The sequence below is a fragment of the Dipodomys spectabilis genome, unplaced genomic scaffold (genome assembly GCF_019054845.1).
Source record: "Dipodomys spectabilis isolate Male_0828 unplaced genomic scaffold, ASM1905484v1 ptg000318l, whole genome shotgun sequence".
Taxonomy (NCBI): Eukaryota; Metazoa; Chordata; class Mammalia; order Rodentia; family Heteromyidae; genus Dipodomys; species Dipodomys spectabilis.
In genome coordinates, this window is record NW_024870995.1 from 1672583 (window position 1) to 1809031 (window position 136449).

The 136449-nt window shown below is 57.3% G+C and overlaps 4 protein-coding genes and 1 non-coding gene across 6 annotated transcripts; 4 read left to right on the forward strand and 1 right to left on the reverse strand.

The window, feature by feature from the left end:
- Window positions 1–5775: 5775 nt before the first annotated feature.
- Window positions 5776–59807, forward strand: Zcchc14 (zinc finger CCHC-type containing 14). Of its 2 annotated transcripts, XM_042702210.1 has the most exons (14): window positions 5776–6276; window positions 6313–6383; window positions 34009–34126; window positions 45269–45342; window positions 49098–49169; window positions 51544–51656; window positions 51967–52058; window positions 52139–52193; window positions 52835–53117; window positions 54222–54313; window positions 54438–54565; window positions 55169–55309; window positions 55384–56838; window positions 57894–59807. In XM_042702210.1, the coding sequence occupies exons 1-14, from the start codon at window positions 5778–5780 to the stop codon at window positions 57947–57949; spliced, it is 3249 nt and encodes a 1082-aa protein (XP_042558144.1). In that variant the 5' UTR covers window positions 5776–5777; the 3' UTR covers window positions 57950–59807. The 2 variants fall into 2 exon arrangements, with proteins under 2 accessions (XP_042558144.1, XP_042558143.1); XM_042702209.1 differs by having other exon boundaries at window positions 5776–6383; window positions 51544–51653; window positions 51964–52058.
- Window positions 59808–61980: 2173 nt separating this feature from the next.
- Window positions 61981–67628, reverse strand: Map1lc3b (microtubule associated protein 1 light chain 3 beta). The gene is made up of 4 exons (XM_042702211.1): window positions 67502–67628; window positions 65478–65533; window positions 63359–63465; window positions 61981–62985 (listed from the first exon to the last, which is right to left on the reverse strand). The coding sequence occupies exons 1-4, from the start codon at window positions 67539–67541 to the stop codon at window positions 62811–62813; spliced, it is 378 nt and encodes a 125-aa protein (XP_042558145.1). The 5' UTR covers window positions 67542–67628; the 3' UTR covers window positions 61981–62810.
- A 4024-nt stretch (window positions 67629–71652) lies between these two features.
- Trnam-cau lies at window positions 71653–71725 on the forward strand. The gene has a single exon. It is a non-coding gene; the product is annotated as a tRNA-Met (tRNA).
- Window positions 71726–72080: 355 nt separating this feature from the next.
- Fbxo31 (F-box protein 31) lies at window positions 72081–88166 on the forward strand. The gene is made up of 9 exons (XM_042702295.1): window positions 72081–72465; window positions 77871–77942; window positions 79835–79911; window positions 80192–80359; window positions 81202–81276; window positions 82873–82982; window positions 83327–83480; window positions 84515–84858; window positions 86840–88166. Exons 1-9 carry the CDS (start codon window positions 72081–72083, stop codon window positions 87060–87062), a joined length of 1608 nt encoding a protein of 535 aa, XP_042558229.1. The 3' UTR covers window positions 87063–88166.
- Window positions 88167–95899: 7733 nt separating this feature from the next.
- Window positions 95900–102673, forward strand: CUNH16orf95 (chromosome unknown C16orf95 homolog). The gene is made up of 7 exons (XM_042702267.1): window positions 95900–96080; window positions 97173–97243; window positions 97722–97862; window positions 99849–99995; window positions 100556–100592; window positions 101779–101989; window positions 102628–102673. The coding sequence occupies exons 1-7, from the start codon at window positions 95900–95902 to the stop codon at window positions 102644–102646; spliced, it is 807 nt and encodes a 268-aa protein (XP_042558201.1). The 3' UTR covers window positions 102647–102673.
- Window positions 102674–136449: the final 33776 nt, after the last annotated feature.

Consider the following 136449-nt stretch of genomic DNA (forward strand, 5'->3'; position numbering starts at 1 on the left):
CGCTTCTCTGAGCACCGCAGGAGCCAGAGGGCCAAAGTCTGGAGATGGGGGCTGTCCTCTGAAACTCTCCAGCTTAGAAACAAAGAACCAGCAGGCCCAGAACCAGGGGTCTTTCCAGTAGGTCATGATATACCCAAGTGATTCTGTACTGCCTGGAAACATTTCCAATACAGTCACTGATAAGGAAGGACATTTGGGAAACACTAAGGGAGAAAACAGACCGGGCCAGGTGTGTGTGTGGCACACACTTGATGTTCCAGCACTGGAGGCTGAAGCAGGAAGATCACGGCTGGGCTGTGTGGCGGCACCCTGTCTCACAAACATACAGGGAGGGGCGGGGGCTTCATGCCTGTAATTCTACCTATTCAGGAGGTGGAGGCAGGAGGGTAGAAAGTCTGAGGCCAGTCCAGGCCAAGTTAGCAAGGCTCTTTCTCAAAAGCAAAGGACAAACAAAAGGGATGGGAATGTAGCTCAGTGGTAGAGTGCTTACACAGCAAGCATAAGGCCCTGATGTCCGTCCTCAGTACCACTAAAGAAAGGAGTAGCAAAAGCATACATAGAGAGGCAAGGAACAAGCTTACATGGAAATAAGCCTTCAGAACTTCATGGGAAAAACCTAGGAGCCACCAGGCACTAATGGCTCACACCTGTAATCCTAGCTATCCAGGAGGCTGAGATCTGAGGATGGCAGTTCAAAGCCAGACTAGGCAGGAAAAGTCTGGGAGACTCTTATCTCCAATTAACACCAAAAAGCCGGAAATGGGGCTGTGGCTTACGTCATAGAGTGCTAGCTTTGAGGGGAAAAAAAGTTTCAAAGAAACTTTTGTAATATATATCACATATATGTATATATGTGAGATATATATATATATATATATATAGATATATATATATATATATATATGCCTTTTTTCTACCCATCCTGTTTTCTTCCTCTAATGTATTTGTCATGTTTGGTGCATAAAAACTGGGTAAATGGAAAGGTCGGTGTTTTAATTTCTTTAAAAAATGTAAATATTTAGTACTACATCTTACAGCACTTTGAAATACCTCATGTTTATGAAAATAGCAGTTCAATGGTTAAAAAAAAAAAAAAGAAGTTGTTTCAGGGACACGGCCCAGACCCTAAGTTCAAGCATCAAGACAGGCATCAAAACAAAACAACAAAAAAACAAACCCTGGAACCGTGTCTGTGATTCATTCTACCACCTTTCAGTTTCCCTATCTGTAGCACAGGGAGAGTTCTTGCCGAATGGTTCCTACCGGAAACTGGTTGGTTTCATGGTGCTGTGAGTGTGGAGAAGGCTCCTGCCTGGGCAGGCACCCGCCTCAGGCAGGGTTTCCAAGCGCCGTGAGCTGGGGACCAGGTGGCTGGTGAACACACAGATCCCAGGGCCAGGCCACGTGGAACCTGACCCCTGTGCAGCAGACCTGCCCCCGGGGAAGCTGGGCACCCAGCCCAGCACCAGGCACCCGGGCCGGCGGGTCCATGCACAGAAGCCAGGGCTGAGGGTGTGCCTGGCACCGGCACGTGTATGACTCCTTGGTCGGCAGCCACGGCTGGGGAAGTTGGCATCTGATAGACACCGCCCGAGGCTCTGCTTTGCAGAAATGGTGAAGGAAGTAAGGTCCTGTCTGTGATTCCCTCCCGGGAGAGGAGCCACCTGTGGCCCCTGGGAGGGGTGCTGGGTCCCCAGAGAGCAGGGTCCAGGCCAAGGGAAAGAGGGGGCTCTCTGCAGAGCCTGGGCCGGACCACACCTCTGGAGGAGTCATCAGCCAGCTCAGCCGTACCCGCCCTCCAACCGGCCCCTGGCTGGACCACCGTTATTCCCCCAGGGCAGGCTGCTGTGGTGGAAGGAGGGCTTCTGGAGGGCAGTCCACTGGCCCCTGCCTGGTCACCCCCTTCAGCCACGTGAGAGTCGCGACCTCATTAATTCAGACACAAGAAGCAAACCCAGGCAACCTTACGTGTGTTTTCCTGTAGACTCCGTCGTCCGGGGAACTTGTTCCCTGAAATGGTGCTCCCTTGGAGTCCTTCAGGAGGGCTAGCCTGGCCTGCTCATTCTGTCCTATGCTCACAAGTGTAGCACAAAGAAATGTGCAGACAGACATACTGCCATAGCCTAGCTAGATCCCAGCTGCCAGCCAGCCAGCCCTGCCTCCCACAGGCGCAGGATGGCCCGGCTCAACCCATTCAGGCTCGGGGATGCCTGCCCCGTCTGATCACAATCACCGCCTGGACTCGTCCTGTGTGTGTGTGTGTGTGTGTGTGTGTGTGTGTGTGTGTGTGCGTGTGTGACAGGCACATGATGTCCAGAGGTCCTGAGGTGCAGCCAGAGGGCCATGGTGCCTGTGCAAGCCACCAAAGCCCTGGAGCCCCGCAGCATCAGGGCAGAGCCCAGGGGCAGCAGGAAGACATGCTCAGAGCCTCAGGGCCAGCGTGGCGGGTGCTGGAGGCAGACAGAAGGCAGAGGCTTCCCCTTTCCAGGGCTGAGGAGATGCTGGGCAGCCTCAGTCCTTCAAGGCTGGGATGGGGGACTGGATCCAACTCAGCTCCCAAACCAAGAAAGAGTTCTGGTCTTGTAGGGTAGGAACTGAATCTCCAGTGTGAGCTACACTCAAGTTCAGAGGGACAATGATGTTGTGTTGGTTTCCTGTGGTTAACCCAAGGGCCAACCGCAAAGGGAAAGGGACATCAAATGGTCAGATTGTCCTCTGTGGAGGCTGAGAGTTCAAGGCCAGTGTGTGGGGCCCGTGATCCCGCCTCCAGCCTCTGCTGGCACGTGTCTCAGCTTGGCTCTGCCTGGGTTTAAGGAGCTCCCCCCACCCCAAGTCTGTGTGGCTCCCTCCTCACCCACCTTCCTCCTCTTCTACTTCCCTGTCATTGTCCCTCGTCCTCATCCTCTTCTTCATCTTTGTGGTACTGGGGGCTGTAGCCAGGCCCTTACCCGCACGGACATGCATTTTACTACCCAAGCTGCCTTTTGATTTTGACAGTCCTGGGGTTTGAACTAAGGATTTTGAGCCACACCCCCAATCCTCGGTGCTTTAGTTAGTTTTTCAAACAGAGTCTTGCGTTGATGCCCCCATCAGCTTGGACTACAATGTGACTTACAGGCCCCATGTAGCTGGCACATGGTGACTGGCTACTGGTGGAGATGGGGCCTTGAGGACTTTTGACCCAGTGGGCCTCCAGCAACCATCTTCCCAATCTCCCAAGCAGCTAGAATCCCAGGTGTGAGCCATCACACCGGTGAGTTTTGTTTTTGAGACAGAACCTCAGGGACCTTGCCCAGGCCACCTTCCAATCCTTGGTCCTCTTGGCTCTGTCCCTGGGGACACCTGAGTTCCCACAACTCCAGCTGGAGCAGTGGCAGGGATTACAGGTGTGGCCAACAAGCCTGGCTTCTGTGGGTTCCTTCTTTAGGGCAGCCTTGTTGAATGAGAGGGGGCTAGCCTAAAACACTGCTATCTTATTTCCATTATCTCAATCATACCTACAAACACTGTATTTCCAAATCAGGCCACACGTGGAGGCTCTAGGTGGATGTGAACTTTTAGCAGACACGATCCGATCTGGCCCGACATTAAATAGCAAAGTGCAGGGCAGCAGGTGGACCGGAGGTGGCCAGGAGCTGCAGGATGTTGGTCCAGTGGCTGGTGCAACGTTGCCCTCTGATGCCCAGCTAGAAAGGGCTGCCAGACCACTGGGCTAGCTGGCTGGCAGGCTGGTGGGCTTCCTTAGCCCATGAGGAAACGGGATCAGAGAGGTCCCAGGGCTGGCCAGAGCTGGGATCAGAACCTGGGGATGCAGAGATTCTAAGGAGCCCCCTCGGGCCACGGGAAGCAGAGGTGCTATCTGGCTGGGAGAGCTTCGATTCTGCAGGTGGCCACCTCTCTGGTGGTGGCTGGAGTCCTCCTGGATTCATGAGGTTACTGGCAGAGACAGCTGGTGGGGACTCAGGTGAGTGAGGGGGACACTCCTGCCTCTCCCCTCCCGGGCCTCTCCCCTCCCAGGCAGCTGCGGGGGGGAGGTGGGGGGGGTGGGTGTAGGGGGGAAATGCCCCCAAGGGGCGCAGGTGGAGAGAGGCCACCCTGTGCGCTTCACCCCTGTGTGCTCCACCCCGAGACTGCTCTACCCCCGAGTGCTCCACCCCCCCCAGCTCCACCTCCAAGTGCCCCCCCCCAGCTCCACCTCCAAGTGCTCCACCCCAGTGCTCCACCCCCGTGCTCCACCCGAGTGCCCCCCCCCCCCCGTGCACCCACGTGGCGCTCTGGGAGGGCGTTTACGCACCGCTGAGGCCTGGGGGGCCAGGTCCGCGGAGGGAGGCGGGGCGGGGGGGCTCCCGCGCGGTGGCCGGCGGAGGCGGGCCGTCCCGGCTCCCCCGCCCGCCCCAGGCCGGGCCGCTCGGCCCGCGGCCCCTTGGCCCACGTGCTGGCATTTTCTGGCTCCCCGGGCGGGGAGCGGGGTGCCGCGGGCCGAGGTGGGGTGCGGCGGGGTGCTCCCGCCGACCGACCCCAGGCGGGCCGGCCCCTCTGTGAGCTCACCGTCAACCCGCGGGACCCCAGGGGCGGGGACCGCCTTGCCAGGGCGGCGTCCGCGGCTCCGAGAGGCCGAGGGACTCGCCCAAGGTCACACAGCTCGGCAGGGACACATCCGGGTGTCTCCAGCGCCCGGGCCAGCGAGCCCGGGCCAGCGGCTTCCCGAGGCCGCCGTCACCTCCCCAAAGGACGCTCGGGAGCGCGGCCGGAAGGCCGCCGCCGGCCTGGCCGGGCTCCCAAAGCGGGGCTCGGCTCAAACCTGCGTGAACAAAAGCGCCCAGAAATCCGCCCCGGGTTTTCCGGCCCGCCGGGCCCCGCCGACCAATCAGGTCGCGCCGGCCTCCGGGGGAGGGCGAGGGGGACGAGAGGGGGTGGTGCCAGCGTGATCGACAGCCCCCCGCGGAGGCGGGACCGAGACGCGAGCGAATCCCGTGGCGGGGCCGGGCCAATCCCCGGCCGGAGACGGGCGGCCGGGCCAATCAGCGCGGGGGGGGCGGGCCTGGCCGGCCCGGGCTGTCGCGAGAGGCAGCTACCCCGCCCACTGGTGCTGGCCGCGGCCGCCCGTGCTCGCGGGCGCCTTCCCTCCGCTCTCCGGCGGCCGCTCTCGGCCCGGCCCGGCCCGGCCCGGCCCGCCCGTCCGCCCGTCCGCCCGCCCGCCCGCCCGCCCGCGCGGGCAGCTCCGGCGGCGGCCCGGTCCGCGGATCCCTCCGCCGCGCCCGCGAGGCCCAGCGCTCCGAGGCGCCGCCGCCGCCGCCGCCGCGCGGCCCGCGGTAACGGCCGGCCTGGGCGCAGGCGCAGGCGGCGGCATGGCCGGGGCGGCTCCGTCGGGGGGCGGCCCGCAGTGACAGACCCTGCGGCGCGGGGGGAGATGGGGGCGGCCGCCTCCCGGGCGACGACGACGACGACGAGGAGCAGCCGCCGCCGCCGCCGCCGCCGCGCACCGGCCGCCGCCGGGGACGGGCGCGGGCAGGGAGCCTCCCCGTGAGCGGGGGGCCCGAGGCCGCTCGCCGCCCCCGGCCGCCCCGGGCCCGGCCGCCCCGGCGCCCCCCGGCCCGCGCGCGCCCGCCCGCCGGCCCCCCGCGGGGGGCTCGCCCGGCCCGCGCGCGCCCGGCCCGCGCCCGCGCCCGCGCCCGGCCTCGCCCGGCGCCCGCCCCGGCCCGCGCGCCCCCGGCGCGGCCCCCGGCCGCCCCCGCGCGGCCCCCGGGCCCGGGGCGGGGCGCGGCGCGGGCGGCAGCATGGTGGAGAAGCGCGGCCCGCTGCAGAGGGACGGCGTGTACCGCTGGTTCTCGGAGCTGCCGTCGCCGCAGCGCGTGGAGTTCCTGTGCGGCCTGCTGGACCTGTGCATCCCGCTGGAGCTGCGCTTCCTCGGCTCCTGCCTGGAGGACCTGGCGCGCAAGGACTACCACTCGCTGCGCGACTCGGAGATCAAGGCCAACAACCCGGCCGACCTGGGCAGCCTCACCAACCTCACGGACGAGGTGGTGCGCAGCAAGCTGCTGGTGTCGCTGGCGCTGCTGGGCTCGGAGCAGCGCGAGGCGGCGGGCGTGCTCTACCGCACGCTCACGCACATCGACTCCATCATCCACAACTACGGGCTGCAGCTCAACGAGGGCCGCACGGGCGATGAGTTCCTGCTGCTCTTCACCATGGCCTCCAACCACCCGGCCTTTAGCTTCCACCAGAAGCAGGTGCTGCGCCAGGAGCTCACGCAGATCCAGAGCAGCCTGAGCGGCGGCGGCGGCGGCGGCGGAGGCGGCGGCGGCGGCGGAGGCGGCGGCGGCGGAGGGGGGCCCGGGGGGCCCGGGGGCAAGAGCGCGCCCACCTGCCCGGCCTGCCACAAGGTGCGTCAGTGCCCCGCGCCTGCGGTGCGGTGGGGAGCGGGGAGGGGCGGGCGCGCTGCCTAGCACCCGGACCCCCCCCCCCCCGGCCGCCCGAAGTCTGCACCCAGACCGGCACCCCAAGCCCGAACTCCGTCCGGACCCACATCCCACCGCCCCAAGTCCCAGGCCCCTGTCCCGAGTTCCCACCTCAGCCCTGCCCCCCTCCCAGTCCTCACTCTAGGCCCACACCTGACCTTAAGTCTATAGCTGAAGCAGTCCCCCGCCAACCCCCCCCCCCCCCAAGCCCCTACTGGAGACCTGTATCCAGAATCCACGGTTTCCACCCCAGTCTCCCTTCCATCTCCCAGCCCAATCAGCCCTGCACACCTCATCCTGACCCCAAGCTTCCACTCACTCTCAAGTCTGTGCTGGTCCTCTGGCCCCTTCCTGGGGCTCGTGGGGTGGGCTGGAGGGAGGATATCCCTGGTCAGGGTTCCTGGCCCCTTGTCCTGTTTCCTACCTGGGCTGAAACTCGTAGAGGCCTTTGTCCTCCTAGCGAGCCACTTGGTGACAGAGGACAGTTAAACATTGGGCCACCTGGGTTTTTCCAGGTCTTGTGTTTAGAAAAGGAAGGGTCTGCCTCCGGGCAGTTGGGAGGGCATCAGAACGTGGCGGAGGAGGCAGGCCTGTCCCCACCACCAGCCTGCCCCACGTGTGTGCAGGCTAGGAGTACAGGTGTGCACAGGTGTATATATGCATGTGTATGTCAGTGAGTGTGTTAAGAGCTTGGCTATGTACTGACAGAATGGCTAGAGCCTCAGTGCCGCCTGCTCCTCAGTTACCAGTACCGGGTGACCCACCTGCCCTGAGACAGCCCAGCCAGGCCCACCAGCCCTGCACCTGGTTAGGGAGCATCTTCTGTCTATCTGGGGTTAGAGAGCACCTTCTGTCTGTCTGGGGTTAGGGAGGACCTTCTGTCCGTTTGGGGTTAGGGAGGACCTTCTGTCCGTTTGGGGTTAGAGAGCACCTTCTGTCTGTCTGGGGTTGGGAGCACCTTCTGTCTGTCTGGGGTTAGGGAGCATGCTTCTGTCTCTCAAAGGTTTGTATCTTCACATTTTTTTGGTCAGTCATGGGGCCTGAACTCTGGGCCTGGGCGCTGTCCCTCCACTCTTCAGCTCAAGGCTAGCGCTCTACCACTTGAGCCTCAGTCCCACTTCTGGCTTTTTCTGCGTATGTGGTGCTGAGGAATTGAATCCAGGGCCTCATGCATACAAGGCAAGTGCTCTACCACTGAGCCACCTTCCCAGCTCCTCCTTCACAATTTTTAACAGCCTTCTGGAGCCCAGCCCCAAAGGTTTGCATTAGAGAAAAGTCCTTCTCTGCCCATGTGTGGTTTCTTTGGAAAGTAGAGTATGGTTGAACTCACTTCAAGCCTGAGAATCATGTTTTCCCAGCCATTCCCTAATGCCTCCGTACAATGTCTTTGGGCTCCTTGAACTTTAAACTTTGCCTTTATGGAATGGCTGGAAAAATTCAGTTAGCTAGTGGTGAGGTTTGTTGTTGCTTTTGAATCTTTGGACCTTGGATTGTGGCCTTTTCTTTTTCTTTTTTTTTGTCGGTCGTGGGGCTTGAACTCTGGGCCTGGGCGCTGTCCCTCAGCTCTTCAGCTCAAGGCGAGCGCTCTACCACTTGAGCTACAGCGCCACTTACGGTTTTTCTGGTGGTTTATTGGAGATAGGAATCTCACGGTCTCTCCTGCCCGGGCTGGCTTTGAACTGCGATCCTCAGATCTCAGCCTCCTGAGTAGCTAGGATTACAGGCGTGAGCCACCAGCGCCCGGCTCCTTTTCTTTTTCTTCTTCTTCTTTCTTTTTTTTTTTTTGGTCTGTCATGGGGCTTGAACTCAGGGCCTGGGCACTGTCCCTTTTGCTCAAGGCTTAAGCCACAGCTCCACTTCAGTTATCTGGTGGTTAGTTGGAGATCAGAGGAGTCTCACTTCAGTTAGCTGGTGGTTAGTTGGAGATCAGAGGAGTCTCACAGACTTTCTTGTTTGTGCTGCCTTTGAACTGCAATCCTCAGAGCTCAGCCTCCTGAGCAGCTAGGATTACAGGTGTGAGCCATTGGCAACTGGCTGGCTTTTCTTTTTAATATCTCTAAAAAAACCCTATATTCTTTTTTTTTTTTTAAATTGAAATCTTGTCTTTTTGGTGATATTTATCTCTGGTTTTTGTAAACTCATTTCTCTCCTAGAGTCTCTGTCTTGTGTTGGTCAAAGAAATCCTGTTTGAGCTGTCAAGTGGAAAAGCCAGGCTTTTCCTCTTTGAGGTTGTCAGCTCTGGAATGACCCTAGAGTCCTGGTCACTTGGGCCAGTTCATGTGCTGTTAGTTGTGTTCCAGCTTCTTGCATCTGCACCCATTGTCAGGGTATTCTGATGCCTGGTTTCATGCAGAAGATGGCTGTGATTGTCCCTGAAGGGCAGTGAATTGAATCTAGAGTAAAAATTTCCTGTGCTGAGCACATGCTAGACAAAGTGCTTTGCCACTACACATTTCCAGCTCCTCAGCCTTCCATAAGAGAGCCTTTCTGTCCAGATGAAACCCTCTCTTGGCTCTGGGCACTGAATTTACCAGCTGCGTGACCTTGGCTAGAGGCCCCCCCCCCCCCCCCCCCCCCCCCCCCGTGTCTCCCTGTCCCCTTGAAGGACGTTGTCCATCTTGTGACCTGTAGAAGATTCTGTAAGTGACAAGCACCAAGCCCAGTAGGGGGCCCTGATTGCTTCTTCCTCTTCTATATCCTCTCATTTTTTTTTTTGTCAGTCATGGGGCTTGAACTCTGGTCCTGGGCGCTATCCCTGAGCTCTTCAGTTCAAGGCTAGAGCTGTACCACTTGAGCCACAGAGCTCACTTCTGGCTTTTTCTGTGTATGTGGTGCTGAGGAATCGAACCCAGGGCCTCATGCATGTGAGGCAAGCACTCTACCACTGAGCCACCTTCCCAGCCCATCCTCTCATTTCTAAAGTTAATTTTTAGGCCAGGCCCAATTTTTAGGTGGCTCAAGCTTGTAATCTTAGCTACTCCTAAGTAGGAGGATGAGATCTGAGGATCATGGTTTGAAGCCAGTCCAAGCAGGAGAGCCCAAGAGACTTATCTCCAATAAACCACCAGAAAACCGGAAGTGGTGATGTGGCTCAAATGGTAGAGTGCCAACTTTGAGCAAAATAAATCCCAGAGACAGTGTCCAGGCTCTTGAGTTCAAGCCCCAGGATACCCCATCTTCCCCCAAAATTAAATAAAACAAGGATTTTCTAAGGCAAATCATGTCTCTATCTTTGAAAAACACCAATTGCCTAAGCAAGCTCAAAAAGCTCAAGACACAACCGAACAGCTCACAGAAAGAATGCAAAGAGAGCTTTAGCACACTGCTTGCTTGCTTGTTTTTTTTGTTTTTGTTTTTGTTTTTGGTAGGTTGTGCTCAAAGAAGGCACTTTTCCACTTAAGCCACAGTTCCACTCCTGACTCTTTGTTCGTTAATTGGAGATCAGAGTCCTATGGACTTTTCTGCCTGGGTATGGTTTCAAACCATGATCCTCAGATCTCAGCCTCCCAAGTTAGCGTAGGATTATAGGTGTGAGCCACTGGTGCCTGGCTGTTTTTATTTTTCCTATATTTTCTGAAGTTCTCATTATTTGCTTGGTTTCTCAACCCTTCATTGTGATATTATTTTAAAATTGTTGTTCTGGGGAGTACTAGAAGTCTATTTATTTATTTATTTGAGTCCGGTTGTGGGGCCTGAACTCTGGGCCTGGGCGCTGTCCCTCAGCTCTTCAGATCAAGGCTAGCACTCTACCACTTGAGCCACAGCGCCACTTCCGGCTTTTTTCTTTTTGCTTATGTGGTGCTGAGGAATCGAACCCAGGGCCTCAGGCATGCAAGGCAAGCGCTCTACCACTGAGCCACCTTCCCAGCCCAGTACTAAAAGTTTAAAAGCATGGAGCGTATTAAGTAGTTTATTTTCAGGAAGGAAAAAGTTCTCTCTCGGTAGCTGGCCAACAGGAGACACCTTTAGAGTCTGCCAGTTGCTGCCCTGCTGGTTGTCCCTTACCCAAGAACAGGAGTGGTCTGTGAAGGTGCAGACCACTCACCGCCCAGCCTTGCCGTGGGTGAAAGTTGGCCTTGGACTTACTGTCTTTATGCTATTTTCAGACACAGACATGTTTGAGCTGGAGTCATTTGTGGCTCAAGTTTTCTAGCAAATATGAAGACCAGAGTTCAAATCCCAGTAACCCCAAGAAAACCCAAGAAAATGCCGTAGTTTTTGAAGCAGTTTTTATGCAGCACAAATATGCTTTTGGGGGTTGGGAGTGTAGCTCAAGTGGCAGAGCCACTGGCAAGTAAAGGTTCAATTCCCAGTTGCTCAGAAGACCCTGGCTGGCTGGGTGTGGTGGTGCACTTGGGAGCTTGGCTAGGAGGCTGTCCAGTTCAGGGCCGGCCGGCCTACACAGTGAACCCTTCTCTAAAGCCACACATACACACGGTGTGTCGTCGTTTCTCGGGCTGGTGACAGTGTGCGCTGATGGAAGAGGTTGCTCTCCCCCATGGGTCCTGAGGCACTGGCGGTGGCACATTTCTACCCAGGTGCCCATCAGTGCTGTTTCAATCTCCAACAAAGAAACCCCCCCCAGCACCTGTGAGCAGTCCTCTTGGATTCCACCCATCTGAAAACCACCCATTGTCTGTCCTTTGTTGTCATTTATACATGTGGGGTCACACCGTGTAACCCTTCCGTGCCTGGCTTCTCCATGTGGCATCGCTTTTAAGGAGCCTGTGTCAGCCTTTTACTCTTTTCTCTTTTCCTTTCTTCCTTTCTTTCTTTCTTTTTTTCTTTTATTCCTTCCTTCTTTCCTTTCTGTCTTTCTTTCTGTCTTTCTTTCTGTCTGTCTGTCTGTCGTGGGGCTTGTACTCTGGGCCTGGGCACTGTCCCTCAGCTCTTCAGCTCAAGGTGAGCACTCTATCATGCTCTACCACTTGAGCCACAGGGCCACTTCCAGTTTTCTGGGGGTTTATTGGCAATAAGAGTCTCATGAAGGGGCTGGGAAGGTGGCTCAGTGGTAGAGTGCTTGCCTTGCAATGCATGAGGCCCTGGGTTCGATTCCTCAGCACCACATAAGAAAAAAGAAAAAAGCCAGAAGTGGCGCTGTGGCTCAAGTGGTAGAGTGCTAGCCTTGAGCTGAAGAGCTGAGGGACAGTGCCCAGGCCCAGAGTTCAGGCCCCATGACTGGACCCAAAAAAAACCCAAAAAGAGTCTCAGGGACTTCCCTGCCCAGGCTGGCTCTGAACTTCAATGCTCAGATCTCGGCCTCCTGAGTAGCTAGGATGACAGGTGTGAGCCACCAGGGTCCGGCCAGCCTTTCACTCTTTCTGGCTAAGCAGTATTCCCTCGTGTGGGCAGACCATAGTCTGTTTACTGCTCCTCAGTGGGTAGACTTTGAGTGGGTCTGTATGCTCAGTTCTGGATGTTCCTTCATGGCAAACTCCTTTACACTAACACTCAGCAAGTAGGCCTTGAAACACTGAACATGGCTGTTGTGGTGAGGGGCTTTGTTCCTGAGATGGGCTTCCTCTTGGTGTGTTGCTAGGCGGACCTTGCAGCCTGCCCGAGCCTCTCTCCTGTGGTGGCCCTGGCAGGGCACGGTGCCATAGGCACAGCCTCAGGGCAGGTGTTTGCGGGCCTCCCCGCCCAGGTGTGTGGGAGTAGGGCCTGGCACTCACCCTGTTCTGGCAGCCTCCAGGTGGGACTGACTGATGTTAGCAGAACTCCTTCAAGGGTGGATCTTGTTTTTAAATGGTGCGGTGGAAGGAGGTGCTGCTGTGGTAGTCTTCCCCCGGGTGCATGTCTTGTGGTATCTTGTGGAGCTGTTCTGTTTTACACCAGGCTGGCCTAGTGGCGAGCACTATAGAAAATGTGGGTTTAAACACGTTCTATGACTGAATCTGCGAACAGGCTCTTGTCAGAGGCAGACAGCAGTTTACACTTCCTAAGGTATTGGAAATAATTGTGGCGCAAAGGTGAGGAATTGGGTGGTGTCTCCTGAGGTTACTCTAACTGTGCTTGCTCCATGTAGCTGAAAGCCAGGCAGCATCCTGAAAGGCAGACTTTGCCTGCGGCAGCCGTGGCCACTACCAGTGGCTCAAGAGTAATGAGGACCCCAGGCTCTGTTTGTCTTGAGCTTGAACATTTGTTCCTGGGCAGCTGGGAGCCATGCCCAGCTGCTGCACTCTATGCATTGAGTCTGGCATGTTGTATACACAGCTGGAGTGTTACTCCACAGCCAGGAACACCTAACCCATAGTGAGTGTCTTTCTTTTTTGGGGGGTGGGGTGGAAGAGGCAGTTTTTATAGGATTAAATGATGTCCTGTTTTCTTTTTTTTTTTCTTTTCTTCCTTTTTTGTTAGTTGTGAGGCCTGAACTCTGGGCCTGGGCGCTGTCCCTCAGCTCTTCAGCTCAAGGCTAGCGCTCTACCACTTGAGCCACAGCGACACTTCCGGCTTTTTCTGTTTATGTGGTGCTGAGGAATCGAACCCAGGGTCTTATGCATGCAAGGCGAGCACTGTACCATGGAGTCACCTTCCCGGCCCCTGGTGTCCCGTTTTCATAGTGACATCCTGATGCGGGCACTTGGACTCCTTTGAACGCAGTTGTGTTGCGCTCCAGGTGGCACCTCCATTTACAGCAGCCATGTCCTGCAGTGAGAGGGGCCCCGCCAGCCACCACACGCTGGCATGGACTGGGCAGTACTTCCCTGGCTGGCCTTGACCCTTACATTAAAGCAAGGCTGTTTCTTTTACACCAGCCTCTTCTCGTTGGCCTCACTCAGCTGGGCAGAGCCTTGCATGGCGGGCTGGGTGCTGTGGAGTAGAAGCGGCAGGTTTGCCGCATGTCTCTGTCCACGCGAGTTGGCAGGTGATTGGGCTGAATGCCACCATCCTGTGCAGCCCCGGCTGGCTGCGGGGGCCGAAGCCACAGTCCCTGGCCTTCATTCCTCCTGTTTTCACCCTGTACCGTGCAACAACCTTCCTTTTGAGTCCATAGCATCTTTGGAACGTGGATTTTTTTTTTTGTGACAAATTTGAATCCAAATCTTACCACTTCAGGAAAGCTGTGAGGAGGTAGTGCACTGACAGGCTGTTTGTTGAGCTGATGCCTGCCAGCTCCTTCAGGACTGGTTAGAGCACAGTAAGTTTTTGGTTACGTCTGGGAGAAATAATTTCTACTAGTTTAGTAGCAGAATTCAGTCTCAGAGAAAGACCTGGCCCCTTGTGGACATGGCAGCCGCCTGCGGCTTGCACTGCTGTGGGAACGGTTGCTGGTGGCAGGAGATGAAGGAACGAGGCTGTTCCACAGCTGGGCGTTTGCACGCTTTTCCTGGTTGTGGTGGAGACGTCGCCTCTAAGAAATGGTGATGACCAAGAATGCCGGCCAGGCACATGGTTGGTGCTTCTGCATTGAGCCAGGCTGGAAAGTTTGATGTTCTGATTGCAGGTCAGGTCCACAGCTCCATGTCCAGGGCAGGTCAGGAGAGCGGCCCGCGGCCCGCTGGCCTGGCCTGGCCTGGCCTGGGTTCTGGAGCCATTTGTAGACCCTCGAGTCCCGTGCCTTTGAGCAGTCTTGTCCAGACCAGTACCCGCCACTCAGTTCTCTCCCCACATTTCCTCTGTTGGAGGCTGGCTTCTGTCGTTCTCTCCTCTGTGTCTCCAGGGACATGTTGAGGTCAGATGCCCCAGCTTTGCCATGAGCCTGCAAACATGTTTGTGCCTGGGCGCTGTCCCCCAGCTCTTCAGCTGTAGACCAGCGCTCTACCACTTGAGATTCAGCCCCACTTCCGGCTTTTTCTGCTTATGTGGTGCTGAGGAATCGAACCCAGGGCCTTATGCATGCAAAGCAAGCGCTCTACCACTGAGCCACCTTCCCAGGGCTATGCTTGTGCTTCTCATGGGCTTTTTTTTGGTCTGTCATGGAGCTTGAACTCAGGGCTTGGACGCTGTCCCTGAGCTCTTTTGCTTCAGACTGATACTGTACCACCTGAGCCACAGCACCACTTCCGGTTTTCTGGTGGTTCATTGAAAACAAGAGTCTCACAGACTTTGCCAGCTGGGCTGGCTTTCAACCTTGACCCTCAGATCTCAGCCTCCTGAGTAGCTAGGATGACAGGTGTTGTGAGCTTGTTTTTGCTTGTTTAATTAAAGCCAACGGGCTTTTAAACCAAGCCTAACCCTTGCCTCGGCCGTGTCCGCCTCTCCTGGCCATTCCTGTCATGGCCGCCCGCCCTGCGCAGGCTCCACGTGCTTCCTGGAGACGCCTCCTGTGTGTGTAAGTGCATATTTACCTGTTGCTTTAATACGTGCAAACGGGTATGTCTCCTCACCCTGCCGGATCATGCCTGCTTCTCTCGGGCTCTCCTCTGAGTCATTTCCAGCTCCTGTTACATCCCTGTAGCCTCTGACCTCTCCTAAGTATAGTTCTAGGGTTTGAACTCAGTGCCTCATGCTTGCTAGGCAGGTACTCTACCACTTGAGTCACACCCCCAGTTCTTTTTGATTTTTCAGGTTAGAGTCTTGAGATTTTGGTCTAGGGGTCGCCTCAGACTGTGATCCTCCTATTAATGTGTTCTGTATAGCTGGGATGATAACGGTGTAACACCAGATCCAGCTTGTTGATTGAGATGAGCTTTGGTAACTTTTTGCCTAGATTTCTGTAAATCTTGTTCTTCTTGTCCTCTGCTTCTCAGGTAGTTTCTTAAAGATTTGAGCCAGGCACCAGTGGCTCACCCCTGTAATCCTGGCTACTCAGGAGGCTGAGATCTTGGGATTATAGTTTGAAGCCAACCCAAGCAAAAAAGTTCCCTTGAGGCTCTAATCTACAATCAGCCACTCAAACACCAGAAGTGGAGCTGTGGCTCCAAGTGGTCGAGCACTAGCTTTGAGCAAAAAAGAGCTGAGGGACAGCACCTAAGCGCTGAGTTCAAGCCCCATGAAAAAGCACAACCAAAAAAGAAAGATTTTTAAATGGATAATGCAATCAGATGCAAGAAGTTACAAAAGCACAGAAAGATTTTGGGCGATAGGTGCTCCTGACCCAGAACGTCCTCAGGGCCGAGAAGTACTCTGTTCTTTTACCCTGCTGCGGCAGCGCTCATTTTTTCACCTCAAAAACAAGTTCTTACCTGGTGTGGTGTGCATGCCTGCCATCCCAACATTTGGGAGACTTAGGCAGAAGAGTCTTGAGCTTTTTTTTTTGGGTCCTGTCATGGGGCCTGAACTCTGGGCCTGGGCGCTGTCCCTCAGCTCTTCAGCTCAAGGCTAGCGCTCTACCACTTGAGCCACAGCAGCACTTCCGGCTTTTTTCTTTTTGCTTATGTGGTGCTGAGGAATGGAACCCAGGGCCTCATGCATGCAAGGCAAGTGCTCTACCACTGAGCCACCTTCCCAGCTCAAGAGTCTTGAGTTTGAAGCCAGCCTGAGCTACATGCGTAAGAACCTTTCTTAAAATGCAAACATACAAATGAAGCACAAGGTTTGTGGCCTCTCCACAGTCCTTCTGACCTTATTTGCAGATAGCACCGGCACAGTTCTCTGTAGACCTTTTCCAGAGGTTGTATGTACTTACAGAATAGGAGGCGCGTGTCTTCCTCCACACGTCTTTCCCCTGGTTCTGTTCTGGCAGTCTGTTGTGTCTTGCAGTTGGACCGGAGCTTTCTCCCTCACGTCCTGTCATGAGGACACCTGTATGAATGTGTGCCTGATTGGTCCTGTGGGTGGACCCTTGTCCCCATCTCACTGTGACAGCAGGACCATGTCATTTATATTACACACCACGAGCATGGTGCCTATGTACACAAACAGTGGCAGTGATCTTTCACTTTGTGTGTGTGTGTGTGTCTGTGTGTGTGTCTGTGTCTGTCTGTCTGTCTGTCTGTCTGTCTGTCTGTCGGTCGGTCGACAGTCTTGGGTCTTGAACTCTGAGCCTGGGTGCTGTCCCTCAGCTCTTCAGCTCAAGGTGAGCGCTCTACCACTTGAGCCACAGCGCTACTTCCAGTTTTCTTGTGGGTTATTGGAGATAAGAGTCTCAAGGACTTTTCCTATCTGGACTGGCTTTGAACCATAGTCCTTGGATCTCAGCTTCCTGAATAGCTAGGATTACAGGTGTGAGCCACCAGTGCCTGGCTTCTGTTTAGTTTTTTGAAGAACCTCCAAAGTGCTTTTAAAGTGGTACACTAGTTTATCTTCCCAACAGCTGTTATAATAGGGTTCCTTTACTCTTCACCCCCATTCTCACTATAGATTCATGAGGATTAAGAAAAAAAAAAAACAAACTCCAAGCTGGGCACCAGTGGCTCACACCCGTAATCCCAGCTACTTAGGAGGCTGAGATCTGAGGATCATGATTTGAAGCCAGCCTGGGCTGGCTTAGAAAAAGCCAGGAATGGTGTTGTGGCCACAGTGCTCAGATCTCAGCTCTTGAGTAGCTGGGATTATAGGCATGAGCCACAGGTGCCCGGCTGACCTTCACTTCTTGGTAGGCGCTCAGGCTGTCTGTAGGTTGAGAGCAGAAAACAGAGCAGAGCAGTTACTTCCTACACCGCAGCAGGAGCTGGGGCCTGTGATGAGTGATGAGTGTTTTTTCAGGTTGAATGTTCTGGTTTTTTTGGTCGGTCGTGGGTCTTGAACTCTGGGCCTGGGTGCTGTCCCTCAGCTCTTCAGCTCAAGACTAGTGCTTTACCACTTGAGCCACAACGCCACTTTTGGTTTTCTGAGTGGTTTATTGGAGATAAAGGGTCTCACAGACTTTCCTGCCAGAGTTGGCTTTGAACTGCAATCTTCAGATCTCAGCCTCCTCTGAGTAGCTAGGATTACAGCTGTGAGCCACTGGCGCCTGGCTAGGTTGAATGTTCTTACAAATGACCCACTTCGTTGATTGTTGGGGATACCTCATAGATCCTGCTCTCTTGTTCTGGATTGTTGCTCTTTATGTTTTGGAAGTTCCTTGTTTAGGTCAAGTACGGTGGAGATTGGAAGGATTGATTCCAGGAAGGGTTCACCAGCTTGGGCAGGAAGTTAGTGAGGCACCCTAACAAGCCAGGAGTGGTCGTGTGCCTGATGAACCAGCCGTCTGAGAGGCAAGACAGGAATCATGAGGACTCGGCTCAGGTGACAGCATTCCCTGTGCTGGGCCCTAAGTTCAGCCCCTGGTACCCAGAGGAGGGAGAGAGGGTGAGGGAGAGAACATAAACTTCCTTAAGTGTCAAAGATACTGTCTTGAACCGGGATTAAGTACTTGTTTTCTGTTTTTTTAATCTTGTCTTTTGACTTTGCTGCACATTGTTTTACATTTTTAAAAATTATTTGTTTTACTTTATTATGATAAAGATGCTGTACAGAGGGATTACAGTTACACGAGTCGGTAATGAATACATTTCTTTAGTTCCTACAAGTGTCTTCTGTTGCCTCTCTCTCCCAGGCCCTCCCTCTTTTTTTTTTTTTTGGTCATCCGAGTGTTTTTGGTATGGCTTCTGATTTTTTTCTTTTTGGCATAAGTAGAAGTTCATTATATATTACTTAGCCGAGCATCAGTGGCTCACACTATAATCCCAGCTACTCAGGAGGGTGAGATCTGAGGATCATGTTTGAAGCCATCCCCGGGCAGGAAAGACTCTTACTGTCAATTAACCACCAGAAGCTAGAAGTGGAGCTGTGGTTCACTAGCCTTGAGCAGAAAAGCTTAGGGGCAGTGCCCAGCCCCTGTGTTCTGGCCCCAGGACTGGCACAAAACAAAGCAACACAAAGCATCTATGTTACACATGTTACACACTGTACGCATTCTCCTACTCATACATGTTTCACATAACATGCGTTTCACGTAACGTGGCACTGTTGCACGCACAGTGTTATCTGGCCTGGAACGCGCGCTGGTCCCAGGTCTTGTGGCCTGCTGGCCTGTCTCTCCTTGTGTCAGTGCTCCTCTCCGGGATGGTGTTGGGAAGGTGCTCCCAGTCTTCTCCGAGTGGCTGCGCTTCCCGGAGTCGGGTCTGCGGTTGCACGTCCTCTGCCGCCTCTGTGTAGTCCTTCATCGCCCTCCGCCTTCCTTCAGTGGCACTCCCCCTGGAGAGTGTTCCGCTCCCTGGCTCCTGCTTCTTGGGTTCTCATGTCCTCTTTGTCCCAGCCTGTGTCCTGTGTGACCCTGGGGTTCTTGGCATTTCTGTCACGGGGTGCACTGGGATGCGGAGACTGTCTTCCAGCTCTGCCGTGGGCGGGCTTGGTGAGGGTGCGCAGCCAGTGGATGAGAGCACTTGGGACGGGTGCGCTTCGTGGCCGCCTGGCGATAGCGTGGAAGCCAGCTCTGTGGCTGGGGCTGTTTCTCTCCTGTGTTGTGTAGATCTGTGTTCTCCTTAATTGTCTTTGACTGACCTGCCCAAGTTGTTGGTTTTTTTGTTTTTTTTTTCTGTTGGTCATGGGGCCTGAACTCTGGGCCTGGGCGCTGTCCCTCAGCTCTTCAGCTCAAGGCTAGCGCTCTACCACTTGAGCCACAGCGCCACTTCTGCTTTTTCTGCTTATGTGGTGCTGAGGAATCGAACCCAGGACCTCCTGCATGCAAAGCAAGCCCTCTACCACTGAGCCACCTTCCTAGCCCTACCCAAGCTTTTATTGGGAGAAACCTTGGTAGGCCTGTCCCCGGGGCCTGAGGCGGGCTGAATGGGGGCAGTCACCCGGCCCTGGCATCCTTGGTAGAGCTGTCCTCCATGGTCTCGGTAGGGATGGGGTCATTTCTTTAGCTGTTGTGAAAGAAGTGTGAACTGTGTTCCTTTAATGCTCACACCACTTAGCCTGCGGTGACCTGCACACTGTGGTATGCTATTGAGTGGAAGTAACCCCACAGCAATCCCAGTGGAGGGGTGCTTTAAGCAGTCGCCAGACTCGCGATGATAAGGGCGCTCCGTGGAACCATCTCCAAATTATTGATGACGCTATGTAGATGTATCAATAGGATTACTAGACGATTGTATGCAGGCCTTGTGCTGACTCACCGTGAGCCTAATTACAGTGTGTACTAGAACTGCAGCTGGTTCAAGGAGGTGCTTTGGTTTATGGGGTCAGAAGCAGCCCGTCCCTCATCATTTTGGGCCTTTTAACAAGATCCAGAAGAGCTAGGGGTGGGGGCGGGGCAGGAAAGCTAGAAGAGCCTGCGGGCGCTGGCGGACGTAGACAGTGTGCCTGGAGTGGGGCACCTTGGGAGGCCCGCGTTGTGGGGTTGTGGGGAAGCGGCGGCAGCGCCTCACCCGGCTTGCCCGGCGGCGCTTTCAGCGTGAGCCACCACACCAGCCCCTTCGGTTGGTTATTTTTAAGGAAGACTCTCGCTCTATGTCTAGCCCGTGCTCCTCCTCATGTGGATTTTCCCATGTTTCTGGGCTGACGGGTGCCCACCACTGTACCAAGCCACTGATTGAGCTGGAGTCTCACAAAATTTTATGTTTGGGCTGGCCTTGAACTGTGACCCTCCATCCCTGATGCCCAGATAGGCGTGGGCTGTGATGGCTGGTGGGGCTTGAGGTCAGGAGTGTGCACCATTAGCAGATGAACTGGGAGGATTCAGCTCATCAGTGCACACAACGCGCTGGGCGCTGTCCCTCAGCTCTTCAGCCCCTAGCGCTCTATCACTTGAACCACAGCATCACTTCCAGTTTTCTGGTGGTTTTTTGGAGATAAGCGTCTCACGGACTTTCCTGTCCGGGCTGGCTTTGAACTGCGACCCCCAAATCTCAGCCTCCTGAGTAGCTAGGATGACAGGCGTGAGCCACTGGCTCCCGGCTCCACTTAATATCTATCACACAGATCCCTGAAGCTTTGCTCATTTTTTCTTCTCAAATCTCTCTCTCTCTCTCTCTCTCTCTCTCTCTCTCTCTCTCTCTGTATCTGACTCTGTCTGACTGTGTGTGGAGTGTGTGTGGTATATGTGTTCCGTGGGACTCTTTATACAGATACATCTTTAAGTCCTGTAAGATGCCAAACCGTCTGGTAGATATTTTAGTTCAGGAAATCATATTTTCTTGAGTGTTGCTGCAGGTGCTGAGTACTCGTGCTGGCTAATTCTAACCATGGCTTACGGCTAGAGGCCTCTGCTCTCTTGGTGGGGCTGGTACTTGATTCCTGTGGTCGAGGGCCAGGCTTGTTCTTGGGCTCCTGTGAGCCCTGCATTTAGTTCTTTCCTAGCGAGTCCCGTGCTGCTGCTCTCTGACTCCCAGCTGCGCTTTCTGGCCGCGCTTGCTGCTCTGCTTGTGTTGTGTTCACTGTCTTGGAGCCTGTGTCCCCGAGGGGTCACTAGTGCCACAGCGCAGTCTGTAGCAGGTGGACTCTCGTCAAGTGTGGGGTCCTGTTGCTGTGTCAGTGTGGGGATCCAGCTGCTGCCGCATCTAGTGTGGGGACACTGCCACTGCCGCGTGAAGTGTGGGGATCCAGCCGCTGCTGCGGTCTGCTGGAGTTCCACCAGGATGCAGCCTGGCTTTAAGCCGCAGGACTCTGCAGGCTCCCTTTATACCTGGACTGCCCCTCCTCTGCCAGGCACCGAGCACCACCGCTGACTGCCCGCCAAGTGCTCATCCTGCCCAAAGCAGACCCCTCTAGTTGGGGCTTGCACTTGGTCTTTCAGTTGGCTGCTTTTGTATCTGTAAGTGGCCGCTCCCGTGCCAGCCGGGTGTAAGAGGCTACTCATAGTGCTGGCTGGCTGGCTGGGAGTGGCACCGCTGCTTTTGTAATCCACATGTTGTGCTGCAGACGCACCCTGCATCTAGCAGGGCTGCTTGTCTCTGGGGAGAAGGTGTTGTGTGAAGCCGAGAGGTGACCCAGGCCTTGAGATCAGAGGGTCCGTCGGCAGGGCGGTAAACTGCCGGGCCTGTGTGGCACTGAAGAGAGAGGGGTCAGCTCTGTGGGTAAACTTGCAGGGGTGGAGCGCGGAGGTAAGGGTTGCATAGATGAGGGTCTAGCGGGAGGAGGATTGGAACTGCGTGTCGTGCGTGGCTGTTCTGAGCCCTCCCTGGTCCATTCCGTCCACACATGTGGCCTCTGAGTGAGCAGCTTTGCTGGTTCCCACCAGCTGCCAGGGACAAGTGGCGTGGGGCCATGGCTCCTCCCGCTGGCCTCGGTAGCTTCCTTCCTTCCACCTTGGATGGCCGTAGTCTGGCCCTGAGGTTAGACACTGGCTGGGCTGAGGATGCTCTCCCCAGGCCCACGGATCTTCATCTTCATTTTCCAGTGGCCCATTGCAGGCATTCAGGTCTTGGATTAGGAATCAAATCGTCAGGATAATTTATTTACTAGGATGATTCCAGTTTTATCACAGAGAACACTGGTCTGTCTAGCCAGGTGCAGTGGCCCAGGACCGGTGGCCGGGCCGTGGAGGTGAGGTGGGAAGCTCCAGCTCAGGCCAGTCTGGCCAGCAGCATAGCAAGACCCTTTTGTAAACAGGAAGCAGGAAAGTAATACGCTCTTGTTCCTAAAACCCACTGTGAAAGTTCATAGTCCTTCATGCAAAAGCTTTCACGATAATGGCCTGTACCAGCAGCCAGTCCCCTACCTGCTGCCCTAAGGTTAGCGCCAGGGGCTGCCTCCCTCTGCCGGCTGCGGCGCGGTGCAGCGGGTCCCTGCAGCTTGTCGCCCACTGCTAGCCTTTGACACCCTGTGGCCCTGAGAGGGCTGTGGTGTGAGCTTGGGCTTTCTGTCAGGCAGGGGCCTTTGGTTCTTGCTAGGACAGGTCTTCATTCCTGCATGGCTGAGCCCTTTTTTTTTTGTCCGTTGTGGGGCTTGAACTCTGGGCTTGGGCGCTGTCCCTGTGCTCTTCAGTTCAAGGCAAGTGCTCTACCACTTGAGCCACAGCACCACTTCCAGTTTTCTAGTGATTTATTGGAGATAAGAGTCTCACGAACTTTCCTGCCCGGGCTGGCTTTGAACCGCGATCCTCAGATCTCAGCCTCCTGAGTAGCTAGGATGACAGGCGTGAGCCGCCGGCTCCCGGCTTGGCTGAGCCCTGTGACCACTGCCTATGCCCCCTTGCCATCCCTGCCATCCCTGCCAACACGGGTCTGTCTGTAGCAGCTGTAGTGCTTCTTCCCAGCCTGCAGCTCAGATGCGAGTTCTTGCTGAAGGATGGTGCTCTGAGCAGAGCCTTTGCTGCGCACTGGCCCTGCTGCTGACAGGCCCTGTTGCTGAGCCAGCCACTGTGGGGCTAAGGGAGACAGAGACGGGGAGGGGGAGGGGGGGGCTCCTCTGGAGGCGCAGCTGGTGGGTCTGGGTCTTCCCTGGAGCCGCTTATCTCCAGGGCATGGTGTGTCACTGCAGTCCCATTCCCTAGCTTACTCAAACTCTCCCCAGTCTGTGCAAATACTGTATTGCATGTTATACAAAGCTTTTCTTTTTGTGGAGAGCAGTCATGGAAAGTGAGCCGTGAAATAAAGGGGGTCGGCCCTGGCCATCCCATTGCCTGCATGGGGCACAGCAGAGCGGGCCGGGAGAGGAGCGGAGCGGAGAGTCCTCGCCCAGCCCTCTGCATGCCTCAGCCTTCACACCTGGAAGGGGCCATCCTGACACCAACGACTGGGTGGGTGAGGAGGAAGCTGTCTGGGCTAGTGTGCGTAGCCGCCGCATGCGGGCTGCTGCTGTGCTCTGCGATGTCTTGGCACTCCGTAGTGCCAACTCTAGCAGCCTCTGCGATCTGTGGAGGTGGGCAGGGATGGGAGGAGCTGGCTGCCGCCCTGGGGAGCCCTAGCTCCTGTGCCTTGATGTGCAGCAGCCCTCCTCTCCTCTCCTCTCCTCTCCTCTCCTCTCCGCTCCTCTCCTCTCCTCTCCTCTCCTCTCCTCTCCTCTCCTCTCCTCTCCTCTCCTCTCCTCTCCTCTCCTCTCCTCTCCTCCTTTCCCCTCCCCTGCCCTCCTCTCTTTCTTTATGCAAGGAGGGGTGCTTAGAGTAAGAAATAGTGAACGGAATGTTTTTATGTGCCTTTTTTTTTTTTTTTTTGGTTAGCATTGGCTTGCACTTGGCCAAAGTCAGCAAATAGCTTTCACTAATAAGCGATCTCTTCTTGTTCAGAGTATAGAGACGTATAATGACTACGTTAGTAAGATGCTTGCACATCACTTTTTAATTTTGAGCATGGGTTTGTTGTGTAGTAGGCTTTTTTTTTCTTTTTGAATTGCTTAGAAGTGTTTAGCAGATGCTTCTGCGTCCCGCACCACCGCGGCTGCTTGGGCAGGAGATTGACATCAGAGGTCTGTTGGCCAGACTTGGTTTAGTGGCAGGCAGTGGAGTCCATGTGTGCCGGAGGCGCCAGCTGGCCTGTCTTCTCGCAGAGCCATAGCTTCTCTGTGCCTAATTCCAGCCCTGCCCATGCGTTTGGTGGTGTGCCTCCTGCCAGCCAGGCCTCGGCTTCAGGCAGCTTCCAGACCATTGGTCTGGGCTGTCCACCTCTCAGTTCCAGGGAAGTTGTCCTCTCCCCTTAGGAACAGGCCTCTGGGGTCTTGACGAAGCTCTCGCCACCGCTGCTGCTGCTCCCAGGGCAGCGCTGGCTTGTGTGGGTAGACGGTAGAGGCGCACTGAAGGGGAGAGCAGATACGTTGTACTTTTCCGTTTCATTCATATCTTGTAGGAATGAATGTATATTTAGACTTAATCTTTAGCTTTTTTCTAAATTCTAAAAGTAGTGACTGGGGCTGGGAAGGTGGCTCAGTGGTAGAGCGCTTGCCTTGCATGCATGAGGCCCTGGGTTCGATTCCTTAGCACCACATAAACAAAAAGAAAAAAAGCTGGAAGTGGCGCTGTGGCTCAAGTGGTAGAGCGCTAGCCTTTAGCTGAAGAGCTGAGGGACAGCGCCCAGGCACAGAGTTCAGGCCCCACAACTGGACCCAAATAAATAAATAAATAAATAAATAAAAGTAGTGACTGTTCTGTCTCCTCGGGAGAAGTGCTGCTGATATGGGTGTGTTCTCCATTGTCCTTTTCAGGGCCTGTCTGTGTTGGCACACACTCTCCCCTGTTCACCTGTCTGTGAGCATCTCCGTGCCTTTGTCTCTGGAGTTGTCCAGTCAGGTATAAACATGCATCGTGAGCGTCGGCACAACGTGGGGTGTGCGCCTTCTCGCCACCCGGGCGGCAGCGTGCACCACGGGCCCGCTGCGGCTCCGGCATCCCCACCTTCAGGTCGGAGCACAGGGAGAAGCAGAAGTTTCTGTCCGCCTTGTTGCTACCACAGCAGTTGCATACCTGTCAGCAGGACGGCACACGGCAGCCTCAGCCGGAGCCACCGCTTGCAGCACCGAGCCGCCGGTTCTTAAGCTTCGTCACTGCACTTCAGACGCGAAATGCTAGTTTTAGAACTGATTGCCTGTGGTCTGACAGTTGTCATCCTAGCTACTTAGGAGGCTTGAGATCTGAGGATCATAGTTCAAAACCTGCCCAAGGGGGCTGAGACCATGAGACTCTTACCTCCAGTTAACCGGCAAAAAGCTGGAAGTGGAGCTGTGGCTCAAAGCAGGAGGCCCTGAGGTGGAGCCCCAGAGCTGGTCTCATGTGCGCGGGCATGCTTGCATGCGTGTACGCGCACCCCCTCTCCCCCAAGAATAGATTACTTGTCATGTCAGAGCCTATTTTTTGTGTGAAGGAAAAGGCCCCTGGCTCCAGCACAGGGTGTGCAGCCCCAGATGGCTGCCTGGCCGGGGGTTGGGGGGCGGGAGGGGAAGGGAGGGGGAGCAGGGCAGAGAGTTCTTGCTGGCTTGGTGAGGTCCCCCTTGCAGGAGCGCTTGCGCTTGGACTTTGTTTCCGTGACAGCACCTGTGTGGACTGAATGCCCTTCTGGCCCCAGTGGTCACAGCCATGAGGTGCCCGCACATGACGCTCTGAGGGCCCTGGCGGCAGATGCCATTATCTCCATCTCACCGGGAGGAGGCCGAGGCCGAGCGGGTGACATCTTCAGGCCTGTATCCCTCAGCCAGCAAGGAGCTGGTCGTGTCTGAGTTGTCCTAGTGGCAGCCCTGCGTGCCCTGTGCCCCTTGACTTATCCACTCCGCCTCTGGTTGAAGGACAAGTGGCCACACTGCATTCTGTTCCCCACTGAACCCACTGCGTGGCCTTGGAGAAAACATGGCTGTGGAGACAGTAAGATCTGTGTGTGGAACGGGGCTGCAGGGGTCACGTCAGGATACACGCCCAGAGCCTGCTGTCCTGCTGCTGTGTGTCCTGCGTGGCCTCTTCGGTCTTCTCTGGCTGTTTAAACTCATGCCTTAGAGTCCCTTCGGCTTCAACAGCCACGCTTCCTCACCCCTTCTGCTTGGCTAGTCTCTCGTGGGAGCCAACCCTGCCTTAATGCCGTTGCGAGTTTTATCGTCGCAGACAGTGCTGTTCTGAGCAGCTTGGCGTGCGTATCATGTGTGAGGTGTGGGTCTGAGGGCAGAGCCAGCGCTGCAGATGCCACGAGTCACGGCATCCGCGTTGTTCTTCCCAGGTGATTCTGAGGGTCCCCTCCACAGAGCCATTGCCTGCCCCATGTCCTTTCCCATTCCTGCCCTCACCACGGATGACTCGTTTCTGCTTGGTACAGCCAGGCCTGCTGCCTAAGCTAGCAGCTGTCATTTTTCCAGGATTGGCATAAACCTCTTTGGGTTACGTAGCACACGCTTGCCTGCTTGCGCATTTCTGTCTTCAGAAAGCTGGGGCCGGGTCTGCTCTGCGTCCTCAGCGGGCTGTCTTCACACCTGTCCATTGGGCCTTGGTGTGAGGAGGTGAGTGTCTGTGGCCTCCTGCAGTGGGGAACACCCTTGTCACCTGGCCACAGTGGTCCTGAGCCTGTGCCCTGGGCAGGGCTGCTCAGTCTCTGCGTGCCACGTGTTGGTGCTGCCCTGGTCTCCATGACCACCAGTAGAATTTCCTCCCTACGATGTACCCAAAATGTCTGAAGAGAGGGCCAGCTGTTCCCTGGAGGTCTGCAGGCTTCTCGTTGAGAAGCTCCAGGCCAGAGGGCAGTGGGAAGTAAGAGCGTGTGCATGGGAGGACTGGGTGAGGGGCTGTGGGCTGAGCTGCGGGGCTTGGGCCTGATGCCTGCTGCTGCCAGGGGTGGGCACTGTTGGGGGCCGGGAGTGGGCGGCGAGGCCTGGACAGTCCTGGTGGGGCGAGCCGTCCATTGCCAGGAGAAGGGCAGATGCTGGCCGCTGCCCTCCGAAGTTATTGCGGCTGCCAGACTCCAAGCAGCAAGGCTAGGGCGGCCCTGGGCGAGCCCACAGGACCGCAGGGCAGGGCCCAGCCGTGCTCCTGCTTTGTTCCCACCCAGGGGCTCGAGGCCATGTGGGTGAGGATCACACCAGGCCCCTCTCGCCATTAGGAGAGCAGACACACAATATGGTGGTCTCTGTGAGTGCCACTGGCAGTCACAGGTGTGTGACAGGTTCACATCTCACACGCAGCACTACTGTGAAGTGGCCTTACACTTGACTTCTGAGTGTGTTGGAAAAGCCAGCAAACTAATGGTCCCCAGCTGGAAATCAAACGTGGGTGGTGGGGGAGGGGAGAGGAAAGAGAGGGGGCGGGGAGGGGGCGGGCAGTCCTGGGGCCGGAACTCAGGGCTGGGCGCTGTCCCTGAGCTTCTTTGCTGTAAGGTTAGCACTCTGCCACTTGGACCACAGCTTTACTTTGGCTTTTTTGGTAGCTTAGTGAAGATGAGAGTCTCATGGACTTTGTTGGCTTCAAACCACTATCCTCTGATCTCAGCCTCCTGAGTAAGCTATGGTTACAGGTGTGAGCCACTAGCACCTGGCTGGAATAAGTTTTTAAAAGCTTAATTTCTAGGCCTGGGTACTGGCTGGAGCACCTGCCTAGCAATGGTGTGAAGCCTTGAGCTCAGACCCCAGTGCTGCCAAGTAAATAATAAATTCTTGGAAGTTCGGCCTGTGAGTCCTAGGATGTATCTTAAACACACACCGTTTTTCTCTCTTTAATGCTTGTTTTAAACTGTGCCTGTACCGGCACAGCCTGTAGCTTTTCTGCTCAAGGCCAGCACTCTTACCACCCAGACCACAATCCCAGTAGGCCTTTTGGTGGTTAATTGGAGATAAAGAGTCTCAGGGACTGCCTTGCCCTGTCTGGATTTGAAATTTATAATTTAGTGTTTTGGTTGCCGGGTAATAAACGCAGCCCTGTGCATTCTAGGCACGCACGCTACCACTGAGCTACACCAGCTCACACGCGTTTACCTTATCTAGAGATGGCGTCTCACCGTTGGCACAGGCGGGTCTGGAACCTTGCATCTCAGCCTCCTGGGCTGCTGGGGCTGTTGGTTCCAGGAACCACTCCCCGCTGCCGTTCAGGTTTCTAGAGATCCACATGCTGTGCGTGTTCATATCATTTGCAGTAGGAGAAGCAGATCGGAAAGAACACTTACTGTCTGAGAATATAAATCATGTCTCTGGTGCTTAATTTTAAAATTAAAAAAAAAATAAAGGTGGATGCTAGTGGGTCACGCCTGTAATCCTAGCTCTTTGGAGGCTGAGATCTGAGCACAGGGACAGCACACAAGACTCCAGTGAACCCCTGAAAAGCTGGAAGTTAAACATACACTTTAGAGAAGCCTGCATGTTAGGTTCATCAGGTTTCCTGAATGAGGAAAACCTTTTTAAACAGTCTCAACGTCTGTGGACAGCAAGTGCTGCCACTGTGCCTCATCCTGTGGGCGTGGGGCCTGGGGGGCGCCGGGCCTGGGGGGCACTGGGCCTCGGGGGGGGGGCTTTGGGTAGGCGCCAGGCCTCAGGTGGGCACTGGGCCTCCTGGGCCTCGGGTGGGCACCGGGCCTCAGGTGGGCCTTGGGTGGGTACCGGGCCTTGCTGCGCCTCGGGTGGGCACCGGGCCTCGGGTGGGACTCAGGTGGGTGCCGGGCCTCACTGGGCCTCGGGTAGGCCTCGCTGGGGCTTGGGTGGGCCTTGCTGGGCCTCGGGTAGGCCTCGTTGGGCCTTGGGTGGGCCTCGCTGGGCCTCAGGTGGGCCTTGGGTGAGCCTCGTCGGGCCCAGGGATGGGCACCGGGCCTTGCTGGGCCTCGGGTGGGTGCCAAGCCTCGCTGGGCCTTGGGTGAGCCTCGGGTGGGCGCTGGGCCTTGCTAGGTGCCAGGTCTTGGGTGTGCCTCGCTGGGCCTCTGGTGGGTGCCAGGCCTTTGGGTGGGCCTCGGGTGGGCCTCAGGTGGGCCTTGGGTGGGCACTGGGCCTCGCTGGGCGCTGGGCCTTGCTGGGCGCCAGGCCTTGGGTGGGCCTCGCTGGGCCTCCAGCCTCAGGTGAACGCCCGGCCCCAGCTTGCATGCCGCTTGAGCGGCTCTGAGCGCATCACCTCCCCTGCAGGGCTGTGGTCCCTTGGTCTGAATGTTCACACAGAGGAGAACTCCCCTGCTCCCCCTCACGTTTCTCCTACCAGAGCCGTGCGCCCCTGGCTGTTCCAACAAGGCCGGTATCATGGCGGTCCGGGGTGCTAGGTGGCGGTGTGCTGGCCTTGGCCTGGCCCCGGCCTGGATGAGCACCGGTTTGGGACTTGACTACGCACCAGAGCGGCTGTGGCCTCCCGGAGTCAGGCCAGCAGGAGAGCACCCCAGTTGTGCATCAGCAGGGACGGAAGGGAGCTTTGGTGGGGGCAGCAGGCGGGGCCCTGGGGCTCAGGCCTCCCTCCCCGGACTCCACGTTCCCGAGCAGTGCAGCTCTGGCAGGCCAGCACTGTGTCAGCCCGGATTGATTTGCAGGAAGTTTACTTGTACTCATCGGATGTGCCATGTAAGTTGGATTGCTCTTTATTGTACACATCCCTTCATGCCAGCATGTGGCCGGCATTGTTCTAAGAGCAGGAGAGTCTGCTGTGAATAGGAAACAACAACCCCTACCCCCACCCCCCCCAAAAAAAAGCGCTGTTGAGCATGGAGAAGTCTCGCTGCAATGGTGGCAGTTGTGTGGAGAGGAGGACACGTCCGAGCTGGCCATGCAGGCGAAGGGCAGCTAGTGGCAAGCAGAGAATCTGATGTTCACCTGGGAAGAAGGCAAGGAGCCGCAGGAGAGAGTGAAGGAGCCGGGGAAGCCCAGGGGGTGGGCCGCCTCCGCTGGCCTGTCCTCTGGTGCGCAGCTGCGGAAGGCGACTTTTGGTCCTGATGGGCCTGGCTCCTCTCAGTCAGTCAGTGTCGGGAGCGAGCTCTGCGGTGAGCGTGAGTCAGAGCATCTGAGTCACGTGGACCAATTTCCCTGACCAAAAATAACCCAAAACAGCATTTCTGGGAAGCTCCCGGGAGGCAGCTTCGAATGTAAACAAGGAGCAGAGTGGAGATAAAGGCTGCCTGGAAAAAGTGAACATTTGGGAGACCAAGAGAATTGCTTTGGGAGACAGTACTGAAGAAAGCAAGTGCATCGTTTTAGAGTTACAATTCTAGAGCCTTTTCTTTCTGCCTGTGTGTTGGATGCTGCGCGTGTGTTTCAGTTGGGGAACTTGCCTTTTCCCTGGGCACAGAGCTGTGGCTTGGGTCTGTAGCCTGCAGCCCTTCCTGTCTGTGTGTAGGAAGTTCTTCCTGTAGTCTTCCAGGCCTGTGGTCCTCCCTGGGACCAGCAAGACCTTTCCAAGCCTGCACTTAGGTGCACCTTGTGTCCAGTCTGGCCACCAATTAAGTCACACGAAGAAAACAAGAAATACAGGGCACAGGTGGCTCACGCCTGTAATCCTATCTATCCAGGAGGCTGAGATCTGAGGATCACCATTCGAAGCCAGCCTGGGCATGAAAGTCCTTGAGACTTTTTTTTTTGCCGGTCATGGGGTCTGAACTCTGTGTCTGGACGCTGTCCCTCAGCTCTTCAGCTCAAGGCTAGCGCTCTACCACTGGAGCCACAGTGCCACTTCTGGCTTTTTCTGTTTATGTGGTGCTGAGGAATCGAACCCAGGGCCTCATGCTTGCAAGGCATGCACTCTACCGCTGAGCTACCTTCCCAGCCCCTTTGAGACTCTTCAATAAACTACTCAGAAAAATCTGGAAGTGGTGCTGTGGCTGAAGTGATAGAGAGCACTTGCCTTGAGCACAGAGAGGATCAGGGACAGTACCCAGGCCCCGGGACTGAGTGGCGGGGGCGGGGGGGAGGAAAGAGGGAGAAAGCGAGTAAGAGCAAGATGAGTTACTGCCCACTTCCAGAACTCCTGACTGGGTATGTGGACACTGGTGAATGTCCCCTCCTTGGAGCCTTGGGGCTCCTCTGTGGAGAGGGGCTTGGGGCCAGGGGCCAGTCCTGCTGTGGGTCTGGTCAGAGTGCACCTTCGCCTGGCTTTGCCCCTGCGACCTGGGATTGGGAGCTGCTTTTCCTCTGTGCTGGGGGCGGGGCATGCCAGGAGCTTCCCCACCAGCTGTCATGCTGGCCTCCTGGTCAAGAGAGCCTGTGGCCTGCCGTTTTGATTCTACCTCAGAGTAGGTCAGGGTGTCTAGAGCATTGTGAGCTGGGACCCAGGGCCCCTGATGCTGGCTTGGTGTGATTGAAAGGCTTCTACTACCTTACCGCTTTAGATCTTTACGTAGTTGTACAAAGGGGTTTGACATGTCAGTTCAGGGGTGCAGTGTATCTTGGTCAGTGTACTCCTCCCTTCATTTTCTGTCTCTGCCCCACACGATTGTATTCACACACTCTTCCTCTCCTGCTTTCCCTCTTCTTGAACACCCCTCCCCCATGTTTTACCTTCCTGGTATTTGTTTTGTTAAACTGTCAGTTGATCAACTTTTTTTAATTTTTTTTTTGGGGGGGTCCAGTTGTGGGGCCTGAACTCTGGGCCTGCGCGCTGTCCCTCAGCTCTTCAGCTCAAGGCTAGCGCTCTACCACTTGAGCCACAGCACCACTTCCGGCTTTTTTCTTTTTGCTTATGTGGTGCTGAGGAATGGAATCCAGGGCCTCATGTATGCAAGGCAAGTGCTCTACCACTGAGCCACCTTCCCAGCCCCCGTTGATCAATTTATAGTTGATAAGGGGGAAGTTAATCCCTTTCTCATGTACCATATTTTAGTCAAATTATGTACATATGCATATAACTCGTAGGTTTTCACGTAATTTAGATCTAATTTCCAAAAATGAGAAAAAAAACACGTGCCTTTTGTCTTTGAACCTGACTTATTTCACTTAACATAATTTTTTTCTAGGTTAATCCATTTCCCTGAAAATGACATATTATTTTTTCTGATGGATGAGTAAAATTCCATTGTGCGTATATAGCATTTTCTTTTTCTGTTTTGCTCTCTGTTGTTCTGCACCTGGGGCTTGAACTCAGGGCCTGGGCACTGTACCAGATCCTTTTTGCTCAAGGCTAGCGCTCTACCACTTGAGCATGGCTCCATTTCCAGCTTGTTGGTGCTTAATTGGAGATAAGAGTTTCACAGACTTTCCTGTCCAAGCTGGCTTCAAACTTGAGGTCTTAGGTCTCAGCACCTGGCTCATATCCCACTTTCTCCATTCATCATTGTAGGGCATCTGGGCTGTTTCCATAACTTGCCTATGGTGAATAGCACAGGAATGAACATAGCATACAAGTATCTTTACAGTATCCTGACTATAATCTTGGATAAATGCCCAAGAGTGGTATTTTTGGATCATATGTGGTTCTTTGCTTAGTTTCTGTTTGTTTGTTTGTTTGTTTTTGTTTTTGTCTGTCATGGGGCTTGAACTCTGAGCCTGGGCACTATCCTTCAGCGCTTCAGCTCAAGGTTAGCACTCTACCACTTGAGCCATAGCACCACTTCTAGTTTTCTGGCGGTTTATTGGAGGTAAGAGTCTCATTGACTTTCTTTGAACCTTGACCCTCAGATCTCAGCCTCCTGAGTAGCTAGGGTGACAGGCATGAGCCACCAGCGCTGCCCAGCCTATGTTTAGTTTTTTGAAGAACCTCCAAAGTGCCTTTTAAAGTGGTTGCACTAGTTCATATTCTCAGCAGCTGTTATAATAGGGTTCCTTTACTCCCTATTCCCATTCTTGCTGTAGCTTCATGAGGATTAAAAAAACCCAAAACTCCACACTGGGTACCAGTGGCTCACACCTGTAATCCCAGCTACTTAGGAGGCTGAGATCTGAGGATCACGGTTTGAAGCTAGCCTGGCTGGGCTGGCTTAGAAAAAGCCAGAATGGTGCTGTGGCTCAAGTGGTACATTGCTAGCCTTGAACAAAAGAAGCTCAGGGACAGTGTTCAGGCCCTGAGTTCAAGTGCCAGAACTGGCCAAAAACCCCCACAAAACCCTAGCAGTTGGATGGTGAAAGGAACTGTTAAATTCAAGGTGTAGATGGCTCCGTTTAGTTCAGTTAGAAAATTGGCGATTAACCGTTGAGTTTTGGGAGGTGCTGTGTTTGAACTTGGCACTGCACTAAGCCATGCTCCACCCTTATTGCTTTATTTTTCAAATAGGATCTCATTTTTTTGCCCTTGGATTTAACAGTTCCTTTTACCACTCAAGTGCTGTTCACATCTGAACTGGGACCTCCTCGTGTAGTGTTTCTCGGTGTTCAATAGCCAAACCTCCCTGTGGAGCTGCGAGACCTCGGGCCTTTCTCTAGTGTGGTTGGCTAACAGCAAAACTGAAGTGGCGAACATTGCTAGTTTTTATTCTGAATGCAATCTATTTAGACTATGAAATTTCCAAAGACTGACAAGAGGGAGAGTGGAACTTCCCACAACCTTCCCCCTACCTGCCCAGAAAAGTCTCTCCCTTTTTGCAGAGCTGGGGTTAGGAGCTGGTTGAAAGTGGGCTAGGCTTGCATGAATTCAGAACGTTGCGCTCATTCTGCTTTCTCTCAGCTAGTGCTCTACTACTTGCGTCATGCCTCCAGGCTAATTGGAGCTGGAATCCTGTGGACTTTTCTGCCTGGGCTGCTTCCAGCCTCGGGCCGCCAGATCTCAGCCTCCTGAGTGGCAAGGGTTACAACATGAGCTGCCAGCACTTGGCTCTCACTCAGTTCATTCAAAGACATTTTCCGTAAACTCCAGGGAAGGGAAAGGGGGCAGGGATGGCACCTATGGCTACCATGTATTTTCATACAGTTGGTGCATAGTGTAGTTACTGGGGAGCGGTAACTGATTCTCTGTGTGGCCCTGCAGTTGACTTGGTTGGGTCTTTGAGGAGGGAGTTAGGAGATGTTCCATGTTTGAGGTACTGAGTGAGTGTTCTACCTCACTAAGTTTCTTTCTCTGTGTAAGGGCTTGAGATGAATTCCTAGAAGTGTGTACTGATGACTCTAGACCATGCTGTTCACACGCTACCAGGTCGGCCTGGCTGTGTGTTCCTCTGCGCTCTTGTAGACCATTTTATGGCGTATTTAGATGTACCGACATTGCATCCTATGGTGTAATTTGCTTTGTAGGGAAGCATTATTGTGAAGAAATATACAAAGATTTTGCCTCCTGGAGGTATGTAACTTGTGGCCAGGTGGCTAGCAGCACCCTGTGGTCTAGTGGTCACTGACCCCACGGATGCTCCCACGGCAAGTTAGAGTTCCCTGGGCTGTCTGTGGATTTGGAGGGACCGTAGAAGTCAAGTGGTGACGGTACCAGTAAGCGGAGGGGAATAAAATGATTGTTTTGTCCCTTCAGATTGCTCCCAGAGCTGAGACCCCAGTCCACAGTAACAGTCTGCAGAACGCCCTGCACACATCAGCACATTCCACGGAGGATTCGCTGCCCAAGAGGCCTCTGGGAAAGCACAGCAAAGGTGGGCCACACCGGGCTTCCAAGGATGTCAGAGGGCGGGGGGAGGCGCGTGCCGCACAGCACGGCAGGCCGGGTCTCGCCGCACATGCTCAGATGCCAGCAGTGCTGAGCCAGTGGGGGTGCTGCGTCTGATTCCACGAGCTTGTCTGGCAGTAGGAATCTCAAATATTGGTGTTTGTTAAGCTATTAAGCTGGAAGGAAGCCAAACAAACCCTGCATCTAGAGCAGCCTGTGTGTGAGTCTGCGCATCCCCAGAGCGGGTGCAGAGTGTGTCCTGTGCTGCACAGAGAGGGCGCCACGGCCTCCTGCGGGCTGAGGAAGCGTGTTTCCACTCAGTGCGATGGAATGTGGGATCCTCGGTGGGGACCCGTGCTCACAGCGGTGGCCGTCCGCCTGCCCCTGGTCCACAGAGCGGCCATTCCTCTTCCTCCCCACACCCAGTCACACGCACCATAACCTCTTCTGCTGTGGGCTTCTGCTGCTCACCTCCCGGGTACAGCTTGCCGTCTGTGGTCTGCCGTGGCTTAGAAGCTGCTCACATCCATGGCTCCCATTTAGGCTCCTTCTCAGTCCCTCTCAGCCGGGGAGAACCCCAGCTCTCAAACACCGCCTCGCCAGCGCCGCACAACCAGGCCCTGCCTGGCCCCTGCCCCGGCCCGGGCCCTCATGCGCCTCTGAAGCACTGCACATGGTTTGCCTGTTTGTAGCCTCTGCGGCTTTGCAGAGCATGTTCCAGTTGGGGCCCGTCTGCAGAGTTCACATGCCCACGCCTGATGGGTCTGTCCACCCACATGGCCTAGAGCTCCCATTGCTGTCCGTTGCCACCCTGCAGTGTGGCTCCAAAGCCTGTGATGACCAGCATTTGGCGCCTGGGCAGTCCAGTCAGCTTCTCTGCCACAGCTGTTGCCTCCCTCCCTGCCTGGACCCATGGTGCCACCCCCTCCTCGGGCGGGGGTGGGATACGGTGGCCCTAGGGCGCCCCCGCCTCCGGGGTTTTGGCACCATTTGGCTGTCCTATGAAGTAGAGCCAGCGTTCTTGTGTTCAGATGAAAGTGTGAGGCTTGGGACAGTGTGAGCGGGCAGCTGTGCCCAGGGTCATGAGAAGGCAGCCTCTGGCCTTGAACTGAGGTCGTCTGAACAAAGAGCCTGTGGGTGAACTGGGACCTGTAGAAGTCCTGTGTGTGTTGGCGTGAGGTACTCTGGTCTTGTCTTGCTTTCTGACACCTCTCTCTTCTGGGCTGACCGCAGTGTCCTGCTGAGCCCTGACTACACACACGTCCCTCTGCCCCGCACCAGGCCCTTTGCTTCAAAGCCAACACAGCCTATTCCTGTAGCCTCTGCAGTTCTTCCTGTGGCCGGCGCTGTGCCCGGGCCACCCAGGTGCTGCCCCAGTACACAGTGAGCCGTGTGCTGGCCCTCCGGCCCGGTGCCACGCCCACCACTCGCCACGGACGACAGGGGAGTGGGTCTTCTGTCCGCTCTGCTTCTCTCTGTTGTGCACACCTCCCATGTGTGAAAACAGTTCAGTCACATGGATGAGGACTTGTGTCCTGACAAGACACAGAAAGGTGACCAGAGCAGTCATGATGCTGAGTGTCTGACCAGACTCACCATCAGCCACAGGCGGCCAGGCGGCCCACGTTGCTTGTCCACCAAGAAGCCAAACAAAAGTGGGAAAGCCAGCGATACATTAGAAATTCTGTTAGGTAAGTGAGACTTTGAAGAATATATGTTTAGGCTGAGCGTGGTGCAGTCTATGTAATTGCCAGCTGCCTGCCAGGCACAGGCAGGGAGATTTCTGTCTGAAGTACCAGGGTGGCATCCATGCTAGTGAGACTCAGTCTCAACAAAACAACCCGTGTGGCAGTTCCCACTTAAAGTCTCAGACACACCAGGAACTGTAGGTAGGGGGGTTGTGGTTCTGAGTTTGGCCCTGGGCAGAATGCATGACTCTGGCTGAAAAGTAACTGAAGCACACAAGGCTGGAACACAGCTCAAGGTTTAGAGTATTGTCAAGCAGAAGAACCCTGAGTTAATTTCTTAGCACCCTCAGAAAAACCAAACCCTGAATAAACAAGATGACAAACAGCAGAACGTTTTTGTGCTGAGTTTCTCTCTCGTGTGTGTGTGTGTGTGTGTGTGTGTGTGTGTGTGTGTGTCCGTGCCTGTGTGGAGGACGGGCCTGGAGGCTGTCCCTTCGCTTTTTCTTCCGTGCTAGTGCTCTACCACTTGAACAGTATTCCCTATAAGAGTCTCATGTAGCTTCCTGCCCAAGCTGGCTTTGAACCACGATTCTTAGGTCTCAGCCTCCGGAGTAGCAGCGATGACAGGTGTGAGCCGCCAGTGTCTAGTTTCTTTTCAGTTTTTAAGTGAGAGCTGTTTTCAGGAGCTAAGGCAGGCAGTGTCCGCCCCGGTCGAGTAGCTTCTGCTCTTGGTGCTGTTAGGGACTTGGGCTGGTCGTGTCTGTTCCTGAAAACCATGCTGATTCTCTTTCATCTTTCTCCTGTCTTCAGCAGTACTTACATATTACGATTTCTCTTTTGACATAGTTTTGGCAGCTATTTGCTGAAGTGCTCTCTTACTATTGGGCTTAGGAATTCAACCATTAAACTGAAGCAAGTAGGAGGAGACATTGCTGGACACGATCAGTCACTCAGACTTTAGGGGAGGGGACTTGCTTCCGGAGTGGCCCTCTTCTGCAGATGTCTCCTTCACAGAGCTCCATGTGACACTGCACTCCTGAGACCCAGGAGACAGCCCCAAGGCCAAGATCGTCCCAGTGACCGGGACCTGGGTGGAAGTGCAGCGCTGATCTGCTCTGGCTCAGGCCTTGGGCCTTGGGCCCTGTGTTGCTTGCTCCATGCTGTGACTGCCTTGGGCTAGACAGGTGCCCTTGCACTTTCTCTACTCCAGAGCCTGTGCTGTCTTTACGCAGGCCTGTCTGCCAGGCTGCCTTGAAGGGTCCTTCTTAGGCCATATGCATGCCTGGCACTGGGGGTCTTATAGATTATTCCTAGGCTGCTTTTAGTGGCATCTCCTGCTGTTGGAAGAACCCAGTGCAGTGTGTTATGTCTCTCGAGAGCGCCGGGTTGCCCAGTTCTCCTGCTGAGGGCAGTTGGCTTTCTGTAGCATTGTCTTCGAGGTGTTACCCACACGATGAGTTTTGTGGAAGCTTGCCTGCTGCCACTTTTCCTCCAGGGCGTGCTACTGTTTTTTTTTTTTTTTGTTTGTTTGTTCTGAGGCTTAAAATCAGGGCGTAGGCATTGTTTCTGAGTTTTTTTGCTCAAGGCGGGCACTCTGTTAATCCAGCCACAACTCCACTTCTTGCTTTTTTGGTGGTTAATGGGAGATAAGAGTTTCACAGACTTTCCTACCCAGGCTTACCTTGAAGTGTAGCGGTCAGATCTCAGCCTCTTGAGTAACTGGGATTATGGACGTGAGCCGCTGGCGCCCGGCAAGGGTATGACTCTGGAGCGACATGCCATGCCAGAGGGGCAGGGTAGGCCCTGGAGCTGCAGGGAGGCTCTGGTCTGCTTAGCTGGAGCCTCTGCGTAGGGATGGGCGGCTCTTCCCATAGCCACAGACTCAAGGAGAGAAGGTTTTGCTCAGGTTCTCTTGATGGCCTCGCCGTGGTGCTGATGGGCATGTCAGGGACTGGGCTTTATCCGGAAGGAAGGCCCGCTGCCGTGGGCCTCTTGTCTTCAGGTACAGTACAGGAGATAATGGTGCTGCTTGCCAGGTGTCCGCCTTGTCTGCCACTTCCTCTGCGCTGCTGATCTTCAGTTTTGGAAAATGTGCATTAAAGTGGTGCCAGGGAGATTTAAGGTAGCTTGGGAAGACAGACTGCAGCTGGGCGGGAGGACTGGGGGTGCTGGCCAGCTCAGACTCTGCAGCCAGCAGGTGGACGGCCTCCTGCCAGGCTGTGAGTGCAGGCGGGGTGGAGGCTGAGGGCCTCTGAGGGCCTCCTCATCTTCCTCCAGCGACTGCTTGACCAGGGCGTACTCTTCCTATGGTGGAGGTCCTGGGGGAGCCAGGCTCTGACCTGAACGTGGTCCCTTCCCCTCTTTCTGGGAGTCACAGCCAGTCCCATGGCCAAGCCCTTGTCTGGGGGAGGCCTCCAAGCCACAGAGCCTCGGCAGAAAAGCGGGATGCAGACGCCCCCTCGAGGAGGCCCTGGAGGCAGTGACGCCCAGACAGCAAGGGAAGCGTCTGCAGGTGAGTCCGCACGTACGGGCCCCGGCCCTCATCCAGAGGGGAGCGCTGCCAGTGCAGAGGGCCTTCGGGAGCCTGCCCCGCCCCCGTGAGAGCTGCTTTGGGCCAGAATTCGTGTCTACACAGCAACACTAAGATGGAAAACAGTCGCTTCCCCTATGCCAAACACTGTGGGTGTCTTCCCTGCACCCTTTCTGCAGAAGTTTCTCAGGGTGATGTCGATGGAAGACACGGGTGGCTTGTTCTGACTGGGCGAATGGCAAGGGTAGGAACAAGAACAAGAATTGGGAATGGTGAGGAGACAACCCCATGTACGAAAATGGAGCAAGAAGAAAACCATGCAGCCAGTGTCCAGGAAGAAAACCACGCAGCCAGTGTCCAGGAAGAAAACCACGCAGCCAGTGTCCAGGAAGAAAACCACGCAGCCAGTGTCCAGGAAGAAAACCACACAGCCAGTGTCTAAGAAGAAAACCACACAGCCAGTGTCCAAGAAGAAAACCACGCAGCCAGTGTCCAAGAAAAGACGTGGTGTGGGTAAGGATGTGTCGTGTGCATGTGTGGAAATGGCACCGTGAAACCCTCTTTGAACAGCTGATGAAGGCAGGAAAGTCAAGGTTCAGAGAGAAGACTCGTGATTGTAAAGGACAGAAAGTGTCATTAGACATCAAGGCAACACGCAGGAGGGCGGCGTGCCCTTTATCCCCTGCGTGACTGATTGAGGTAGGAAAGGATGGAGGAGCCAAGGTCTGTGAGAGTCTGTGACTGGAGCTCCTGTGTCACTAACGATGGAGCAGCACCGCACCTGGACAAGAGGCTTGTCTGGTGGGGGGGGGGGAGCCCCACGGGGCAGGGGCAGGATTGCATCCTCAGAGGATTGCTTGTGGATACAAGAGTTCCAAACTGGCCGGGCGCTGGTGGCTCACGCCTGTAATCCTAGCTACTCAGGAGGCTGAGATCTGAGGATCGCGGTTCAAAGCCAGCCCGGGCAGGAGAGACCGTGAGACTCCTATCTCCAATAAACCACCAGAAAAACCGTAAGTGGCGCTGTAGCTCAAGTGGTAGAGCGCTCGCTTTGAGCTGAAGAGCTGAGGGACCCCGCCCAGGCCGAGTTCAAGCCCCACAACTGACAACAACAACAACAAAAAAAAGAGTTCCAAACTGGAACCCAGTAAATCAAAAACTGGCAACGTAGTGCAGATGTGAGTAGAGCGCTTGCCTTGAGCTGAAGGGCTCAGGGCAGCATCTAAACCCTGAGTTCAAGACCCATGACCAGCAAAAATCGAATAACAAGAAGTACAACTCTGGGTGAAAGAGGTAGTATTGGAGCTGTTTATGTGAAGAAACCATAAAGCTTCCTGTAGCACCTGCTCAAGGACCATTGTGCGTTTGCCCACATCCACAGTTTGGTTTTTGCTTTTTGCTCTGTGTGTTTTTCCCCCAATTAATACTTAAAACAACAACAAACCTATGAATAAAAACTGGGTGCCACATGGCTTCACACTAAGCCTTGTGTTCCTTGTTCTCTGGTCCTACAAGTGTGGGGAAGGCCCCTGTCTTCAAGGATTTGTGTGGATCTCTTCTTCTTCTGGGAAGGACTGTTTCTGCACTTGAGTCTTAGACAGCATTTTATGTATTTCGGGTGTGAAAACTCTCAGTAGTAGTTGTTACTCAGTTCTCTTCCCCATATAGTGCAAATCTGTCAAAGTCTGGTATTAAAGACGTCTCTAGGCAACATTTCCTATGTTCCGAAGGTAAGGCTGCCAGTGTTTCCACTGACCTGAGAGTGGCCTTAGTGTTTCTGAAAAAGACAAGGTGCATGTGTGTGTTTAATATTCATATTACATATTATTTTAAATATATTTTATTGTTAATAGGGAGTGGTATATAAGGGGTTGCCCTGCCATACATGAGGTAATGAGTGCAATTCTTTTTGGACACTCACCCCTTCCCTCACGTGTGTGTGTGCATGTGTGTATGTATGTATGTGTGTGTGTATGTGTATGTGTGTGCATGTATGCATTGTGTATGTGCGTGCATGTGTGTACGTGTGTATGTACGTGTGTGTGTACGTGTGTATGTATGTGTGTGCACGTGTGTACGTGCGTGTGTGTATGTGTGTGTGTGCGTGTGTTAGAATGGCTCCAGGATGTTGGAGGTGCTGGAACAGCCCTGGCACGGCACAGTTCATGTTGGCAGGGGAGTCATCAACCACGGTGCTGTCAGGCTGCTCTCTTTTTATCTCTAACCTGGTCTCCTTGGCTGTGGTGTAATCAACAGGATGTAACTAAAATTCCAGGAGCTGGGGCTGGGAAGGTGGCTCAGTGGTAGAGCGCTTGCCTTGCATGCATGAGGCCCTGGGTTCGATTCCTCAGCACCACATAAGCAAAAAGAAAAAAACCGGAAGTGGCGCTGTGGCTCAAGTGGTAGAGCGCTAGCCTTGAGCTGAAGAGCTGAGGGACAGTGCCCAGGCCCAGAGTTCAGGCCCCACGACTGGACCCAAAAGAAAAGAAAATAAAAAATAAATAAATAAAATAAAATTCCAGGAGCTTCCAGCTGAAGTTAAACAGGAAAAAGTGCAACAGGAAAAGGATGAAACTAAAATGTATCAAGGGCCAACCGACCTGGATAAAGAAGGAGCCTCTCCGAAAAAGAGTTTTTACGAGATTGACTGGAAGCAATCTTCTTGGATAGAAAAGAGCTTTTCTCTCAGTGAACGCTGTAAGAAACGGCTGGTGTCTGCCTGTAATCCAAGGCTCAGGAGTACTGAGTTCCACAAACAAGGCCTGGCGCCTGTGACACACATCTGCAACCTGTCCACTTGGGAGGCTGAATTCAAAAGGACTGCCGTCCGAGGCTACTGGGAAAACAAGTGCGTGAGCTCCATCTCCAGAGCGAGGGTGGACGTGGTGTCTGAGGCCCTCATGCCGCCCGCAGTCCAGGCTTCTGCAGCAGCCAAGGACCAAGTGAGGCGCTGTGCCAGAGCAGCGAGCACGAAGCCCTGAGTTCCGTACCACCCCGAAGATGTGAAAAGAACCTTAATGCTCAAGCTGCTGGTGTGATCTGAGAGCTAAAACAAGCCAGGTGTACATAACAGCTAGGCTCAGTGTTTTGAATACTCGGGCTCTAGCATGTTTAAAATGGATTGTTTCGAGCAGCGTTAGTAGGTAGATAGAACTCTTGAAAAAATGTTCAGTCATGATTCAAGCTGGCCCATTGTGAGCGGTGGCATTTCAACAGGCCACGCAGGCCCCTGTGAATAATGGGTCAGCGTCCATTTTGCCCTTGTTTTCCGCTTTCCCTGGCCCTCCTGCCCCTGCCTTGGTGCTGGCGGCTCTGCTCTGGAGTGGGACTGCTGCGGGCCTGCTCAGGGGCGCCCACACACTTTGGCACTCGTACTCATTTCTCTGGGGTACACCTGCCTGCAGGTCATTGCAGGCTCTTTCTGTTCAGCGTGAGTCTTCCTGTGCGTGAACTGTCCCCACCTCCTCCCACTGGGTGATTCTCCACGCCACAGCCGGACCCCACCCTCTCCCATGCGTGCTCCGTGGCCGTCAGGGAGAAGAGGGCTGCTCCCCTTCATTTCTGGACACCCCCCCCCCCCCCCGCCCTACTTCACTGTGGAAATGGGAGGCCTAGCACTTGTGCAGTGGCAAACATTGAGAAGCGGCAGGTGCTGCCCCTGGTCCCACCAGCTTTCTGCCTTCTAGGACAGGGGCTTCCACAATGTCTGCCCTGCTTGCAGGGCACGCTTACACCCTCTTCCACAGCTCCCGTCATCGGGGCTGTGGTGTGTTGCTTCCGTGGAACATTAGGGAGGCATGCGCGGCAGCCACGCCAGCGGCCGCTCTGGAGGCCCAGACAGGAGGATGAGTTGGAGGCCACACGGAGTAGCGTGGCGGCACACACGAGTAACATGGGTGACTGTGTTGGCAAGGCTTTGGGTGGGTGATTTTCAGACTTGAGTTGGGTAAAACCGATCAAGTGAAACACTGTGAATAGGAGGTGAGGCAAGTCGGGACAGAAGGAAGGGAGTCTGTCTCTGTCCGGCTGCTGATGCTCCTGCTTCAGCTCCTGCGCACCAGGGCTGCAGGCGTGCCCCACAACCCACAGCAAAAGACTTGCACGTGGCTGTGCCTTCTAGACTTACGGCAGCTGGAGACGTTTTGAGACGATCCCGGCAGCACGCCTCACCACCGCTCGGAAGCCAGGTCCTTGGCCAGCAGCGGATTGCGCTGGCTGCCCTGAGGTCTGTGTGGCCGCGGGGGTGGAGTGGGTGCGTGGACAGTGCCCGCTGTCAGGGGAGGGTGGGCCCAGCCACTGCGCAGACCACCCGAGCCATTTGCAGCACCGTCCATGTGTCCAGATGTCGTGCTTTGAACATTTGCTGAGATTCGTCCCATGCTGTTAGTTTAGGCATTTTGCTTGTGTTTCTGCTTTATGGGGGCGACCTCAGTCCGCCGTGGGGCGTGAGTGGGGCTGCTCAGGGAGGTGGGGGCAGCCAGGAGCTGCGCGCCGCAGCCCGGCTTCGTGGGAAGCTGAGACGTGAGGATGGTGTGAGTCTAGGAGTCAGGCCAGCCTGTGCAACACAGGGAGACCGTCTTTAAAAAAGAAAAGAAAAAGAGGGAGAGAGAAAAATGGAATGGAGGGAGGAGGAAAGGAAGGTAAACGAGGAAAAGGTGACAGGCAGACACGATGGCCTTGCCCCCTCTCCCCCCAGGCCTCTCCAGAGGGACTGGAGCTGTCGGAGGCAGAGGAGCTCAGCGCCTGGTGCTGATCCCCGCAGGTGCAGAGGCAGGAGGGGCACGTGCTCCCCGCCAGCTAGAGCCGCACGACACCTGTGAGAACCTGTCTGAAAAAACTAACACCAGGGTTAAAATGAGAGTGCAGATTCCTGATGAGCAGACATGAGGCAGAGCGCTGGCCCCTGAGCCAGTCTTGGGGCACGGTCCCGTGCGCAGCCAGACAGCACCCTTGCCCCTGCATTGGGGGTTTGGTGGCTGCCCTCTCCACAGCAACGGGGCATTCAGGAGGGGCTGGTGGAGGCGACTTCACAGAGGTGTGTCAAATGGATATTCAGTGTGGAGTCTCCCTGCACCCCCTGTCCTCTTCCCCGGCGTGGGTGTTAACCTGCCCCTGTCACCAGATGTCAGAAGCCAGAGCGACACCGTCATATACTCAGAAAGCAAAAATATGGCTAAAAAAAACTGCTTTGATTGATGAGGATGCTGTTGAAAGCCACATTGGGATTTAAGTTTTCAAATTCCTTGTTCTTAGGCATTCATAGAAAGGAAAGTCCCCAAAGATACTAGGAGCCAGGCGCGTGTGGCTCAAGCCTGAAATCCCAGCTACTCAGGAGGCTGAGATAGGAGGATCATGATTTGAAGCCAGCCTGTGCAGGAAGGAAAAAGTCTATGACTCCATTCTCTATTAACCAGAAAAAAGCTGGGCTGGAGTGTGGCTTAAGGGGCAGAGCACTAACCTTGAGCAAAAACGCTGAGTGAGAATGTGAAGCAAGCGGGGTGCCGGGGGCTCACGCCTGTCACCCTGGCTACTCAGGAGGCTGAGATCTGAGGATCGCGGTTCAAAGCCAGCCCGGCAGGAGAGACCGTGAGACTCTGATCTTCAATAAACCATTAGAAAACCAGAAGTGGCGCTGTGGCTCAAGTGGTAGAGCGCTCGCCTTGAGCTGAAGAGCTGAGGGACAGCGCCCAGGCCCAGAGTTCAGGCCCCACCACCTACAAAAAAAGAATGTGAAGCATGGAGTTCAAGTTCGAGTACTGGCCAAAAATAAAATACACAAAATGCACAGAACTGGTTGTTACCGTCTAAGGCATTCAGTCATGATAGAGGGATAAAGGGACTGTGACCAAAAAAGTCAGGAAACTGTTGTTTAAAAATTTGAATCCTATTGATACAGGGTTTGTCAGTGCCTTAACTGGGGTTCTAAGATTATTTTTCCATAAGTCTTGTGGTCATGTAACTCACGGGGAATTCCTGAGTACTCGTGGAGCCGGGGCTCCGTGGAGGCGGTCTGGAAGGCACTGGGGGACAGCAGGTGAGAGGTCGGGCGTGTGGTGTGCAGCTCTGGTGCTGCACAGGGCCGTGCGTCCCCGCAGGGCACGGCCGGTCCTGTGGGTGATGCCCGCATGGCCTTCCTCCTCTGCCGCCGTGGGTCATGTGAGGAGTGAGAGGCCACTGTCCCTGCCTGGGTCACTAGTACATGTGCTGAGGGGGATGGGGGCACTGGCACCAGGGCTGTGTCACAGGCTCACATTGGGGCTGATTTAGAAGTAGTGCTTGAGCCGGGCGCCGGTGGCTCACACCTGTAATCCTAGCTCCTCAAGAGGCTGAGATCTGAGGGTCTCATTTCAAAGCCAACCTGGGCAGCAAAGTCAGTGAGACTTCTACCTCCTTAATATCAAAAAAAAAGCAAGAAGTGGAGCTGGGGCTCGAGTGGTAGAGCACTAGCTTCAAGTGACAAAGCTAAGGGACAGTACCTGGGCCCAGAGTTCAAGTCCCAGAACCAGCACCAAAACCCCAACCAGTTTGGAGCCCCTGGTGTAAGAGGCTGAGGTATCCAGGGCACCTGCTGGAGCTGTGTCCGTGTGCTCCGCTCACAGGCTTCCTAGGGCAGCTGTTGGCAGCCTTCGTGGACCCTGGCCCACGAGGCCCGCTGTGGGCCACGCCAGGCACGCTGTCCCGCGCAATCATCAGGGAGGGCAGGTGCTAGAGCTCTCTGTGGGTGGCCAGGGTCGGAGCTGCTTTGTGGGTGTGCTGGGGTACTGCCCTGGCTGCGGGCTCTCGGTGGGGGCTGCTGGACGGCCAGGCTGGAGACACCGCCCGGAGCATGCCTGTCAGAGCATCACGTCTGTGCCTTGAGGTCTCCTTGCTCCCATAATCTTGTCTTGTTTTTGTTTGTTTGCTTTTGCAGTGAGTGTTGAGAAGATAGACCTGAAGGGATGGTCGCACACAAAAAATGACAGGAGTGTTGAATGCTCCTTTGAGGTAAGACACGAAGCTGCTTTTCCCCCTCTTGGGCAGGCAGGGACCTGTTCTGCAGATGCACACGTAATCACCTGACCGGAGCGTGCCTTGGTGAAGCCCTGCCCGTGTTGAGTGTTGGGCTGCTAGGGTCTACCGAGCGGGCGTCTGGTGGGGTGCCGTGTGGTCAGGTCGTGACCGACACCTCCTGGGTGTGGGCGTGGCCAGAACAGGCCGAGGAGCTCTGGAAAGGGTTCAGGGAAAAGCCACATGGCGAGCAAGCTTTCTCGGAAGCCAGGGCTGGCACAAGTGTCCTGTGCGGAGAACTCGCTTCACACCAACGCGCGTTTCAGCTGCTGGTTATGGATCACCACATTCAATGCCACGAAGAGCCACGAGGCATGAGATGTACTGTGTGGACGCCTTAGCGATCTGCCACTGCAGGGCGTGAGCTGTGCGGACTGGCTTCTCCCTGCATCTAGAGTGCTCAGGGCAGCGGAGTCAGGAATTCCGTCAAGGGTAGCTAGGGCTCTGTTGGCCTCATTCTAGAAGACCAGCCGCACGTGCGCGCGCGTGTGTGTGGTGGGGGGGAGGCTCAGAATGCAAACCCGACCGCAAAGGAGCCCCCAGGAAATTTGGGGTGTCTATGCTGGAGTAGATACTTATAATACCTGTTCAGTGGGAATCAGATGGGAAGATAGAGGTATCTCAGTAAATAAGCTAGGTGTGGTAAGGAGTATTCCGACGTGAGCACAAACACAGGCGCACTGCCTGGAGCTGGAGCTCAAGTACCTCAAGCCTGGGCTTGCTGTTGTGCTCACGCCCAGCACTCTACTGCTTGAGCCACAGCTTTGCTTCTGGCTTTGTTTTTGGTGGGGGAGGGATGTTTAATTAGAGATGAAGAATCTCATGTACTTTTCTGCCGAGTCTGGCTTCAAACTGCAGTCCCCAGACCTCAGCCTCCTGAGAAACTGAGATTGCAGGTGTGAGCCACGGTACCTGGCAAAGCAGTGTAGCTTAGTTTTGTGTCATGGGAATCGGGATTGTTCCTAGTCCCTGAGGAGCCCGTACATGTGCAGGAAAATACATGATAGAACATTTTTTAGTAAAAGTAGTCTGCAACTATGTGCATGGAGATGTCTACATTTTACCAGCTTTTCCTGGTAAAAAAAATTTTTTTTTTGTGCCAGTCCTGGGGCTTGAACTCAAGGCCTGAGCACTGTCCCTGAACTTTTTTTGCTCAAGGCTAGCACTCTTATCACTTGAGCCATAGCACCATTTCCAGCTTTAGGGTTAGCTAATTGGAGGTAAGAATTTCATGAATGTGGCTTAATGGTAGAGTGCTCGCCTAGTGTGCATGTAGCCCTGGGTTCGATTCCTCAGTATCACATAAACAGAAAAAGCTGCGCGCTTCCCCCCCTCCCCCCCCCCCCAATGCAGACTTTCCCAATTGGGCTGGCTTTGAAACTCTACCCTTAGATCTCAGCCTCCCGAGTAACTAGGACTACAGGTGTGAGCCATCGATGCCTTGCTCCTGGTAAAACTTTACTTTTTTTTTTTTAATCAGTTGTGGGGCTCGAACTCAGGGCTTGGGCGCTATCCCTGAGCTTTTCTGCTTAAGGCTAGCACTCTTCAGCTTTGAGCCACAGCTTCACTTCCTGTTTTCTGGTGGTTAAATTCAAGGTAAGACCTCACAGACTTTCCTGCCCGGGCTGGCTTTGAACCATGACCCTCAGCTCTCAGCTTCCTGATAGCTAGGATTACAGGTGTGAGCCATCCGTGCCTGGCTTTTGTGAGAACTTTCCAGAAGACATTTTACTACAGTGAGATGGACGAGGTGAAACACAAGGGCTCCAGTTTATGAAAACCTGTAGTGACTAAAGTTGTATCACACAGAAGGAACCACACAACAGCTGCTCTTTAAAAATCATTCTTCCTGAACATTTTCGTCTACTGTGGATTTATTTCATTTATTTTGTCTGTCTTGGGATTTGAACGCAGGACCTGCTGTCCCTAAGCTCTTTTGCTCAAGGCTCTGATCCACAGGCACACTTCTGGTTTTCTGTACTTACTAGGTGAATTTTGCCATTGAGCTACAGCCCTGCCTTTGTCGGTACTCTGGACCAGGCAGGTTGGGCCTCCTCCTGGCTGCCCTGTTCCTTTAGGTGGTGTCCGCTTCCCTTGCCCTGTGCGGTGGCTGGGGTCCTCGGCTCCCTGCCCCCCACCAGCTGGCTGTTGGTGATGCCAGGCACTCCAGTGTCCCGAGGGAGTGAGAGCCTCGTGGAAGCGGCCCAGGGGACCCAGACTTTGTGTGAGCGCGCCGAGCGTGTGTCGGTGTGCATTTTGCTTTCCGTGTGGGGTGGAGGTGTGAGCTGGCCCCTCAGGCCTCAGCTGCTCTGCGGGAACGGTAGGATCCCATAGCGCTGTGATTTGCTCTGCCACCTGTTGGTGTGCCTGTGAAAGTCATGGTGCTGGCAGTCAGTGCCAGTTTGTATTGACCACCCAATACAGGTAGCCAGGGCAGGTGGAGCCCCACATGGTAAGCCTCTCCTTGTGGGGCCACCCTCTTTGATGGCCTGTCCCCTGAGGGGCAGCGGACTTCAGCTGCAAAGAGGGGACTCTGGTGTGCCGCCCTGCAGGATGCCTGGTTGCAGGCCTCCCTCTCCTCAGTACCGCGGGGGCCCTCAGCCGCTGGAGTCGCGTTGTGCCGGGGCCTGATGGCTCTCAGCAGGAGCATGGCGGTCCCGCGGTCCTCCCTGCCACTGTGCTCCTGCTCCGGGCCTGCATGCGTCCCGTGCGGCTGGGCTCAGGCAGGGGTCTGCTCCCACTGGGGAGTTCTTTTTTTTGGGGGGGGGGTCTGGTTGTGGGGCCTGAACTCTGGGCCTGGGTGCTGTCCCTCAGCTCTTCAGCTCAAGGCTAGGGCTCTACCACTTGAGCCACAGCGCCACTTCCGGCTTTTTTTCTTTTTGCTTATGTGGTGCTGGGGAATCGAACCCAGGGCCTCAGGCATGCAAGGCAAGCGCGCTACCACTGAACCACCTTCCCAGCCCCATCCGACTGGGAAGTTCTGTCTCCACTTTGGAAAATGAAACCTATTTGGTCATTTTATTTCCTGACCTGAAAGTCACCAATGGCTTCTGGAATTTAGGCAGAGTTTGTAATTTCGTGTTTCTCCCAGTTGGCCACCTCCCTGTCCTCATTACTGCGTGCAAAGAAAGCCCTTCCAGGGTGCAGAAGTGGCCCACACCCAGGCTGTGGCCACAGCACGGCAGGCAGAGATGTGCAGGCCGGAAGGGGTCAGGGGTCCAGTGCTCTCAGAAAGCCTCCGCCCACCGAGCACCAGAGCTGCCAGCCGCCCCGCCGGCCCCGCCCTCTGCCTGCCCCGCCCTCTGCCCTGCCAGCTCCTCTTTCCCTGCCAGACTAGGTGCCTCCCTCCCACCCACCTACGACCTAAGCGCTGGGTCTGGATGCGTTTGCCACTGCGGGAGGCAGCGTGGACCCTTGCCTCTGTGAAGGGCTGGTGCCTGGCACTGCAGAGAGTCAGTGCAGGCGATTTTTCCAGAACTTGAGGAGCATGCTTGGACCACCCGGGAATACTTTGGCCAGTTACATCAGTCAGGAGGAGCTGGGAAGGACTGAGCCCCTCCTCTCCCCGTGGCATGCAGGGTGGAAGCTCACGTTCGCCATCACAGTGTAAACAAATGCTTGCGGGCAGTGCCCTGGATGTGTGTGCGGGAGCAGAGGATCCTGATTTTAAGGCTTGTTCATTTGTTTTTAAGGTCTTGTGGTCTGATTCTTCAGTAACGTCAGTAACCAAATCTTCCTTAGAAGTGACTGAGTTTATCTCAAAGGTAAGGTGATTAAACACTTGTCACAGTTAAAAGACACTTGTTCCCCAGAGGTTGCTCGAGCTGCAGAGGAAGGCCGCCCGCGCCGGCCTGCCAGCATGTGAGGCAGTGCGCCCGTCTTCTTCAGCTGAGAGGTTCAGAGGAGCACCGGCCGCACAGAGCCCCTTCTGCCGCCGCTGCCACTCTCCAGCCCAGGTTTCCTTGGGCAGAGTCCGAGGTGCAGGTCCTAAGACCGAACCTGAACACTCTGTGGTTAACTTACAAAGCGGATTCCCTGTCTCATTTTAAGCTGGGTTGACAAAAACATTTGAACAAAGCACTACAAACACCTCTTTGCCTCTCTGTGCGTATGCACCTTTTGTGAACACGGTTGTCTATGCGTATGCACCATGTGTGAACACGGTTGTCTGTGCGTATGCACCGTGTATGAACACGGTTGTCATGCTTGCTTCAAGGGCATAGGCCCAAGCTGCCAGAGCCCCAGCTGCAGCCAAGGTAATGCGTCTCCTTTATGCTCTCCTGTGGTGATGGGGTATGTGCACATTGAAGGTGTCTCTAGGCAATCCTGTGTTTCATTCTGAAACCGAGCCCAGGCAGGCATGGTGCTGCATGCCTATAATACCAGCATTCAAGAGGCAAGAAGATTGCAAGGTCTCGCTTCCAAAGCAAGACTCTGTTAAAACCAGCTGAGGTACAGCCCCACAGGAGAGCATTCGGTGGGTGGCGTGACTCCCGCTACACAGCCAGGGTGCTTGTCTGCTTGGCCTTCAGGCACTGAGGAGCTCCGGGGATACAGACCCTGTGTTGAGAGCACTGAGTCTCCTGTAGTGCCTCCTCCTTGCCATTCTCTGAACTTGCTGAGCTGATAGACCCTGACCTGCTGCAGCCTTGGGTCTGGGTGTTCATGCCGCAGAGGTGATGCTGACCTGCTGGCTCTGTCTTCAGCTTCAGTCTTCTTCCCTGGGGCTCCCTGCTGACCTCCTCTCCTGCATGGTGGTTGTGGGTCCTCTCCCTGCTCCCCATTCCACATGGCCGCTGCAGAGCGCACTGCTTGTGGACTCGCCCCTGGATTATGTATTTTGGTTGCCCACCTTTTTTGCTGGGTCACTTGGAATATACCCTGATGGTTTTGTTATTTATTAATTGTTTTTTGGTCCTGTGGCTTCAACTCAGATCCTGGGCACTGTCCCTGAGCTCTTTTTGCTCAAGATTAAGCACTCTACCACTTTGAGCCACAGTGCCACTTCAGGTTTTTCTGGTGGTTCATTGGAGATTAGAGTCTTCTGTGCATTCCTGCCCAGGCTGGCTTTGAACCGTGATCCTCAGATCTCAGCCTCCTGAGTAGCTAGGATGACAGGTGTGAGCTTTAAAGTCCTGGTCTGAAACCATTCCACCGCCTGGATTACTTCCGAGTCTGGGTCTCATGAATACCCTACCTTATTTTGTGTGTGCTCTGCAAATCTGGGTAGGAGCCCTGTCGGGAGACTAGAGACGGGAACAGCCCGTGTGGGGCCTTGAGTCTGTCCCAGTGGACCTCGTTGCCATGGTTACCCCTTCAGGCACTGCTGCTTGGTGGGCTGCTGCTGCCTGGCCTCGGGTTGAGGTGGGAACTGGAGGCTTTCCAAGGCCGCCTTCTCACTTAGATCTTGGCTGTCCTGTGCTGCCGGGAGTTCTTGACGCCTCCCGAGGGTACATGCTGCTCGTGCTGGACTCGTAGTGGGGTAAGGGAGGGTTCTAGATGCAGACTCCACCTCCCTCACTTCCTGGGCTTCTTCCAGGGCCTAGTGGCACAGGCAGGCAAGTATTGCCCCTGCCTCTCCCCCAGGAACTGAGGGTCTTTGGGTGCTAGCAGCAGTTATTCTCACTCCTGTCCGCAGAGCCCCCGAGCCACCTAAGGCCTCTCTGCCTCCGTGGAAGGGAGCTCTGTCCTGGGAGGTGGGGGTGGGGGGTGGCCCTGTGTGAATTCCCCAGCAGCTGCTTGCAGCGCAACTTCTGCTTGGCCCCGGCTGTTCCTTGGCCACCCCCACCCCCTCCGAGGGGCGGGAAAGGCGACTCCCTGCTGCCGGCAGAGGTGGCCTCCCGGCCCTGCTGGTAGAGGTGGCCCCCCGGCCCTGCTGGTAGAGGTGGCCCCCCGGCCCTGCTGGTAGAGGTGGCCTCCTGGCCCTGCCGGTAGAGGTGGCCTCCCGGCCCTGCCGGTAGAGGTGGCCCCCCGGCCCTGCCGGTAGAGGTGGCCCCCCGGCCCTGCCGGTAGAGGTGGCCTCCCGGCCCTGCCGGTAGAGGTGGCCTCCCGGCCCTGCTGGTAGAGGTGGCCTCCCGGCCCTGCTGGTAGAGGTGGCCTCCCGGCCCTGCCGGCAGCCATCCTTGTCTTCTCCTTCAGTTATCTCAGCTTTACCCCGAAGAGAATGTGGACAAACTCATTCCTTGCTTGGCTGGCTCAGACTCCTTCTATGTGGAGCGGAACCATGTGGGTCTGGAAGCGGGCCTGAGGTAGGTAAGGCTCTGGCCAGGCCGGGTCCTCCGGGCTCAGACCAGCGGGCACCGGGGGATGGTGGGAGGGAGGGAGGCGGAGCCTGCGCACCTTCTGTGTGCCTGAGCGGTTGGGCCGTGAGTGGCGAGGGCTGTGCGGCAGCGGCGTCTCCGGAGCGTGGGGCTCGTCCACGCTGCCCGCGGCACCTGCTGCACATCACGGTCCTGTGGTGTTCAGAGGGAGGCTGGGAGGAAGCTGTGTGGATGGACTCATCTTCCGGTTTTTGTCCATGTCATTTTAATGCTGGTGACACCGTTTGTTTGTTTTTAGATTCTTGGCTTCATTACCTTCTCACATATTAAAAAATGACCATGTTAAGAAATTTTTCAGCACCTCATCTCCCACCCAACAGCTTCAAAGTCCAAGTAAGTTTGTGAACTGATGACGTAAGAATAAAGCGTCTTCTGTCTGTGAATCGTCGCCATGTTTGCTTTCTCATTCACAGGCCCCGGCAACCCCTCCCTTCCTAAAGTAGGAGCCGTGATGGGTGTGTCTGGAAGGTGAGGAACCTTTCTGCTCTCTGCCTGTGTGGACAGCTGCTCCTGCCGTCCGTCTGTCTGCACCCTGGGTGCTGTGGAGAGGAGGGGAATCAGTTCCCTGGACTTCCACACTTATGGCTCCCTTTTAGTGCCCAGTAGTCAGTTCCCACGTGTGATTTATCAACAAAGTCCTGGGCACTGATGGCTTATGCCCGAGACCCTGCCTGCTGGGGAAAGCACGCGAGACCCCTCCAATACACTACTCCTAAAAGCTGGACGCGGAGCTGTGGTTCAAGTAGTAGAGCGCTAACCTTGAGAGAAAGGGCTCAGGGACAATACTCAGGCCCTGAGTTCAAGTCCCAGGACTGGCACCAAGGATAAGAATAAACAGATAAATAGAAGCAACGGAGCAGGCATGTCGCCACATGCCTGGTGGCCCTGTGCCGGGCACACGCAGGTGTGCGCGGTAGGCCCGTGGGTAACCGTGCGTGCCTGTGGGAAGTGTCCTTGGAGGAGGGCTCTGTGTCGGGCGGGACAGCGACGGGGCCCTGGTGATTTCCAAGTGTGAATGTGATGAGCTGAAGACAGGCATCTGGCCAGGCGTAGGAGCTGGCAGGTCCCGATGCAGTTGGCAGCTTTGAAAACCGTCCCCTGTCCCGCAGGCCTGTGTGTGGAGTGGCCGGCATCCCGTCCTCGCAGAGCGGTGCTCAGCACCACCTGCAGCACGCGGCCGGCGTGGCCGCCGCCTTGCCCCACTGCTCCCATGCCGGGGGCGCGGGCTCAGCGCTGGCCTACCGGGCCCAGGTGGACAGCTCACCCGCCATCCTGATGCCGCCCAGTCTGCAGGCCCCACAGCCCCAGGAGCAAAATGGAATATTAGACTGGCTGAGGAAGCTGCGTTTGCACAAGTATTACCCCGTCTTTAAACAGCTCACCATGGAGAAGGTGAGTTGCCTGCTGAGGGAGCCACACAGAGCTGGCTTGGCTTTCCTAGGCAGCCTGTCTCCTGATCTCATTCCTGGAGGGGGCGGGAGGGGGGGTCTGTGGGACTTCCCAGGGAGGAGGGAGAAGAGCTGAGGTGGCAGTCACAGCCTGTGGTTTGCAGGATTTGGGTTTGATCGTGGAGCCGCCGCTGGGCAGTTACACGGCTTTTCTGGGTGGCTCAGGTCTTGGCAGGTTGGGAATCCCACCACTGTCCACGCTTTCCACACGAAGAGCGCCCTGGGCCCAGCCGTGGTGGGGCCAGGAGGCAGGCTCCCTTCTGGGCTGTATTTAAGAAGACTAGACAGATGTTTCTAGCCTTGCCTGACCTTTTACTAGGAAGACTTTGCCTGGCGAGGATTGTTTTATGGTTAAAATTATGAAATGTTTTCAGTCTTGATGTCACTGATTTAATTACGTTTATATGGGCTATTTGAATTCCGGACTCCCCCTGCTGGGCAGGGGGGCATAATGGCTGGTTTTTTTTTTTTTGTCTTTTTACAGAATAATGAAGTTTTGGGGGCTGGGAAGGTGGCTCAGTGGTAGAGCGCTTGCCTTGCATGCATGAGGCCCTGGGTTCGATTCCTCAGCACCACATAAGCAGAAAAAGCTGGAAGTGTCGCTGTGGCTCAAGTGGTAGAGCGCTAGGCTTGAGCTGAAGAGCTGAGGGACAGCGCCCAGGCCCAGAGTTCAGGCCCCATGACCGATTAAAAAAAAAGTTTGTAGTGTATACATAATGTCCTTTGTGTCTGATTGAACAGTGTTAGTGAACAGATTATTTTGCTAGCTGTGGCCACAGTTTTCTAGTGGCTGGTAACAAAACAGGCCTCTGGCGGCGGGAGAGCCAGGGCACCACTGGTGGCTTGGATCCGGCCTGAGGGCCAGTCCAGTCCCTCCTGGACGGCGTTTGCTTCTCTGGATTCCTGGCAGCCTACCCAGGAGTTGCCTTCACTGCCAGAACGGGACCGGAGGAAAGGCAGCTCCAGGGCCGCAGCATCCAATTCACCCAGGTTGTTTCCAGCATCCTAACTGCTTCTATAATTTTGTGATTTGTTTCTCCTCTATAAGTTTCTGAGCCTTACTGAGGAAGATTTGAATAAATTTGAGTCCCTCACCATGGGAGCGAAGAAAAAACTCAAGACTCAACTGGAGCTGGAAAAGTAAGTATACAGTAGGTGGCAAAATACGTGCTCCTGCCTGGTGGGGTGGTTCAGGCCTGGAGGAGGCGGCGGCTCTGGTGGAAGGGGAGAGCGCACTGGCTCCTGTCTGCTTTCTGTCTCCCAGGGAGAAGTCGGAGAGGCGGTGCCTGGGCTCCGCAGCCCCGCCCTTGGTGTCCAGCAGTGGCGTGGCACGTGTTCCCCCGACCAGCCACGTGGGGCCCGTTCAGCCGGCACGCAGCAGCCACACAGCAGGTGCGGCCCGCAGCCTGCCCGCTGCACAGCCCCAGCCAGGCCTCTCAGCACCCCCGTTCCCACGCACACGCTCTGGTCCTCGTGGTGTTTTCTTTTTCATTTCCTTCGTCGTTACTACAGAGGAGATGTACAGAGGGGTGGCATGAACACGAGTCAGGTCTGAGTACATTCGCATTTGTACTGGCTAGCTGTGGCCACCCACCCGTGGGTTGTATGGTTCCCTTTCTCCCGTGTCCAGTGTTCTTGATTGTGACTGGGATCATCTAGACAAGGAAAGTAGACAGGAGCCGGATGCTGGACACTGGAGATCCGCCCACAGTTCTTAGGCAGAAGACGTCCATCCTGAGCTCTGGTGCCGAGTGTGAGCCGGGCATGGTCAGGAGGGGGCTGCTCATCCTCAGCCCTTCCCCACACACTCCGGCTTCTCTTCTGGCTCAGGGCCCCCAGCTCCCAGGGCCTTTCCTCTCTCACAGGAAGGGAGAATTCTGTTCAGCAGAACTCAGAGAGAAACCGGCATCTGCTCTGAGTGGTTAAGGAGTCCAGGCAGCGGGGTGGAGTGCACGGGGTGCCAGCGCCGGAGCTGACTGTGTTTTCTGTCTGCAGAGCTTCGGGTAGAGGTGGAGCCCCCGCCTCGCCAAATGCCCCGCGAAGGCAGCTCCTCCGAGTACTCCAGCTCCTCCTCCAGCCCCATGGGCGCGCAGGCGCGTGAGGAGAGCTCTGACAGCGCTGAGGAGAGCGACAGACGTAAGTCCGCGGGCCCGCGGGGCCGCGCCCCGGCCCAGGCAGCCCCGTGCCGATGCTCTGCTCTGTCCCTCCAGGTGCGGACCTGCAGGCCGAGGGCGCCGACAAGGAGAAGCCCGTGGTGCTGTTGAGTCACTTCCCCTCCAACTCCGCCAGACCCACGGCCCAGGTCCTGCCCGTGCAGAACGAGGCCAGCTCTGGCCCCGCGGGCCACCACCCCCTGCCCCCCCAGCTAATGCCCACAGCCACACCCCTGGCGCCCATTCGGATGCTGAGCTCCGTGCACAAGGCAGACAGAGGCAGCGCCGACGTGAAGCTCCTCTCATCTTCGGTGCACTCGCTTCTGTCCTTGGAAGATCGGAGCAAGGGGCCCGGCCCCCGGAGTGGTGCGAAAGTGGACAAGAGCTTCAGCAGCGCCGCCCTGGACACCCTGCCCCCCGCAGCGCCCCACCCACCCGTGCAGGTCCTCTCGGGACTTGCGGAGAACAGCCCGGTGTCTCCCACGGTCTCCTTTGGTCCTCGGGCCAAAGTGGAGCCTGCCGCCACGCTGCACAGGGTGCTGAAGACCGTGCCGCAGCCAGCCCTGGCGGCAGAGACCAGCTCGGCCGCGGCGGGCACGCCAAGTGCCGTCCTGCACGTGGCCCGGCCGCCCATCAAGCTGCTGCTGTCGCCGTCGGTCCCCACCGAGCCCGCCGCGGGGCAGACCTCCTGCCCCAACAGCGTGCAGATCAGCGTGGCGCCCGCAATAATCAACCCCCGGACTGCTCTGTACACAGCCAACACCAAAGTTGCCTTCTCCGCCGTGAGCAGCGTGCCCGTGGGGCCCCTGCAGGGCAGCTTCTGCGCCAGCAGCAACACTGCCTCCCCCAGCAGCCACCCCTCCACGTCCTTCGCCAGCCTGGCCACGCTGCCCAGCTGCCCGGCGCCCAGCTCCAGCCCGGCGCTCTCCTCGGTCCCGGAGAACACGTTCTACGGCGGCGGCGGCGGCGGTGGCGGCGGCTCCACGGGAAACATTCCTGCCTCCAGCCAGGGCCACCACCACCACCACCACCATCAGCAGCCCCCCGCGCCCCCCGCACCCCCCCCGCCCGGCTGCATCGTGTGCACGTCCTGCGGGTGCAGCGGCAGCTGTGGCTCCGGTGGCCTGACTGTCAGCTACGCCAGCTACTTCCAGCACCCGTTCTCGGGGCCGTCCGTGCTCACCTTCCCCTTCCTGCCCTTCAGCCCCGTGTGCGGCAACGGCTACGTGGGCGCCCAGCAGTACGGCGGGTCCAGCTTCCCCGTGGTGCACGCCCCCTATGGCGGCAGCGTGGCCCCGGAGCCCGTGCTGGGCGGGCAGTCCGCCTTCGCCGTGCCGCCCGTGCAGAACTTGATGGCTGGGACCGCGGGGCTCTACCAAAGCCAGGGACTGGTGGGCAGTAGCAACGGCTCCAGCCACAAGAAGAGCGGGAACCTGTCTTGTTACAATTGCGGGGCCACGGGCCACCGTGCCCAGGACTGCAAGCAGCCGTCCATGGACTTCAACCGGCAAGGTGAGGCTGCGGTGCCTGGCGCCCCGCATGCCCGGGCAGGGCGCCCATGGGGGAGATGCACGCAGGCACTTAGGTCGATGAAAATAAAGAACTTGGGGTTTGGGGGATTTTTTGGGCCAGTCCTGGGGTTTGAACTCAGGACTTGAGGTCTGCTTACTGTCCCTGAGCCTCTTTGTGCTCAAACCTAGCGCTCTACCACTTGAGCCACAGCACCACTTCCGGTTTTGAGTAGTTTATTGGAGATAAGAGTCTCGTGGACTTTCCTGCCCGGGGTTGGCTTTGAACGGTGATCCTCAGATCTCAGCCTTCTGAGTAGCTGTGAGCCACGGGTGCCCAGCAATAAGTAACTTTTCAAATGTTCTTTGAGCCAAAACGATCCTCCCAGCTGCTACTGCTCAGAAGTCCCTGGCACCTATGCCAGGAGGCGCTGTGCCGGCTCTGGGTGGCCTTGTGACCGAGTGGAACCCGGAGCTGGAGCAGCCCACGGGATCCGTTCCCGCCCTGACCCATGGTGCCCTCTGCTGTCGGCCGCTCCTTGTGCCGCATGAGCCTCCCGCCTGGCTGCCTCCCGCCTGGCTGGCTGGCAGTGGCCTCTTGTGTCCTCTGCTCACTTCTGCCCCTGGGTGCCCGCTGCATCCCTGACACCAGCTTTTTATTCTTTTAGAAAAATTAAACTAGATGGGGGAAGGTTGATCTCAGCCCCTTCTTGTGCCTGGTAGAAGCCGGGCGTGGGGAGGGCCGGGGAGGGGAGTACGTGGCTCTTCACGTGGCTTCTTCCTCCTTAGAGCCAGGCTCCAGCTCCTGAGGCCCTCATACTGGCCAGGCTCGCTCCCTCTCCCCAGTGAGAGGCACAGAGCTCAAGCCCAGAGCAGGAGCCTTTGGGGCTTGAAGGAGGCTGGTAACGTCCTCTCTTGCCCCGCCCCCCTGGGGCAGGTCTTGCAAACCTGGGCACGGTGTCCCGTGGGTGATGGGCAGGTGGTGAGGACGGCTGGGGCGGGCTGGTTGGCGGTGTGTCTGCAGCGATGCAAACTTGACCTCTCCCTCCCTCTCTCCAGGTACTTTTAGGTTGAAATATGCCCCTCCGGCAGAGAGCCTGGACTCCACAGACTGATGTTTTTCTCTGGCAAAAGAACACTATTAAGCCATGGAGACCTAAGGAAAAGTAAATTCAGAACTGAGAAGTCTAGTTGCTGTTGAGCTTAATACTTTTAATCCAAAGGTGCTTTATTTTACTAGACTGGATAGAAAATCTAGCGTAGAAGTGCATCAAACTCAATCTTATTGCCAAAATCCTAGATCGGAGCTTGTGTCAGGACTTGCTGGGGCCTCTCCCCGGCCAGGGAGCCGGCCGCGAGGCCTCTCCGAAGAGCTTCGCCTTGCTGCTCCTTCTAGGCTCACACTCAACTCCAGGGCAGCTACGCCACCTAAATGGAGATGCGAGGTCGGAGCTCCCCAGGCAGGCCCCGGGACCTCCGCAGCCCGGGCTAGGGAAGATGTCTGTCTGTCTGTTTTGTTTTTCTCCTAAAGCGATGAGGCACTAATCTCTGGGATTCTAAGGATTGCACTACAGAGGAATGTACCTGGCAGCAGCCGTCTGTGCGGTCGGGGCCAGGTCCCGCCACTCGGCTCGGCTCGGCTCGACTCGACTCGACTCGACTCGGCGTCACCACCAGCAGGCCGCTCGACTGAGCGCACAGCAGAGCTGTTAGTACGCCCTTCCCTTCTTCAAGCACTTGTAGCAGTTCCAGGCTTTCAATTTTTTTCTCCTGAAAATAAATAATAAACCCTACAATAATAAATAGGAATAGTTCACTCTCAACAACGTCATTTCTAAGGGTCCAAAAGACCATCCTCCTCTGCCCGCTGGGGGCTCCAAACCCGTTCTGTCCACCACACACCAACCCCTGGAGAACACGGGAGCGTCTGGCTTTGTGAGCTGTCTGTGACGGATGCTACTGGTTGTCAGGAAAGCTGGCGAGTTGCTGTGTCTCGCGGGGGCTCCACGGACCCCGCCCAGCGCCCACTGCTGACAGTCACACTCAGCACAGACATTTCAACAGTAATACAGTCCTGTGATTTATAAGCAGAAGATTTGAAACTTTCTCCTGTCAACTTCTTTTGTATTAAGCTGTGTATTTATAGTTAATTCCGTTAAAAAATTGCCTAGAAAACTTCAGTAGGAGGAGATAAGACTCAGAGAAGCCACTCGGCCAGCGCAGCCCAGGCCTGAGCGCAGCAGGAAATACAGTCCTGTGGGTCCCTGCTTTACCCGCCCACATGGAAGCATTTTGGCTCAGAATTTAGGGACTTCAGTCTTCAAGACGAAAGGGAATTTTCTCCTCAATAACGTTACCTAAAATGCTAAAGCCTTCGTTGTTAAAACACGGATGGGTGAGGTCTGCCGGCAATTCTCCAGTGGCATATGTACAGAGAGGAACACTGCAGCTTCCAGACCATTCTTCAAACCGGACAATCAGCGGCATGCCAAATTGGTGTGAGTCAAAAGAAAGCCCTAGAAGGCGTGTGGTGCACTAACTAAAGCAGAACGTTGTTACATTTTTTTATGAAGGCTTTTAGTAGAGTTTTATAGTATTCTTTTAGTCGTTTTATTTCTATGCAATGCAGAATTGACAGCCCTGTATTCTCTGTTACTGGCACAGTGCTCCACGCGGTTCTGAAGGATGAGCCGCGGACCTCTACCTTCCAAACACTACAGCACGCCGGACAGGACCTGACTGACACTACTTTGCCTTAAAGAGTCCCAGACTGGAGCTTGTGGTGTTGTGTTAATGAGGAAGACTTCAAGTGTTTATTGATGTTTACGATTTTACTATTTCTGAAGGCCGTTACAGTGGCCTGGATATGTGCTGAAAGCCAAACTTTTAAATTTTTTGGTTTTTTTAAAACAAAGAAATATTTTAAATAAATCCTATTTCAACACAGTGAAATTGTTGGAAACTGTCTCATAGCAGAAGAAAAACGATCCTATTTAAGTTTTTTGTCTTAGTGGTCAGCAAAGAGGGATGAAGTGTCTGTCGTTACCCCTTTACTGTTTTGATGTTAAAAGTTAACTGCAAACACCGCAACGATTTCCCACAGAAACTTCCATTTGCAGTCTGCCACTCAGAGTGGAGGTCCGGGTCCTGCGTCCGGTCCTTCTGAGTCCGTGGAAGCGCCCGCGTGGCGCCGGCCCGCGAGGCTGTGGAGAATCGGACAACACTAGGAAGGTCCACCTGCACGGGACCTGGCGCGGCGCCCTGGACACCGCCCCTTTGCGCTCCTTGCTGGGACTTGGGGAGGCGCGCTAGCAGTATTTATGGTCTCTGCCTGATGGATTTCTCTCCAGAAGCGGTCGGAGTCCGCGGGCTGGGAGAGGAGAGCATGGGCCCTCGGCGGGAGACCCCGTCCATGGTTAGCATCACGTCTTTGAGATCGCTCTGCCGCACCGCGCTCTGCGGGCGGGCCGGCTCCTCGAGCCGGCTGTGTTGCTGGCTGGCCTCGCTCTCTGCCGGGGCGCGGGGAGTAGACGGCACAGTGTTGGGATAAAACAGCTATTTTGCTTTCTTTTTTCAATTTACCTTATTTTCTCATTTTTATTCCATGGTAATATTGAAGATTGGGAAGTATTTCAGGCTAAAACTCCCCACTGCTGAAGAGCACTGAGGAAGTAGAGCTGGCACCTAAAATGAATAGAAGACTTTCCTCCGTGCAGATAATGACTGGGTATTAGAAAGCCAGCATGGTCTGCCCTCCGGGGACGGCTGGCGTCGGCGTGTAACGGAGTCCTGAGAGGGTCCCGACCGGCGCTGCACGCTGGCGGCCGGGGCTGTGGCAGTGGCAGGACCTTCGAGGGCTGTGCGTGCTGCCACGCGTCTGCGAACACGGCCCCTCTTGCACTCTGGTGACCCCAGGCTTCCGGGCCACTCTTCCTGCTTTCTGGTGTCTGGTCTGGTGCCATGCTGGTTTTACACCCTGGCTACTGGCGGCATTACCTGCTGAAGTCTTAAAGGCTCCCCCCGAGCCTCCCCGAGGATGGCCCTGTGGAAGCTGGGCAGGGCAGGGCTGTCCATTCCCCGCTCCTGAAGGACAGACCACGGGGCTGGGAGAGCCTCGGGCCTGCACAGGCTTTACTGTTGCAGTCCCAAGGTCCGAGTGGAAGTGGGCATCTTTCATCAACACTTGCAATATTTTAGAACACCACATACTGTGCTGGTGGAGGCCAAAGGTCCAGGTCGCTGTTTGCTAACCCGGGGCCTCGCGAGGGCCCAGGGGAGTCCCTGAGGAGCCGGGCCAGTCTGTGCGCACACCAAGTGAGGCTTCGGTACCGAGACCGAACACCTTCCCAGCTTCTACTGGACATTTGTTTTTAGGAATGAAGGAAAATCCTCCCATTTTTGAGCCATTCTTTTGTCAATTCTACAAAATTGCATGTAACTTTATAAATATTTTTAAAAGATATAGTTTTGTAAATATTTAATATTCTAATTTGATTTTGAATTGTAAATGTCAAGTATTCTGTTTTTGGGGTTTTTATGTTTTATTATACTTTGTTAAAAAGGAAAAATTGTACATTTTTAGAATGTTTTTATGAGTAAATTTAATGTACTGAAAATAAAAAATTCCAGAAAGTCTCAGTGTTTGACTTTATAGGTGCTGGAGCCGCCTCCGTCCCATGGCCAGCAAGACCGCTGCTCCCGGCTTGGTCTGCAGCCCCTCACCTGCCCAGGCCAGTGTCCTCACAGAAGTGGGGGAACAGCCCCACCCACCCTTCTGGGAAGCAAACAGCCTGGTGTGCGTGTGTGTAAAACTAGGGACCGCGTCCTCCACAAGTGGGTGTCCTAGACCCAGCAGTGCCACTCCCTGTACGGCCCCAGAGCTCCATGTACGCGTGGGTCTTCTCCGACGTCCCTGGTGCACCGCTGGCTGGCTGGCTGGCACCGGGTTAGCAGGTGTCTGTTCCCACCTCTTGAGAGACCTGGTGTGAGCCAGGGCCTCTGGGGCTTTGGGTGTTCCCTCCACTGACCTTCCCAAGCTCCTGGCGGGTCCCATGAAGCAGCTTCCATGCAGTTTCAGTAATGCCTTTATTCACTTAGAGCATTAAATGGGGGAAGTGTTTAAGGGTGGCCATCGGCATGGCTGGTTTTTAAGCAGTATTATAGGAATTGTACTGATGACACAGTAGATACAAGAATCTGATACAACATACACAAGCTAACAGAACAGGCTGAGAATATACATACTGTAACACACACTGGGCGTCCCGTGCTGCTGGGGGGGGGGGGGCGTTCAGGCGGCTCAAGGCCCCTTGGCTGCAGGAGGTAGCTCCTCCAGACACATACCTGAAAGGAAGACTGGGACTCAGCGGCCCTTACAAAGGTGAGAAACTTTGGTAACATTCTCACACTTAACATTAAAAAAAAAAAAAAAGCTGGGTCCATGGCTTTCAGCCCAGCAGGGAAGTGCTCCCTCCTGGGCCAGAGAGGAAGCCCACTGCAGCCCCATTCCCACAGGCCAGCCCCGCTCTCCCTGTCTCTGTCTCTGCAAAGCCAGAGCAGCAGGGAGTTCCGCCGGACCGCGGGCCTCCAGCCTCGGGAAGGCGGCTGGGGACACACCTGCGGAGAGGTGGTGGGCTCTAACCCCGCCTGGCTGCTGCTGCTGGAGCTGCAAGCTACTGGGGGAGAAAAGGAGCATTAAAATAACTTGAGCTCAGGCCTGGTTTATTGGCAACTTGGGATGCAAAGTATTTTATTTTTAAACTTCTAAGATCTGAAAACAAAACAAGCCTAGGTTAAATAACGGTTCTCCAAAGCAGAGCGCTCACACGGAACTCAGGTTTTCTGCTGAAATACAGGAGAACCTCACAGCCCGGTGGGGCAGTTTCGAGGGTCTGTGCAGGACTGGCCGGTCGCATGTGGGATATCCCTTTTCTTCCTTGGGAAGGGTTAAACCCCCTTGAGCGGGCTGTGGCAGCCTCACGCTGACAGCAGGGCTCCAAAGGTCTCCTGGGAGGCGTACACCATGTACAGGAACCCGTCCTGGTCCTTCTCGCTCTCGTACACCTCTGAGATGGGCGTGGACACACTCACCATGCTGTGTCCGTTCACCAGGAGGAAGAAAGCCTGGTTGGCGTTGAGCTGAAGCCGCCTTCTGTGGGGAGCAGTCGGAAGACAGACACACAGACAGTCAGCAAGGTACATGTGGACCAGCCTTCTTCCCCCCCCCCCCGCCCCCCCCTGCTTTGCCCCAAGACCTTGTCCATGACACCTACTGCTTTGTGAGGGGGACTGGCTACAATCACTGCTGCGTGCGTGCAGTGTGACAGGTGTCTCTTGGGGGGGGGGGGGGCCACTGTCCAGCTAGGCCTGCGTCTGCCTTCTCTCAGCTTGGCTGCACACGAGTAACTTGAAGGGTTTTCAAGAGAAAGAACTAGAAGGGGCCAGGGCTCCAGCGGGATGCTCACAGGGTCACTAGGCCGGCAGGGGCTTTGTCAGAACCAAAGGCAAATGGAGGAATTCGGTACCTGATGATCTTGATGAGCTCGCTCATGTTGACGTGGTCTGGCACCAGGAACTTGGTTTTGTCCAGGACTGGCAGCTGCTTCTCACCCTTGTACCGCTCTATTATCACCTAGAGGAGCCAGAGCGGGGTTAAAGCACGGCGCCGACAAGCACACCGATAAGCTCATCACCACCTGCCTGCGCCTGGCTCTTACTGGACAATGACCAGCCTGGCTCTTACTGGACAATGACCACACTCGGGCTTGGCCTGTCCCCTGCAAAGTGACGCGACAAAGCCACCACCAGGCACATCCACGCCGCTCCACATCCTGCAGCCCTGTCCGAGTTTGGGACCATGAAGTTATGATATGGACGCAGGGGCTCAGCGTCAAGCTCTCAGCCCTGCCCCTCCGTGTGCATTACAGGTGTGTGACACCGGTGGTGGTGAGGGAGAGCTTCCCGTTCCTCGGGAAGCACGGGGTCCGCAGAGAGGCAGGCGTGCACTTGGCCTGGCCTGGCCTGCCCGGGCAGGGTTGGGGTGAGGGAGGAGACCAGCCTGGGAGCTGTCCTGCTGAGAACCCACAGGCTGGGGCTGAGCGGTCGCTTCGGCACCCGCCGCTCTTGTTGCCTGCTGCAGCCAGCAGGTCCTGGCCATCCTTAGAAACATCTGGAGGTGCTGTCTAGAATTCCCTGGTCCTTTCCCTTGTGAGAGGAACGTCACAGAACTGGAGTGTGGTTGTGTGAGAGGCCGTGGCTCCGCTCCTTGGTGGCCAGGCCTTTGCCCTAGGGCATCCGGCAGGCCTGGCCCTCTCCCCGGCTGTGCCAGTGTCAGGAGCGTGGGGAAGGGCAGACACGTTTGTAGAACAAGAGCATGAAGCTCCAGCAGAGGTGCCACCGGGGCAGGGGCAGAGACTACTACTGTTCAAGTAGGCCGGTGGCGGGCGTGGGTTTGCTGGGAGCAAGAGGAGGGAGCGCCCTGCGCGCAGCCCTGTCCTGGAAGCTCTCGGGCCGGAGCCGGCTGACCCCAGCACGAGGACAAACTGTGCAACACCAGAGCAGGCAGAGAGCTCGTGTGCTACGTCGCGGCAGCGCGCACGCCCGCCCCCCCTGGCTCCTCCTCCTCCTAATCTGGAGAAGCCAGTGAGAAAGGAAAACACAAGAGCACCGACAGGACGTGGGAGTGGAGCCTCTCAGTGACCTGCAACATAGCGGGCTGCTTATCACCAGCCACCCTTGGGTGGCTTCGCTGGCATTTTTTTGGGGGGGGGTCTGGTTGTGGGGCCTGAACTCTGGGCCTGGGCGCTGTCCCTCAGCTCTTCAGCTCAAGGCTAGCGCTCTACCACTTGAACCACAGTACCACTTCCGGCTTTTTTTTTTTTGCTTATGTGGTGCTGAGGAATCAAACCCCGGGCAAGGCAAGCGCTCTACCACTGAGCCACCTTCCCAGCCCCTCGGTGGCATTTTTAACTTGACCCGGTGGGCTCCACCGCTCTGCCTGCGGTGCTGATCCGGCACGGCCTGGCTACACGCCCCAGGCCATGGAGCTCTGAAGCTGCATCTGGAACGCAAGCCCGGCCGCAGAGGTCACCTGCTCCACACCTCACGCAGAGAGAGGCACGCCTGGCCACCTGACATGCCAAACATGGCTGGGGACCAAGACGACAGGAGTCAGGTGAGTTCCACCCCCAGGCTCTGGGGAGGCTGAGATCGAGGAGGAAAGTCCAAAATAGGCTACGAGGTGGCAGGCTCAAGTGGTAGAGCACACACTGGGCAAGCAAGTGGAATCCCTGGTTTTAAACCCCAATACCAAGGCGGGGGGGAGGCGGGAACAGGACAACTCCTTCCCATAATAAAAGGGCGGGCTGGGGGGGCTCACAGGCTTGGTGTTCTCAGGGCCTCAAAGTCAACGCCTAGCACTACAAAAGGAAAAAAAAACCCACCTGAAGGGATGACATTGTCCAAAAAGAAATGATTCTTTACCTGACTTGTGTAACCCCACTGTGCGTCACCTTTATAGTAACGATACAAATGACTAACGTGACTGGCGGAAGGCCGCAAGTTCCCAGGTAAGCAGCTAACGGCGCTGCTGTCTGATGGGTGCTGAGGACCCTGGCTCAGGCCGGGCGGGCAGGGATCACTCACCGGGATCTTGGTGGGGTGCTGCTCCCGGATGAGTCGCACATCCTCTACTCGCTGCTCTGCAAGGGGAGAGGTCATGAGCACCCTCACCTCAAACCTCAACACTCAAGGCGCAGAGCTCAGAGCCAAGGGCATCCTGCTTGAGAACCAAGAGGCTTCCTGGATCTGCCCGTGCTCTAACGGGCAGTGCAGACCGGTACCCCCACCCCCCACCGGACGGCTCAGTCAGTGTGGCTGCCTCCTGCCAGGACCTGTGAGTGATGGACTGCTTGTAACAAAGCATGCATGCATGTGAGCATCTGCACATACACATGTGTGCAAGTGTATGCAGAAAGGCTTTTGAACTAAAGGCCTCAAGTTTGCATCACAGGCTGGCATGCTATCACTTCAGCCACGTGCCCAGCCTGCTTATTTACACACTCATGTATATACATATGTGTGTGTGTATATACATAGTGTGTATATATGTATATGTGTGTGTGTATATATATATGTGTGTTTTCTGGTGCCTGTACTCAGGGCCTGGGTGCTGTCTCTGAGCTTTTGTGCTCAAGGTTGGCACAGATGAGCCACAGTTGCATGTCCAGGCTTTTCCGGTTATTCTGTATTCCTAACAACTATACTAGACTCCAGTGTGACACAGGAAAGACAGGCTTGCACTCATATGGCAAAGTGGAGTCATAACATGCTATGTTCTATTACCAATTGACTCTTCCATCATCAGTTTCTTTTTTTGCAGGTCCTGAAACTTGAACTCAGGGCTTGAGCTCTGCCCCTGAGCCTCTCTGTGCTCAAGGTGGGCGCTCCACCACTTGAGCCACTTCTGGTTTTCTGATGGTTTATTGGTGATAAAGTTTCACAGACTTTCCTGCCTGTGAAGCTTTGAAACGTGATCCTCAGCTCTCAGCCTGAGTAGCTGGGATTACAGCTGAGCCCCAGGCACCAGGCTACTTCCAGCTTTTTGGAGTAGTTTACTGGAGATAAGAGTCAGATTACGGGTGAGAGCCACCATCGCCCAGCTCACTCTTTTCATTTGGATTAAAAAAATGTGCCTTAGCCAGGCAGCCTCCAGTGCTCAGGCCGGTCATCCCAGCTACTCGGGAGGCTGCGGCCTGAGGATCGCGGTTCAAAGCCAGCCCGGGCAGTGAAGTCCGGGAGACTCATCTCCAATGAACCCCCAGAAAACCGGAAGTGGCGCCGTGGCTCGCGTGCACCGTAGTCTGCAAGTGCCCCTCTGAGGCTGGGGTCGGCCGCGCGCCCCCCCGACCCCCAGCCCCGCGCCGGGGCCCCCGCCTCCCCACCGGGCCCTCCCCCGGCCCCGCGCCGGGGCCCCGCCTCCCCACCGGGCCCTCCCCGGGCCCCGCGCCGTGACCCCTCGGGCTGGAGCAGCGGGCCCGGGCGGCCCGCCCGGCTCTGACCTCCGAGACGCCCGCAGGGCCCGGGGGACCCCGGGGTCCGCGCCCCCACCCCCCTCCAGGCCCGCGCGCCCGCGGCGGCCGTTCCAGCGCCGCCCAGAACGCCGCCGCCGGGCGGGGCGGTTGGGCGACCCCCACCGGGCGGCCTGGCCCGGCCCGGCCCCGCGGCCCAGGCCCCCGGCGGCCGGCGGGGCTCCGCGCAGACTGCGGCCTGCCCCGCGCGGGGCCGGGCGGCGCGGCGCCCCCCGCGGCCCCGGGCCCGGCCCGCGGGACACCGGCTCCCCGCGGAGGCGAGCGCGGCCCGCGCCCCAGCCCCGGCGCCCCCGGCCCCGGCGCCCCCGGCCCCGGCGCCCCCGGCCCCGGCGCCCCCGCCCGCCGCCGCCGCGCCCCCGGCCCCGGGCGCCCCCGGCCCCGCGCGCCCCCGGCCCCGCGCGCCCCCGGCCCCGCGCGCCCCCGGCCCCGCGCGCCCCCGGCCCCGGCGCCCCCGCGCCCCCGGCCCCGCGCGCCCCCGGCCCCGGCGCCCCCGCCCGCCGCCGCCGCGCCCCCGGCCCCGGCGCCCCCGCCCGCCGCCGCCGCGCCCCCGCCCGCCCGCCGCCGCCGCGCCGTCCCCACCGAAGGTGCGGCGCTGCTTGAAGGTCTTCTCCGAAGGCATGGTGCGGGTCCGGGAGGCGGCGGGTCCGGCGGCGGCGACGGCGTCTCCCCTTGTGTCTCCTCCGCCCGCAGCGGGGTCAGGTGACCAACGTCGCGCCGCCGGGGGCGGGGCGGGGCCGGGCCGCGGCGGCGGCCATGGCGGGCGTGGCGGAACCCGGGAGTCGCGTGCCGACGCGGGGGGGGGGGGGGGGCGCCGCGCATGCGCCGCGCGGGCCGTGCCCGCGCCTCCTCCTGCAGGGGCCGCGGGGCCCGGGGTTCGGTCGGCGCGCGTGCGCGCGCGGCCGGCCTCCAGGGCGGGGTGGGGTGCAGACGGGCGGAGGGCAGCCCGAGACCCGTGCTGAGGGCCCGGGGTGGGGGAGGACCGGTCCCGCGCAGCGCGCCTCCCGTCGGAAGCCCCAGCCTCGCGCCCCAGGGGGCTTGGCCCGGGCCGGACCGCCGCCCCGGCTGCCTCCTGCGACCCCGGGGGCAGCAGGCTGGTCTTAGACCTGGGGCAGCCGAAGATCAGCCCGATCTTGCAAATCAGTGGTTACCTCAGTCAATGAAGAGACCAACGGTCTGGCCCTCAAGGTGGGGGGGGCTGCAGTTCTGGGTGTCCTCGTACAAGTTCCAAGGGTGCACCTTTGGTTCGGGGTGCCGCCCCCGGCCCTACTGCGTGATGTGGGGTCCCCACACCACACGCTCTGGAAGGTGTTTCTGGCTTTATTGCTTTGTACCGCGTACCTGGCACGTGCTTACTACCCTTTTGGAGGTGGCTCTCTCTTCTGGACCGTACTACCGTGGCGCCTAAGTATGGACGGATGGCGAAAGCTGTCTCGGCCTAAACTTCTTTGTAAGAGAAGGGGCGCTTTCTACAGCACTGCTCTGTAACAGGGGCTTCTCAGGGCAGATGTCACTGCTGTGTGGTCCGGGCGAAGAGACGGGCAAAGGAGGGACTAGAGTTCATGGTCACGGTTGCTTTTTGTGATTTTGAGTTACGAATGTCCACATTTGCAAAGCTGCTTTAATTCTACCCCATCCAAAACCTAGGGAACCCCGCCTCCCCATCCCTGTACGATTTTGGGAAAAACCCTAAAGGAACCCCATGAGCATCACCTCCACCGGACAGACAGAAGACCGAGGTGACGAACCGAGCACCAACTTCTATTCACAGCCCAATCTCCCGGAAATCAGTGCAAAGGGGCCCGGGCCCCCGTCGGCTGGGGTGTCCAGCAGGGTCACCGGTGGTCCTCCCTCGGTCCTGAGACGCCCAGGCGGTAGGAAGCTGGTCCGGCCACAGACAGGGAAGCCCCGGGCGTCATCACGCCTTCGGCCAGCTTTGGCCTCCGTCGGGGTCTGACCTGGGCCTGAGGTTAGCCGGAGGAGCCAGGGCGGGACTTGGGAGGTGCTTACCGTAAAGAGGTGGCCGTCGGTCTCAGGCTGGGTCTGGCAGGCAGGGGTTTCCCCTTGGGGCCCAGTCTGGATTCCTACAGGACCCAAGAGAAACAAATCGCAGCCACCCCAAGGCCCAGGCCGTGGGCAGACCGACCCCTTGGGCGTGGCTGGCTGGGGTGGGTTAAAGATGTGCGCGCCAGTCCCGGGCTGCGCTTTTCCACTCCTGCCCAGTGCTTTACCACCGGAGCCACTGTTCATTGGAGATGGGAGTCTCACGGACTTCCCTGCCCGGGCTGGCTTTGAACCGCGATCCTCAGGTCTCAGCCTCCTGAGTAGCCAGGATGACAGGTGAGAGGCTCCCTGCCCAGTTCATCGCTGGCCAGGCCGGCCCCGAACCGGGGACCCTGTCCTCTGGCCCCTCCTGGAAGGCCAGACGCACCCATTTTCCCGAAGGTCAGGGATGACGCCACAGCCGCAGGCTGCGTCCCGCCGCGCGCACGCCCTGCTCGGTGTAAACTGAGGCCCGAGGCGCGGCTCGAGTCCGGGCCCGCCACTCTCAAGATGGCGGGCGAGCGGCGCCGGAGACTCGCGGGGCTCCGCAGCCTCCGCCGCTCGTCCCGCCCCCCTCCCTTTGTGATTGGAAGAGACAGTTCGCCGGTTTTGTTTTCTGAGCGTCTATTGGCCAAGCGTCCGCGGTGTCATGACGTCACCCCTGCTCTTTAGAAGAAGTAAATAAACAAGGCTTGCTCAAGAGCCGCGGGGGCTCCGGGGCTCCGGGATGGGGTCGGGGTCGGGTCCCGGCCGGGCCGTCCGCGCGGCGCGGGTTGCTTCATTTCCCTCCTGGCCGCGGTGACCCGCGCCTCCCGCGGGCGCCACGTCCCGCACGGCTGGGTGGTGGCGGGGCACCGCGGTTCACTTCCAAGAACACTTCGGAAGCCAGCACCGGGAAAGCGCGGCCCGCCCCGGCCTCGGCCCCGCCGCGGCCCGGCCCCCGCCCCCCCCCCCCTGCTCCTCCCGGGGCCCGCTCCTCCCGGGGCCCGCCCCCACCCGCTCCTCCCGGGGCCCGCTCCCCCCCCCGCTCCTCCCGGGGCCCGCCCCCCCCCCGCTCCTCCCGGGGCCCGCCCCCCCCCCCGCTCCTCCCGGGGCCCGCTCCCCCCCCCCGCTCCTCTCGGGGCCCGCTCCCCCCCCCCCGCTCCTCCCGGGGCCCGCCCCCCCCGCTCCTCCCGGGGCCCGCCCCCCCCCCCGCTCCTCCCGGGGCCCGCCCCCCCCCCGCTCCTCCCGGGGCCCGCTCCCCCCCCCCCGCTCCTCTCGGGGCCCGCTCCCCCCCCCCCGCTCCTCCCGGGGCCCGCCCCCCCCCGCTCCTCCCGGGGCCCGCCCCCCCCCGCTCCTCCCGGGGCCCGCCCCCCCCCGCTCCTCCCGGGGCCCGCTTCCCCCCCCCCGCTCCTCCCGGGGCCCGCCCCCCCCCGCTCCTCCCGGGGCCCGCTCCCCCCCCCCGCTCCTCTCGGGGCCCGCCCCCCCCCGCGCCCCTGCGCCCCCCCCTCCTCCCTGGGCCCGCCCCCCCCCCCCGCACCCCTGCGCCCCGCGCCTCCCGCGCCCTCACCGCCGGAGCTCCCTACCCGTTTAGTCTTCGGAGCTGCACACACACGTCCATCACTAAGCCGTGCACACGGGCTCGTGTAACCTTGCTTCCACGGATGGAGCCTAGCCAGCCCCCTGCAAACGTTCTTCTGAGACCCGGACCACCGCCCTCGCCAGGCGACCGCACGGAGGGCGCGTCCCGGCCCCGCCAGGCCACGGCAGGTGCGCCTCACCCGGTGACGCGTTCGCGCCGCTCTGCTCCTCCCTCGTTGGAGTCTCACCAGGGCCGGTTGGAATCCACCAGCCGGTGGGTTCGGGTGCTTCCTCCTCCAGCCGTTGAACCGTCTGATCCCCGCCCCGGGGCTGAGCTCCGGGCCTGGGGCGTTGCTGGGCTTTTCTGCTCCGGGTTGGCACCCTACCCATCTGGCCCTGGCCGCAGTGAGCGTCTCGGCCCGTCTCAGCCACGCGCTTGACGTTTCCCTGTAGTTCTTTCGTGCGTGTCTGTGCTGGTCGTGGGACTTGAACTCAGGGCCGAGTCACTGCCGCTGAGCCTTTTGCTCTCAAGGCTAGCGGTCTTACTACTTGAACCGCAACTCCATTTCCAGCCTTTTCGGTAGGGAGTTGGACTTTCCGTGCCGCGGCTGGCTCCGAACCGGGATCCTCAGATCTCGGCTTCCCGAGCAGCTAGAGTCGCAGGGGTGGGCCACACACAGGCCACCTTCTTTTCACATTTTGAGACAAGGTCTGTGTACGTGAGCCTGGGCTGGCAGGAGTGCGCCCTGGGCCGCGTTTGACTCACACACAGCCGGGCGGGAGACCCGGTCCGGCGGGGGCCGGATGCGTTCCGCAGGGACACTGCTGGAAGGTCCTCAGGCCAGCCGTGCAGGCCGCCGCGGCCCAGAGCAGGGCTGAGGCTCCCTCGCCGCGGGCCTTTGCGGTGGGGAGCGAGTACGGCGTACGGGAGGGGCACGCGGAGCAGCGCCGGCGGCCGCCCTCCCTGGATCGCGACGATGGGAGCCGGTGCTCACCGTCCTCCCCCCCCGCCCCCCGCCGCGCCCGCCCGCCACGCCCCGGCCCCGGCCGCACGGCCCCGCTCTCAGGAGCGCACAGGTGCGGCCGGCCGGGAGACTCCAAGTGCAGCTCGGCGGAGCGGCCGCCCAGGAGCCTCGTTAGCGCAGTAGGTAGCGCGTCAGTCTCATAATCTGAAGGTCGTGAGTTCGAGCCTCACACGGGGCATCCGCAGTGTTTTTGCCTCCAGCCAACGCTAACCTCCTTTTCCCCGGGGGTTCGGGTGCGACGCCACCGAGTGTGTCGCAGGACCGGCGCGCTAGTCTGTGGGGCGCGCGTGGGGCACGGGGGCGCGGGCCGTGGGGAAAAGGTCAGCCCAGCGCAGTGGGGCGTGGCTCCCGAGGACGGGGTTCCGCCCCAGCCAATCCGCGGGGGCGTTCCGGGCGCGTGGCCGCGCGACGCGACGCGTGCCGGGAGGACGCGGCTGCAGCCTCCTGGTGGGTGGCGCCTGTGCGCGTGCGCAGAGCGGCGTGCGTGTGCGTGCGTGCGCGCGCCCGTCCGCCCGCCGTCCGTGCAGGCGGGCATGGCGGTGTGCGCTCGGCTCTGCGGCGTGGGCCCTGCGCGCGGGTGTCGGCGGCGGCAGCAGCGCCGGGGCCCCGCGGAGACGGCGGCCGCCGACAGCGAGGCGGACACGGACCCCGAGGAGGAGCGCATCGAGGCGGGCGGCCCCGGCGCGGACACGGACCCCGGGGCGGAGCGCGTCGGGGCGGGCGCGGCGCCGGCCGGGCCGGGGCTCGGCCCCGCCGCGCCGCCCGCGCGCTGCTCGCTGCTAGAGCTGCCCCCGGAGCTGCTGGTGGAGATCTTCGGCTCGCTGCCCGGCACCGACCTGCCCAGCCTGGCCCAGGTCTGCACCAAGTTCCGCCGCATCCTGCACACCGACACCATCTGGAGGCGGCGCTGCCGGGAGGGTGAGCGCGCAGCGCGCCGGCGGCGAGCGGGCGGGCGGCCGGGAGGGGCGGGCGTGGGGCCCGGGTCTACCCCCCGGGGAGCCGTGGCTCTGCCCTGGGGGTTAGGGCAGGGGTGGGGCCAGAGCCTGGGAGGGCACGGCGAGGCGAGGCCGGAGGGCAGGGCAGACCTGGGGCCCTGGGCCTGGGAGGGCTGCGGAGGGGTGGAGTGGCCTGGCCAGAGGGTGGGAGCTGGGCCGGGGTGGGGCCCCGGGCCTGGGAGGGCAGGGTCGGGTGCGCTCGGGCCTGGGAGGGGCCCACCGGTCCGGAGTGGTGCGCGCTGGTCTTTTGGTAAGTGGATCAGTACACAACACACACACAGTGCCGAAGAGCCAAAGAAAGCAGAAATCGCCAGAGACCTCTGCAGTCCGATTCTGTGCACACAGGCAGCCACGTATGAATTTGGTGTCCTCTCGTGGTGGTGTCCCCTCGTGGTGGTGTCCTGTGCGTTCCCTCGGAGACCATGTGTGCAGGCGGCCTGGCAAGCTACAGCCTGCACTCACAGCACAGCCAGGCCCTTTACTTGTGCATTTTGCAGACTATGGGAGGGCAGGGTTGTGGGGTGGCAAGGCGGGCTCGCTGATGTTGCTTTGCTGGTCTGCCCCGGCCAGGCTGCCCAGAAGAAGCTCTTCCCTTTGCAGCTGCGGGGCGGCAGTCTGGGCTTTGCTCAAAGTACAATGTAGGGGTTGAGGCTCGGTTTGCCGTGAGCCCTGTAGAATTCGGGCTCTGTTTACCTGCTGTGTGGTCCAGGGCAGGTTGCTTCACCTTCTCCTGTGCTGGCTGAGATCCATTCCCATGGGGTGGCTTTGAGAGCCACGGGGAGCCCACATCAGTGGTGGCTGCGTGGTCCTGATGTTGCTTGGCCCTTCTCACAGTACCTTTTGTAACTTCCGGTTTGCTCTTCGTCTTCTCTCTTCTTAGGTAATCCATTTTTGCTTTAAACTCTTTATTGAGCCTTGCTCATATGGTTTGTTTTTGCAGTTCAAAGTCCAGGCACAGTTGAGCGTTCCCTGGGTCCACTCCTGCAGTCTGCATCTCCAGCCTGCAGAAGGCTCAGGAGGTTCCCCGAGTGATCTTTTTTCTTACCTGAAAATCGGTGGACTGTGCAGAGGAAGCTTAACTGATTCACAGCTCTAGCAGCAGGGAGATTGGTGGCCCCAATGAGGGCCAGGGGGCTGGGTGTGGCAAAGGGCACTGTGAACTCAGCTCCCTGCCCCATGAGCTTTACTGGGAGTTGGATTTTTCTTCTTAGCCTTTGATTTTTTTCCTTTTATTTTTCATTGACTTGAAGGGTTTTTTTAAAGATAATTTTTTTATTGAGATTAAGTGATTACATAAATTTCAACAGTATTGTAGGATAATGGTACTTAAAGTCACAAACCTTTTAACCTTCAAGAGGCAAATTGTGGTCATCATGGTCTATAATGTTTGTGAATTCTATGAGCTTTGACAACACAACTATTTCTTCCACATTGGGTAATACATAAATTTCTTTCCTTCACTTATAGATTTTATTATATAATCTGAATAGATTTGTCGGATATCGATGGTCACTTTTTTTTGTTGTCCTGGGGCTTGAACTCAGGACCTGAACACTCTCCCTGAGCTTCTTTTTGCTCAAGGCTATCACTCCCGTTTGAGCCACAGTGCCACTTGTAGCTTTTTTGTTTGTGTGGCACTGAGGAGTTGAACCCAGGGCGTCATGTATTCCCAGCCCCAGTCAGTTTTTAACTTCACTTGTAGTAACTCGAGGAATGTGCAACTCTAAAGGTCTGGGTTTTTGGATTGTGCCGATGTGACTTCTAGCAAAAGTTAGGAAATGGCCTGTGAGGGGCCTTATTCTGCAAACTTTTTTCTTTTTCTTTTTGTCAGTCATGGGGCTTGAACTCTGGGCCTGAGCTCTGACCCTCAGCTCAAGGCAACCGCTCTATCAACTTGAGCTGTAGCGCCACTTCCAGTTTTCTTCCTGCCTGGGCTGGCTTTGAACAGTGATCCTCAGATCTTAGCCTCCTGAATAGCTAGGATGATAGGCGTGAGCCACCGGCGCCTGGCTATTTTTTTTTTGTTTTGTTTTTTTTTTGGCCCAATCATGGAGCCTGAATTCTGGGCCTGGGCGCTGTCCCTCAGCTCTTCAGCTCAAGGCTAGCGCTCTACCACTTGAGTCACAGCACCACTTCCAGCTTTTTTCTTTTTGCTTATGTGGTACTGAGGAATCGTACCCAGGGAGTCATGCATGCAAGGCAAACTCTACTCCTGAGCCACCTTCCCAGCGCCTATTTTTTGTTTTTTTAAACAGGGTCTGACTCCAGTTCAGGTTGCCCTCAGCCTGGGGAGGGCCAGGCTTGCATGGTGTGCTGTCCTGCCGGGCTGTTCTGGCAGCTGTTACGGCTCCATATAGGCTGAGCACACTGAGTACACTGAGTGTTACGGATGCTGACAAGGCGCAAGTCCAGAGGCTTAGATGAAGACCTGCGCTGCCCCACCTGTGGTGGGAGGCTGGGCTGCTCCCACCCTGTAGGTTTCCTGGCTTAATGTACGCAGCCGGGTCTAGGAAGGATGAGTGAGGGTTTGGTGAGAACTGGGGGAAGTATCCCTTTCTGAGTCTTTCATAGGAGGACAGGAGGTGTGGGGCTGGAACCCAGCCCTGGCAGGAAGACACGCTTGCTTGTCTGTTTCTGCTGCAGTGAGCAGCTCTGCGTCACCCTGGTCCGGTTACTGGCAGTGTGGTCACTATTTCTGGGCCACCTCAGCCTTGCTGGCCCCAGTACTGGCATCTGGAGTGGTCTGGGCTAAAATTGGTCCTTCCTGAGCCTGTGAAAGCCAGGTCTGTCTGGAAGCTGGGCCAGCAGAACCTCGGGCCGCGGGTGTGGCCCTGAAGAGAGGATGAGCTGAGCGTGTCCCACGCCTGTGCGTGCTGTGTCCATGCTGTGTCCTGCATCACTGCCTGGCCTCTCCTGCCACTCGGGGAGGGGTGGCTGGGGGCAACTGTGCATATATCACCATTTCCCAGGGCGCCTAGCGCCGGCCCTCTGCCCTGGCTGGTCAGTGCTTCACCCCAGTGGCTGTAGCCAGTTTGGATACTGTCCACTTATGAGGTGCTCTGTGAAGTCCGCACAGGCCAAAGAATTGAGGAAATTCAAGCCCTCATTCTAAACCAAGGCTGGTCGAAGGCCTTTCTGCCCATCAGCCTGGCAGGGTCTTCTTTTGATGACGGATACTTCGGTGACACCTAGACGGATCTCTATACAATGGAAGTCTCAAGTAGGCTTAAATTTCATCAAAACCTGAAATAAAAATTTCCTGTAATGTTTGACTTTTTTGAAAACTGGAAGTTGTTGGCCAGTGCTAATTATTTTTTTTTCCTGAAAAAATGGAAAGTGTGATTTCTGTGCTTTGGTTTGCTGATGAGAAACAGAAATGTAGCTTTTAGCCATGGCTGAACCTGGAGGGTCGTCTTGGAAAAGGTTTTACATTTTGGCTTCTGTTGACACTGGAAGCGCCTACCTGTTCTGGTGGGAGGGACAGTCTGTCAGGAAGCCAGGAGCCGCCCGCATCCTGGAGGGAGGCCTGGCCTCCTTAAAGAGCCCCCTCCCCTCCTCCCCCACCAGCCCTGTCTCTGTCTGTTTTGGCGCTGGGGAGGGGCCCGTGCACAGGCCTGCTGGCCCGGACCACTGCTGTAGTCTTGACTTCACCAGGCAGGGAGGTGAGGAAGATGGTGCTGTGCAGGGTGCCTTTAAATGGAAGAGAGCTAGCAAATGAGTAATACCCTGCGCCCCTCGCCACAGTGGTGCTGGAGATTCGTCAGGAGTGGCCTGGCCGGTCCGTGTCCTGACCCCTCAGGCCGTTCCCAAGGGTGTCTGGGGGCAGCTGAGGCTGGGGTGGTGTCTTTGCTTGGGAGCATGTGTGAATGCTGGCGTCTGGCACTCTGCCAAGGTGTGGGTGCTCTCCATGAGCCACATCCCTCTTTTCCTTTCTCTTAGAGACAGATCTGGATTGGCCTTCGTATGCTTATATTCACCAAGTGCTTCCAGAAGCGGTTTGGAAACTAAATCCGCCAGGCTGTGCTGGGCATGGGGGCAGGGCGGGCAGCAGGTGTGGCACCAGGTGTGGCTGCTGTCCACCTGGCCCTGGCTGCTCCTGTTCTGTGTGCATGCCCACTTAGCGAGTGAGGCTGGGAGTCATGAGCCTCCCAGGGCTCCATGCCAGGCCCCGGTGCTCCTGCAGGCCCGCCTCCCCCTGGCAGCCAGACAAGCCTGTGCCGTCTTTGTGCGTGGTCAGGAAGAACTTCCTTCAAGCAGTAGACATTGAGGAGTGGGAGCAGTCCCGTAGCTGAGCAGGCTCTGCTCCTGCTCTGGGCCTCCAGCATTGGGCATGTGCCCAGCTGACCCCAGCCTGTCTCCGTGCTGCTGCCTCCCACTTCCTGGTTTGAGTCTCACTGAGGGGCCTGGCGGCGGGCACAGGCCCAAAGAACAGGCGTTTATTAGCTGGGTGCTGGTGGCTCACGCTTGTGATCCTGGCTATTCAGGAGTCTGAGATCTGAGGATCCCAGTTCAAAGCTGGCCCAGGCAGGAAAGTCCGTGAGACTCTTATCTCCAATAAACCACCAGAAAACCGGAAGTGGCGTTGTGGCTCACATGGTAGAGTGCGCGCCTTGAGCTGAAGAGCTGAGGCCCAGAGTTCAAGCCCGACAAAAAAAAAAAAAAAAAAGCAGGGGTTTTCGCTTCCTGCAGCCTGCTTCCCTGAGCTGGGGGCTTCCTTACTCTGTCTCCCATCAGCCCTGGTGTTCCCGGGCTCTGGCTTCCCAGAGGACAGAACGGCAGAGTGCGCACACGCAGTCAGGGCCACGCGGTGGGAAGTCTCTTCCTCACAGAGATGGAGCTGAGCTCCGTCTCCGCGGCTTCTGCCTGACTTCTCGGGATATCGGCTCCAGCCATCCCTGAGGACGGCGCTGCTGTCGCCACGTGGCTGCAGGAGGCGTTCGCGGAGCTGGGGTGGGCCAGCGCAGGCTCTGTTTCAGAAGGGTAGCTGTGGCTGCCGTGGGCCTAGCCCAGCACCAGTGTCAGTCTGGTTCTCGGGGGAGTAGGCGCAGTGGCGGATGCTCTGCCACACTTGTCCGCACTCTGGGGTTGCCTTGTTCCATTGTAGGTCAGGTGGCCATCCTCATCAGAGCAGATGGTGAGCATGGCCGCTCACGGAGGGCCTCTGCTGTGCTAGACTGTAATGCTTGTGGGGCCGTGGCGGTGGCCCGCCCAGAAGTCACTGCGCGGAAGATGACCTCCACGCCTTCCTCCTCTCTCCTGCCTGTCCATTTGTCTGCACTGCCCTGTGAGATCTTGATGTTAACCCCTAGCACCTGTTTCTTGTTGCAGAGTATGGTGTGTGTGAGAACCCGCGGAGGCTGGAGAGCGCAGGCGTGTCCTTCCGCGATGTCTATGCACAGCGTGAGTTCCGTCTTCCTGCTCATCCATCTTCCGCTTTGTAGCAAAGCAGACAGCCAGCACCAGCGGTGCAGGACGGAACAGGGCGGGGTGGTGGCTTGTCCTCAGACACTGTGTCCAGTCATGCGCAGCACAGGGAATGCAGCACTGAAACTGGGGGCGCTGTCTTCTCCTGAGTGCACCAGCCAGTCCACGGTGGTGAAAGGCATCTGAGATGGCACAGGACCACATGTTAGTTAACCAGTGACTTATATTTTACCCATTTTTATCTTTTGAACTTGGGGATGGAACCCAAGGCCTCACCCATGGGGGGCAGGGGCTGCCCTCACCCATTGTAGGCCTGACGTTAGTGGACACCTGTACCTGCACATAGTTGTATGGGCACCACGTGCCATTCCGGTGCAGCGGCCATGTATAGTGGTCAGACCAAGGTGTGTCTGTAACCGTAGCCATTTATTTTTTTGTTCTGGGAACAGTCAGCATCCTCGCTACTATACACACTTGTGTGAGGTAGACAGTTGTCAGCGTAGCCTTCCTGCTGTTCTGTGGACATGAGAAATGACTTTCCCGTCCATCTGCACTGTGCCTTCCTCCTTAGGGACCTTTGATTAACATCAACTAGTTATAGAGGAAATTCATCTTGACGGGTCCGTATACGCACACAACATACCCTGACCAGGCTCAGCCCCTCCATTCTGGCCTGCACCTCAAGTTGATCTCAATTTTTGAATGGTTAATTGAAGATACAAGTCTCATGTCATGGACTTCCCAGCCCGGGCTGGCTTTGTACTGCCATCCTCAGACTCCTGAGTAGCTAGGATTACAGGTGTGAGCCACCGGTGCCCGGCTTTTTTGACTTGTTTTAATGTAGTTGAAAGTAAGTTGCAGCTTGGCACTTGTGGCTTATACCTGTATCCTAGCTACTTAGGAAGCTGGGTTTCTTGTTCAAAGCTAGTCTGGGCAGAAAAGCCTACAAGATTCTATTTGCAATTAACTAGCAAAAAAGCTGGATTGGAGTTGTGGCTCAAGTGGTAGAATGCCAGCTGTGGGTAAAAAAGCTGAGTAGAGCCAGGTGCTTATGCCTGTAATCCCAGCTACCCATGATGCTGAGATCTGAGGACCATAGTTTGAAGCCAGCCCAGGCAGAAAAGTCTATGTGAGACTTGTATCTCCAATTAACTCAAAAACTGGAAGTGGTGCTGTGGCTGAAAGTGGTAGAGCGCTAGTCTTGATCAAAAGAGCTCAGGGACAGCGCTGAGGCTCTGAGTTCAAGCCCTACCACCACCAAGCTGAGTAAGTACTAGGCCCCAGTTGAAGCCCTGGTACAGGCTCACACACAGTGGAAGTTTCAGATGTCTGTATTTCCCACCCACACATCTCCGCATGTGTGGGGCACAGTACTTGTTTCCAGTCCTTGCCTTGTTTACTAAGCACCAGCTATTATTTCCTGACCATAAGACAAGGCTGGTTTTATGACTGCTTCAGCAGCAGACTTGGGTTGATGGAGAAAGGAAGTGTGCACGCTGCCCGCCCCGGTCAGGCCCTGTGTGTCCTGCTGCTCAGAGTCCTGGGTGATATTCGGGCTGGTTGGGTGGTGGTCATTTCCTTTAGTTGGCACACAGGCGAACATGTTCCTCTGACCTAGACCAGATTGGTGAACTCTAGCTGCCACCTGTCCCCTGAGTGTCCCCTCAGAAACCGTTCACGGCCCCTGGAGACTGTGGATATCATCTTGGCAGCCGGGGCCTGTGTGAACCAGCCCACTCTGTCAGTTAACAGCTAGGGCTTCGGGGCTGACCCTGACCAGGCCTCCCTGCAGGAGGGGACTGGAGGGAGGATGGCTTCCTTCCCCACGCCTTGTGTCTAAGTGACGCTTGCTCCTTCCCTTCCTGCAGTGCTTCACCGGTACAGACACATCCTGGGGCTGTGGCAGCCGGACATTGGGCCGTATGGAGGCCTGCTGAATGTGGTGGTGAGTCAGCTTCACACGGGGTGGCCAGAGCACCCAGGAAGCACGGGCCTGCTGAGACCAGTGGGCGCCTCACCAGGTCGCTTCGGGGCCAGGCTCTACTCAGATGGGCAAAGATTCCTTTTGAGCAGCTCACTCACCTTCTCCCCATGCCCTTGTCTTGTCTGATGATAAGATGTCGCTGGCTGTGGACAGGCTGCATTCAGCATCTGTGGAACACTAGTTTGGGGGTCCAGACCTGATGGAAAAGTGAGGGTGAGCCTGTGCCCTCTTGTCTCTGCAGGTGGATGGCCTGTTCATCATTGGCTGGATGTATCTGCCGCCCCATGACCCTCACGTTGACGACCCCATGAGATCCAAGCCTCTGTTTAGAATCCACTTGATGGAGAGGAGGTCGGCCACCGTGGAGTGTATGTATGGCCACAAAGGGCCACACAATGGCCATGTCCAGGTGGGTGAGGGCTGGGCCCCCATATGCATGTGGCCCTCTCAGTCCCAGTGCCTTCCTGGGTGGGCGGGGCGTTCTCAGCTGCACGTGGAGTGGGGAGGTATCCCTGCTCTGCAGTGCGCTCTCTGCGCAGCTGCCGAGGGGCGGGATGCCTCTGTCTAGAACCAGCTCCGGGTTTTGCATTAATCGGAGCCTTTGGTTCTGTCACTGCACACTCAGCTCCTTTGCCTTCTGTTCTCAAGATCATGAGCTTAGCCTGGTGCCAGTGGCTCACACCTGTCATCCTAGCTACTCAGGAGCATGAGGTCTGAAGATCATGGTTCAGAGCCAGCCCAAGCAGAAAGCCCTTGAGACTCATCTCCAATTAAATCACAGGAAAAGTGGGAAGTGGCACCAGGGCTCAAGTGGTAGAGTGCCAGCCTTGAGCAAAAGCAGCTCAGGACAGCACTCAGGCCCAGAGTCCAAGCCCCAAGACCAGCAAAAAACAAAACAACAAGGATCACGAGCTTAGAGTAAAACTTTCAGTCGATGGCCTTGTGGGTCTAGTGTGCAGTCAGCGCTCCGCAGCCCTGGCAGGGCGTCCCCGCCCCCAGAAGAACACAGGCCTGGTGCCTTCTTGTGCTCTCCTTTCATGATCTATTTTGGCCTCATCTTGTACATTGGGCCTCGTGTGTGTGTGTGTGTGTGCGTGTGTGTGCGCGCGCATGCGCGCGCGCGTGCGTGCGTGAGCTTTTATGTGCACGTGTGATCTCAGATGGAGGCTCTGGTCTTGTCACACAGCTCAGCTGTGGCTGCAGCTGAGGCTGACCTGCATTCCTCTGCGTCTTTTCCTTCTGTCACTGAAGATTGTGAAGAAGGACGAGTTCTCCACCAAGTGCAACCAGACCGACCACCACAGGATGTCCGGAGGGAGGCAGGAGGTGAGCTCCACAGAGAAGGAGGTTCTCAGAGTGCAACCTGGTCCTTACACATACCCAGGAGGCTGTGCAGTGGGAGACCGCCCTCCTGTGACTAGCAGCAAGGCTCCCTACCTGGTGTGCCCTCCTGTGTTGGTGCATAACTGATCTGACTTGTGACCATGAATACAGCTTTGTCTGGTGGGTTCTGATCTGGGGGGAGGGAGGGTTTGAACTGAGAGGAAGACTCCAAGAGACCCCGACTTGACTTTGGCCACTTCGTGTTGTGCGGGGTGGGATACAGAACATGTGGGGGTCTGTTCCAGGCTTGTAGGAGGACGCACTTTTGTTTTGCTGTGGTATATGGACTTGAGTTGATTTGTAGCTCAGCTGTGTCGGTTTCATTCCTGTTTCTGCCATTCCAGTCATGACACATTAGTTGATAATTTGTAACTTTTCTTTTTTTTTGCCCGCCCTAGGGCTTGAAGTTAGGGCCTGGGCACTGTTCCTGAGCTTCTTTGTGCTCAAGGCTAGCGCTCGACCACTTGAGCCACAGTGACACTTCTGGCTTTTGCGTATGTGGTACTTAGGAATGGAACCCAGGGTTTCATGCATGCTAGGCAAGCACTTTACCACTGAGCCACATTCCCAGCCCTGCTTTCTCCAATTGCTTTTGCCTGTGGCTAGCCCAGAGGCCTCCTCCCTCATAGCTTCTAGGCAACACTCAGCCCATGTAGTAAAGGCAGCAAGTGATTAGCCCCACCCCTTTCCCCGAGAGATCACCCCTTTGGGATAGCTAAGACCTTATAAAAGGCCACCTGAGGCAATAGCTGGCACTTCTCACTCCTCTCTTGTGAGAAGGGTCTTGCCAGTCCCTTTGCTGGCAATAGACCTTTCTTTGTTCTTTGTACCTGGGTGTCTGCATGGCCTACTGGCAAAGTCTGAAATTCCCCAACACCTGATTTATGGAGTGCTGGTTAGTCTTTGGAACCACATAGCACTAAGATCTCTGACATTTGCACACCTCCCATCCCTCTCAGCTGAGGCTTGGATTCAGAGCTTGGGCACTGTCCCTAAGCTTTTTCACTCAACACTGGTCTTCTTCACTTGAGCCACAGATCCGTGTCCAAAATTTGGATAAGGAATGCTCATTGCGTGGAAGCAGACTAACCACGAGATACCCTGAGGGGTTTGCGAGTTGGGTGCCTTGGCGGTGCGGCATTTGTCAGCTGCTCTCCGTGCGCGTGCGCACTCATGCTGTGGTGGCTGTGGCTCAGGGCCCCGAGGCAGCAGCCACAGCTATGGTGGCCTCAGCTGACCTGTGTGGCCAGTTAGGAATGTGCTCCCCTAAATCCAGCCTTCGCCCAGGATCCTGAGAGCTGGGCTTGTGTGGTGCAGTGGGAAATGGTCTGTACCTAGGAGCGCTGCCAGAGGCCACGGCCCAGCCTTGCTGCCGCCTGGGGGTCTGGACCATGGCCCAGTCCTGGTGCTTGTCACTGGCCCGCCGTGGACGTGGAGGGTCTTCACCCGCCCATCAGGAAGCCCATGCACACCATGCCCGCCTGGCCACACGGTCTCGTGTCACAGTGCTGTGGTTTTCATGCTGTGTTCTCTTGGAAGGAATTCCGGACATGGCTGAAGGAGGAATGGGGCCGCACGTTGGAGGACATATTCCATGAGCACATGCAGGAGCTAATCCTGATGAAGTTCATCTACACCAGTCAGTACGAGTAAGCAAGGCCTGTCGCTGTGGCCCCGCCTCCCTGTGGGGCTGTGAACACAGCCCTTTCTTGACTCTAGTCCTCCTCTCTGTAGCTGCTATGAACTAGCTGCTATGACCCGAGCTCCTTTCCCAGGGGTAACCGAGTGGGAAGAGCACTTCACTTTGCCCCTGGGAAGAGGTACTGTTCGGGAGCCATCCCTCTAGGCTTTGTGGGATGTGTGATGAGACCAGGATTTTATGCCTTCAGGCTGCGGTGAGACACAGAGCGGGGTATGCTGCCCTCAGGCCTGGGCCTGGAAGAGGCCTGCCCGGGTGGAGCCGAACCCCTTCTTCTGCCTGTCTCCCCCGCAGCAACTGCCTCACCTACCGTCGGATCTACCTCCCGCCCAGCCACCCCGATGACCTCATCAAGCCGGGCCTTTTCAAGGGCACCTACGGCAGCCACGGCCTGGAGATTGTGATGCTCAGCTTCCACGGCCAATACGCCAGGGGCACCAAGATCACCGTGAGTTGTGTCATGCTGAGGCCTCCCGGTGGGACCGGCGTGCGTGGCTCCATCTACACTCGGGCCACTGCCCCCTGGCTGCCGCAGTGGGCTCAGGACTTGGGGTCCTGGCCCCTCGCCAGTAGGGATTGGGGTGCTGGGTCTGGACCCTCCCATCCTGGAAGGAGATGCTGTGTTTTTCACAGGGTCCCCAGGGTTAGCCTTCAGCCTGGATTGTCTGCAGGCAGTGCTGAAGCTCAGATGTCCCGGGAATTCCGCGTGGGCCTGCTGAGAGGTCCCGGGACCGGGATCTGTAGGTTTTGATTTAGCCGGGGCCTGGGAGAGGGGCCCGAGCCGCAGCCTCACTGGGACCTGTGTGACGTCATAGATGCTGTTGCTGTCCCAGGCTGGGCGCACGCGTGTCTCACAGTAAAGCTTCCCTTCCCCCCACCCCCAATCTGCCGGCTTGGTGTTAGGCTGACAGGGCTGTCCTGCCCTGAGGAAGTGCGGCATCCCATCCGAGCTTCCTGTGCTTTTGGAAGCTCCTGTGGAAGGGCAGGCCTCGTCAGGCATGGTGAGGGTAGTTCTTCCCCGAGGTTAGCATGGTGCTCCTGCATGGTCAGGAGGTCTGATGGTCTGGTCCAGGTCCCGTGTGTGGCCTGTGTTGGCTGTTGGGCCCTTCCTCGCTGGTGTGTGTTCCTCCCGAGCTTCCGAGCCTTGGCCCAGGGCCTCCTGGAGACAGTGCCAGCTATGTGCTCAGGTAGACAGGTCGGGAGTTCCTTGGGCCTGCCGCCCTCTTCTTGGTTCCCACTCAAGGGTGGGCACAGGGGCGCAGAGTACTGGCAGGCTTGGCACTGCTGCCTCCTCTTCTGAAATCCCTTCCCATGGGGCTGCCACCGGGCACTGGTTTGTCAAGGGCATCTAGGTCTTCTTAAGGACTGCTGCTAAGTCAGGGGAGCCCCGCAGTGTGTTCTAGCAGCCGGGGAGGATCCAGGCCAGAGCTGTGCAGTTTCTTTGGCTCTGAGACCCACTGCTGCTGTCTACTGGCTCCACAGGGTGACCCCAACATCCCTGCTGGGCAGCAGACGGTGGAGATTGACCTGAGGCACCGCATCCAGCTGCCCGACGTGGAGAACCTGTGCAACTTCAATGAGCTCTCACGCATTGTGCTGGAGGTCCACGAGCAGGTGCGGCGTGAGCAGCAGCAGGAGGCTGGTGACGGCCCCGCCCCACCTCGGGAACAGCTGGCCGCCAGGGGACCCGACGGGGCAGCTGCCCAGGACAGTAAGGAGCCCGGGGATGAAGCAGCCTCAGCCCCGGCCGGGCAGGGGCAGCCTTTTGTGCTGCCTGTGGGCGTGAGCTCGAGGAACGAGAAATACCCACGCACCTGCAGGATGTGGTAAGGACCACGAGGCCCTGGCTCCACCCGCTGTGCACCTGAGCTCTGACAGTGTGGCCTGAGTGCCCCGCGCTCAGCCTCCGCCCCGTCCCCCGCTTCACAGCTGCCAGGGAGGACAGTCTTGTCCTGTCACCCCTCTGGTGACTGAGGGTGACTGGCACAAACACCACAACTCCACCTGTGGTTTCTGGGGGCCTTACTTAGACCTAAGGCCGAGTAAGAGAGCCCAGGTCAGTGTCCCGAAGCTTTGGTAAGTGACAGTGAAGGGCAAAGGTGTCACCTGCCCCTTGTGGCGAGAATTCTCCTGGGTGTCCTGGCGGGGGTGGGCAGCTCACAGTGGGCATGGGCCTCACCCCCAGCTGCCTGGTGAGTGCAGTGCACATGGGGCCCTTGGCTTGTGACCGGCCCCTGGGGGGTTACTGCCATGCACGCCACCTCCTCTTCCTGCTGTTTATGGGCTGCCATTCGGCCTGTACCTTTCCCGGCTTTCGCATTTACACCTGTGCCTTGGTCTCTGCCTTCAGGCTGTGTTCCTGGTCCTATGCCCTTCCCCCGTTAGGCCCTCTGCATAGATGAACAAGGCCTTTGCCCATGCCTCTTCAATTTGCTAAAATTGAGCAAAACGAGTGAGTGCAGTCTCCTGGTCTCCTGGACCACATTTCAATTGCCGAGTGGCCATCAGTGGCTGGGAGCTGCTGTACTGGACAGGGCAGATCTAGAATAGTCCACCAGGACAAAGTCCTGCTGGATGGCTGCCGTAGGGTCAGTGTAAGGTGAGGCATCCGTTCCTTTGCCCCTGCCTTCATCCTGAAGGGTTACTTCCCTTTAGCCTATAGGTGGCTGCTGCCCTGTCCGTAGTGTTGGTTCACAGTAGGACATCACGGGGAAATGAGGGCCCCCTCCAGGTGGTGGAAAATTTGTAGTATCTTCATGTGCAGAGAAACGTGACTGGGTTTTCAAATAGGGGCCCGGTATAATTTCAGTAGTTGTAGTTTTGAGTGGTTGTGAAAGAAAGTAGCTTTTGTTACCCTATAAAAATGTTCCAATCCCCAGTGTCCCATGCCAGCATAGATCTCCACAGCTCTGCTGTGGCCAGCCCATGCCTGACCATGCCAGCAGAGCTTCACAGTTCAGTTCTCCATTCCATCCTGTGTTGAACGCTTCTTTGGCCAACAAGGGTGGCTGTGCCCTTCCTTTCTCTGTATCTGCGTTCTTGCCATAACCAGAGGCCCCGATGGCTGGCACAGTGGCTGTGGAGACTTCCCGTAAGCTGCCTCTGCAGCCCAGCCTGCCCCTCGGCTGTTTCCTTTGCTGCTTGGAGGATCCGCAGTGTGTCTGGGGTGTAGCAGCGTCCCCCTCCCCGTGCCCTGAGGAGTCCGTGCCAGTTCTAACTTCTCCTTACCTGCTGGGGGCGCTCAGACCCTGTACAGTGGACAGAGCTGTGGTTGAGTCAGATGTGGGCTGCAAAGGCCTACATGAAGCTTTGCAGGTTTTAGTCAGTGTCAGTCTCAGGTGGTCTCTGCTACAACCAACTGATGTACCTACAGTGACGTAGGCTTCCCGGGGCTTGCTCTGTGAGGCTGTTGCCAGGCAGGGCTGCTGTGAGGGTGGGCGATGGAGTAATCAGTCAGGCCTGCATCCCGGCCCTCTGCACCCACGGTGTCTGCCTTGCTTGTCCTCAGTGGGGTTCGGTCAGGGCTTCCGGCCCTGCTGTGGCTGGGGTGGTGGGAAGGGCTTCCAGGCCCTGCCGTGGCTGGGGTGGTGGGAAGGACTTCCAGGCCCTGCGGTGGCTGGGGTGGTGGGAAGGACTTCCAGGCCCTGCCGTGGCTGGGGTGGTGGGAAGGACTTCCAGGCCCTGCCGTGGCTGGGGTGGTGGGAAGGACTTCCGGCCCTGCCGTGGCTGGGGTGAGAAGGGCGCTTTGGATGCCCAGTGGTGCCTGCTTTCTCAATAGAGCCTTCCTTCTCATGCTCCACTCTCTAGTTTCTATGGCACAGGCCTCATCGCTGGCCATGGCTTTACCAGCCCCGAGCGCACACCTGGTGTCTTCGTCCTTTTCGATGAGAACCGCTTTGGCTTCCTCTGGCTGGAACTGAAGTCCTTCAGCTTGTACAGCCGTGTCCAGGCCACCTTCCGGAATGCAGATGCGCCGTCCCCGCAGGCCTTTGACGAGATGCTCAAGAACATCCAGTCCCTCAGCTCCTGACCGCCATGCTGCCCGGGCTGTGTGGCCAAGGCCCAGCATGCACTGGAAAGCAGCCTTTTCCCGGATGCACACCTGCTCACCAGGGTCCTGGTTTATGTATAGTGTGTAACATATTCCTGTACATTCACAGTAGCTGTGAAGAAGAATGCTGAGCATGTCAACAACAGCAAAACATAACAAAACACCATAAGCAAACACTGAAGGAAGAGTGAGTCAGGATAGACAGGATGGAAAGGAGAGGCTGTGGGGCATGGAGTTCACCTGTGAACTGCGGTGTCAGGAGTACAACAGACCCGCTGCCTGAGAAGGTGGAATGGACCACTCAGTTGCCCCTGGGCAGATGAGCTGCTCTGTGGGGGGGACTTCTGCTCTGCCCACTCCTGCTGGCAAGGCTGGGGCCTGTGAGGGTGGTCGGGAGGATGAAGCTGTCAGAAGTATGGCAGTGTGGACAGGCCATGGGTGTGAGAAGGGTCTCAGAAGTTGGAGTAACTGGTGTGCAGGGCCCTGGATTAGATTGCTGCTTCTCTGCTCACTTGCTGAGTTTTGGGCACAGGTACTGTACGGGGACCTCTCTCACCAGTGACACAGGATAGGGACGTGGCCTGTATGCCTGCCCCAGATAGGCTCCAGCTTCAGCCCAAGGCATGGATCTGATGCTCCTTGTCCCCTGCAGCCAGTTTTGGTGGCGCACCATTTTGTATGTACCCTTCCCTCCTGTCTCCCGTGTGCATCCTCTGGGTGTGTGTCTCGTCCTGTGGGGCACGCAGCTGCCATTCTCCATGCAGACATGCTGGCTGGGTGGTGCAGGCTGCCTGTGAAGCTCCGTGTGGATGAGTTGTAGGCAGCTGTACTGCACGTGGTACTTCTTGCCACATGCCCACGTGTGGCACAGCACTGGATGGCCACGGTCCATGGGGACCCTTGGGTGTGGAGATCCTGAGGTGCACTAGTGTGCCCAACGCTGTTAACACGTGTCAGACCCCATCATGTCTTTGCCGAAGGATAGAAACCATATGTGTAGACCCTTGCGAATTTTTTTCTTTTAAATGTTGGTCATAGGGCTTGAACTTGGGACCTCAGCTCTTCAGTTCAAGGCTAACACTCTACCACTTGAGCCACAGTGCCACTTCCAATGTCTGGTGGTTAATTGGAGATAGAGAGTCTCAGGGCTGGCCTTGAACTGCAGTCCTCAGAGCTCAGCTTCCTGAGTAGCTAGGACTACAGGTGTGAGTCACTAGTACCTGGTGACCCTTGAGAACTCTCGTGCTTCCTGCAGCCTCTGGCTAGCTGAGTCCCTGTGTGGATTTCTAGGTGAACCTGCCCTGGTGCCAAGGAGGTGGCAGTTGTACCTTTGCAGAGAGACCAACCTGTCCTTAACATTTCTTAAGGAGTTTCTCCCAGCTGGCTTTTGAACCCTGCCCTCTCGTGCATCTGTGCAGTGGCAGGTGTGGGCTTTGCTCTTGAGGTAGTTGTCCAGGTCTAGCCTACAGGTCCTCTGGGAGGCCTCTCTGGGCCTGCTCTATCACTTGAGCCACAGCGCTATTTCCGGCCTTTTCTGCTTATGTGGTGCTGAGGAATCGAGCCCAGGGCCTCATGCATGCGAGGCAAGCACTCTACTACTGAGCCACCTTCCCAGCCCACTTACACTTTTTCTGAATAGTTCATTGGTAAGAGTCTCAAGGACTTTTCTGACCAGGCTGTCTTTGAACTACGACCCTCAGGTCTCAGCCTTCTGAGTAGCTAGGATTACAAGTGTGAGCCATTGGCACCTGGTCTTTTTTTTTTCCCCAGCAAGAGGGTCAGCAGTCAGGAAGGCCAGGCCCGATCATCTGCCAGCCCCTTCCTGGCCATGAGACTGTGAGTTACTTAGATGCTGGCTTCTCCCACCCTCTTAGGTGCCCTTGGTCAGTCTCAGATGACCTGCGTGCCATGCAAGGCCAGGGTTTTCCCCACTGCGGGTGGGGACCCCAGAGGCTGTCCCTGTCAGGTTCTGGGAATGCAGTTCCAGGAGCAATGGCAGTTCCAGTTGGGTACCAGCAAGGCCCACAGTGCCTGCCTCGGGCACCTGGCAGGCAGACCTCGCCAGGATGGGCATTGGTTTCTTCCCCTGTTTCATGATGTCACTGCCCTTTGCAGCTGGTTAAGTAGAGTGCAGCGGATGGAGTCCAGAGCACTGGGGGCTTCTGCCTGTGAACACTCTCTTCTGTGTAGAGAGAGAGTTGGGGTTTCAAGCACAAATTGGAGTTGTCATTTGTGTAGTGGTACTGAGAGCTCTGTCCTTCACCTGTGGCAGGGCTTGGCGGCCCCGGGGTGTGCTGGCCTCTGCACTGAGGCCTCCAGCGGCCCCCGTGGAGTTTCTCCTTTCTTGGTGCATCTGGCACGCGTGGTGAGGCTCGTGGCTGCTGCTGGCTGTGTGTGTGTAGCTCAGGCTTCTGGGCCCCTGCATGGGGATGTCTCAGCCTGCTGTTCTCCCCGGTCCCCTTGGGGTCTTGGATGACCCCAGTCTGTGTACCAGACGCCATGCCAGCTACCACCCCGCTAGTGCCAGGTGGACTCTGTGCTGCACCTCTTCTTTACTGACAGCTGTGTGCTGTGAGACCTGGATAGCAGGCCCCCCCCTCCCGCAGCCATTGGTTTCAGACTCCCTGATCTCTCGCGTGTTCTGGTTTAGGAAGGACATCCTCTTCCTCAAGATTGAGTCACAGGAGACGCTACCCACCTCTCTGTAGCACTGCAGCTGAAGCAGTGTGGCCGGGTCCTTTCAGACTCTCCCTCTTCCCACTGCCTGCCTTCTGCCCTATCTGTGAGGAGCGCCCTTGGTTCTGGGCCAACAGACTCTCTTCCGTTTTGGGAGAATCTGATAGAACCTCGTACTTTTGGTTTGGTTGGTACTCTGGGAATCCGCACTGTGCATGGCTGTCTTAGGCGATGGACAGTGGACTCTGGCTGGCAGGGAGGTGAAGGGCCAGCTGGCGCACAAGGGGCGGAGCCTCTGTTCAGCCACATGTCACGAGGCCTACTTGCAGAGGCAAACATGGTCTTGAGTCAGAGAGGGTGGATCTGGAGGGTGCTTGGGTGTGTCGAGGGGCTGGGGCCCCGGCAGACAGCCCTGTGCCCCGGTGCCTTGTTCCCTGGGCCCCGTCACCTGGGCCGTTTCTTTTCAGTTTTCAGTAAATATTTCTGAAGCCTTGTGTGCAGTGTGGTTGTATCTTTGGGGACGTTGCAGGCTCTCAGTCTGGGCAGGGTGGAGCAGTGAAGGGCTGAGAGATAGGAAGCCACAGCATGTCTTGAGGCTGAGCCTCAGTGCTTTTTCCTCTCCAGGCTAGTGCTCTACCACTTGAGCCACAGCACCACTTCCGGTTTTCTGAGTAGTTTATTGGAGATAAGAGTCCCATAGACTTTCCTGCCCTGGCTGGCTTTGAACCGTGATCCTCAGATCTGTCTCCTGAGTAACTAGGATCACGGGTGTGAGCCACCAGCGCCCAGCTTCAGAGGATGTTTAACCAGACGTCATCCACTGTGGTGGCCTCTTGAGCTGTGTGCATATGCTCTCCAGGTTTGTCCAGCCTTGGGGTTTCCTTGGGCTTCCTTTCCGTCCATGCGCATCTTGTACAGGGAGAGCAGCCAGCTAGGAGAGCGCTGCCCTGCAGGGGTGGCCCCATCCCACAGGGGGCTGGAGCTCTTCTGCCTACAGGTGGAGGGAGGGGCACAACCAGTCTCTGAGGCCAGTCTTTCCACCTCTCCACATGAGGACTGTGTAGCTCCTTGTTCTTGAAGGTCCCATGGGAAGGTGGTCCCCGTTTTCCCTCTGAGAGGCTGTTGGCAGGAGCTGGTGCTCAGAACCTGTGTGCCTCCTCAGTGGAGTCTGCAGTGCGGCCTCTGGTGGGGACTCAGGGTTGCTGCCATGACTCCAGCTGGAGACGTGAGAGCAAGCAGCCGCTTTTTCCCTTTTTAGAAACGCGCGCATGTGTGCATATGTACATGTGGTGGGTGTGCTATGAGGACCTTGGGCATGCCAAGCCTTAACTTGCTGGACACTCCGGCCATTCCTCTGGTTTTTGTTGCTTTGAGGCAGGCTCTTGCGGTTGCTGCCGCCTCATGCTTCCCATCTCTGGAGATGGCGAGTGTCTGCCACTGCAGCCTTCCAAGTGAGTGAGACAGTGTCTTGAACTTCCATGCCCAGCTGGCCATGAGCCATAATCCATCTTTGCCTCCCAGTAGTGAGGACAGCCTGAAGCCACTGTGTCTAGCTCCGAGGAGCTTTTTATTTTTTTTCTTTTGCTGGTCCTGGGGCTTGAACTCAGGCCTGGGGCTCTGTCCCTGAGCCTCTGTGCACTCTGCCACTTGAGCTACAGTGCCACTTCTGGCTTTTTCTGTGTATGTGGTGCTGAGGAATTGAACCCAGGGCTTCGTGCATGCTAGGCCACTAAGCTACTTTCCCAGCCCTCCAAGGAGCTTTTCAAGACACTTACTTTAAAAACCGTCATGAAAAACATACATTTTTGAGATGGCCTTGCCATGTATTCCCGGCTGGCTTCCAGATCCTGTTTTAAGTGCTGTCTACAATCCTTCCACCTCAGAGGAGCAAGATCTGTGCTGTGACCCAAGGCCATTTGCCTGCAGGGGAACCATCCTTCTGGCATTCTGTTTACCCATGCTGGGTGGTGGTAAGTGTGGACACATACTGGCTGTCCCTTTCCCGTTAGTGGGCAGAAAATTACTTCTGGTTTTGCATTTGGGGAACAAAATCACTACAAATGTTGGTGTGAACACAGGTTTTCATCCCCAGGGACGGCAGACCTGCTATGTCACCCTGCAGAGTGCATGTGACAGAAGAGCCTGCCAGCTTCCCAGTGGCTGCACTGTTTTCTCTTGCTGCCTTGGGTGGGGGTCCCACACGGGTGCCACTGGCTGCCCACCTGAGGCAGTGGCTGTCCACAGGCTGTGTGGGGTCATGGGAGACAGGAGGAGGACCTGGAGCAGCTGGCCAGAAGCACAGGCCTGGCAGGGGACTCCACAGTCACTATATCATCAGTGTGGACCCTGTCCCCCACATCTTTCACCTAGTAGATATTCCAATAGGCCAAGTCTAGGCACTGCCCCAAGCAGGCAAGTCTCAGTACCTACTGGTAAACTCCAGAGGTTACAGAAGGCAAACTTGGACCTGGCGCCCCTCACCACCACCACCTACCTTCACCTCTAAAACTGTTTCTGCTCCTGATAGCACCTATTTGTGGCCCTTGGAGGGCTCAGCCATGCCTCCATGAAAAGTTATGACCTGAGGTGATGGGCAGCCTGGGACATTAGGAAAGAAGCTCAGCCAGGCAATGGCAGGCACAAGGAAAGTGCAAGGCACCATGCTTGACTAAGGAATATGGCAGGAATTGAGGAATGCGGACAGGATGTGCGAGTGTAAATTCACTCACGTGTGCCTGTTGCACGAAACGCTGAGCAAGTTCAGGGCTGGGGAGGGTGGCAGGGGGTGGCAGGAGCCGTGAGGACTGGGAACCGGGCTCTCCGCCTGGAAGCCCTTGTGTGAGACACTGGCCACGGGGGAGCAGGTGGGATGGAAGGGCTGAAGACCCGACTCGGATCCTGCCATGTGCTGTTGGTCCCACTGAGGTGGACACTGCCTCAGATCCCACCTGTCTGGCTGAGCCCTGGAGTTCTACTGCCCCGAGTTCTTGGGACTCTGTGGATGTTAATTCGGGCTGCTGCTGTTCCCACCTGGGTGCCCAGGTGGCAAAGAAGCCATGAAGAGATGGCCCGTCCTTCCTTAAGGCTCCCTGGCACAGCCCCTCCTGTGGCCTCCGACTCAAGGAGGGCTGGACAGCATCTCATCGCCATGGTGCTGCTCTGTCCTCAGGGTTCCACAGTTCCATTGGAAGGCAAACTCCCACAGGGTGCCGTGGACACGGGGGACACGGTGGGTGGCTGGGTAGCCTCTTCTCCCAGGGTTTTCACAGGACACTCTAGCGTCTAGTCCTCAGGGCAATGGGGCGGGGGCGCAGTGGTGACAGGGGCATTGCGAAGTAGCCCTCTTCGTGCTGGCTGTGCCCTTTCGTCCCTCTGATGACAGTAAGGATGATGATGACCACGTGTCCTCTGGCAGACGGCAGGACGACGTGAAGGAAGTCCAGGCACAGGCATTCTAAGGTCCCTGAGAGAACCGTGCTGCTGCTGGCAGGAAGAAATGCCAGTGACTCCAGGAAGAAGGGGTAAGGGTCTAAACCAGAGTGATCACTTAATACAGGGCACCAAAGTCTGGGTAAAAGGAGCACTGGCCGGGTGCTGGTGGCTCACGCCTGTAATCCTAGCTACTCAGGAGGCTAAGATCTGAGAATCGCGGTTCAAAGCCAGCCCGGGCAGGAAAGACCGTAAGACTCCTATTTCCAATAAACCCTAGAAAACCGGAAGTGGTGCTGTAGCTCAAGTGGTAGAGCGCTCACCATGAGCTGAAGAGCTGAGGGACAGCGCCCAGGCCCAGGGTTCAAGCCCCATGACCGACAAAAAAAAAAAAAAAAAAGGCACTGCCCTTGGGGGTGCTTGACACATGACCAACCTGCCACATCAGTGCTGGGAGGGGAGGGGAATTTGGCTCCAAGTGTTACAAGACGCAGCGTGAAAGACCCAGAAGGTGAGACTATCACTTTCTTAGCTTTGGAAAACTGACGTCTGGATTTGCTGTTTGTTGGTTAGATCAGGCCAGGTGACTCTGGAATAGTAAGCCAGCTTGAAAATGCAAGAAGGGATTTTTGGCTCTTTTCTGAATTATGTATCGTGGGATCCCAGTGAGAGAACCACGCCCACGGAGTGCATGGTGGGGCAGGTCTGGCGGCCTGTGTCCCAGGTCCCCAGCTCTGGGTGCGGTACGTTTCTGAGCACTGCAGGGGGCCGCACTGAGGGCAGCACTCTCCCAGAGGATAGATCTCTCTTCCTGGCTGTCTCCAGCCTTTGGAGGCAGGGAGGAGGGTTCTTTGGGTCACCAGCCTGTGTCCTGATGGATTTACTCTTCGGCTGCTGCTCTGTTGGGCCTATGTTCTCATTTGCCTTGGGTCAGGCAGCAAGTGAACTTTAGACTTTATAGTGCTAGTTTGCCCATAGGATTATATCAACTGCGTGAACAGTGTAGTGGAGTTCAGCTGCCACAATCCTCAGCCAGCCTGGTATCCTTGGTCCTTTGAATCGTGGCCATTCTTGGGAGGTGGGGGCAGTGGGTAGCAACAAGGAGACATCCAGGTGATAAGAGCTGGAGGCTCTGGGAGCCCATGAGCATGTCTCCTATGCCTTGCTGGGTTACAGTGACATTTTGGGGACTCAGTGAAAGATGGAAAGATCAGAGAAGCCATACTCTCACAGACACAGGGGGTCACAGCTGAAGGGTACTGGCCAGGAGAGCATGCATATGTAGTCGTGGCTGGAGGCCAGGCCCTGCTCTATGGTTGTAGAGCCAAGGAGTCTGAGCAGGGCCTGAGGGCATCCTGTCCACCCTGTGTGTGGAACGTAGTGCATGGAGGACCTCCCTATAGAACAGGGGTTGCTGTAGATGGTTTGGGCAAATACTACTGATTTTAGCCAAGGGAATTAGTCAGCATGAAAATCTCTGAAGACTGAAGATCGAACTTTTCTCAAGAAATACAAATGGGAGTTTGAGACAACTTGAGCAACATTAATGGAGGCTTGAAGCACTGGATTTCTATGTTAGCAAGTGCACACAGCAGAGGAAGGTGGTGTTTGGGAAGAGGGGCAGGGGGCAAGCCAGAGGGTTCCAGGAGCAGCCTGTCTCCCTGATGACCACGGTGTGGACCCTGAAGCCCCAGGCTCTTCAAGAAATGCACTTTCCCTGGAAAGTTGATGCTGCACATAGGAACACAACTAACTGAGCCCGCTCTCTCTCTTTCCTCCCCCGCCCCGCTGCTAGATCCCATTGAAGGAAGGGCTTTAAACAGAATCCTGGGCTGGCCTGGGCTTGCGTGAAGAGGCTGACGTGAACTACACGACGCGAGGGCCGGGCGGGAAGGGAGAGTGACGCGGCCCAAACGACAGGCCCTCTGCCCTGAGGGGCGCCTCGCAGGAGCGCTGAAGCACGGGCGCCCCGCGGCCCGCGGCTCGCGGCCCCGCGGCCCCGCGGCCCCGCGCCGCCCCGGCCCCGCCGCCCCGGCCCCGCGGCCCCGGCCCCGCGGCCCGCCGCCCCGCGCCGCCCCGGCCCCGCGGCCGCCCCCACCTCTCTCTCTCTCCTCGCAGGCCACCGCGACCGCGACCCCGGCTGGGGCGTCTCGGGGGCGCACAGGCCCGGCCGCCGCAAATGGTGAGTGGCCGGAAGTGGCGAGCGGCGTCGTCGCGGGGTCCAGGCGGGCTCGGCCGCCTGCAGAGGGCCGACCGTGGGCGGGCGTTCCACGCAAGGGGCCAATCAGCCACCAGGCCTGCGCACGTCCCTACAAGGTCGCGCCTGGTAGGCTGAGCGCGGGCCAATTAGCGAGGCGCGCGGGCGCGGGGGAAGCTGTTGGAGGCCGAGGTGCACGCCGGGACGGGAGCGGGCCGTGTGGCGCTCAAGCGGCCGGCGCCATGCACGCGAGGGCCGAGCTCGTTCCGACCGTCGCCCTGCCGCCACCAAGCTGCTGTTTGCCCCGCCCCGGGCACCGGGGTGGCATGAACTCTCACCGGGGCGCATGGTGGCGGGCGAGGGCATGACAGGCCGGGCGGGCCCCGCGCCCGCTCGGGTGGCTCGAGGCCTGGCTGGCTGCGAGCACCTGTAGCTCCGGCCGCCGCCGGGGCCCGCGCGTGTGAGGGACCTACCGTGTCACACACCTGGACATGTCCGGAGCGGGCCCTCGGGCATGGACAGAGCCAGGTACGGGCCGCGGCCCCGGAGCCTCCCCGCCGCGGCCGCGGCCTCGCCCGCCCCGAGTCCCGACGCCGGCCTCGCCCCCCGGGGCGACGCGGACAGAGCCCCGCTGCACCCCGCCAGTGCTGCGCCGAGGCCTGACGCGGCTCCCACCCACCTCCCTCCCGCCTGGGGTGTGGGTGGCCCCCGAGCCGGTCCCAGCAGAGCCTCCGCCGGGAGAGCTGAGCTCCGCCGGCCAGAGCCACCCCTGAACAGTGATACTTCCGAGTACTAGTACTTGTGCGGGAAGTTGGGTCCCGGGAGCCGCCCATTAGCTTTGTTGCTCAAGGCGGGCACCTCCACTTCCGACTTCGTGGTGTTAATTGGAGATAAACAGTCTCAGATGTGTCTGCTTGAGGGAGCCTTCGAGCTGTGATCCTCAGATCTCAGCCTAGGATTACAGATAGGAGCCATCAGGGCTTACTGTATGTACCATTTTGACAGAATTTTTCTTTAATATTCCATAATCTTATCGGCGTCCAATAAAGCATCATAGGTGGGTGGTTGGCAGTCCTGTATGTGTGTATTATGTGTGTGTGTGTGTTACTGGAGAGTGAACTCGGCCTCACACGCTAAGCAGTTACTCTGTCTCTAGGCCATGCCTCCGGCCTAAACACAGGTAGTTTTTTTTTTTTTTTTGTCTTTTCTTTTTTTTTGGTACTGGGGATCGAACCCAGGACGTTGCACTTGCTAGGCAAGCGCTTTGCCACTGAGCTACATCCCAGCCCCACAGGTAGTTTTTGAGGTAAGGTTTCACTTCCTGTCTGGGCTCCCACTTGGGCCTCAGTCCACCTTTTAGGGCTCCTGTCGGAGTTAGCATAACAGGCGCACAGCACTGTGTGTTGAGAGGAGGTCCCATGAACTTTTGTGCTCAGGCTCCCTTGAACCACTACCCTTCTAATCATAGCTTCCAAAGTAGGTAGGGTTTACCGGTGTGAGCCACCCATGGCAAGTTCTCTGTAGACTGTATCTCCACCAGATCAAGTGTGAACTGAACCTGGAGTGCATTGAACCCAGTGGGTGTGGAGTACAGCATTCCACAACAGCCAGCGGCCGGGAGCACCGGGCACTGAGTGGGCCCAGGGCTCTGTCCCCTCCTTGCCTTTCCTGGGCTCCAAAAGTGGCCCTTGTGCCCCTAGGCTTCAGTGCTAATAGTTCCAGTAAAGTGGGCTCCAGACCTCACCTAGCCCCAGTCCTAACCTAGCCCCTGACCGGGACAGTCTAAGCCTCCCTGTTGTTTTCTAGGAAGAGCACATTTCAGACCTTCGGGAAAGAAGTGTGCCTCACAGGTCATTCGGTAAGCAAGCCCTTAGTCACTTGTCCCAACCCCATGGGTGGCTGGAGGGGCGGATGAGAGTCTGCGCCACAAGGAGGTGTGTAGTCAGAGGGCCATCGCGGAGCCCCACCCCTTGGGTCCTCACCACCCCACATTGAGTCTAGACACCCAGGAGAACCAGCACAGCCCCAGTGACCTGCTCCAGGTGTGACAAAGGCCAGCCCAGAGCACTGTGGTACAGACCCTTGTGCCCCTAGAGTAGGCTGGACTCTGCCATTGTCTGGAGACTTGTGCATGGTGAGGTGGCGAGCAGTGGCTGACTCCCTCCACGCAAGGTGTGCAGGCTCTGCAACCCCCCTCTAAGTGACTCTGGGCCTGACCAGGGCCATGGAGCCTGTGCCTGTCTGGCTTGTAGAAGGAGCTGGGCACTGCTATTCCAAGTACTGGCTCAGTGTACACACCGCATCAAGCTGATTTGACTCTTCTGGATCTTTCTTAGCTATGCCCCAGCATGCAGACTATTCTCAAAGAGTGCGTCTGCTGTGAATGCCACATCAAATTTGGGGGCCACCTACCTGTGCCCAGGGCCGAGGCAGCTCTGCCCTACTGGGTCCCGCCGTCCCTGCGGCCCCGGAAGCAGGTAGGTGCCATGTCCAGGCTTGACGTTGAGATTGGGTGTCAGGGGACCTGGGACCTCTCAAGCTCCAGGGGTTTTATGAGTGAGATTTAAAACATTTTGGGGACAGTTTATTTATTTTTGTTGGTCATGGCGCTGTTTCTCAGCTCTTCAGCTCAAGGTGAGCGCTTTATCATTTGAGCCACAGTGCCACTGTTGGAGATAAGAGTCTCATAGACTTTTCCTGTCGGGGCTGGCTTTGAACTGTGATCCTCAGATCTCAGCCTCCTGAGTAGCTAGGATTACAGGTGTGAGCTACTCGTGCCTGGCTCATGCCCCACTTCTTATTGGTTGAGATTGGATATTGAGAGCTTCTTTTCTGGGCAGGCCCTTGAGATTAGATCCTCCTGATCTCAGCCTCCTGAGTAGTTAGGATTGCAAGCATAAGCTACCTGCTCGGCTAGTCATTCATTTTCCTTGTTGAGTAGCATTTTATCATATGAATAGATCACAGCTTATGTCTTCATCTGATACATGGAGACTGTTTCCACTTTTTTTTTGGTGCCAGTCCTGGGGCTTGAACTCAGGCAGGACCCGGGCATTGTCTCTCTCTGTGCTCAAGGCTAGCACTCTACCACTTGAGCCACAGCACCACTTCTGGCTTTTTCTGTGTATGTGGTGCTGAGGAATTGAACCCAGGGCTTCGTGCATGCTAGGCGAGCACTCTCCCATGGAGCCCCCTTCCTGGCCTGTTTCCACTTTTATCTGTCCGGTGCTGGGCCCTTCCTGTGCCGCCTCCCTGGTCCTGGGTAAAGCCTCGGCGTGGAGTTGCTGCGTTCTGCTCTCAATGGTGGCACACTTTTGCAAAGCCCCGCCAGCTGTTTGTGGCATGGTTGTGCCTCCCTGCCGGCATGTCAGCAGTTGGCAAGCGTCTGCCTCCTTCCTGCCGCTCCTCCTGCCATCGGCCAGCGTTCCCCTCTGTAGCCTTGGCAACAGGTGCGCCCCTCTTGTGGTTCTGGTTTGAGTTTCTGCCGTCCCTGTGGTGTGGAGGATGTGTCCATGTGCCTTTACTGTCGGCATGGAGTGTTCTGCCCATTTCAAAAGTTGGGTTTTGTGTCTCAGCGTTTTGAGAGTTCTTCATGTATTGTGCACACAGGTTCTGTTTCAGAAGTTCATCTTGTAAACATTTGGCTTGGTTTGCTGTTCTTTACCAGAATCCTGCAAAGAGAGAAGTTTCCAGTTCCGATAAAGTCCAGTTTAGAAGTTTGGTCCTTTCTGCATCTTGCTTAGCTGTCCCCGTTGATCCCTTGGGACGTGGGTGGGCAGGAAGCGGCTGCGTGTGGGCACCCTCAGCCTGCGCTCAGTGGTGCTGCCTTGGTGCCCCATCCTCAGGGCTCAGCCAGGCAAGGCTGCTCTCCTGCCCTCGCACCCAGCCGGGCCTTCTGGCCTGGCCCCGTGCCCCTTTCTGGCTCTGGAATGTTCTGTTTCTTCTTTCTCTCCCACCAGCCGGTGCTGGATGATGAACAGCTGTGGGCAGGAGGGTGCCGTGCTCACCTCTGGCGCAGTGGCTGCTATGGACGGTAGCTCACCGGCGCTGCTGGCATGGTGGGACTGGCCAGGATGGCCTCATCCTGCCAGGGCAAATGGCCCCGAAAGAGCCACCGAGTGTGATGGTTGTCCTACTGTTGAGTCCCTACCAGTGGTGCTCAGCACCCCGTTGTCTCAATGCACTGGCACTGAAATGCAGGTGCCTCCCAGGAGTGCACTGCTGGTCTGCATCCGCTGTGCCCTCAGGCAGGGAGGCCCGAAGCTGAGGACAGAGCCAGTTCTCTTGTCCCTGCAGATGGGGTCCACCTCTGGGCTGCCATGGGTGGGTGTGCTCTTCTATCCTGGGAGGTTGGGCATGTCTGCAGGAGGGCAGAGGGGCCCAGCAGGCCCTGGGCTCAGACTGATGGGGTGGTGTGGGCCGATCCCATTCCCTTTGCGTCTTCTCTTCCCTTCCTCTGGTAGATCCCAAAGATGGCACAGCTTTGTGTCCCCAGAGCTGTCAGGACATGCCCCTGCCCATGCCACAGCTTCGGGGGACGCCTCCCCGCACCTCGGGTTCAGGCTGTGATGCCCTACTGGGTGCCCCGGGGCCTGCGGTCACGGAATAAGGTAAGGAGGTGGCTTACAGGACAGGGAGGGGCTGAATGGCAACGGCCCTCACAAGGCCAGGGCCTCCAGCAGCTGTGGCCAGGCAAGGTTGGAGGCCATGGAAGGTGTGGGCCCCTTTCTCTGGGAAGGTCAGATTGTCGGTCTCCTTCCTCACTGGTCCCCCCCCCCCCCTCCTCCTCCTCCTCCTCCTCCTCCTCAAAGCCGCCTCCTCTTCCTCTCTTACCTTTCCCTGCCCCACTCTCTCTGTTCCTGCCCAGGCTCCTGCAGAAGTTGCAGGAGGAGCCATCTCTCAGATCTTCTGTTCTCTAGCTCTGGTTCTGTCTGGCCATCCTTCCAAGCGATAGTCCAGGGCAGCACTGCCAGGACCTGCCAGCCCGGCCCTCCCCTGCCCTTCCTTCCTCTCCCCTGACTCTACTTGCTGGTTTGCCATCACCAAGGAACAAACTGTCGTCAGCGTGAAGACCTCAGGCTGCCCCCTTTCCTGCGGTCCCCAGTGCAGATCACCTGGCCTCTGGTGGACAGATCCCCTGGTGACAGTAGCTGGCGTTCTTGCCTTGTAGGTGGTGAAGAGGCAGTGGAGTTTTAAAGGCATGAAAGGTAATGGCACCCCCACCCCTCGCCCAGGGAGGGGTGGGCCCCAGGAGCACTGTGGTGCTCCCAAGCTTAGGAGATAGATGTAAGTTACATTTGAAGCCAAGCCCACTCAAGTGAGGAGATAGACAGAATGGGGCGCTGATTCCCAGTGCTTACAGGTGTTTCTTCCCCTAGCTTCAAGCACAAAGTGACTGAAGCATGAGGCATTTCCTTTGGCTTTAAGTCAACTGACTTCTGTGTTTTTGAAAAGTTTATTGTTATAATATTGCTATTATAAATGCTATACAGTGGGGTGACAGTTACATAAGTCAGATAGTGAGTACATTTCTGCTTGGACAGTGTGATTTCTGTTTTAAAGACATTTTTTGGAGGTATTGGATGTGTTTTACCATTGAGCCCTGCCACAGCCCTGAAAATTCATTTTCATTGTGCCGTGGTGCTAAGCAGTGCTCTTCCACCTGAGCCACGGCTAGCCCTTTTGTGTTAGGCTCTTTTTCAGGTAGTCTTGTGGGACCAGCCACCAACTGTGATCTACCTATGTGCTGGCTTACGGTTGTCTGGGACTGAAACCACACTGTATGTCTCAAGCCCGCCGTCTCCATTTGGGTGTGTTGGCAGGCTGGACCACTCAGGTTGGTTCTCAGGCTAGACCAATGAGGTTTGTTGGCAGGCTAGACCACTCAGGTTGGTTCTCAGGCTAGACCAATGAGGTTTGTTGGCAGGCTAGACCATCACACACACACATAGGAGGAGATGCAGGTGTCAGTGTGGAGCTGTGTCTGTCTGTTCCCCTGGAACAGAGCATTCCCACATGGTGCCCCAGTCACAGGCTTGCAAAGCCAAGCTGGTTTACATCAGATAGGGGTCTCGCCATGTGGATCCAGTTATCCATTGTTTTCATTGGATCTTCACCCACCCCTCCCCCTTCTCAAAAACCAAACCCCACCAAAGCCAGGGGACCCATCTGTCAGTTCCAGCGGGACCTCATGTCCTCCAAAACTGCTCAGAGTGCTGCTCTGAAGGGTAGATTCCTGAACGCCGCGGCATGCCACCCCGGACAATGCGACAAGCCGGCCATACTCGCTCTGTCTTGGCCCCCATGGGCTCAGCGTTCCAGAGCCCTACAGGCCCCAGCTCCAGGAGCCCGGGCTGGGTCCTGCCCTGTCCTCACGCCCCTTCCTGCCCCTAGAGCGCCGTTTATTGGAGTCCTCTCTGCACAAGCGCTGGCGGATCTGCGGAGACAGGCGCCTCCTGCTCAAGTGGCAGCATCTCCAGGCCCTTCACCAGGAAAAGCCACTGGCCCTGAGGAGGACAGCCAGCCCGCCCGCCCCACCCCAGCCCCTGAGTCTCAGCTTCCTGACCTTCCTGCAGGCCATCCTGAGGGCGCTGGTGGCCATTCGGTGAGCACCCGGCCTTGTTGCTTCCAACTTGGGCAGGTTGCCTCTGAAAATCAGGTGTAGCAATGCCCACTTCTGGATGCCAGCCCCTCTCCAGAGGCCTTGCATGCCTCACTCACCTGAGTTGTGTCCCATAATGCCTGCAGGAAGGCTTGCTGGCTTTAGCGCCTGGCTCTCAGGGCAGAGGCGTGCCACTGCCAGCTGTTGAAGAGCTGTCTGGCTGCATTGTGGGGAATGTGCAGTTAGGTTCCTCTAGCCAAACACCAGTGTGTCTTGGGCCTGGCAGACATGGGGGCAGGGGAGCCAGTTTTGGGCCTTTCCCATGGGAGCTAGGTGCAGGGATGGAATGGAATGGAGGAGCTCTTGCTTCTGGGGCAGAACTGCCGCAGCCTCCATTCCGTCTACCCCTTCACCAGGCCTGCCAAGCAAGGGTCCCTTCCCTTGCTGGAAGGAAGCTAGCGTCCGCAGGGGCAGCGTGGCTCAGGGCCCCCCTGTTGGGAGTGATGCATCCCACACTGGCTCTGCTGCTTCCATGGCCTCCTCAGCCCCCGCTGCAGTGGGACCCGCCACCCCTGGGTGCTCGCAGGGTCCCCATCTCACTCTGGGGCCGTCCGAGTGCCACTTTTTTCTTTGCTTTCTAGCCAGTTGTTTTGGGTTTGACGTTGGGAGCTCCAGCAAAGGTTGTCACCACCAAGATCATCAGGAAGGCCCCCAGATCAGGAGGAGCAGTGGCGCCCGCCATTTCCCGAGATGCAGTTCACCCAAGGTCCACTCCAGGGCCCATGCCATCACGTGACTCCGGCTTGTAGCCAGGGTGGGGTGAATTCAGATGAGATTTGGTTATGAATGCAGTTAATAAATATTATTTGTGAAACTCCAAATTGGCCACCTTTTGAAACTAATTTTTTCTTTTATGAAGGAGGGACTTCCCAGAGATGGAAGAAGAGGCTCTCCTCCACCACTGCATATTTCCACACTTTGACCCTCCTCCCAAGCTGACTGATCATGGCCCTGGACCAAGGTTTTGTGGCTTTCTAGAACAGTTCCTGGGCCTGATTTGCATGTACCACCCTAATGTCCTTTGGAACCCTGTCGGTAGTGGGGTGAAGGCAACAGCCCTCTCCATATTTGTGGCCTGGCAGAGCTTGGAAAGGCACACTAGCCTTGTACTGGATCAGCTAGGTGTGGCTGTGCTTTAAGGCAGGGCTGCCCGTTCTCTCCATGCAGTTTGGGAGAGAATTTAGTGCTTGAGTCTTGAGGGAAACTGAGGCACAGAGAGGTCAAGCAGTTTGCACTATAGGCTATAGAGAGCTCGTGCGCAGCCCAGGCAGGATTCAAACCCAGGTTGCATGGTTAGAACTAGCCCCCAGCTGCTTCAGGCTCATTCCAGTTCCCCAGGTGTCAGGCCAGAGCAGGAGTTGGGTAGAGAATGTGCAGAGGATTCCTGTAGCATCCAGGCTTGGGTGTGTATGTGGCTGGACTTGTGCAAAGGCAGCAGGCAGGGGCACTGGGTGCAGCTGTCCCCTCCCAGAAAAGGAGGGGCACTAGAAGTGGTCCGTGGGTGGGGGTCCCATGGGCGGCCCTCAGCTTGTGTCTCCTCTGTCTCCACTGTTCGCTGACTACCAAGGCTTGGGCCTGGCACGTCCCAGGAGGCAGGGCAACCCCAGGATGCCTGCTTCTTCCAGCCCACCCGGCCCTCCTGGCGGATGCCATATTGAGCAGAGCTGCCATTGTATGCTGGGTGGCTCTACCTTCTCCCCGCCCGCCCGCCCCCCAGCTGGAGAGGCGTGCCACCCACAAGTTCAGCTCCGCATTAGCACGTCGTCTTTCCCGCTGTCACTGCCCTGTCAGCCACAGTGTGGCACCTCTGCAGTCTCTTGTAATATTTCATATACTTTCAGTCCTAAAGCAAAGGAACTGGCTTTTTTTTTTTTTTAAGGCGGTACGGAGGATGGAATGGAGGCCTTGCACATGCTAGGCAAGAGACTCCCACTGGGCCACACCCCAGCACAAGTGCAATAGCCTTGCACGGTCAGAAACAGGCATTCAGTGGCACATGTGTGTAACCCATGGGCGGACTTCTTCATGCTACAGTTCCAGTCCTCTGAGCCTAGGGCTTGTACTGGCCATTGCCGAGCCTTCCAAGACTGCTCTAGCACCCATCTTAACTTAAAAAGCAAATTTATGTACTGCTTGCTTTAAGGGCTCTTTCCTTTGAATGAGGTCCCAACTGCAGTGGAGAGTAGCAAGTTGGGATCTTTTCATTTTCCCAGGTAAGACAGCCCTAGGGGTGGATCCAGACCTGGCTGCCCAGGACATAGCTGGAGCTAGTTATTTTTTTTCTTTTTTCCTCAGTCCAGGGGCTTGAACTCAGGGACTGGGCACTGTCCCTGAGTTTCCTTTGCTCAAGGCTAGCACTCTACCACTTGAGCCACAGCGCCACTTCCAGCTTTCTCTGTGTATGTGGTACTAGGAATGGAACCCAGGGCTTCATGCGTGCTAGGCAAGCACCTTACCTCTGAGCCACACTCCCAGCCCCTGAAGGTAGTTTCTTAAGGACCTGTCAGTCATTCCTGCTATGGAGTCCCACCTCTGTCACCAGGCCCCGCCCAAAGCGGTGTGTCTGCTACATTCAGCAGCTGTGACATCGCATGGCATTTGTGCGTTGTCAGCTGGTCATGTAATTAAAATGGCATCTCTGGAGCCACCTGTGAGTAGCCAGAGCCCTCTGGACAAGCCTGTCCTTTGTTCTTTGGGGAAGGTCATTTACTCTGGTTTGAACCAAGGAGGGAATTTATAGCTTGTGTATCTGAAGAGTCTAGGGATAGGATGGCTTCCAGAATGGCTTGACTCAGGGATGTAAATGGCGACATCAGGCCCCAGAGTCTCCCTTGTCTGTATTTTGCATTCCTCCATACTGCTTTCACGGAGGCTTTCAAACATTCTATTATTTTGTATCAGTGCTGGAGCTTGAACTCAAGGCTTGGGCACTGTCTCTTAGCTTTTTCACTCAAGGCTGGTGTTCTATCACTCGAGCCACAGCTCTACCTCTGGCTTTTTGGTTAATTTGAGATGAGAGTCTCAAGGATTTTCCTGCCCAGCTGGCTTTGAACTTCAATCCTCAGGTCTCAGCCTCCTGAGTAGCTAGGATTACAGGTGTGAGCTACCAGTGCCCCGCCACAGTGGTTTTATTTTTTTGTTTGTTTTTGTTTTTTGGTCGGTCGTGGGGCTTGAACTGTGGGCCTGCCACTTTCCCTCAGCTCTTCAGCTCAAGGCTAGCACTCTACCACTTGAGTCACACCACTACTTCAGGCTTTTTCTGCTTATGTGGTGCTGAGGAATTGAACCCAGGGCCTCATGCATGCAAGGCAAGCACTCTACCACTGAGCCACCTTCCCAGCCCCCACCGTGGTTTTTAATGTTCACCTATCTAGAGTGGAAGGAGCAGGTGAGGTCTTCCATCATTCAGCAACCACCCTTCAACTATGAGGAATCTGGCAAGAGAATCCCATCCATGCTTTTTAAGAAAAAGCCCATCACAGAGGGAGCCCAGCACTCCCTGACCTTGAGGCCCTGGCTGGGCTTTCCTGCGGAACAAACCCCGCACTTGAGCCTCCTCAGGCGCTGGCTGAGGCACCTGGGGTGTCGGGGATTGGCTGGCCGGGCTGCCTGTGAGAACCAAGGCTGCTCCGGCCCCCAGATTGGCTGTGTACAGCAGCTGTGAGCCTTTGCCGGGCGCTAGACAGGAGAGCGGAGGTCAATGGTAGCTCTCATAGTGGAAGGCAACAGGGGGCTCCCGGCCAAGACACGGAGGAGTTTCCCAGGGAAGCGGCGAGCTGGTGGAGGGTGTCTCAGTGGCGGCCTCGGCCTCCGGTCAGGCTCACGCACAGGGCTCCAGATGCTACTGCTTGACATTCGGCCACAGCAAGGAGACAGCGTCCAGGCTTTGGAAAAATGGGAAGCAGAGAGCCATCGCTCAGACAGAAAAGGCTGCACCCCTGACGCTGCTTGAAGCAACAGAGTTTCTTCTTTTGGTCAGGGAACTGGACAATGTTCTCTTCTTCCCTCACCCCACTCCTCTTCTTCCTTCTCAACCTTTCTTCTTTTTTTTTTTCCTGTTAAGGATCAAACCAGGGCCTCAGGATGCCGGCAGGTATCTGCCACTCGCCATACCCCAGTTGGCTCTTTTCCTCATTCAGTCCTTGCCTAATAACTGTCTTCCCCCGGATTTCAGAGGTCCGGAAGTGGGCATTTCTGGGGCCCAGTGTTCTGCTGACTGAGCATTGAGAAACTTGTTTCAGGATACCCAGCTGGTACGCAGCAGGACTGCGTTCTGTCCCAATCTAATGGGTCTGCGTGGGACCCTGTTCCAGTAGTTCTGTCCTGGTCCTGCTTCAGGGCACACACGTGGAGCACCCCGGCTCCAGTCATGCCTGGGGCATCCAGGCCAGGAATCCCGTGTTCCTCCTGGCCTTGGGCGCCCTGACCTCTGTCACCTGTGTCTACCTACTGGCCCCAAAAATGAAGTCTGGCCTTGGAGCCTCCTGCTCCACGTAGGCCTGTACACAGAGGAGACTCAGCGGCTGCTTTGTGGAGTGAATGAATCCCGTAGCTCCAGCGCTGTGCACACTGTCGTCTCTGGAGCTGGCTCTCTGGGGTGCGGGGTACCCAGGAGCTGGGCCCTTGTGTGGCGGGTGGCGTGGGTGTCCGTCTCTGAGGAAACAGTGCTGTAGGCCTGTGGGTGGCCTCCCCGGCCGCCTCTCTTCCCGTCCTGACCAAGGGCGACCTGAGATTGTACACAGGGGGCCTCATGCCAGGGCTGGGACGCAGAAACCCCAATTGGGGGCCCAGGCTGCGAAGACAGGGCCGAAGCACTGGCAGTCTGCCCAGCCCAGCCCCCCTCCTTGGGGGTTCCTCTGGCCGCTCTCACCCCGTCCCCTTTCTAAGAGCTCTGATACCTGGCTCTGGATGGGGACACATGGAGATGCTGAGCCCAGAGTGGCCATGCCACACCCTAAGCCACACGGTCCGCTCCTGCCACGTGCAAGGCCTCCTGGCCCTTGGCCGCTGTGTGTCTAGCAGCCTGCTCACTCCTCCTCCACGATTGGGTACTCAGGTCCCTCACGTGGGATAAGGTGGGCTCACCACATGGAGTCAGCAGGCTGTCTGGTGGCTCTGCCGTCGGCTGGCGATGCCTGGCAAGGCCTGGCTTGGGCCTGTCCGGGTGGCTGGGTGCTGGTGCTCACCATGCCCGGCCCATGCTGCTCTCTGGCGGGTGTCCTCTTGGGGGTCTGGAAGGCCCACCGGAGTGCTTGGAAACGACCTGGCTCCTTTCGGCATTTTTGGGAGAGACAGCCCTGTTTGCGGGCACCATTCTCACTTTGAAACGACAAACCCTGGGCTGTGCTTGAGCAGGGATGGCGTGGCGCTCCGGAGTCAGGAGAAGGTGCTTGTTTCAGTCCCAGCCAAGCAAGAGTGTATCTTCCAGCCTCAATCCCAGCCCACAGCCCAGAGTGGGGGGTGCAGGGGACCCAAGGGGGCTGCCGACACGGCCTGGGCTTAGTGGGAGGGGGCTGTGGCCGTGGGGACCCTTGCCAGGGTCAGGCTGAGTCACCCATGGAAAGGGACGCTAAGACACCCTGTGTCCTGCATGGAGCCTCCCCGGCTCAGCCTCCAGGGCACTGGCCACAGCGATGCCCCTTCTGCCTTCCCGAAGCCTGCTCACCTTTAGACTTAGCCATAGCAGGCTGACATATTAGAGGTGGGCAAAGATTTGACCCTTGGCAACGACACGTTACATTCCCGGGTGCCCTCTGCCCCAGGCCTGGTGGCTTGGGGCAGGAGGTTCCTCTTCAAAGTGGATGCCTGGGCCCATTGATTTCCTGTCCTCTCGCACCCAAGCGTCTGGCAAATTGTCCGCAAACCGTCACTGGCCGTAGGGCCCTGGGGTGGTGGTGGGACCCGGGATGGCACTGCGTCCTGGGGGCCAGCCACCCATGAACCTCCTCCACAGCTTCAGTGTTCTCCCATTTGTGTGTGTGTGTGTGTGTGTGTGCCCAGGGCAAAACCAGAAGACCCTATCTGAAAAGTAACTAAAGCAAAAAGGGGCGCAGTCCTGTTAGGGTGCCTGCCTACTAAGTGTGAAGGCCTAACTAAAAACCCCACAAGTGTGCCAGGTGTGTGCGTGTGTGTGAGAGAGGTGGGAATGCTCGGCTCACAGTTGTGTGTGACACACCCCCAGGGTGCCTGTGTGGGTGTCATTCCCTCTTACGGATGGAGAGTCAGGACCAGGCCTGACATCAACCAGTAGGAAGGGACTGAGAGGTGCCAACGTGAGGGCACCGCCCTCCTTCCCTGCCTCCTTCCCTGCAGGCCCGGATCTGAGGAAGCTGAGAGACTACGGTGACAGGAAAGCAGACATCCAGACGTTCAGAGTGCTGACAGGCCAAGGAGGGGAGTGGAAGGAAGGGAGGGGCAGGTGGGGGATGGAGCAGGCAGGGGGCACAGGCGCCAGGAGGGTGGGTGAAGTATTGGTCAGGGCTGGGGGCGGAGCTTCATGGGCCCTGGTGAGGCCTGGTCCATCCCCCACGGCGGGGGGGGGGGGGGGGGGGGAGGGAGGGTGAGGTGGGCAGGCAGCCAGCCTGGCCTGGCATCCCGCGAGCTCCCTCTGGTGGCTGAGATGGAAGGCACACGGGTATAGGTGGTTGCCCTGGGACTTGGCCCGCCTTGGGGATTTGCAGGTGGAGGGGCTGGGGTGGGGGGCAGGAATGCAGGAGGAGCCATTGGCTGCACGGGAAGGTGGGCCGGAGGGGAATCTGTTACTTCTGTGTGGAGCCGTTGGCCTGGCTGTGTCTGAGGGGGACAGCAAATCCAAGTTACCAATTGGCTGTTTGGGGAGCAGGTGTGGGTGGGAGCGGCCTGGTCTCTGGAGGAGGGGAGCGCCTGATCAGATGTTACTCACCACCAGAGGTCGCAGAGCACACATCACATGGAAAGAGCCATCTTCGGAGATCCAGGGGCCGCGCCCTCGTGACTCTGATGCTGGGCCGAGGTCCCCACCTCAAACAAGGTGCAGAGGACACACAGACGCCTCACGGCCAGGCCTGCCAGCCACCTGGTCTGGTGTCGACACCCCTCCCTGGAGGGGTGCTGAGGGGAGCAGAGGAGGGCATCAGGCTAGCACCCTGTGGGGCTCCGGGGGGTCATGCGGCACAGAGAGCTCCCAGCCCCCTTCCTGGGGGAGGGCGAGCCCTCCTCTCCACCCTGCTGTGAGCTCCAAGGTTCTCCAGACCTCTGAGGCCCTGGGTTCAGGCCAACGATGGGCAAGGGTGTGCTGGGGCAGGTGGGGGGCCTGGGGGAGGAGGCCCTCCCTGGTACTTGTCTTTGACTGTATCCTTGGTGTCTTCTGGGAACGCCGTGGGAGCCACATACATGCTGAGCGAGCAACAGGTGAATTTTTATTTATTTATTTTTATTTTGTCGGTCGTGGGGCTTGAACTCTGGGCCTGGGCGCTGGTCTTGTGGTGGTTTATTGGAGATAAGAGTCTCATGGCCTTTCCTGCCCAGGCTGGCTTTGAACTGTGATCCTCAGATCTCAGCCTTGTGAGTAGCTGGGATGACAGGCGTGAGCCACCGGCGCCCGGCTCAGGTGACATTTTTGTAATATTCTTCAATTTGTGTGAAATATTTCAACATAGGCCACAGTCTACACTTCGAGGGCCTCTGCTCCGCGGGTCGATGACTGGACCTGCCCCAGGGGAGGCCCGCGTGCTGGGCGGCTGCATGGGCTAAAGCCCCAAATCCAAATTCTGATCAAGTTTTCTAAGCGTCTGTGTCCTCAGTTTTCACATGTGCTCTCTCTCTTTCACACACACATACACACACACACATGCGTGCGCGCACACACACACACACCCCTGCCTCTGCGCGGTGGGGAAGGGCCGGGTTAGTGGGCAGGTGAGTGCTGGCTCGCTCTGCCCGGGTTGTCTCGGGCCTGCGCTCTGTGCACAGTCCTGCCTCAGCTTTATTCAGTCTGTTGCGCGTTCCTTCTCTGTCCCTCTGCTCTCACCTGTAAGCTGGAATAACAGCAGTTATTCCACAGCTCATGGGCGGCTGTGGTCATGACACGAACGAAGAATCATACAGTGTTTACAAAGTGCCTGGCAGGCAGGCGCCTAGGAGGTATTGCTAAACAAAAACAAGAACTGGATGGTGGTCATCATTACCAGGGCCCGTCGCCCGCTGTGTTCCTTGGGGCCTGGTGATCCTGTCAGAGGTGGCCTAGAGTTGGGGTCCCAGCAGAGCTGCTAATCTGACCCTGTTGATGCGTTTGATGGGTGCCGGCTCTGTGCTTGGGGCCTTGCCAGTCCGCGTGGGCTGCTCACACCCAGTGCGAGGCCTCTTAATTGGCTTCAGGCGTAGCTGCAGAATCCTGAATCATTTAACGATCTCCAGTAACGAGCTCTCTTTGTCTAGTGTTTGTTTTATGCCTCACGCATGGGCACAGAATGGTGGTGATATTAATCTCAGGGGCACTTTAGTGATGCGTGTGTTTGGGGGAAGTTCCCGGCTCCTAACCCCAAGGTGCTAGAACTGTGTGGGACCAGGTGAAATGTTTCGTGTCACTTGCAAGAAAGAGAAAAGAGATGCTGTTTTGGCCCAGCAGTGGAAGAGCGTTTCACAGCCAGACCCATGCTGCTGAAGGATGCTTATCAAAGCCTGCAGGCTTTGAAAACCTGGTCATCAGTCTACCCCTTCCCTCCTGCTCATCTGTCCCCCATCCAGATGCCACAATATACCTGTCCCTCTGCCCGTCCGTCCACCATCCACCACCCATGCAAATAGGTGCTCATCTAGTTATTCACGTGCTTACCTGCCTACACCTCACCCATTCACCCACCAGCCCATCCATCTATCCATTCGTGTATCCTGGTATCCCCCTCCCCATCTAATCATTTACCCATGAGCTTAGTTAAGGAAGAGGACATATGTGGTATCACTGGAGTGGGCAGGTGTTGCCCCGGTGCCAGGCTCTGCTTGCTGTAGCTCACACATGCAGATTCAGTTTTGAGCCGTCATTCCACATGGCAGCCACATCGGTGTGCTGAGCTCCCCGGGAAAGACCCGCCTCCCATACTGCCCGTGCCTCTCGGGTGTCCAGCAGGACCAGGGTGCAAAGGCTCCTTCGGGGAGAAGCCAAAGCCTAGAATTTCCGACCTCTGAAAACAGTGAAAAGATGAAAAAAAAAAAAAAAAAAAAAAGAAACATGGCTTATTGTGTATTTTCCAGAGAAAACGGTTCCTCCCTTCCCCCTTACTGCGTTGCTCCTGGGCTTTCCAGGCTCTCCTCTGCTTCTGTTCCCCCGGGTGAGAGAGAGGCTGGTTACAACTGGGTCCGGCGTGGAAATCCCAGTCTTCCTTTTTTAATAAAATTTAAGACCACCGGACACGGCTTGCCAGGCTGACTCTCCGGCCTTGCCCTCCGCCGAGTTTCTGAAAGGCCTGTGGGCCCGGCTGCTAATGTGCTGAGATGGATTTTCCTGTCCCAGGGAGGTGCTAATGCCTGAGGTGTTGACCTGCAGCTGGGGAGGAGCCGTGGGCACGCATGCGCGATCAGGAACAGTCTTCCTGTCCTGCCAGGGGTGGCGGCAGCTCAGTCTCAGCCGCGGCCAAGTGAGGATGCCGGGGGGCAGAGGTCTCCCTGGAGCCCCGGAGGGGGTCTGTCTCGCCTGCCCTGGGAGCTCCAGGGGTCGCCCTGGGCCTCCCGAGGTTGCAGGCAGGAGCCCTGTCGCTGCAGACGGCTCCCGTTGGGTGTTGGGACTTCCCTCGTGTCTCTGTAATGAAAGTGTGCACCCCATCATCTCAGCACGAGCTCCCCATCAACACCGTGGTGCGCCGTTACCCCTCCTGGCTGCCGCTGGCCTTGGATTTGGGCATGAAGTCAGTCAGGTTCGTGGCGATAGTCATGTGTCAAGGCAGACTGAAGGCTGGCTTGGCTGCTCACGGTCGGTGTGTGGTGTGTGGTGTGTGGTGTGTCTTTGGGTCAGCCAGGCTTCTTCGGGGCTTCTCAAGGGCACACAACCGCAAATCCGCATTGCGGGGTGAGTGTCCGAGGCGGACAGGGGAGATGCGCATTCTGCATTGCGGGGTGAGCGTCCGAGGCGGACGGGGAGACGCGCATTCCGCATTGCGGGGTGAGCATCTGAGGCAGACGGGGGAGACGCGCATTCTGCATTGCGGGGTGAGCATCTGAGGCAGACGGGGGAGACGCGCATTCTGCATTGCGGGGTGAGCGTCCGAGGCGGACGGGGGAGACGCGCATTCCGCATTGCGGGGTGAGCGTCCGAGGCGGACGGGGGAGACGCGCATTCCGCATTGCGGGGTGAGCGTCCGAGGCGGACGGGGAGACGCGCATTCCGCATTGCGGGGTGAGCGTCCGAGGCGGACGGGGAGACGCGCATTGTGTCCAGCGCGTGTACCTGTGGCCTCCCTCACTGTCCTTTCTTGGCAGGTTTGTTTTCCCTGACTAAACGCCATCTGCCTCACTCACCAGCCTCGGGAGCAGGATTAGGTCTCCAGAAGGAAACTGAGTATGGGTTGCTTCACGGGCCCAGAGGGAAACGGGAAGATGTTGGCAGGTGAGCGCCTTCCTCGTCAGCCTTCGGTCCTCCCTTGGGACGAGACGCCGACCGAGCCTTCTAATGGGTGGAGGTGTGATGCTGAGCCGTGCACGCGTCCATCCGCCCAGGGCGTTCCCGCTGTCACTGTGGGCCAGCTCTCCATGTGGGACCTCACCTGCCCCCATTCTCACCCTCTGGAGCAGCTGTTGTCGCTTTACAGATGTGTCTGGCTCTGTCACCTGCTATTTTCCTCAGACATTACACATCTGCTTGTTGTAAACACCACAAGACTTTGTCATTATATTTGTGCTGGTCACGCCTTGTCTGTCCTGGGGATTTACAGTCTATGTCTTCAATAGGTCACTGTCTGCTTTCAAATCGTGTGCCGGTCACTTGGTTCAGCGCCACGGTGGCCCTCTGGGCCTCCCTCTGCCTGGCCTTTCCCGTCAGCCTCACATGTGCGAGTCTGTGGCTCTGCGCGCCCGCTTCTGCCCTGGACAGTCCGTATTGTGACTGACGAGGTCTCTTGTACTTTGCCTTCATTTGAACGCTTTTGAAAGTCCTTTCTCTGTATAGAGCCAAATCTCTTTCTGGTCTCCTGTTCCTTCCACTCTTTCCCTCCAAAGAGCCCTCCTCTAGTGTGCTGTGACAGAAGTCTGTCGGAGATTTTATTGTTCTGAACTTAATAAAAGGGTGCTTCCTTTTATGAGAGAGGTTTCTTCCTGGGGGCAGATTTACATGGATGGTTATTTACTGTTTTGATTTATGTTTCAGCACTTGATGGTTTGCAGGCATTACACAAGACCAGCACGGAGCATCGAGCCTAGCACTGTACCACTTGGGCTCCAGCTCCGGTTCCGTCTGCGGCCCCTTCCTCAGCCTCAGGCCCTCTGGCTGTCTTGAAGAGGCCCACAGCACCTTCCAGCAGGGCCACCCTGGGGCTGCCTTCCACAGCTGGGCCTTTGGTTGCTGATGCCCCGGAGTCAGTGTCCTACCGGCTCCTCCTCCTCAGTGGTGTTCCACTGTGCTCGCCCTCCTGCTGTGGGTGAGTCTCATCAAGCATGAGGCTGGGCTGGGAGCACTTCCGCAGGCTGACAGCCCCCAGAGGGACACAGCTCCTCTCCAGGTCCAGCAGCCCAGTGGCGCCCAGAATTCCCATGCAGGACTTGCTGTGCCCACCACAAATGCACCTGTTGAAGTGGATGGGGACCATGCATCAGTTTGGGACCTGCGGAAGGAAGCCGGCTGGCCTGCCTGCCTGCCCAGCCCCGGCCTCGGCTTGCGTCGCCGTCCCCGGCTCTGCCTGCTCTGGACATTTTATTGAAATGCCCTCTGGTACTCCGTGTCTGGCCCCGGCTTCTCCAAGGACCTCTGCGTGTGGATGTATATCAGCTCTTCATTCTCCCTGTGGCAGAATAGCATTCCACTCTGTGCGCGGTCTCCACCTTCTTCGGCTGTGCTGTCTTCCTCCTGACGCTTCCCCCTTCCACCCTTCCCCAGGGCTGGCTGTCTCCCAGCAGTGCCTGGCATAGCGTCCTCTAGTTTGTTGGCCAAGATGGAGGCTGCCCTTGGGACTCTGAGGCCCCTGAGCTGTGGGAGCGCCTGTGCAGCTAGGCAGACCCCGGGAGACCCCACGCCTTTTCCGTAGCCCTCCAGCCTGCTGTTTGCTTCCTATCCTGATGAGAATCCAGGAAAGGTAGAGCCCGGCCCGGGAAGACAGTCCACTGGAGGACGCCGTGGCTCCCGGCTGCTGGCCAGGAGGTGGCGCTGTCCCCCACGCGATGGTCCGAGGTGAAGGCTGTGGGAAGCCAGCTTTATCCCCAAGGGCTGCTCAACATCAAGTGGGAATAGTGGATATTCAGACTGGACATCTGGAAGGAGAAAAAGTCAAGAAAATAGCAAGGAAGGCATGCACGCAAGCTCTGGAGAGCCAGTGCGTGCAGGGAGTTTCCGGTTCCATCCAGGCTCCGAGGTATGTTGTGGGTTGGGAGAGAAATCTGTTTAGTTCTGCCCAGACACTGGTAGGACGGGGGCTTGCAGCCCAGTCCTGTTCTCCTGAGTGGTGGGCACAGCTGCACACTGACCCCGCCCTGCTCCACGCCCCAGCAAATCCCGGGATGTTTCCTCACCTGAAGGAGCCCTGAGGTGGTGAGGTTTGTCTGGGAGGGGTTCACCCGGGAGCTGCTCTGAACCTTTTCACGGAGGGGTCCTGCGGAAGTAGAGAGCCTTCTTGTCAGCACCGGTCCAGCATCGACTGAGCGCCTGCCCTGTGCCCTCTAGGACCCTGGACCCGCTGGAGGCGAAGGGGTCGTGGGCTGTGCGGGACCTAAGGTCATGGGTCATGGAAGAGGGTGTGAGCCCTGTGGGGAGAGCCCAGGGGAAGGCAGGCAGGCGGCAGGCCCGGGACAGCTGTGGGCTGGCCAGAGGCGCAGTCTGAAGGTAGAGGGCGAGGGGGCTGGAGGCCCAGATGGAGGGAGGTCCCTCTGTGGCCACCTCCCCCAACACCGAAGACTTAAAGGAGGAGGGGAAATTATCCAGGCTGAGGCATCTCTCTGGGCCTACCACTGACTCATTTTCCCTCTGCCTCTAGCCTGTCTGTTGCCTCTTTTCTGGACCCTTGGGGTGGTCCTCCCCTCTGCGGGAGGAAGGTCCGGCCCGGGCCTCACCCCCCAGCGCAGCAGGCCCAGGCTTGCCTGAGTCCAGTGGGAATCGCCAAGGCTGTGAGTGGAGGCGGCCTGAGCAGGTCCAGGGGCCGAGGCTGCACTTGTAACTGAGCGCCGGGAGCTCTGGGTCTCCGGGGCGCACGATCTCCATCACTTCACTCAGAATGCAACTGGGCAAACTGTGGCTGCCATTCTGAGGGGCTCTTTGAGTCTAGCTCTTTCACTCTGAACACAACACATACACACACTCACACACATGCACACACACACACTCACTCACACACATGTACACACACACACTCTGATACCTGGCTTGTGTCTCTTGGGTTTCCCCGACTGGCGCATCTCACTCAGATGCAATCCCATGCACGTGGCCCCGGCTTCCAGGAGAACACGCCCCGCGCGTACGCTGGTGGAGATGGGAACAGAGGTGGCCAGGTTTGGTGTGCGTGGCAGGGGCAGGGCTGGTGGTGGGGGGAGCACTGCAGACACAGCGGCTTCCTGGCCCCAGGCATCACCTGGGGGTCCTGCCGTGGACGCCCCCGGGCTGTCTGGAGGTGAGGGTGGAGAGGACCATCCCTGCCACTGGCAGCCCGCTCAGTGGGGCTGGGGCCAGGCTGGGGGCTGGGAGCCGCTCTGCCCTGCAGAACAACATTTTGATTTTCACACTCCACTCTGGAAAGTCATTAATTGAAAGGAAGCCTGCAGCTCTCCGTGCGTCACGCCGGGGCTGACCCAGGCCTAGCACAGTGTAGCTTTTGTTCGGGGCTCCGGAGTGTAAAATTGGAGTGGCAGATTGTCGGTGCTCACATTTAGAATTTCCTGAATTTCATCAGTGCGCCGCTCAAATGACAATGTTTAATCCCAAACATCTCCCGCCCCGACCCCCAACCACAGCCATTGTGAGGGGCACCCGCACCCCGCAAAGCCCAATTCTCCTCCATTTCTTCAGCCACTGAGAAAAAACAACAAACCATCTACGGTTTCTCTCCCCATATTTGTGATCATATCTGGGTCCCTCCTGAACAGAGACCGAGGTCTCGCTTAGGTAACTCAGCTCCTTGGGTGTGAGTTTAATGTCAACGTTTCCCCCCTGAATGTCTCCCTTCTCCCCATTCATCTCGTGGCTGTGCTGTGCTGTGGCTGGGTCGCTTGGCTCGCTGCTGCTGCTGCTGCTGCTGCTGCTGCTGCTGCTCGGCGGGCAGTTGTCCTGCAGCTCAGTGCTTTCCATCATGGTTGACTTTTGTTTTTACTTTGAAACAGGTATTGCTATGTAGCCTAGACTGGCCTTGGACTTTGGATCCACTGCCTCAGTCTCCCCTGGGCTGGGATGAACTGGCCCGTGCCACCATACCTGGTGGTTGTAGTCATTTTTTAAAAACTTAAAAAAAAATAAAATAAAGGTTTATCCTAGATGGGAGTGTGAGCCATCCAAAATGGACATCTTTTTTGTGTCTTTTTTTTTTTTTGTCGGTCGTGGGGCTTGAACTCTGGGCCTGGGCGCTGTCCCTGAGCGCTTCAGCTCAAGGCGAGCGCTCTACCTCTTGAGCCACAGCACCACTTCTGGTTTTCTGATTGGTTTATTGAAGATCAGAGTCTCACAGACTTTCTTGCCCAGGCTGGCTTTGAACCGTGATCCTCAGATTTCAGCCTCCTGAGTAGCTAGGATGACAGGCGTGAGCCAGGGGTGCCTGGCTTTGAAATATAAATCTTGAGGTTTTGTTTTGTTGCTTGGGAACTTGGCCCTTGTGGGCCAACACGAGATGAGAGCCACGTATCCTGCCCGATCTTCTAGTGACAGATGCTCAGGGACTGTCGCTCCAGCGGCCGCCGCGTCTCCCAGCCTGGGCCTTTGGGAACTGACACCGAGTGGGTCTGACACCGGCCGAGGCCCTGGTGGGCGAGCCATGGCTAGAGGTCAGTGTTGCTTGGCCAGCTGTGGTACCCTTGGTGCTCGCGTGGGCGTGGGAGGCGCTGGGACGGGGATGTGGTGCTGACCTCGGTGCGCGCAGGCTTTGCGTGAAGCAGGGAAGCCCCGGGCCTGCCCCGTCTGCGTCTCCTCACACCCGCGTACACACGGGGTGTGTTCTCTGCCACCCAGAGACCATGGAAGCCAAGACCACGCACGTGGGGTTGGGTCTGTGTGAGAGGCACGGGTTGGGGAAACCTGGAGAGACACGGGCAGGCGCGCGCTTGCCACGGGCCTGGGGTGGGTGGAGACGGAAGGGTTTCCTTTTGTGGGGACCGAAGCATTCCAGAAGCAGACTTGTGCTGGTCACCTCGCTGGGCGTCCGTGCTAGCTGCCCGTGCTAGCTGCGAGCCGCACACGCGTCTCCCGCCGGCTCTTGCTGAGGGTCTGGCCTGTTGGGGGTAGTGGGCCACGCAGGGAAGGTCCCGGAAGGTGTCCCCAAGCCCCGCTCCTGTCTCTTTCTGCGTCTCCATTGGTGAGGCGAGCAGCTGCGCTCCACGGTGCCCCCGCCCTGGCCTCTGGTCCAGCATCCCTCAGCCATGACTCATGATTGCACATCTCATACCGCGCTGCTTGCCGTGAGCAGCGGGGCAGGGGTGGTGGAGGGGCACTGTGAGGGAGGGCAGGGGTGGTGGAGGGGCACTGTGGGTGAGGGCAGGGGTGGTGGAGGGGCACTGTGGGTGGGGGCAGGGGTGGTGGAGGGGCACTGTGGGTGGGGGAGGGCAGGGGTGGTGGAGGGGCACTGTGAGGGAGGGCAGGGGTGGTGGAGGGGCACTGTGGGTGGGGGAGGGCAGGGGTGGTGGAGGGGCACTGTGGGTGGGGGCAGGGGTGGTGGAGGGGCACTGTGGGTGGGGGAGGGCAGGGGTGGTGGAGGGGCACTGTGGGTGGGGGCAGGGGTGGTGGAGGGGCACTGTGGGTGGGGGAGGGCAGGGGTGGTGGAGGGGCACTGTGTGGGAGGGCAGGGGTGGTAGAGGGGCACTGTGGGTGGGGGAGGGCAGGGGTGGTGGAGGGGCACTGTGGGTGAGGGCAGGGGTGGTGGAGGGGCACTGTGGGTGGGGGAGGGCAGGGGTGGTGGAGGGGCACTGTGGGTGGGGGCAGGGGTGGTGGAGGGGCACTGTGGGTGGGGGCAGGGGTGGTAGAGGGGCACTGTGGGTGGGGGAGGGCAGGGGTGGTGGAGGGGCACTGTGGGTGGGGGAGGGCAGGGGTGGTGGAGGGGCACTGTGGGTGGGGGCAGGGGTGGTAGAGGGGCACTGTGGGTGAGGGCAGGGGTGGTGGAGGGGCACTGTGGGTGAGGGCAGGGGTGGTGGAGGGGCACTGTGGGTGAGGGCAGGGGTGGTAGAGGGGCACTGTGGGTGAGGGCAGGGGTGGTAGAGGGGCACTGTGGGTGGGGGCAGGGGTGGTGGAGGGGCACTGTGAGGGAGGGCAGGGGTGGTGGAGGGGCACTGTGGGTGGGGGCAGGGGTGGTAGAGGGGCACTGTGGGTGAGGGCAGGGGTGGTGGAGGGGCACTGTGGGGGAGGGCAGGGGTGGTGGAGGGGCACTGTGGGTGGGGGCAGGGGTGGTGGAGGGGCACTGTGAGGGAGGGCAGGGGTAGTGGAGGGGCACTGTGGGGGAGGGCAGGGGTGGTGGAGGGGCACTGTGAGGGAGGGCAGGGGTAGTGGAGGGGCACTGTGGGGGAGGGCAGGGGTGGTGGAGGGGCACTGTGGGGGAGGGCAGGGGTGGTGGAGGGGCACTGTGGGGGAGGGCAGGGGTGGTGGAGGGGCACTGTGAGGGAGGGCAGGGGTGGTGGAGGGGCACTGTGGGTGGGGGAGGGCAGGGGTGGTGGAGGGGCACTGTGGGTGGGGGCAGGGGTGGTGGAGGGGCACTGTGGGTGGGGGCAGGGGTGGTGGAGGGGCACTGTGGGTGAGGGAGGGCAGGGGTGGTGGAGGGGCACTGTGAGGGAGGGCAGGGGTGGTGGAGGGGCACTGTGGGTGAGGGAGGGCAGGGGTGGTGGAGGGGCACTGTGGGTGGGGGAGGGCAGGGGTGGTGGAGGGGCACTGTGGGTGAGGGAGGGCAGGGGTGGTGGAGGGGCACTGTGGGTGGGGGCAGGGGTGGTGGAGGGGCACTGTGGGTGAGGGAGGGCAGGGGTGGTGGAGGGGCACTGTGGGTGGGGGAGGGCAGGGGTGGTGGAGGGGCACTGTGGGTGGGGGCAGGGTGGTGGAGGGGCACTGTGGGTGGGGGCAGGGGTGGTGGAGGGGCACTGTGGGTGGGGGAGGGCAGGGGTGGTGGAGGGGCACTGTGGGTGGGGGCAGGGGTGGTGGAGGGGCACTGTGGGTGAGGGCAGGGGTGGTGGAGGGGCACTGTGGGGGAGGGCAGGGGTGGTGGAGGGGCACTGTGGGTGAGGGCAGGGGTGGTGGAGGGGCACTGTGGGTGGGGGAGGGCAGGGGTGGTGGAGGGGCACTGTGGGTGGGGGAGGGCAGGGGTGGTGGAGGGGCACTGTGGGCAACTGTGTCTGTGGAATGTTAAGATTTTACTTAGAAATTATGGGTTGCCAGTGACTCTCCTGGTGACCTGAGAATTCTTGTGATTTCTCACAACACACTTCTTCCTGGGGGGAGCTCTGTGTAACTTCAGAGATTACTTAACAGAAGACACTAACCCCCTGGGTTACTTCTGGAACCTTCCACCTCAGCTATGTCTGCCTTAGAGATTCTGTTGGTGGAGTGCTCACTGGATGACACAATATACTAGTGGTTGATTCTTTCTGTCTTTTTTCCCTCCCTCCCTCCCTTCTTTCCTTCTTTCTTTCTTTCTTTCTTTCTTTCTTTCTTTCTTTCTTTCTTTCTTTCTTTCTTTCTTTCTTCTATCCTCCTCCTCTCTCTCTGTCTCTCTGTCTCTCTGTCTGGCCTGGCCTGGCCTGGAATCCACGAGCCTCCTGCCTCAGCCTCCTGAGCACAGTAGTTGGTTTTATACTTGGGGTATTTTCCTATTTCTGAGTGCTGGGCCATGGCTACCTTGGAAGGCTGTAATGTCATAGTAAGAACAACGTCTACGCGTCCTTTCTAAGTGTGTCTGTGCTGCAGAGGAGGGCAGACTCTTTGAATAACTGAGTCTGACACGTGTCACTCCAGCTGGGTTGTTTTTCTTGACGGCTCTTTGGTAGTCCATAGCCAACTCTTGCCGTGCTGCTGTTTTAGAAATTAAGCGCACAGGGTTTGCAGAATGGACGTGGCCTTTCAGTTTTTTAATTTAAGGTTTAAAAAGTGCTTTCACGCGGCAATCTCAAGGGACAGGAAAGGCTGTTTTCCCTGTCCTCAGCCTCCAGGAAATCTGGCTGAGACCACCTACGGGAAATTATCCTCCAGCTCAGCTGAGCCGGGCGGTGACAGAGACCCTTCTCTGCACTGTGGCCCTGTAGTTCTCGCTACATAATCTAATCTTTCAAGATACTTTTCTCCAGAGAAGCAGGGAATGGAGTAACTAAACAGACACAGGCTGCTAATCCTTTTTCCTGAGGCGGGTTTAACTCCTTGCCTTCTCTTTTCCGGCATGAGCTCCAAAGGGCTGGTAGGTTATACCTAGTTCTTAAAACTGCCTCTGGTTTTGTGCTCTTTGTGTCAGGGGCATAATCACACTGGCCGCTGCTCCTCCTCCCCTGGTCCTGCCATGTGTCACACACTGCTCCTCTGCTTCAGACAGAGCAAGGGACTTGCTCCTTCCCTGTGAGCCAGCACTGTCATGATTCACAGAGATGTTAAATAACCTGCCCAGGGTCACACAGCAGTGGAGTAAGGACTCAGCACCCAGCGTCGCTTCCTTGTTAAGCAGGAAAGGCTCAGGACTCTGAACTGTCTGCTAGTCAGTTTCCATCTACCCATCCACCCCCCCATCCATCCATCATCCACCCATTCATTTATCCATCCATCACCCATCCATTCATCCACCAAGCCATCTATCTACCATCCATCCACCTATTCACCATCCATCCATCCACCCATCAATCTCTCCATCATCTACCCATCCACCCCCCCATCCATCCATCATCCACCCATTCATTTATCCATCCATCATCTATCCATCCATTACCCATCCATTCATCCACCAGTCTATCCACCCACCCACCAAGCCATCCATCCACCCATCCATTTACCATCCACCCATCCACTATCCACTCACCTATTTGCAGACAGCAGCGTCAGTGGGCAAAAGCCACATGGCTTAGATAGAAGTGCTGTCTTCTCAGAGCTGGCTGCCAGCTGCAGAAGTGAATTAATTGTAAGAAGTGGTGCTGTAGAGAGTCACAGTCACTGGGAGCAGGGGGTTGGTGGATCAGGAGGGAGTTGGAGCAGGCTTTTCCAGATGGCTGGAGGAAGGAAGAGGAGGCACTTGCCCGTAAGTGGGGTGCCTGGGCCTGCTGTCATCTTCTGTCTGGAAGGGAAGATGCAGGGAGGTGGTGGGGAGGGAGGGAGCAGCACAGAGCAGAGCAGAGGCGGAGAGCAGCCTCTTCCTTTGGCTGGGCTCATCAGGTCTCGGGTCACAGGCCAGGCAAATGATCGCTCCAGTCTCATAGCATAGTAACTTCGGGACCAGCATTTGTTTCCAGGTGCTGGGGCTGCAGGTTAGTTCCTGCTGTAAGTGTAGGACATAGAGCTCTGCAGGACACCTGCTTCCACCTGATCTGCACTGAGAGGGGCTCTGGGAGTTGTGCCTGTGAGGCTAGTCAGCTTGGCTCCTTCCTCTTGGAAGGCTCAAGGAACTAAGTACAGCTTGGCCCCCAGGTCATGGCCAACACAGGTTCCTGACCCTCATCCATCACAGTGTGACTGCTGGCTGGTACAGGATGTGAGCTGGTTCCAGCTGGTTCCAGCTGGTTCCATCCCAGTGGTGGCGGACAAACCATCCTTGCATTCTTGCTTGGTGGCCTCAGCTGGGGGCAGCACGTGGAGGGACCTTACAGAAAGGTTTCCTCTTCAGCCCAGCCCGAGATGCTTTCCTGTGATTTGATGGAGCTAATGCTGAAAGCTCCTCTCAGCCAGCTGGGGTCAGAGGTCAACAGGTTCTTGCAGTGGGGGACACAGAGAAATTTGGAATTGGAAATTGCTGTCTGCTGTTTTGAAAGGTGTAAAATGTTTAAATAATTACTTCCACATGCAGAGGGCTCTTTCCTGCCCCCTCCCACCTGGCTCTCCATCGGCTCCCTTTTACTTTCTGTTAGCTAGAGCTGGCGCCTCCTTTCCTGAGCTCCCTCTCCCCTGCTTGTAGCCCCTTCCTCTGCCTGTTTCTCCTTTGCCCCCAGCTCCCGCCTGAGCTTGGAGTGAGTTCTAAGGGTGCCTCATTAGCGACTTAGATTTCTTTTCTTTGCTTGTTTGTTTTTAAATGTTTCTCTTAAGTAAGCACACAGAGAGGGGCCTGTTTGCTTTTCTTGCTTAGTGTCTCCCTGCCAGTTTGTCACTACACAGAGACTGGGTGGCCGGCTCCCTGCGCAGCTGGAGGACCAGAGGAGATAAGGGCAGAGCACCGAGAGGGTGCCAGCAGACACACCTGGGGAAGCGTCACAGTGCGAACGGACCTGTTCACACTTGTGTGACATGGACAGGAAGCAGCTGTGCAGCCATGCATCCCTGGTGCACGCCTGAGGTCCTCAGGGCTTCATGCAAATGGCTCAAACCCAGTCTGCCTAAAGGAGCGCCGTCCCACAGAACAAACACCAGCCACAGGCAAGACTTAACACTGTAGTGAAAGGGGGCTGGGAAGGTGGCTCAGTGGTAGAGCGCTTGCCTTGAGCTGAAGAGCTGAGGGACAGCGCCCAGGCCCGGAGTTCAGACCCCACGACCGGACCCCCCCCCCAAAAAAAAAAAACTGTAGTGAAAGGAATCAAAGTGAGCACTCGCTCTTATTTAGCCCCGTATGTTTCAAATAGGACCCTTCCCACATTAACTGCACCGGTGAGCTATTTCCATTCTCTTCTGGTTCACCTTTCAGTTCATGAGATCCAGCGTGTCATTTCACCAAAGCCACCTTGGTTCCACCCACGCGCCCAGCTCTCGGGCCCATTGTCGACGCCATTCTCCACACGCCTGGGTCGGCAGCGCCCTCCCCTCCCCCAGCCCTCCGGGAGTGTGCAGCCCTGCTGGCCCTGCCGCCCAGGCGCTGCCCAGGGCTCTCTGGATCCTCTCAGCATTAGCTGGTGGCTGAGCCTCAGCCCCTCTGTTCCTACAGTGCTTCAAGTCTACCAAGGCCATTTCCTGTACAGATGAGGAAACTGAGGCTGGGGATGAGTCATGTTCTCAAGCCACGCAGTGTGTGTTGAGGCCGGGGCCGAACCCAGGCCCTCAGGCCCAGGCGATCTGACTTCTGGTCCTCCCTCCACCCAGCTTCACCACCCTCGCACCCCGGGAGCCTGTATGGCTTCCTTTGCTTCTCAAAAGGGGCATCTGAGCTCCGAAGAGCAGCGGCTGGGCTCGGGCTCTGGGTCCCTTGGGCCTCACTTAACCCTCTGCTAGATGACCTCTTGCGGGACTCACGACTACACCGACCATCACCCGCACACAAGCGGAAATGTACGGGCCGCTTCCTGAAGGTCACAAAGAGGGCTTAGAGGTCGCAGGCCTCCCCTCATGAAGCCTTGGTGTGTCTGCCTGCGAGCTGGGTCCTGTCCCAGAACCCCTTGATGTGGCGGCCGCGGGCCCACGTCCTGGCGTCCGGTGTGCCAGCCAGCAGCGGCAGTGGGAGCCGCGACACGGAAGCCAGGGGCAGATGCGCCGGGTCTCCACTCGATGTGGACGCCGGCTGCGTGTCCTGCGTCTTCACTGAGCACCTTGATGTGGGAGAGGGCTGGGGTGGGGCGAGGAGTTCAGCGAAATCCGAAGCCTGCTGTGCTTCAGCGAGCCTCCCTGACTGGAGGCCGCTGGTCAAAGGGGAAGGTGACTCATTCCGAGAGTCCCAGTTCTCTCACTTGTCTCGAATGACCCGTGCGTGCGTGTGTGTGTGTGTGTGTGTGTGTGTGTGTGTGCGTGCGTGTATGTGCGTGTGCATGTGTGCGTGTGTGTGAGTGTGTGTGCGTGTGTGTGCATGTGTGCGTGTGTGTGCGTGTTGTGTGTGTGAGTGTGTGTGTGCGTGTGTGTGCGAGTGTGTGTGTGTGTGTTTGTGAGTGTGTGTGCGTGTGTGTGTGTGTGTGTGCGTGTGTGTGTGTGTGTTTCCTTGAGAACTTTATTATATATTTTAATAGCAAAAAGTATTACTTTGGAACAATGGGTGGATATTGAAAGCATGTGGTAAAAATACTAAGCTGTCCTCAGAGGCAAATTTGCACACGTGTGGATTAGCAGTTTCATAAAAGGGATACTGCAACTGTATTTCTCTTGCTAATTAAATACATCAGTCACCTAAAGGCTTTTCTAGAAAGAGAGCATTGTCCTTCCTGAAAGCTCACGTTCCCTCGGCAAGAAGGTGGGGAGGCGTAAGAAAGGGCCAGGCCCCCTTCTGCCCCCGCCTCGCACTGCAGCACCCGCTTAGCTTCCTCTGCAGTGAAGCGCGCCTTCACGGGCCGGCTGGTGCTCCATCAGACTGTGCTTGGACCTGGGGACCCCTGGGGAGCACGGGCACTTGTTCAGGTCTGGTAGGAGAGACAGACTGCTGAACTTCGGCGTGGGGGAAGAAGGGCTGGTGAAGAGGGGCCCTCAGTCATAGGAGAACGCAGTAGATGTCTGTGGAGAGAGTGTGTCCCTGGGCATTGGTGGTCTAACATCTGGAGGAGAAAGGAGTAGGCAGGTGAAGAACAGGCCAGGGCAGCATGTGCAAAGGCCCTGAGGCTGGAAGGGGCACGGTGAGTTTGACTTGTATGTGCTCAGGTGTGAACCGGTGGAGGAGAGCCTCCGGGCCCAGGTGTGCCGGGCAGCAGAGACCCTCCGTGGAGACCCCGGCACGGAGGGAACCGTGCAGTCTCCCCGTGCGTATCTTGACACGCAGTGTCACCATGGCTGTGGTGTTTGGGGCCGTGTGAGAGTTTGCATTCGAGAAGGCAGCCCTAGGCCGGTTGTCTTCCTGGAGGGGCCGTCCGGTCACCCCTCCCCTCTGCAGCAGCTGGCGCGCACACACGGCTCCTGTTTGTGGCACATCCCATCCCTTTTCTCCCCGGGATCCACCTCCTTTTCCTTTCTACTGACCCTGCTATCCTGGTGGGCGGAACGGGCCAGGGGTGGCCATCGCCCCGGGCAGCGGCCTCCACTGCTTCCTACCTCATTTCCTCCAGTGAGCCGCCCTGCCATCTCTGGTGGCGTGTCTCTGCCCGCATTTCACCGCCAGGTCGGGGCTGAGTGTCATGACAAGGGCCTGAGGCCATGAGGCTGACCGTTCTTGGCCGGGGAAGTTGGCTGCCTGCTGGTTTAAGTGGCCATGATGACCTTGTGCTGCTCAGCCAGCTGCTCAGCTGGCGGTGCCCCGGCCCTGAGATGGGGAGCAAACCCCGCAGCTTCCCCGGTAAGCACTCGCATAGAGTATTTCAGTTGATCTTCACGGCAGCCTGAGGGACAGCTGATATTGTTATGTTAGAGTTGGGCAAAGGAGGAGCAGAGAAGCCCAGCAACCCACCTGAAGTCACACAGCTTATAAAAGTGGAGCTTGGATTCCGATCGTCTCCGGCTGCCACGTTGGGTCTTTAGACCCCTGGAGTTGTGGGCCCGGAGTAGTGGCTGAGTGTTGTGGCTCATGCCTGCAACCCCACCTATTTGGGAGGGGAGATTGTGCTTGAAAAAAAAAAATAAAGCAAAAAGAGCCGGAGGCGCGGCTCAAGTGTAGAGCACTTGCTTAGCAAGGGCGAAGTCTCGAGTCTAAACTCTAGCTAAAAGGAAAAAGGGAAAAAGAAGCGTGCAGGAACTGGTGCTTACGTTGGGAAGGCGTCTTGCTGACAGGTCCTGGCTCCTGTCCCCCTCCGTGGAAGGTCCCCGTGGCACAGGGCCGGGATGATACACCGGGGCGGAGTCTGAACGCCTGGGTGGAATTCTCTCCTGACAGAGCCTCAGTCTCCCTCCGAGCTAATGGACAAACACCACCGGTGAGTCCCCGGGCTCCAGGCCGGGTGTGGGCTGTGGAGCTGGTGCAGTGTATGTGGAGAATGAGAACCCGTGGGTGAGGCGCTGGTCCCGCTGGGTGGGCGTGCCCTGGGCCGTGGCCTACCTTGATTGGACAGCGGCTTTACCTCCGCCTACCTTGATTGGGCAGCTGCTTTACCTCCGCCTACCTTGATTGGGCAGCTGCTTTACCTCCTCCTTCGGTGCCACGCGGGGCCCAGGCTGCGAGGGTAGCAGGGAGCATTCTCCCTCCAGACCCCAGCCCAGGGTGGCTGGGCCCAGCCTCATGCTGCTGTGGGCGTCGGTGGGGCAGGGCGCAGGCCACCAGCAGAACCTGGGGGCCATGAACTCCCTCCACAAGGGGTCCAGGAGAAGCCCGCCCGGACCTCAGGCGGAGTCACCGGGGGTGCACTCAGCCCTGGCCGACTGAGCCAGGCCAGGGTTACCCCCCGCCCTCATTTCTGGCTTATGAATTTCTGGTGAGTCAGTTCTAAAACAAATGGATTTTTATTTAAGTGAAAGTGCTTACAGGCAGGGGATTTAATTAGTCACTGGCCTTTCCCTTTATTATTGAAGTTAATTAAAAATAATGTTGAGCCGTATGGCTGAGGCGTTGCCAGGAGCGTGCTGCGCGGACGGTCGCTCGGTGCGCCATGGATCCATAAACCAGCTGCCCGTCGGTTTCCGGGAGGCCCGGGAGCCCGCCCTGGGCCTCCCCGCACGGGGAGGGTTTGCTGCTTTTCCCGGGTGTGCCGTCCTGGCCGACGCCTGTGCGAGCACGTGCGTGTGGCCGTGGGCTCCTGGGCACGGCACGCCCAGGTCTGTGTGTGGCACAGGCGCGCGGACAGCGGCACAGCACCCGGAGGCCTGAGCGCCGCGTCCTCACGCGACCTGCTGTGAGAGGTAGTGTCCACGCACAGGAAGGCGGCTGTGGGTCTGTCGCTAGGGGCAGCTGCTGTGGGTCTCTTCCTGAAGTTGCTTCATGTCCCCTGAGGTCCAGTCCCAGGAGCTCCGAGCCCCCTTCGGCCCCGTGGGAGCTTGGCCTGCCCTCTGGGAATTCCCTCAGTATGTGGTGAAGTCAGTCAGCGCCTGAGGAGCAGCCAGTGCGGGGTCAGCGTCCCACCCCTCAAGGTCAGCCTCCCTCCGGGTCAGCGTCCCTCGGGGTCAGCATCCCGCGGGGCCAGCATCCCATCCCTCAAGGTCCCATCCCTCAAGCCTCCCTCATGGTCAGCGTCCCTCATGGTCAGCATCCCGTTCCGCAGGGTCAGCGTCCCTGGGGTCAGCATCCCTTGGGGTCAGCATCCCTTGGGGTCAGCATCCTATCCCTCGGGGTCAGCATCCCTCAGAGTCAGCATCCCTTGGGGTCAGTGTCCTGTCCTGCGGGGTCAGCATCCCTTGGGGTCAGCATCCCTCGGGGTCAGCGTCCCTTGGGGTCAGTGTCCTGTCCTGTGGGGTCAGCGTCCCTCGGGGTCAGTGTCCCTCAGGGTCAGCGTCCCTCGGGGTCAGCGTCTCTTGGGGTCAGCATCCCGTCCCATGGGGTCAGTGTCCCTCAGGGTCAGCGTCCCTCAGGGTCAGCGTCCCTCAGGGTCAGCGTCTCTCGGGGTCAGCATCCCTCAGGGTCAGTGTCCCTCAGGGTCAGCGTCCCTCGGGGTCAGCGTCTCTCGGGGTCATCGTCTCTCGGGGTCAGCGTCTCTCGGGGTCAGCATCCCTCAGGGTCAGCGTCCCTCGGGGTCAGCGTCTCTCGGGGTCATCATCCCGTGTGGCCAGCATCCCGCGGGGTCAGTGTCTTGAGTAGTGACAGAGCGCCGTTGCACCCCGGGGTTGGAAACACCCGAGGGCCAGAAGCTTGAATTGGAGGTGTTGGCGGGGCCATCCTGGCTGACACCTGGAGAGGACATGAGGCTGTCTCCCTCTCCGCGCGTCCTGGGTGTCCCCCGCTGGTGGCTTTGTGGCTCCAGCCCCTGCCTCTGTCTCACCGGCCTCTCCTGTGTGTCGGTCCGGCTCCTCCCCATCGGCGGGCAGGTTATGGAGCGGGCCTGCCCTCGGTCAGCGTGGCGTTAGCCGGGCATGTCTGCAGAGGCCTTTTCTCCAAATGAGGGTCCAGGCTGGGTCCAGGACTCAGCTCAAACGGCGGCGGAGCAGGGCGGCGCGGGGCTGTGGAAGCAGGATGGGGTCCCAGCACTGGGGACAGCGGCTGAGGGGCGCGGGACGCTCGCTCTGCCGGAGTCTCAGGGCCCGGGATGAGAGAGACAAAAAGTCACCCAGACCCCAGTGCCAATCCACAGGCCGCCTGGCCACTGCTGTGCCACTGGTGGGCAGAGGCAGGGCTCAGAGCCTGGGCTTCGGCAGAGAAACCGACACATTTCCACTGGCACTGCCTCATAAAAGCTGGAACTATATTGAGCACAGGATTCCGCTTCCTGTCCCCCGGCAGTGGAGTGTGCCCTGGCTTTCATTCCTGCCAGGCTCACCGGGGAGGTACCCTGCAAGACGTTTTCCTGAGTAAATGTTTGCACCCTCTCATCTTCCTTTGGTGCACAGCAGTGCCGGAAGGCAGGAGAAAAGGCAGGAGCAGGAGCAGCTGACGGCTCCACGAAGCAGTTGTCCGTGTGTGTGTGTGTGTGTGTGTGTGTGTGTGTGTGTGTGTGTGTGTGTGTGTGTGGACTCCTCCTTGGGTCCTGGGGCCATAAGCCCAGTGACCCAGGATGCATCTGAGGAGGACTGAGAATTCCCTTCATTTCCTTCATCTTTCCCAAGCCTCGTTGTTGCATACATCTGACGTTTGTGTTCCCCTACTTTGAGATTGTGAACTGGCTTCTGTTACGTAAGGTTCTGAGCAGTCCTGGGGAGATTCTACTTCTGTGCCTCTGGGGACAGGCGCCGGCAGCCATCTTGGTGGTCAGGCTGTGCAGTGCGTCTGCTCACAGAGTTCTTCCTGCTGGTGCCGAGGATGACCGGCAGGTGGTTCTCTCCTGGCCAGCCGCCCAGGCTCCTAGGATGCTTTGCTGTGGTCCAGGCCCAGGGCTTCCTGAGTTGGGCATCCCGGGACGGGCAGGCCATCCACGGTGTGTGCCAGTGTGGTCTGAGACCGCCGCGGTCTCCGTCCATCCGTCCCTCCCGCGCCGGAGCTCGGCTGGCCTCCCTGCCGCTGGCGCCTAAAGATCTCCATTTCACCAGGCCGGCGTCCCTGGCTGGCGCTGGGACCAGGGCTGGCACAGCTCCGTGCGCCAGCTCCCAGCTGCGTCCTGGGACCGCCGACCGTGTTCTCAGGCTCGCCTGCTCTCCCGGGCCACGCTCTTCTCGCAAGGCTTTCTGAATGACCCCGACCCCCCTTCCATTTCTGTGGGTGCCATCATATTCCACTTCCCGGAGAGCATTCCTCCTGCTGTGTGCAACCCCAAGCACCCTGCGTGCCTGATTCTCACCCGGCTGTTCCAAGTCCACCGAAGGACCTGTCCCTGGGCTCTAGCTTCATGAGAAGGGGGCACGGTGTTGGAGGCCGGGCAGTGCCCCCTCCAACTCTCAGAGCCATTGTCCCTCGGCACATGGCTGTGTCCTGTAAGAGATGATTTTTGACAGTAATGCTGAGGGTATATCCATGGTCTCACAGCCGTGCCCGTTTTGCAGCTCAGAATACCGAGGCAGGGACAGCCTAACACCGGTGCCCACCTGCGGCTCCACAGCCCCCACGATTCACCCTTGGCCATTTCCGTGGATCTGTTTCTCTCGATGGTCTTTGTCTTTCCTAATTCTTCTTTTTTAAATTGGTTGTGAGCTTGCACTCAGGGCCTGGGCGCTGTCCTGAGCTCCTTTGCTCGGGGGGAGCACTCTACCACGTTGAGCCATGGCTCCACATCTGGTTTTCTGGTGGGCCATTGGAGGTAAGAGCCTCGTGGCCCTTTCTGCCTGGGATGGTCTGGAGCATGAGCTTCTGGGTCAGCCTTTCCTTGACCTTGAAGGTCAGTGCCAGGAGAGGCTCTGCAGGCTGACCCCTGCCACAGGGGCCACCCCCAGGGTGTGTGTGTGCACACGTGTGTGCATGCATGCACTTGTGCCAGTTGGAGGGCTTGAACTCAGGCCTGGATACTGTCCCTGAGATTAATTTTGCTCAAGGCAAGTGCTCTGCCCCTTGAGCCATAGCGCCACCTCCAGCTTTTTGCTGGTTAATTGGTGATAAGTCTCATGGACTTTCTTCTGTGTGCAGGGCAGGGGCACTCAGGGCTACCCCTCGAGCTGTGTCACCTGGGGGTGCTGAGGGGAGGATGAGGGGACCGAACAGGACAGGGGGCCGCTGGCGGTGTGGTGCGCACGCCTGCGGCCAGGCTGTGTCTCTGGCCGGCGTGGGGACTGAATCTCACACAGCAGGCAGCCGGCCTCTGGGCCGGCAGAGCTGGGCCGCAGGGTCTGCGGTGGCCCCGGCCCTCGGAGGCTGGTGAGCTGCAGGCAGCTGGCCACAAGATGGGGAGGAGAGCTGTGGCTGGAGGTGCTTTTCCTCCGGGGATTTTCACATAAAACCAGAAACTAATCCCTTGTCTAACACCAACTTAGCCAGGCCTGGGGTGGGTTGTGGTCCGCTCCGGCCATGCTCGGCAGTTAATATTTCTTTACAGAAAGCTATGCTATTTTCAGAAGCATTTCAGACAAACATCCTAAGAAGACTTAGCAGGCTCAAGATGTTTTCCTTGGACCCGAAGCTCGTTTCTAATTAACGGAGTCTTCAGCAGTCCATCAGGGAAGGCGCTTACCTGCCAAGTTTCACACCTAAGGGAAAAATATTCCCAATAAAATTTTCCTCTAAAAGAAAAATCCACTCACATTTACCACTAAGATGGTCTCAACATATTTACATCAGCCGCCCTCCACGAACTTGGGGAACAGGAAGGCTGCAGACAGAGCCGTCCCTGCCACCCCAGCTCCCCGGGGGAGGAGTGTTCACCATGCAGGCTGGAGGGACTGCAGGACTGGCTGGAGAAGCAACGAGAGGGAGGGGGAGGAGGGAGGGAAGGAGGAGGGGAGGAGAGGGAGCCCAGCGGCCTCGGGCCCAGGGCCCAGCGGACATGCCTGGACATGCCTCCCATACCACACTTCTAGCTGGGGAAGTTTAAATGACCACATTGTTCCAGTTCACCTCACAGAAACAACTGCTGCACAGCCTGGGCAGAGAAAGGAAGCCGTGATGATTACGAGGTGGGCTTTTCTCGCTCAGCACTGAGTGGAGTTTAGGGTCTGTTTCCGTGTGTTGGGAGAGCATGAGTCCAGGGCTCTTGACTCAGACTCGAGCATCCTGGGCAGGCTCAGGTGGGTCTGGGCACGGCAATTCTCGGCTCTGTTTCCTGTCTACCTGTACCCTTCTTGGGTTCTGTATATCTAAGCATGCACCCCAAAAAAGTATGTCCCAGAAAATTTGTTGAATAGGTCTCACAGTTTTTTAACCAATAAGTTCCTAAATTTTAGCTGTCAGGTTTTTTTTTTTTGAGATTCTACTGATCTAACACAGATGTGGGACTGGGAAGGTGGCTCAGTGGCAGAGCGCTTGCCTTGCATGCATGAGGCCCTGGGTTCAATTCCTCAGCCCCACATAAGCATAAAAACCTGTAAGTGGCACTGTGGCTCAGGTGGTAGAGTGCTAGCCTTGAGCTAAAGAGCTGAGAGACAGCGCCCAGGCCCAGAATTCAGGCCCCACGACTGAAAAAAAATACACAAAAACACAGATGTGTATGCACACATATGTGCACACACATCCACACACAGAGGCATACACAGATACACATACACACAAATGGACACACAGGCAAATACACATGCACATGTGCACACACAAATGCCCACAATGCATAGATACAAGGCATGCACACATGCACACAAATGCAACACACAGATGCATAGGCACACACATGCCACATGCACACACTCACACGTACAGATGCATAGCTATGCACACGTGCATACATGTGCACACACACAGGCACACACATGCACAGAGGCACAGGGACACACATACATATTGTGCACACGTACACAAATGCAGACAGATGTACAGGCATGCACATCATGTGTACACATGCACACAGGTGCACATACCAAGACAACAATGCACAAATACATAGGCATGCACACATGCACACACATGTGTCCCCACACATGCACACAAGGCACATGCACAGATGGAAGGCACACACACATGCACATGTACGCACATGTACACACATGCACAGAACACATGCGTGCACACACAGATGCATAAGCACACATGTACATGCAAGCACAGATGCACAGGCACACACACATGCACACATGTGCACACACATGCAAGATGCATAGGCATGCACACAGTACACACACGTACACACACAGATGCACAAGCACGCACACTTGCATATATGCACACACATGCACACACTCATACAGCTTGTTATCATATATCCATCAGTAGAAACAGCATTCTCTTCTTTGACTTTTTCTTTTTTAATGGTCTAAAGAAGCAACATCTCCCGCTGCTGATGCAGCTTCTGAGGTCTGTCCCTGTGGTGTTTTGGAACGAGGCGCACTGGTTCGGAGGGCACGGCACACAGCGCAGTGAGCATTCCCACTGCCACACTGTGTGCCCAGGAAAGCCACTCACCCTCTCTGGGCTCTGGTCACCTTCTCTGTGAGATGGGAGCTAATGCTGTCCGGCCACGGCGTGGCAGTCGGCGGTCAAGGTCGGCCAGCAGGTGTGGGACAGCATTGCGGTTTTCTGCAAGACCGACCAACTGACTAATAGCGCATGAATTCCCTTCTGCTTGTTTCTTGGGGAGCTCTTTCCGTAATGACTTTTCCGTAATGACTCCTTGCAATGGAGTAAATTGGTCACTTGGTTGAGATCTGAGAGATCAAGTATTTATTTCGGCATTTATGTCTCACTCATTTTTGGAAAATAGTACTGTGACTTAAAAAGCAAGAGTGAAAGTAGGAAGGAGGAGGGATAGGTGGAAATAAATCCAGACTGGTATACATTACTTCAACTGCAGCCAGAGCAAAGATAGAACTAACTGCAGGGACCAGAGATCCAGGAAAGCGTGCTGTGGGAGGTCGCGTGCTGTGGGAGGTCGCGTGCTGTGGGAGGTCGTGCCCCGGAGAGGGGCCTGCAGAGTTCTTGGGACATTCCTTCTTTTGCGGCATTGCTGGGGTTTCAGTTCTGAACCTGCTGGGCAGGAACAGCCCATCCAGCACCTTCTTGATTTTTGAAAAGAGAAATATATAAAACAGATAGTGGGAGAGTTTGGTGTCTTCTGCTGAAGTTCAAATCCAAGAGACGGAGCTCTGTAGCTTTGGTTCGGATAGACAGGAAGTGTTCAGCATGGTGAGAAAGAGTACTAGTCCTTTGCTGGAGGAAGTTAAAGTCCGTTTTGCCAAGGAACGTGTGTCCTCTGGTAAGGATACTCGTACTTGGCCCCGGGCAGGGGCAGTGGCCCGCGTGTGTGGCATGCGCCCCAGGGACGGCCCTGGGCCTTGGGGGCCTCAATTTCTCCATCTGGAAGGAGAGGGCTAACCAGCTGAGATCTGAGCATGGAAGGGCTCTCTGGAGGGGGAGCAGTGTCTTGTCATCTGCACCTGGCCTTGCTCGTGCCAAAAGCTTGTGACACACAGGAACCCCCGGGAGCCCGTGAGTCCTTGAGCCCAGCTTCTGGCGAGCAGAGCGGCCCCTTGGGTGGAACTCCGGTCATCTGACGCGGCCCCGGCAGCCACTGGGCGGGCCTGGAGCCCGCTAAGGTGTTTTTCCAAGAACTTGTCTCTGGGAAAAAAAAAAAAAAAGTGGTTACTTTCACTGGGGCGGGATTGGAGGGAGGGAGGGGGGAGGAAGGGGAGAGGGAAGGTTGGTTTCAAATATTGGCTTTTGTTTTTATGGAAAATGGTGAAAAATTTGGGGGGAAAACCACAAAATCCTTTGCCTTTATTGAAACCACAAAAATTGATTAAATTTTTTTTCTTTTTTTCTTCTTTTTGTAAAGAAACCCCAGTTTTGCTGAGGCCGAGCTTTCCCCGTTGAAAGGCTTTTCTTCTGCAGCGTCTCCTGAGAGCCTAATGAAAAGTGTTTCTGTGAGGGTCCGGGCGGCGTCCAGCGCGGGGCTCCGCACAGAACGTGACTCTTGTGCCCGGCCTCGGGGGCACGCAGGCCGCTCAGCTCTGCTCCCTCCCTGGGGACGGGGGCGCAGGTACCCAGGGGCACCTGGGTAACATCACTTGGCTCTTCTTCCTCCACAGCACCCGGCTTCCCGCACAGAGCCGAGGGCAGAGGGCTGTAGCCACTCGGCCCCCCAAGCTGACTTCATGGATGAATCAGCTCCATACCTGGCGGCTGGCACTGGTGGTCTCGGTTGGGAGATGGGTGTCCGTCCCAGCTGGATCCATCTTGCTTGACCCCCCCCCCCCCCCCAAGCCAGGCGGTGGCACAGCGTCTTTGGAGTTTGCTTATGGGAGAGGCCAGGAGTTCTGTGCACAGGACGGGAGTTGCTTTCTGGTGGCAGAACAGATGTGTTCTGTACGTGGTGGGAAGGTGCAGGAGGCTGGGGTGGGAGCGTGGCGGGCGTGGGGCACAGCTCCGAGGTGGTCTCCTGGGCTGCGGGCTGGGCGGCAGGGCTGACTTCTCTCTCCCGCAGGGCCGTGTGCCCCAGGGCTGGGCCTCCCAGCTCACCACCTCCTCCCGCACGCCCAGGAGCCCTCCTGGGCGTGGGGGGGGGTGTGGAGGAGCAGAGCCAGGCCTCGCGCGGTAGGATGGAAGCTTCGGTTTATCCTCACCCCCAGTCTCCCTTCACCACCACAGCTGCTCACTGTCCCCAGGGCCCTGAGTGGGGGTCACACTGCCCCCCCCCCCGGGCCCGGCATGGCCAGGAACCAATGCTCCGAACCAGGAGCCTGGGGACGCAGCCCGGGTCAGAAAGCAGAGGCTGGAAGATTTGAGCTCTGGCTTTACGCCTTCTGTGCCTTGGTAAAATGCGACCCAGCTTCCAGGCCCAACTGGTCAGGGACAGCTCTCTCCAGCCGGGGCAGGGCGGGGGGGGGGGGCAGGGATAAAGGGAGACGCTCCCGGGATGCACCTCAGTGCTGCCCATCAGAGCCGCTCCAGCTCCGGGCCCGGGTCTCAGAGCTGTCCCTTCCCTTCTTGGTGGAGGTCCCTGGATCCTGGAACGAGCCTCAGCTCCACACCCTGCCCCTGCCCCAGGGCTCCCCACTCCCAGTCGGGTCCCCCCCTTTCCTGCTCATGAGGCACAGCCTTGCCATCCATCCCCGAGTGAGAAGCTGGCATCAGAAGTCCACACAGGTATGCTCACTGACCTGTCATACATTATTAGCATTTAAATTCAAGTACGAGCTGGTGGGCTTGCGTACAGCTCAGAACAAGTCTCTGTCTTGTTCTTTTATCTGATTATCTCCTAAGAAAATACCTCATTGTTCAGATTCAAGAATAACAAGTTTCCCCACGCCCAGCCCCAGCTCTCCCTTCTTCTTGTCCTTCTGCCCTGCTTGGCATCGTGTAATTACCGAAACACGTCTGTCGGCTATTTGGACATCTGATGGTCCAGTTTCCTCTGCTCTGATCTCCCTCTTCTCACCCCGCCTGCGGCCGCCCTGCCAGGCCACACCACTGCTCCCAGGTCGCAGCCTTTCCGGTGGTCCTGGCGTCCTGACACGTGCAGACCCTAAATCTGGTATCATAAGACACCTGTGGGACAGGGCCTGCGTCTCCTTCCTTCCATTCTGGCTTGGAGGTGTTAGAATACATTCTTTTTGGAAGGTAAATTGTGACACCTTTGCAAACACAATAAGCAAGAGGCATCAGATGGGCCATGAATAGGCTGCTGAGACTTGTAAGCTGGTTGAGAATCAGAAGAGTAGACTTCTGTGCAGGTCATTAGGAAAACAGAAATGAATTTCTTTATTATTTTTATTAGTTTTTTGGTCATTTGTGGGGCGTGGACTCTGGGCCCAGGAGCAGTCCCTCAGCTCTTCAGCTCAAGGCTAGCGCTCTACCACTGGAGCCACAGCACCACTTCCAGTTTTCTGGTGGTTAATTGGAGATAAGAGTCTCACAGACGTTCTTGCCCGGGCTGGCTTTGAACCATGATCCTCAGATCTCAGCCTCCTGAGTAGCTAGGATGACAGGCAAGAGCCGTGAGCACCCGGCTAG

What these genes read in the sequence shown, in the direction of transcription:
- Fbxo31 (XM_042702295.1), top strand. Translation starts at nt 72,081, where the DNA reads ATGGCGGTGTGCGCTCGGCTCTGCGGCGTGGGCCCTGCGCGCGGGTGT. An exon ending in CCAGGGGCACCAAGATCACC is followed by an intron (nt 83,481 to 84,514) that starts GTGAGTTGTGTC and finishes CTGGCTCCACAG; the next exon opens with GGTGACCCCAACATCCCTGC. An exon ending in CCACGCACCTGCAGGATGTG is followed by an intron (nt 84,859 to 86,839) that starts GTAAGGACCACG and finishes TCCACTCTCTAG; the next exon opens with TTTCTATGGCACAGGCCTCA.
- Map1lc3b (XM_042702211.1), bottom strand. Translation starts at nt 67,541, where the DNA reads ATGCCTTCGGAGAAGACCTTCAAGCAGCGCCGCACCTTCG. An exon ending in CAAGCAGCGCCGCACCTTCG is followed by an intron (nt 65,534 to 67,501) that starts GTGGGGACGGCG and finishes CTCCCCTTGCAG; the next exon opens with AGCAGCGAGTAGAGGATGTG. An exon ending in GAGCTCATCAAGATCATCAG is followed by an intron (nt 62,986 to 63,358) that starts GTACCGAATTCC and finishes TGCTCCCCACAG; the next exon opens with AAGGCGGCTTCAGCTCAACG.
- CUNH16orf95 (XM_042702267.1), top strand. Translation starts at nt 95,900, where the DNA reads ATGGACAGAGCCAGGTACGGGCCGCGGCCCCGGAGCCTCCCCGCCGCG. An exon ending in TGTGCCTCACAGGTCATTCG is followed by an intron (nt 97,244 to 97,721) that starts GTAAGCAAGCCC and finishes GATCTTTCTTAG; the next exon opens with CTATGCCCCAGCATGCAGAC. An exon ending in GAGTTTTAAAGGCATGAAAG is followed by an intron (nt 100,593 to 101,778) that starts GTAATGGCACCC and finishes TCCTGCCCCTAG; the next exon opens with AGCGCCGTTTATTGGAGTCC.
- Zcchc14 (XM_042702209.1), top strand. Translation starts at nt 5,778, where the DNA reads ATGGTGGAGAAGCGCGGCCCGCTGCAGAGGGACGGCGTGTACCGCTGG. An exon ending in CCTGCCCGGCCTGCCACAAG is followed by an intron (nt 6,384 to 34,008) that starts GTGCGTCAGTGC and finishes TTGTCCCTTCAG; the next exon opens with ATTGCTCCCAGAGCTGAGAC. An exon ending in GGTCTGGAAGCGGGCCTGAG is followed by an intron (nt 51,654 to 51,963) that starts GTAGGTAAGGCT and finishes GTTTGTTTTTAG; the next exon opens with ATTCTTGGCTTCATTACCTT.